General features: G+C 37.9%; 4 protein-coding genes across 5 annotated transcripts; 1 reads left to right on the plus strand and 3 right to left on the minus strand.

Moving 5' to 3' along the window:
• Window positions 1-12815: 12815 nt before the first annotated feature.
• LOC122139938 (forkhead box protein O6-like) lies at window positions 12816-37361 on the minus strand. The gene is made up of 2 exons (XM_042740339.1): window positions 36492-37361; window positions 12816-15240 (listed from the first exon to the last, which is right to left on the minus strand). The coding sequence occupies exons 1-2, from the start codon at window positions 36918-36920 to the stop codon at window positions 13813-13815; spliced, it is 1857 nt and encodes a 618-aa protein (XP_042596273.1). The 5' UTR covers window positions 36921-37361; the 3' UTR covers window positions 12816-13812.
• A 13998-nt stretch (window positions 37362-51359) lies between these two features.
• On the minus strand, window positions 51360-53151 carry med18 (mediator of RNA polymerase II transcription, subunit 18 homolog (yeast)). The gene is made up of 2 exons (XM_042740340.1): window positions 53075-53151; window positions 51360-52064 (listed from the first exon to the last, which is right to left on the minus strand). The coding sequence occupies exons 1-2, from the start codon at window positions 53121-53123 to the stop codon at window positions 51511-51513; spliced, it is 603 nt and encodes a 200-aa protein (XP_042596274.1). The 5' UTR covers window positions 53124-53151; the 3' UTR covers window positions 51360-51510.
• Window positions 53152-54520: 1369 nt separating this feature from the next.
• LOC109065425 (autophagy protein 5) lies at window positions 54521-84834 on the plus strand. 2 transcript variants are annotated; one of them, XM_042740342.1, is made up of 8 exons: window positions 54521-54637; window positions 55762-55910; window positions 56009-56136; window positions 57691-57769; window positions 57843-58005; window positions 62965-63059; window positions 67462-67579; window positions 83367-84834. In XM_042740342.1, exons 2-8 carry the CDS (start codon window positions 55803-55805, stop codon window positions 83501-83503), a joined length of 828 nt encoding a protein of 275 aa, XP_042596276.1. In that variant the 5' UTR covers window positions 54521-54637; window positions 55762-55802; the 3' UTR covers window positions 83504-84834. The 2 variants fall into 2 exon arrangements, with proteins under 2 accessions (XP_042596276.1, XP_042596275.1); XM_042740341.1 differs by having other exon boundaries at window positions 54548-54637; window positions 55797-55910.
• A 5269-nt stretch (window positions 84835-90103) lies between these two features.
• LOC109065422 (PR domain zinc finger protein 1-like) lies at window positions 90104-100065 on the minus strand. The gene is given in 8 exon segments (XM_019082400.2): window positions 90104-91981; window positions 91983-92017; window positions 92131-92259; window positions 92350-93314; window positions 95196-95448; window positions 96564-96683; window positions 98126-98377; window positions 99887-100065. Coding segments are annotated over 8 exon segments (2328 nt in total). The 5' UTR covers window positions 99914-100065; the 3' UTR covers window positions 90104-91434.
• Between the last annotated feature and the right edge of the window lie 9490 nt (window positions 100066-109555).

The following is a 109555-nucleotide window of genomic DNA, read 5'->3' on the forward strand; positions in this document are numbered from 1 at the left end:
GGTGGGGACACTTAATTTACAGCGATATCGTTGACTTGATTGCAAATGATTGCACAGATACTATTTAAACTGAAGTGAGCTGCATGATGACATCACTGAATTCAGTGATGAACTGCCTTTAACTGTCATTTTGGATTATTGACACACTGTTTTACTAATTAATGTTGTTCAGTTGCTTTGACACAATATGTTTTGTTTAAAGCGCTATATAAATAAAGGTGACTTGACTTGATTTTGTTTAGTTTATTTGACACTGAAAGTTTTGTTTAAAGCGGTTTTTCAATGTATAGCAGAATCCTTACACAAATATGCAATAGCATATTTTAGACCCATGTTCTGCATGCCAGTTGTAATTACAATACAATTAATTGAACAAATGGAAGACAGACATATCATATAACCAGCAATGAATAGTACGATGTTTTCAGAAAATATGCATAATATTTTTGATATAGCAGAATAGTGCTAATCATTGGGCACAGTCCTGATGTCTGCAGGTTTAATATGCATCTGGGTAATGGATTAAACTTTCAATTTGATGCCAGTCAATTATTTACACTCCACACTGACTAACACACTCAGCCATGCCCACTTCCCACCTCTGCTATGTCTGCCCCCACCTATGAACCACCTTAATAATGAAGAGCTTGATACCAATGCGTGATTTGCTAACATCATCAATCCTTTTATTGCACAGATTGTACAGTGGTAACATGACTTCTAGGTGGGACTGTGGTTTTGAAGAAGTAATCCCTATGTTATCAATTCTTCAAAAGACATTTAATAAATATTAAATGCACCTGATTGGCATGGAAGGCAAAACTTCTGTGCCACCAGCAAAAATTCATCCTCCCACAAAACATTTCATCTTCCTTTCTTTTTTAGGCTTTTATGACTATATCAAATTTACATTCTGTAGCTGCTAACAAATACTCCACAATCTTCAGACTGATGTTCCTCAAAAAAATAGAACTAATTAGAATCAGATTAAAAAAGATTTGTTACATCTCTGTTGTGTTAATGTTAAGCATAATATTATCTTTTAGATTTTTGATATTGGGCAGAACATTTTGTTTTCTTTTTTAGCACTTTTTCATGTCATTAATTACACGTGAGATTTCTCTAATCATGTTTTTCAGCATATATGATTTGATAATTATCAGCTGTGAAAGCTCTAAGATCTGAGAAAGGATAATGCCAGACTGAGTACTCTCGACTTTTAGTTTTCTGTCACCCAGATACCAGGATTTCAAGGGCAACCTTAAAAAAACACCTTTATTTACAACACCATTTTGGCCATCCTCTCACTTTCTGTCTAAGTAGTGTGGGGTATCAGAGCGAATCAAACGATTTAAGATTCGATCAGATTGGTGTTAAAACAACCCAAAGAGCCAAATTCCACAAAGAGGCCCAGGACAACAAGACGTCATAAATCTGTTCATGATACCCTGGCACCATGAGTCTGAAGCAAGTCCACCATCTAAACGGCTTTGAGCATTCTCACAGCATTAAAACAAAAGAACATTTATTGATAATCCCAACTCAGGGAAGGAAATTGTCAATTTTAGGTTAAGTGATCAAGATTAATGTCAAAGAGATGCACAGCATGACCATCACATGTAAATCCATGATAGAAATCATGAGCCAAAGATTTCCTCGGATTGACTTCCCCCACCTAGAAGACAAGAACCAGACTGAGATTCCTTCTAAACCCTTTTGACCTTTGTTCTTCACAGAACATTTCCTGGACTTATGAGCAACTAATAATTTCTATGCATAACTCCATATTATGTATGTAACCTACACATTTGACTATCGTGTCCTAATCACTCATTGTGTATGTCTTTTGAATAACTATTGAATAGTTTATAGGTTTATTTTCATGTTGGGTATGTATGAGTTTGAAAATTCATGCTTTAAATGTTTCTATCAATCAAAACTTAAATTCTATCAATTAAACTTAAAACTTATTATATTCTTGTTATAGAAATCATGTCCAAATTATACTCTGCAACAGCGGGAAAATTTGGACCATGTGACTGATAAGATCATATGTTGATTTATGTATTGGGAGGAGAAACATAGCAACACACCGAGCTAAGGCAATGTCTAATTGGTCAAGACACCATTTCGGTGTCCAACAGCCCAGTTTATAAACTTAGGACACCATCAAATTATGCTTTTAGCCCCCGCTTTTTGCCACCATTGCTCTAGCCATGCTTTTTGCCATCACTTTTTGTGTTCTTCGAGCACTGTTCCAGCGTGCTTTGGCCTACACAACGCCCAATCATTGGCATCCCAAGACGTCACTTCGAGTGCTTCCCTTTCTGCAAGGACAACAACAAAGGGAATCCCTTAACACAACGGTCATGCAAGTACAACCTCCAGATTCTAGCTGAACTGTTGAATTTAATATAAAATTTAATAGCCTCATTAAGGAACTCAGTGCGAGGGTTAATTAGATGATTTATGGTTGTTCAGGTCTAAGCAAGTGCACATATTGCTATAAACTTGAGATTTCACATTTTCACCCTCTTAAACTCATTCTTTCCTTACTTTCTATGTTTCTGCAGCCTGTGTGAATGTGTGTGTTTATGTGTTAGATTAGTTTATATGTCTTAGTCCAATATCCAATAAAGTCTTATGTTGAAAAGAGAAGTATCTTGTGTTTTGTGCTTGCAAGTTAATGTATTTTAAACTGCCGATCTTGTTGCCGTGCTTATTAATAGTGTTTTCACTATATTTTGGATTTTAATATCCATTGCAGAGTTTATGTTATACAGCTCGTTCAGTGAATCGCTGGCCGACTCAGTGATCAGCAAAACAGTGCTTCTGTCCAAATTCCCTATAGAATAAAAAATTATTCCCTTTGAGCTAAATGGACCTGTTTCCCTTACAGTAGGTAGTTCTTGGCCAGAATAAGCTGAAATAGAAGATACTTTGTGGGTGGTTAGGATTATGACTTTAGGTTACTGTTCTATGTCTAGGATTTCATAATGTTGGTGTGACACCAAAAATAAATACTAAAAAAAGTCTGACTCTAATAATAAGATTTAAAACAGTGTTTGACTCTCCCAGGTCCAAGTCTACTGTAACAATTGTCTCAACTATCATCATCTGACTCTACTCAGCCCCCAACTATCACTTCCTAGAATTTCCTCTGTCTCCTCTAGCTGTGGGAACAAACACTGGCAGCTGTGTGGTGAAGAAGTCTAATGAGACGTCTATCGCCTCAGTCTAGACTGAAGCTTTCAATTCAGTCCACTTACTGCAGGGGAGCATAATCACATCTTGGGAATTTTTGAGAGCCTTAGCAATTGAAATGACAGTTGGCCTGGTATGTGTGTGGCTGAAGATGGTGAGAGTGCTCTGTATGTACTGTATGTGTGTTCTCTAGGGTAGGGAGATATGAATAGAGTGTGTTAACATTGCTTAAGGACTCTGTCATAAATGCTTTCACACCACAGCTGGATCCTTACAGACTAATGGGCTCTGTTCCAAATCTTAGAAAACAGTCTTGTTGCTTACGGCCTGCATAGCTAGATGTCTTCTAAAGCAGCATCATGAAATCTTATAAGTGACTGATTTTGAACACTCTTCAGGAACTCACAAAATGGCTCTACTTTATTTGTACATTGAGCTTGTCACAATGCATTCTGTCTTCTTCTTTAAAAGAGACGTGATGCTTCCTTAAAGTTGGCCAACATAATCATGCTGCACTATGACATTATAGCAGGCTTCATGTCACTGGACAGCAACTAAAGGAGATAGTGTGTTACTGTATATTTAACATATCTAGAGTATGGAGTACCCAGAACTGCTAGTATTTGCAAGAGACATATTTACTGCTTATTTTCTTCTTTTAATCAGAATCAGTCATTGAAAGGCTTCTCTTCTAATCTACCAAAAGTGATTGTAAACACTCAAAGGTGATTAAGGAGTCTGGAGGAATAAAGAATGAACCATGAACCATGGCAGAATAAACAATGAGGGGCTGATAAAAAGAAGACAAACCAAAAAGTACCAAAAGGACTGATTTGTATATATAATTTTATGTTTTTAAGTATGTTTAAGTATAGCCTACCATAAATACCATTGTATATAATTACTGTACTCATATACCGTTACATAAGTCAGTACCATGATATGAACACAGTAGGTTTTGTAAATAGAGCTAAAGGAAAGAAAAAAGTAAGGGAAAAGAAGAGCGGCATACCGCTCTGATCCAAGTGGGATGCCTACTGTACACACATAAGGTGCACTTCTTAAAATGCAGTGATTTACTTTACAAGCCCTGTCAGTTCACTAGCCAATCTGATAGTAAAGTAAACAGTACTACATGTACTACTGTATCTTACATCACCTCCAACCTCAAAGACTAACTACACTGGGGAGTACTTATTTATTATATATGGACATCTAGGAAATTAGTTTTCTTAACAGTTAGATAAGCATCCATATATAGGAATTTTTTGATGAACATCTTAATGTCAACCACTTCGGTGACTGACGAATTGGGATATCACTTCGATAGACCAATCTGCTTAGAGTGTAAACTAAACAAGCCAATGCACATTGGCATGCAATTATTGCATCCAACTGCCGCTGATCACAGCGTGAGTATAATAAGGCAGCAGGTGCAATGCATACCTGCTTTTCGCTTTAGAGCCGAGCATTAGTACTGTTCTGCTCAAACTGTGTCTAGCTGTGTCGACCCATGTTACGCACTTGGCCCTCTTCAAAGTGCGTAAAAGCGGTATCCTGTGGACCTCCCCCCTACCAGATGTCGATCTCAGCATCGGATGGAGAGCTGTCTGATGAAGATTCGGCCGCACTGCCACCCTTCGGGAAGGTGGCAAAGCCTGAATCGGATCCGGAGATGACAGCTATGCTTTCCTGGGCCGCTGAGCGGGTAGGGCTTGAGTGGAAACCTGCATTGCATCCCGAGCCTTCGAGGCTGGATGATTGGTTTCTAGGGGTAGCTCGCACGTGTTCTCAGCACCCCCTCCCCGGGCTTTCTTCCCCGGAAGTGCATGACGAGCTCACCAGGTCGTGGACGCCACCTTCTACTGCCAGAAACCAGCTGGTGGGCTCCTTTTCCCTCACCACCCTCGATGGCAGTGCAGCGAAGGGGTATTCGGAGATCCCCCTGGTGGAGTGGGCGGTAGCAATGCAATTGTGTCGTAAGTCCACCTCCTCCTGGCGGGGAGACCCAGTGCTTCCTTCCCGGGCCTGTAGGCATTCGTCTGGTCTAACCGGCAGTGCCTATATGGCTATATGCCTCTATGACGTTACATGACACAAGGGTGGTCATGATCTGGAAGTTCTAAAAGAACTCCGAACCGCCACTGACCTAATGCTCTGAGTGACGAAGGTCACCGCAAGTTCTCTTGGTCGTGCGATGTCCACGCTCGTGGTCCAGGAGCGCCATCTTTGGCTGTGTCTGGCAGACATGAGGGACGCTGACAAAGTTCCGTTCCTCAATGCCCCTGTGTCCCAGACCGGCCTCTTCGATGACGCAGTCGAGAGCTTTGCCCAGCAGTTCTCGGCTGCCTAGAAGCAGACTGAGTGGGCAGCTGCTGCCTCCACCCGTCCGCCGGCTGCAGCACCCCAGCCTGCTCGTCACCGAGGGTGGCCCACCGCGTCCGCCTCCGCTCCCATGCTGCATCCGCAGCAGCCTCCATGCAAAGCAGCGTCGCCCCATGTTCAGCGGTATCCGCTTCACTACAGTGTTCTGCGGGCAGAGATCATAGTCCTACTGGCAAAGGATGCGATAGAACTGGTCCCTCCAGCCGATATGAGGTCGGAGTTTTACAGCCCTTACTTCATTGTACCCAAGATAGGCGGTGGGTTATGGCAAATCTTGGATCTATGAATTTTTAACCGGGCCCTTCATCGGCTACATTTCTAGATGTTGACGCAGAAACGCATCTTCGGGTGCGTCCATCCCCAAGATTGGTTTGCAGTGATCGACCTGAAGGATGCGTACTTTCATGTGTCGATCCTTCCGTGCCACAGACCATTTCTGCGGTTTGCGTTCAAAGGACGGGCATAGCAGTAAAAAAATCCTGCCCTTCGGCCTGTCCCTGTCTCCCCATGTCTTTACGAAAGTCACGGAGGCAGCTCTTGTTTGCCTCAGAGAGCAAGGTGTTCGCATCCTCAACTATCTAGATTATTGGCTTATACTAGCATAGTCACTGGATCAGTTGTGCGAGCACAGGGACCTGGTGCTTCGGCATCTCAGCCTGATGGGCCTTCGGGTCAACTGGGAAAAGAGCAAACTCTCCCTGACGCAGACGATCTCTTTTCTCGGTATGGAGTTGGATTCGGTCGAACATACAGTGCGCCTCACAGAGGAATATGCGCGGTCGGTGCTAGCCTGCTTGAATACTTTCAAGGGCAGGACAGCGGTCCCACTGAAACTTTTTCAGAGGCTCCTGGGGCATATGGCGGCCACAGAGGCACTTACACTGCTTGGCCTGTTACATATGAGACCGCTCTAGCACTGACTTCATGGCCGAGTCCCAAGGTGGGCGTAGAAGCACAGCACTCACCGGGTCCAAGTTACACCAGCCTGTCCCCAAACCTTCACCCCGTGGTCAGATCTTGCATTCCTTCTGCCCCTAGAACAGATCTCCAGGGATGCTGTGGTTTACATGGATGCCTCCATCACCGGCTCGGGGGCCACGTACGTCGGGAATGCAGTCTCAGGGGTTTGGACGGGCCCGCAGCTGCATTGGCACATCAATTGCCTAGAGTTGTTAGCAGTGCACCTTGCTTTGAACCCGGCTACGTGCCCAAGGTTCCCACTACACTTTTCAAAGACCAAGTGGTGAACCTTTAAAGCGCTGCCCCTGGAGGAGGCAGACCCAGCCCTGGCTTTGCTCTGTCCCGTCTGAGCATTAAGATGCTACGTTGACCGGACACAAAGCTTCAGGACCTCAGACCAGCTCTTTTGTCTGTTACAGAGGCCAATAACTCACGATGAATACGTGAGAACCGTGGAAGGCTGGGTTCCATATTAAGACCTAAGCGGTATTCATACTGTATGTGTATAGTCCATGGTATAGCCTTAGAGCCCGTTTTTCCCCGGCAGACTTCTTCCTTCCCAAGAGGGTTGCAATCACCTCCGGTTTCTCCATATACACCTAAACGGATACTATATGTGTATTTGCTTCCAAAAACTCCTTCGGGAAGGAAGGAGCTTCCGCAGCGTCCCTGTTCCAAGTGGAACAGGTATGTTTTCCCAGTGTTGAAAGTGTTTGGGGTTCAGACACACTTTCTCTGTTTAAATCTAGATTAAAAACACACCTCTTCATTCAAGCATTCAAATAATGCATCTCATAATTTTGGACTGCAGTTATATCTGAGCAAATGCGCATTATTTTTCTTTAGCTTGGGTTAAACTAATTAATTTTACTTGGCTGGAACAGCAGCTATGCTAATTATGTCTCTATTTGTTTCTCTGTTTTGATTTTGAATTGATTTTTCCGAACATTTCTGCCGTATGCACATAAACTGACAGTCATCACTGATAAGCTACTAATAAATATTGTAGAAACTTAATTTTCTGTAAAGTTGCTTTGCAATGATTTGTATAATGAAAAGCTCTATACAAATAAACTTGAACTGAATTGAATTGAAATATCCAGTCTCACCCAGTGAGGTAGTGCTTTGTCAATGGTGAGTGGAAATACTTGTGGCGAGCCCCGGCCTACACCAAATAGGGGAGCAGGTGGCTCGCACAGGGCACTGGAAGGGGCAGCTCCCATGGCGCTTTGGTAGGGATCCGAATTCGTTGGTCACCGATGTGACATCGAGAGTGACCGACTGAAAGGGAACATCTTGGTTACATATGGTAACCCTCGTGATGTCATGTCCCGTCGCCACGGTTGCAGTACCACCGCTTAGCAGCCGGGTCACCAGGGAATGAGGGTTATCATACGTAACCAAGACATTAGTTATTAACAAGCTTATATGAAAGGAAATACACACTTGAGTAAGTGACAACCAGAAACAAATTATTCTACAAACATCATTAGAAAATTCCAATGGGACTCCATGAGGTCTAAGATACTGTATTTCCCACTTTCAAGAGACTTTGTCTTTGCCTCAGGTTCGGAAATTTGACATTGAGAAGAAAGTAACACACACACACACACACTAAGATACTGTATTTCACTGTTTTCCATGTTTTATAATGACATTCAACAGGCATAATGGTTCAGGTTGAGCTTTATTGTCATTCTGCTACATGTGTGGACATACAGTGGAACGAAATGTCGTGCCTCACAGGACCACGGTGCTACATAAATACAGACATTCAACAAGTAAAACAGTAAAACCTATACACAACTAACCTACTCTCAGATTTTGACTATAAATATACTATATATAAATGTTTACCTACACATAGACCGAAATGGAAAAAAAAGTATATATATAGACTATACGAATGCTTCACATAATAATGTACATGTGCAAAGAGAAACATTGTAAGTCAAGCAGCTGGCTGGGGAACAGTGCAAGATGATTAGTAGTGCACGAGCATGTAAACATATTTGAGTCTTTGTGTGATTACTGTATGTACACACAGCAGTGTGTGTGAAAAGTGTCTAGTGCGCATAGAGGAGAATTTCACCACACAAAAAAGAAAAGATGTTTCAGACAGTTTTTCTGTGATGTGGTATGGTTTGGGGGGTGGAGGAGGTGAGATAGACCATGTTTCAGGAATTTAGTGCTGCTGACTCTCTCCACAGTCGAGCTGTTGATGGTCATTGGGGGGTGATGGAGTTTCTCCTGAAGTCCATCACAACCTCCTTTGTCTTACATTGAGGGACAGGTTGTTAGTGTCACACCATTCCGCCAGTTGTGCCACTTCCTCTCTGTAGTGTGTTTCATCGCTGTTGCTGATGAGACCTACCACAGTTGTGTCATCCACAAACTTGATGATGTGGTTGGAGCTGAAACTGGCAGTGCAGTCGTGGGTCAGCAGCATGAAGAGCAGCGGGCTGAGCACAAAGCCTTGTGGGGCACCTGTGCTCAATGTGGTAGTGCTCGAGGTGTTGTGGTCGACACGGACTGACTGAGGTCTTCCAGTTAGAAAGTCCAGGATCCAATTACATAGGGAATTGTTAAGGCCCAGCAGGTTTAGTTTGTTTATGAGCTGTTGTGATATTATTGTGTTGAATGCTGAGCTGAAGTCGATGAACAGCATTCTGACATACGAGTCTTTATTTTCTAGGTGGGTAAGAGCCAGGTGGAGGGTGGAGGAGATTGCATCATCTGTAGAGTGGTTTGGACGGTATGCAAACTGGAGCGGATCAAGTGTGTTGGGGAGGCTTGTTTCGATGTTTTGCATGACTAACCTCTCAAAGCACTTCATCATGATTGGAGTCAGCGCTATGGGACGGTAGTCGTTTAGACAGGACACAGGTGATTTTTTTTGGTACCGGTATGATGGTTGTGGATTTGAGACATGTGGGGACGACTGCCTGGCTCAGTGAGGTGTTGAAGATATCTGTTAGGACATCTGTCATGTGCAGCACAGTCTTTCAGTACACGGCCAGGTATGTCATCAGGTCCCGCAGCCTTGCGTGGGTTAATCCTAGATAGGGTCTTCCTTACGTCAGCTGGAGACAGACAGAGCACCTGGTCGTTGGGAGGTATGGGCAGTTTTTGTGCAGGTATGTCATTCTGCATTTCAAACCGTGAATAAAAGTGGTTGAGTGCATCCGGGAGGGATGTGTCGTCATCACAGACCTGTGGCGGGGGCTTGTAGTCTGTGATGTTCTGAATGGCTTTCCACAGGCTCCGTGTGTCTCTGCTGTCTGTGAAGTGATTGTTGATGTTTTAAGCATTTGACTGTTTTGCATTTTTGATGCCACAGGACAGATTGCTGTTTTGCGGGCTGCTTAATCTCCTTATTTGAATGGTTCATCTCTAGTCTTTAGCAGCCCACAAACCTCTGCTGTCATCCACTGCTGTTTTGAGGGCTGCTTTTTCTCCTGATCTGAATGCTTCATCTCTGGTCTTTTGCAGCCCACAAACCTCTGCTGTCATCCACGACTTTTGGTTTGCACGTGTGGTGCTGGTCTTGGTGACTGTAACATCATCAATGCACTTTTTGATATAAGCACTCACAGTTTCAGTGTACTCCTGCAGGTCTGTGAGGTTGTTGTAGGTGGCTTTAAACATGTTCCAGTCTGTGCACTGAAAGCAGTCCTGCAGTTTTGAGGTAGCATCATCTGGCCAAACTGTGATGAGTTTTTGAATCGGTTTGGCTTGTTTCAGAAGTGGTCTATATGCTGGAATTAGCATAACAGAGATGTGATCTGAATACCCTAGGTGGGGGCAGGGTACAGCCTTGTACGCGTTCTTTTCTGTTGTGTAAACAAAGTCCAGTGTGCTATTTCCTCTTGTTGCAAAGTTCACATGTTGGTAGAACTTTGGCAAAACTGTCTTAGTTTGCATGGTTGAAGTCACCGGCTATTATGAAAAAGCCATCGGGATTATTTGTTTGTTGTTCGCTGATGGCGCTGTACAGCTCACAAAGGATGTCCTTCGCGTAAGCACACGGGGGGATGTTAACTGCGACAATAACAATGGCCGTGAACTCCCGCGGCAGATAGAATGGTCCACACTTCACAAACATAAACTCCACTAGCGATGAACACTACACAGTACGATGTTTTGTCACTACACAGCATTATTACACCACTCTTTGTTGACGTACACACATAAACCTCCTCCGCAAGCTTTACCAGACAGTTCTTTGTCTCTGTCCGCTCGATAGCAGGCAAGTCCATATAGCTGAATAGCGACTTTTTGGTAAGGGTCGTTTAGCCATGTTTCGGTGAAAACAAACACACAACAATCCCTTGTCTCATGCTGTGTAGACCGACTGAGTTGAATTAAGTCCAATTTATTTTCCAGAGAGCGAACGCTTGAGAGCATGAGTGATGGAATCGCTGGTCTAGTGGGGTTAGCCCTTAGCCTAGCTCGTTTGCCTCCATGCCTGCCGCACTTCTGTCCCTTCTGACACCACCAGCGTCAGTGTTTTGTGCTGGTAGCGTCAGTAGGCGAGGCAGCAGTCTCGGGGTTCTACTTCAGCAGCAGACAGAGGCCTCTTAGTTTCTCAGTAGTCTCTGACTAGGTGTAAGCTGTTGTTTGTACATACTGCCGATTTCCAAAAGGCTCTGTCGATCATAGATGTGTTTCCGAGTGTTTATCTACTGGTTTTGCGATAAGGTGAGACTGTTTGACGACGAGGAAACGAGACTAACAGACATAAAAACACAGTTTTTGGGCCCAGAGTAGCCGCTGCATCGCATCGCCATCTTGGCTCTACATCCAAGATGTTACTGTAAACAGGTTATTGAAATGGTTAATGGTTTTTAAACTGTACAAAGTGTATTTTCTATCATCTTACTCTAACCCTACCCCTCACACAAAACTTTCTGCATTAAAAAAATACTTAATTCTGTATGATCTATAAGCTGTTTTTCTCATGGGGACCAAAATATGTCCCCACAAGGTCACAAAATATTTGATAAAAATTTTGTTTTTTTCATGTATTGGGAAGTCAGACAGCAGTCCACTTCACTAAATTTAGCTTGTTACTTGTACTTGTCAGCAGGAACCATAAAGTGATGTATAGTAGTTTCTTCACTGAATCAGAGGAACTGCCCTCACTTTTTCTATAGGGGGCTTTTGATTCTGGATAATAACAGAGTAGGATTAGACTGGTGTCTGGATAAAAGGACATGATTCCTCACTAACACACACACTAAAAACACACGTTCTTTGTTCCTTTTCTCCTTAACATACGTAGCTTGTTTAATTCTCTTGTGATTTAAAAACATTTCATTTACAAAGACTGTGAAACAATGCTGCCTAGCTAAATCATCAAAAAAACACCCTAAATTATCATAGGCATTGTCCATATGACTTGTACACTATAATGTTTGACTCAATAAGTAAGCTAATAGGATAAATAAGCAGCTTCTTTTATATCTGTCTCTCAGCATGTCCCATTTTCCTACAAATCTGAGTCTTCCTCTCCTTTATAGTAAAGGACTGAGAACATTGAGTCAGTTAAAAAAGCACAAGTCTCTTGCAAAAAAAAGGAGGGACTGAAGTTCCCTAGTGAGAAAACAATATGGCTGTACTGAGAGACACACTCCCTCTGTGACTTCCTCAGACGGGAGTATGACAGCTGTGACCAAACTCCAGCTTCAGAGGAGATAACAAGCCTTATTAGATGCTCACCACCCCACCCCCATCAACAGCATCTCTTTCTCTCTCTCACACACACAAATACACAAACTGCCTAATCTTCCCCCTTTCACATTACATTCTATTTTATCTATTATATATTGATCATATACATTTAAATGTGTAAAAATAACCTGTTTACAGTAACACTACATAACTTCCTAATCATGTCTACAATCCTCTAGACATGCAGCCAAGAATAAAATTATATTTTATTCTTTCTATCATATTCTGTGGTACATGTCAGTTTCACACACTCTACTGTATGATCATGCATACTGACATACACATAAACATTAACATACCTGAGCATCTCAAAGGCCTGATGTTTTATTGCAAGGTGAAGAAAAGAACAAACCAATTCAGCCAGATGACAGCATTATATTCTCATTTATTTAACAAATGAACAAATTTAACGAATGATGAAAACATTGTCTTAAAAAAAGAAACTGGAATCAATAAACACCTTGTAATTTCTTATGAGATGTTGTAGGTTGCTGTTTTTATACTATTTGTACAAAATAAGAGTCAAAACACAGTGACAAAACAATGATTCTATTTCAAACACAGAAAGCAACATGAAGTATCAGGACAAAGACACAAAGAACCAGAAAGAGTCACTCTGACGCATCAGTTTCTTAGACTACTGTCATTTATTTATCATATGTCTGTATCAGCATACCAGTAGATTTGGAACCTCATAGTAGAGTTTCCTTTTATAATTTTGTAATGCAATGAGCTATTTAGAGCTGCACTACAGTCACAAAGCATCAACAGGAAATGGTCTATGATTGGGGGTGTAAAATCACAAGGACGTAAACTGGTCAACGGATCACAACTAAATAAATAAGTATATAAAATAATAATAATGTCCTGCTGCCACAACACATGAATGAAGAATTGTGTTTAGACATAGGGAGATGGAGTTAGATACAAATTTAGATGAATAAAATGGACTTTTTGACACAATGGCAGACCCCACTGAATGTCCACCTGCTTTATTCAAGAGGACAAGAGACACGTTTGTGGGACAAGTTTCACTGAAACTACACATACACATGTCAGTATGTAGCACCTATGATAAATTGTTTACTAAAATTGGTAAGGGTTTTTGCTACACTTGAGTCCCAAGCATTCCTCCTTTCTGAGGGAAAAATTATAAAGATGGATTTGTTCAATGTAGTTAAAGTGCACAAGATAACTTTGACTGAAGAACAAAACAATGTTGGAAAACATAGCTTAGATTGTCATCATGGTTCAGTCAGCAAAACTTGAGGAGCTTCACTCACAGTAATGGAACAAAAGGGAACAGAGCAGTTTTCAATACATGGACACACAACATAGAACATGGACATACAAGCAGTAAGAAACAGACAACATAAAGTCGGTTTTCAAAAGAGAGATTTCTATATTCATTTGATTTCAGTGTCAGCACAGTGTATTAGCCCTGAATTATGGTGGAGTGTTGGGACCCCACTGCTGGCTGGCATGTAGGTAGTTGTCTTGATAAAAAATTCTTTGATGATTCTGTAGCATCTATCCAGGCACCCAACTCTGTTTGCTGTGGCTCTGCTGTGTGTTCGTAAACCCAAAACCCATGCCCATTCCTTGTGTCAGCGAGGAATCAAAATTGAAGTCGATCTCTTCTCCCGAGTCCATAATGTCATGTAAGAGTATAGACTCCATGTCACAGTCCAGGCTGCTGTAGAATACATCCATATCCAGGTCTGCTGGCAAACGCTCATGTGGGTAGAGCTGGTGAGGGTGGTGGAAGTTGTGGTGGTAACCTGTCCCCGTCCCCTGAGGTTGGCGGTACAGTCCATATGCGATACTGTGCTGATGTGGATCTGTGTAAATGTAAGGATGGTGTTGTGGGTATGGAGCTGTAGCAAGGTGGCAGGTGTCCTGTGAGATTTCCTGCATACCTGCAGGGATTGGGGGAAGCATGGTGGATGCTGGAAGATGTGCATTGACTGGGGGACTATATAGATAAGGGGCTTTATGTATGTACGGCTGCATGTGTCCATCACTGGGCTGAGAGTGGACCAATGCAGGCTGATGGTCTTGGCTCAAATTCCGAATAATGTTGATGCCGTGAATTGGTTTGGAGGAAGGGTTAGTGGTAGGGTTATTATTCTCACTCTGATGCAGATCTCTGGATCCTTGAGCAACCATCATTGAGTGGACCACATTTTCTTTTCCAAGTATCATATCCTTGACACAGAACTGGGGTACTCCTATGGTCAGCAAACTCTGGAGAGTGCTCGTGCCTTTGTAAGCCTGCATACTACTGGAGTTATCCTCTATAGTCTGCATGGAGGATTGGTGCTGAAGCAGGCCAACATCTGGCTGGCCATAAACTGTTTCACAGGTAGAGTCCTGCCCTTTCATGTCACTGGTGTATTGGTAAGAAGGCTGTTTATGACATGGGGATTGGTGCTGCTGGTAGCTAATTGTTGCTCTAGGATCTGCAAGACAGTGGGAAGCAGGTGAGTTGGTACTGGAGGGACTGGGGTACAGGTGTGGAGATGCCGAACAGGAAATTCTCTCCACTTCAGGTTCCCCCAATTCCGCCTCGGCTAGTATAGGTGATAGATGATCACTAAGAGTTGAAGCTAAAGAGCTGCCAAATGAATGGAGATCCGTCCAGGTCTCAAACTCCTCCTTAACCACCACATCACCTGTTCCAGACTTCTTAGAGGAACTACAATGCTCGGGAGAGCTACAGAACCCCAACATTGTCTCTGTACCCTGCTCTGCTTTCATAGCCATTTTCTTACGGTTCACTCGCCCTTTGCTCTTCAAGTGCTTGGTGCCATTGTCCATTGATACAGCTCTACGGCGAGGAGCTTTTCCTGGCTTCACTCCATCAGGATTCAGCATCCACCACGAACTCTTTCCAGTTCCCTCGTTCTGCACACGGATGAAACGTGTGTGCAGGGACAAATTGTGGCGGATGGAGTTCTAGAGAAAGAGAGAGAGAGAGAGAGAGTGGGGGGAATTTTTTTTTTTAAATACACTCATAAACTGTAATATAAAGTGCAGTACAATGTTAAAGTCTACTTTTTTATATATACTTGTGTATATAATGTAGTGTGTATCCAATGAACAAGACAATAATTTAAGCACATTAAAGTATATTCAATGTACTATTAGCAATTTCAGCTTTCATTAGCCTATTAACTTTAGAAATCCAGACACTTTTGGACCAGTTTTGGAAAGATTAATTGCCAGTGTAATCATAGTGTTGTTATTTTTTAACTCTTTGAACTCTTGTTACTTTTGAAGCTTTTCAGTAGCTGAACACTTGTAATCTTTAAGCAGTGGGATAGCATGTTACATTTTCCCTGACAATATTTTAGGAATCAAATTATGTTTAAGGTATTCTTAGATGTTTAAGAACTAAATTTATTCTTATTCTTATATCTTGGTATTCATTCTTTTATACATGGAATTAACAGGTTCAGTTTCACTCATGTACTGTTAATTCAAAGCTATTCTAAAACTGATTTCTTACAATAAATTTTAATATGTAAGTTTATAAGATAGTATGTATAATATATGCTTGAGTACTTCCTCATAGAAGTGAATATATATACAGTACAGGTCAAAAGTTTGGAAACATTACTATTTTTAATGTTTTTGAAATAAGTCTCTTCTGCTCATCAAGTCTGCATTTATTTGATCAAAAATACAGAAAAAACAGTAATATTGTGAAATATTATTACAGCTTAAAATAATAGTTTTCTATTTGAATATACTTTAAAAAAAATATTTATTCCTGTGATGCAAAGCTGAATTTCAGCATCATTACTCCAGACTTCAGTGTCACATGTGACATCCAGTCTATCACATGATCATTTAGAAACCATTCTAATATTCTGATTTATTATGAGTGTTGGAAACAGTTCTGCTGTCTAATATATTTGATGAATAAAAGGTTAAAAAGAACTGCATTTATTCAAAATAAAAAAAAATTGTAATAATATATATTCTAATAATATATTTTCTTTACTATCACTTTTTATCAATTTAACACATCCTTGCTGAATAAAAGTATTGATTTTATTTAAAAAAAGAGAGAAAAAAAATTACTGACCCCAAATTACTGACCAGTAGTGTATATTGTTATTACAAAATATTTATATTTTAAAAACATAGCTTCTTTTTTTTTTACTTTTTATTCATCAAAGTATCCTAAAAAAGTATCACATGTTCTGAAAAAATATTAAGCAGCAGAACTGTTTCCAACTTTGATAATGAATCATCATATTAGAATGATTTCTAAAGGATCATGTGATAATGATCCTAAAAATTCAGCTTTGCATCACAGAAATAAATTATAATTTAAAGTATAATACATTTAAAAACAATTTATTTTAAATTGTAATAATATATCACAATATTACATTTTTTTCTGTATTTTTGATCAAATAAATGCAGGCTTGATGAGCAGAAGAAACTTCTTTCAAAAACATTAAAAATAGTAATGTTTCCAAACTTTTGACCTGTACTGTATATAAATAATATAATAATATAATATTAATATTAATAAGCCACTCTGTCAAAGGAGTAAACATAATTACAGACCAAGTATACGTTTTGAATATCTTAAACACAATATCAATTACCAGTATAGGCCAAATATATAATTAAGTCTGATAAATACATAAAAAATATACAAAAATGACAAGTTGGACATAAAAATGTGCAGTGTGCGCTGTCATAGGGAGGATGTTGATTGATCGCTGGCTCAAAGCTTCTGACTTTGGGCTCTTTCCATTCATTCAAATTTTCATTCATTGCCTTCTTTTTACCCCAGGATCAAATCACATAGATAAGGCCTAATACTCTTCTCAGACTCACCATCAGTCCAGCATTAGGAATGTTTAGTGTAAAGCTTTTAATCTTACATATTCTTAATAAGTCACACTGAATATACTGACACATTTTAAGGTAAAGTGTGTAATTTTGGGGCACTGGCAGCACCAAGCCAACTGAGAGAGAGCCAATATTATCTGATGAGTCACTCAAACACAGAAGGCAATGTTTTCAAAGTGCCACCGTGTTTACACTATTTAGGTTAATTAATCTACTAATCTAATAGCATAAAAATCAACATTGTTTAAAGCAAAGCTTGTCTAAGACAGTAGGAACAAACTGTGACATTTGCCAACACTGGAAAGGCCATCGGAAAGTCATTAAGTCTGAGATTCCCAGGGGTTTCTGAACTTTTCATGATCTGCAGGTGGTTTGTTAAATTGTGATAGAAATCCCAAATTAATAAATATATATGATTTAATAATTTTAAGTGAAAGGTGAAAAACTAAAATGTTTCATTCTTTACATTTAGAGCATAACCTTCTGGTTATTTCAAGTAAAGAATTAGGTCTCACAGAGGTGCATCTCATACAAAAGGTCTCCTAAGGTAACAATACAAAGAGAGTAGCCATGGAAACATAAAGAAAAAGAAAAAATCATCTTTAGTGGTTTTGGACAGACAAACAGGGATCCTTATTATTGAGCTGCAGTAAAACAGGGCAATTTTCAGATGTTCATGAGCATAACACCTCTAGAAACTGGAAATAACTGCCATTAATATCTCTGAATGATACCCTAAATAATTCTTCTGGGTATTACACATAATTCAAGGCAAATCCTTATTTACCAAATTGGGTGAATAACTCAATGCCAAGGCAAAAATTGCACTTATTAGAGGTGTACTGCTCTGACAATGACAATGACTTTGATTATGTGTTGGATAATTAATGGTGGTTAACAGATCGTTCAATAAGGGGATATACTGAATGTTCATTTAGACGACATAGGTGCAGCCCAGAGGTAAGATATCATGCAGTGTCTCTCTCTAAGGCATTTTATGTCTTGTATACTTTCTCCTGCTCCTCCATTTTCCTGTGCAGTAGAGAAGAACTACTGGGAAAGCTAACTGGCATTGACACTGTGTCTGCTCCTGTAAAACAAGAGGAGAGAGGCTGTGTCAAAGGCTATAAAGTCAACATTTCCACCTTCTGCAGCTCAACTAGAACACTTCCAGGGACTTTTTTAATTAACCACAGACTCCAGTCAGCTCATGGAATGCCCTGACAGCACAAATGAACAAAATACTTCCTCTTTTGCAAATGAACTTGTTACAATTCAGAACTCATAATTTATTTATGACTGAAATGTACAATGATGCAGCTTCTCAGAAGAGTATTTTCTGATTAAGAGTTTAAAATCCTCAGAAATGGTTACACAACTTAGAGTTTTTGGTAACACTTTTTATTGATAGTCCACTGTAAACATTCTACTAACAGTAAGTAACTTTGCAACCACATGTAAACTAGCAGTCATTAGAGTATTAGTAGACTGTCTGCTTGATATCCTCTAACACTTTGTTTTGATGGGTCCACAACACACTGACTGTGAGAAACTTTGCAAGTATATGTCAACTTATTCTACAAATCCTAAACCTAACCTAACAGTCTACTCTGAGAATTAGTAGACATGTAGTTGCAAATCAATGAGAATTAGCTGACATGTTGCAATGTAGTTAGTAGAATGTTTAAAGTATATATATTTGAAAATGTGTTAAAAGAAAATGTGTTTGGCATGCATACAGTATAATACGCTGTTATGATACAAAATTTGTTGTTATACATATAATACGTAGTTTTCATATACATATGATACCCCACAACCCTAATCCAACCCATTGCGTAGCATATACATGCCAAAGCCAATTTTTGCGTATCAGTACCACAAGTTTTTGTTTTTATTTGCCGTACTATTTATACATACTTTCATGTGATCGGTTATATGTTCTGGGAATATGTAGGTTTGGTAAACAGGTACATAATTCTACAAAAAGCTTCAAAGCAACAACAAAAGCATGTGTACAGCTACACACTTTAAAATATCTTCATGACAGTGAATTCCACTCACGTAACTGCAGGGGGCAGTTTCTTTGGATTTCCCCCCTTTCTCGCTGCGTTAAGTAGATTGCTTTAGGACAGCTGGAGATCTTTTCCCCAGTCTTGTTTGTGCATAATTGCTGATGAATCTCTCTGCACCTCCTCTGTTTGCTCAAGGGAATGTGTCCCAGAGGTGAGGTCCAGATACTTACGAGCACCACCATGAGACTCTACCATCCTGACACCATTTGCCACCCATCTGTCTGCTCCAGCCACACCCAGCCTGCATGTTCATTATGCTGATCCCTTGATGCTAGCAATCTTCTTTGACCTGCTCACTAGCCCTCTAAGCCATAGAGAGCTACGGTTATGTAAAGTATTTTTGTAGGCCACCTGGTTGGTATTAAGAATCAACTTAAATAAATAAATGAATTAATTGAAATAAAATAAAATAACAAAATATGGAATGAAGAATATTGAAGCCTAATTACAGTTCTGTCATGACAACCTCTCAGAGGGATTGGCATGGTAATATACATGACAATGTTTATGTATTTGGTTTTGGTGGAATAAATCTGCTACACTGCTGCTGCGGCAGAGCAAGACTTGCTACTGCCAATACATCCACAACATGCTGCTGTGAGCATGTAAGAAATACTGTTGCTGCAAATATAACATACAGGAAATAACCCCCATATAGCATACATGAATCACCTTGTAGCAGATCTATACAGGTGGAGCTGGGGAAGGTGGAGAGTTTCTGAAGCAAGCTGCAACTGCCACGGCGAGCACTAGTCATAATTTGAATGTTAAGCAGCGAGCTCATTGGCTACCGATACAGGAGAGAACCAATCAGCTGTGCCATGTAATAATGTTGTCATTAGGTCAGACTGAGTAAGACCTATCGGACTGTGCCATCTAGAATTTCATGCCAGAACTCTGTATTTGCCAGAAGTACAAACTTTTTCAGTTTTTATTAAAGAAAAAAAAAGATAAAAAAAAAGGTTTAAAACATATTAAAAAACAGTTTTTACAATAGTTTATGTTTGGGGAAAATTTATGCAAAATGATTTGTCCAAAAAAAAAGTTTTGTCAGCTAAAAACTATTTCTAGACTTTTAATGGAAATGTTTTGTGTGTGTTATATAAGCTTGTGCTTTTAAAAGGAAATAAAGAGTTCTGAGGTCCATGAAGAAATTTGGGTTTGGAGGGTTCAAGGCAAATTAGAAAGGTAAACACATTTGGGAATTAACACTTGTTTACTCGTCCATTCGCAGCACAATATTTATTTGCCATTCCTAAATGTGCAAATATTAGTCTCAGCCTCAGATGTCATGCCCCCGGACCGCTGGATGAATGTGTGATGCATACGGCACACAAAAGTGGAAACACTTCAGGAGTTTTGAAGTCATCATCGGATTGGTTAAACTATACAGGATTTCTGGGAGACGTGTGTGTGGCGTTCTTTAATGTTCTGCCTGGAAACAAAGATGCCATTCCCTCACGAAAGAAGAAAGACATAGTGATTACGACTGTGATGACCAGCGCTTATCAGGAACAACTAAACGCTGGATTTTCAAAAGTATGTGAAATACTCAAAGTTAGCGGCATATAATCTTTAAAATACTTCTGAGAGTTTTTCACACCGGTCTGTTATTGTGGCAACATTTCCACGCCTCGAAAGGTGACGCTGAACAAAATTGAACTTTGATTGGTTGTTTGACATGTCCTTCAAACGGCCTCATGGGCGAGCCTTGGCCAATGAAAGCTGCCATGGATTCCAGACCTTCAGCCATCGGTCTGAAGGTCTGGCTACACGAAACAATGCAAATATTAGCTGCTTCTAATTCACTAGAGAAATATGTCTGATAGATAGTAAATCTTCTAAAAACACATCTAGGCCCAAATTCTAAGAAAAAAAATTAATTATTAAACAAATAATAATTTTTCCAATTTACTATTAAAGGGTTTTAAGTAAATCTCTGACCACAGAAAATTAATAATGAGATACTTTATGTATTATAATAGGGCTATAAAAAAAATATAGTGTCCTTTTTCCACTAAAGACACTAATAAAAACATGTGGTTAAGATTTAGAACTGATTGCACACCAAACAACCACATAATAGAAACCTTTTAAAATCTATTTTTTTATTTTTCCTGAATTGCATGGAACCATAATAACATTAACAGCCCTAGAAGAGCCCTAGAAATGTGCTCACTCCATTGTCTGCTTGAGGGTAATGGAAATGGTGGGTGATTCTTGGCTTGCTGTGTGTTAATTGCCATGAGCAGGCTGTGTTTCCCGCAGGATCTGTGGGTGTGGGTGCTAGTCAGCGTGGGTTAGGTAGTTATAAATAGTGCCACCATATTAGCTGAGCATCTGAGAAGCAGACAGGAGATCGGAAAATCCAGAATCCTGTGCCAGTATTGCTCAGCTTTATGGGTGCGACCTGGGATCCCCCTGTCCACAGTCCACAAAAATCACCTCAAAATACAATACGTCACAGTCATGTTACCAGGATATCTCATCTACTTTACTGGAGGACATAAGCAACTGTACACTTTCAGAAAAAAAGGAACAAAAGATGTCAATGGGATACCCTTTCAAAAGGTATTAATATGAATCATTTAGATACTAATACAGACACTTTAGGTAAAAGTATGTACTTTTAAGTTACCAATATGCATCCTTTAGGGGTAAATAAGGTGCAAATGTATACTAGCTTTTGTACCTTTATTTCTGACTGTATAAGACAAATGCAGGCAGCAGTTTTCATCTTTGCATAATCTCATCACAGCAATAATAATCTGATTTCCTTTATTGCAAAGGTCAGTGCACCTCTAATCACAATTGAATACACATAATTCACTATTTAATTCTATAAAAGCAAATATGTGAGGTGTGTGTTTAGCATGGAAAATGGAGAATTATCAAAGTGATGTGCACTCTTTTTCTATGGCAATGCAAAAACCTTTAGATATTGTACACTTGTACATTTTTATATGTTTAGATAGACACTGAAATGCACAGTATCAAAACACACACACACACACACACACACACACACACATACATACATAAAATAATAATAATCATAATAATAAATGGTCCCACTATATATTAAGTGGCCTAAACTACTTATATCAAAAACTAAAAAAAATTACTTATTGTGTCCATATTTTATTGCGAAACACTTCTGCTGCTGTTGAGGTGGGATATGGGTAAGGTTATTGGGACAGGTTTGGTGGTAGGTTTAAGGGTTTTAGGGGTTGTGTGGGTTAAGGTGAAAGGGATGGGTCAACAGTGTAACTATAAATGTAATTACAGAAATTATTAATTACAGATGCAGGTACTTTAAAAACATGTACATTATGTACACAATAAGTGCATTGTATCAAATGATTAATTTAAGGCCACTTAATCTAAAGTGGGACCAAATAATCTTTAATGTAAAAATTACCTTTATGAATACCGGAAGCTTTAAAGAATAAGAAATTGAGCTTACTGAATTAATGAAATTGAACAAAGTTAACACATACCTACTTTGACATTATAAATGGTTTCATTCTGTTCTTTAATTCTTTGATTTTATTCAGACATACAAAACTGCATGTGTACATTTTACATTTGAACACCGACTAATATAAACGAGGTCCCCCTGTCCATGTAGACATTGTCAGCTCTCATTTTAAAGTCAGCCATCCCATAAATAAATTAAGCTCAGACACTTTAAAGGCCACATTCAGGCTGTATGCCATGCCCCAGTCACGCTATGCAGAGTAATAACCCACACACATATGCACGCTTGGCACAATGGGCACGCTTGGAGCAATACTACTAAGCGACCAGTTGCTAAGGAGACCCATGAGAAAGGCAGGGTTCTTGTTGCCATAGCAGCCTTTTTTCCTCCTAACCAGTTTCCTTTCCCTGTGGAAGTGACATGGGTGAGTTTAGGGGGGAGGGGCTGGGATTCACTCACGCATGATCGGAGAAAGCAAAAGATGCAGGTTGCTTGACTTGACTAATAGCTGAGAAAGGAATGATTTTAAGATTCATTTCAACTGGGTTAATTAGCATGTTAGGGATTGCAACAGGCTAAAACACAGGATAGACGAAATGTGTTTAGGACTTTCAGTAAAACAATCAATGATTCATTTATAAACTAATGATAATAACGTATTTTAAAGCATGGTTCTGATTGTAGACAGCAATATTATTTGCATTTACCTCTGCGTTAGATTAGCAAACACCAAAACATGAACATTTAAACAGTAATGCTTTTTTGTTTGCCATGTGGAGCTGCTGCCTATGTAGTGCATTCCAAATCAGTCACTCCATTTCAGTTAGGATGCTGCCTTAAATAAACACTGAAATAACAATGGTGTCTGTTGGCGTTTTGAAATGAGGAGGCAAAGATCCCTTTCTGCTTATAGATGATCTCAACTCTGGCCCTCAAGGTCCATTTTCCTGCAGTGTTTAGTTCCAACCTTGATCAAACTCTAGTATTCTAGTAATCCTGAAGATGCTGGTTTAGCTTGTTCAGTTGACATAGCTGTTAAAGTCTTTGTAAGTTAGACTCAGATAAGGAGTGGCAAAAACAAAAAACAATAGCTACCATGATTTCAACTTAAATTTCAGATATCTGTTGCTTTGCAAGTGTAGACAAAAAAGTATCAAGAGAATATATATGATAAATGAGGATAAGAAACAACATGCCGCTTTCCTGATGTTAGTGGTAGGAAAGCTGGGTAATTACATATGTTCATCTCCTTGATGAACTGCCAGCTATTTCCCGAAACAAAAAAACCCAATTAAGTCACTCTGAGTTAGAGTCTGATAGTAAATGTGCAGCAGAGAGAGAGATAGAGTGAAGAAGGCAGAGTCGAAAGTAAGGGCAGAAGCTTTCAGAGATGGAGAAGAGAAACAAAAGAGATGCATCATCTCTGAGATCCTGGACACGAGATGCTGAAATATTAATGTGCATTTCGGCTCCGACTGCTGAGTCCAGTGTCTGCGGTAATAAGATGGAGCATGAATGGCTGATACATGTCTGGAGGAGATTTTGGTAGTGTGTGTTTAAAAGAATATTGGGGTAGGTTGTGACCTTCTACGGATTCTCTTGAAAAGTAAAGTGAGATTAAGTGTTACGGCATGAACCTTGCAAAATTAGGTGAATCCATTGATTATTTTCATTTAAAAAAGTTATATTTGCTAATCTGCTAATTTTGCTTCCCAAAAGATTGATATATACTGTGAATCCTGACTCCCTGGAATTTGCCAGCTAGTGTAACTGGAACTAGTAAATTTCGGTTGTCACTGAATTAATCAAACACAATTGCATTTCCTGAACGATGATGTAATTTGTGATTAAGCATTATAGTACAATGCATCATTGAAGAAATGAACCAAAGTGTACAGTTCGAGAAGCATCTAGTGGTTTTCCTAGATTTCCTTTGTTCCTTTCCAACTTTTTTTTTCTCTCTCTCTCTCTTTATTTCTGTCGATCGAGAGAGAGAGAGAGAGAGAGAGAGAGAGAGAGAGAATAAAAAGGGTAAGGTCCCATGGCCACAAACTCTGACCTTTAATACAAGTTGACTCTCATGGTAAAGCAGCAACTATCATATTGTCAACCAAGCCAACAATGTACACACAGGCACCACACAGATGCTTACTCAAGACATGAAGCCTAGACAGACTCAATGGTGGAGAGAAAGAGAGTAAATCACTAAAGAGTACCAAGTTGAATGACTTGGGTAAATGCCAGTGAATATCTCTCGGAAGAAAGGCAATAATCTGATTAGGTTTAGGATACATGACTCATAAGCAAGTATGAGAATTATATTTAAAAAAAAAATAGTTCATTCAAAAATGAAAACACTTTTAAAGGGGTCATATGATGCTTTTTTTTTAGATCATTATTTTGTGTATTTGGTGTAACAGAATATGTTGACATGCATTAATGTTAAAAAAACACATTTTTTTAAATACTGTACATTATTGTAGGTCCTCTATGCCGCGCCTCTCTCAAACGCGTCTCTCAAAAGTCCCTCCTTCTGACAAGCGCAGTCTGCTCTGATTGGCCAACTGACTGAATGCATTGTGATTGGCCGAACACCGCAAGCACTCGTCGGAAATGTAACACCCCTTTTCATAATCGCGAACTTCATCTTTCAAAATAAATGAAAAGACAGTTAATAATGTCCTTAGATTTACCATCAGTTCAAGCCCGAAAGGGGAACAGAGTCACATGACAGACACAGTGATGAAGCTCCTATGTGTTTGCAGTACACAAGCCACGGTTAAAACAGCTGACTCCACTGTGTGACCCTGCCTCTCTCTTTCTCTCTCTCTCTCTCTCACACACACACATGACGCACAAAACTCTGCATTTGAACAGTCAACAACTTAAACTAATAACAAAACATACTTACAGTAGCTGATTCAGAAGCACACGATTGTCGTAGCAAAGTTTGAATTACCTCCTCTCCTAGGTTCACGAAACATCCATAAAATGTGTTGCTGTTCTGCTGTAAGAATCTTAAAGATTCCTAAATGCATCTACTTTTGGAAGACCAAATAAAGTGCTTTGGCCTAAATACACACAGCACCTCCCTGAAATAGCTGCTTCAACACTAACTGCGGTTACTGAAACCATGCCTTCTTTCTTTGCGTGAACATTTGGGCGGCATTATGCAAATATTTCCACATAGATAGATATGTGGGAGCATGTTTGAATGAGCCGTTTTGGTTGGGGGGGGGGGGGGCGGGTTCGGGGTGGCAGAGTCTTAACTTTGATAAAGAATATCTCTTTGGATTTGAGAATTTAGTCTTTGCAACTTTCAGATCCTCTTCATGCACCAAGAGCTTGTAACACTTCAAAGAGAAATGAAAAACTGAAATCGCATCATATGACCCCTTTAATCAATTATTTATTCACCCTGATGTCATTCCAAACTGGCAAGACTTTGTTTCTTTGTACATATGAAATTTGTACATATGAAAGCTGTATGTATGTATGCTTGTTTGAGATATTCAAGCCACACATAGTGGTGAAATAGAAACAATATTGAGCAATGACTCAGGAAAAAAGTTTTTTGGAAAAGTTGAAATAAAAAAAAAAATCTTGAATGTGCTGATAAAGAAGAACTGCAGAGAAGTTTGGGAAAAAGAGATGAAGAGAACAAATGAAAGATGGAGCATAAAAGAGTTGCATAATGGAAGAGATAAAGAGCATGGGTTCATGCAGGGCTATCTGCTGGCTCCGAGCTCAGAGTTTACATGGATGGAATAGCAAACATCCAGCCTTCAGACTGACCTACTTTTATCAAACAGCACATGGCCACATCTCAACCGTGTGTACCTCCCTCAGCACCTCAATTACCCCTGCTGAGTACACTGTGCACATCCAGTTCTTACTGCTGCTATTTTGAACAAATCATTTCTAGTTCCGTGGTGTAATTCCTGTGGTTTTGGATTAGTTTTGACTTCATATTGAGTACTTGGTTATTAAATAATTTCCTGATTGACTTTAGATGTTGCCTTTTGAATTCACAAGGGCTCCTGAAAACCACATTGCCTGTCTGTCTGTTTGTTGTACTTCTCTACTCTACTGCTCAGCTCCTGAACACATTTACATCTGCACTCATCTGGACAGCTCCGAGTCAGTGCACATTAAAGAAGCAGCACACACATGCTGCGTCAAAGTGAGTTTTACTCTTTCCTTCTCTCAAACGTACTGATGCCCTCAGCCCTTGCTGTCCTCACTGTCAGGTAGTCACTTGCTATAAAGACCACCAGTGCAGGCTTTACAGGGGGCACTCGTAAGCTCACTTTTGTGTCATTAAATAACAAATAGGACACTCTGCATTCACATGAACAGAAACACACAATACTAGATCAAGTGTACCACTGGCACTTTTCTTCCATATTTGTGACAGAGCCTATATCAGCGCTGCTTCCCAGGAATCATAATGAGCCAGGACCTAGGATAACCCAACCAGTTTGAACAGTGTGATAGCCTGTCAGCGGTAACTGTGAATGGTGTGAGATATAGCCTCTACCAGACATCAATCACCACAGACGGCTCATTACCCAGCAACACACTAACATGTCATAGACTCTAAATCTGTCTGTGGGCAGTTCAGTACAGTCTCCAAACAGAACCACAACTCTCACTTTTATATACTCTGGACACTGCAAATATTAACACACCAGTAACTGCAGTAGCCAAAGCAACTCTACCATGTGTTGTTGGTGTAATGGAGACAATGGAACATTTGCAGCATGCTGAAATTATGAAACTGTTTGGGTTTGGTTACATAATTAGATGGAGATATTTGCTCCCTCAATGTCTGTTGTAGAAAAATACTACACTGTATAAAAGTAATTTTTACAGAAAAAATAAAAAATCTTTGAAAAATTCTACATTAAAAACCTGTTAATTAGTTAAATGTAAGTTACCTTTTTAACCATATCACCTTCTATAAATAAATAATGGCATATTTTAAAGACTGGCCACTTCTGATTCATAAAGTGGCATGCATATTATGGTGGATATCAGTACTTTTAAGGTAAGGTAAAAATCAGATTTTGGTAGTTCAAGTTGACTGTTTTATTAACAATATGAGCCAGATTTACTAATAGCTTGCGTCCTCACAAACTCTCTTTTGGTGTGAAAAAAGAGAAAAAACTCCTGTCAATATTTACTAAAAACACAGTTTCAATTTCAGACACATTTTTATGGCGAGAACAATATTTATATAAATCATGCAATGTGATTGACTAAGGTTTGTGACAGTAAATTTACTGGTATTTGCGCGATTATTTAACAAAAAATAACTGCATGTCTTAACACTTGGTAGACAGTGTTGGTCTTTATGGAAATGATCCAGCTGTGTCTGTGTTCTTTTTGTTTTTTCATTATCAGTAGATGAACTTTATACTACCTTCAATGCTTTTGTGGGATTGCGGTGGCTTGACACTAATTTGCCATTTCATAAATCTGGCCCAATATCATGAAATATATGGTTATATAGGCCTGTTCACTTCAAGAACAGTAACTGTAAAGATAGCTATAATACTGCATTAGAGTCCACACAATGCAGTATAACTTTATTTTTATAAGCATGTGCTGCAGTTGTGTCATTTGCCTCGAGCTCTTTAAAGCAGGATGGATTCTGATTGGCTGATTTCAACAATATCATAACTCTGTGCCATTGTTATAGCTGTGGCGTTGACTCTGCTGTTCTTAGAAATTTAGAATGATTTTAAAACTATATCGATATCAATATTATACACGTTCCTAAAACATCATCACCATATTTTTACAGTATTTTTATTTTTCATGTAATTCTATCCAAACAGGTTTCTCAAACACTCCTACCTCCTCATCGTCTAACTCTCAAGTCATGGCATGAATGAACTGGCACAATAAACTGGGAAAGGAGGAAGTATTTTAACATGCAGAAAATGTTATACATGATCTTTAAAAAGTGTGAAAATTACACTTCACCAAATTTCACAATGGCTTGTGACTTGATAGACGTTTTTAACAATTGACATGCATTTGTCTCTGCGAGGGAGTTATTTTATACTGCCACTGAAAGCTACTCGAAGATTAGGAGGCCGTTTCATGTGTGTGCAGAGCTGAACATTTAGGCATCTATGTTTTCATGAGATACTGAGCAGAACAGACTGCCTGCAATTAAGATGAAATCTGCATTTCCTTGATAATAAGCCACGTCTGAATTATTAACAAGAGCTGTTCCCTAAAGGACTCAGTCTCTGAATGAGTTCATCAGCACACAAACACCCAACACACACTGTGCGTACATTCATTTGAGATGAGACACACAGCATAAAAAACACTAAAAGCACAAACATCAGACACGAAGACAAGCATATATGTATGCATTAAACACATCCATGGATATGTGTAATGGATTAACTTGCAAATAAGATAACCACCAATTAACAGGTTGTGAGATGATGGGAACTGAGGCCTGCCCCCCAGACCATGATAAATCCAATAAAATTGTATTTAGTTAGTTAACTTAATGTTTAAGTGCAAGTAACATGTTTATATACAAAATATTCACCCAAATAAATGACACCTGTCAGCGCAAGGCTGTTTAATATAAAAATCTTAACATTAAACATATTCTGTTGTTCATATTCATATTCTAGTATCAGATTTGTATGTTTGTTTCATGGGTTTTTATTAACGTCTTACACATGCATACAAGCTTCTGATAAACTCTTCTGATAAACTCAGATAAACTACAGTTTGAATGTGCCTTCCTACAAGCAGTAGAAAGTTTTCAGTGCTATGATATGATTAAATCATATGATAAGAAACTAACCTGATTTTAGCAAAGAAATCCTAATTTCTGTTTTTTTAGTAGAGCGAAAGCCTTCTCTGACAAAGAAATCTCAGATTAGCAGCCCATATAAACGGTACAAGAATAATTTAATCTGTTATTGGGCGAAGAAAACTCCACTTTCAGTTTTAAACGCATAAAGTCTTAAAGGCACAATATGTAAGATTTTTTTTTTTGCATCATCAAGCTACGCCTTTGTTTCTTTGTTTGTTTTGAATACGCCCCCTCTAGTGGCGAAAACTTGCATATTGTGCCTTTAAGTCTGGTGAAGAAATCTCAAATTAGCAACACAAATTAATCTGCGTGCCGAAGAAATCCCACTGTCAGTGATATTAAAACTGGGCAACGAAGAAATCGCTGCAGTATATTTACATTTAATAGTGATTTGAGTGATGTTCCTCATCTCCCTAAATTAAAGCCTTCTTGTATCTATTGCGTATCATTGTAGTCTTTAAGGTGATGCAACTGAATAACAAATTAATGGTGTAATTCTAGCCTAGCTAACTAGTAATTTGCCATAGTCTGTGAAGTCAATGTGCTGTTTTGATTTGTAAATTAAGTTGTATGCGACACGTCATAACTGACTGGACTTAGTTGGGGAAGTTGTGGCCTAGTGGTTAGACTGTTCGACCCCTAACCCTAAGGTTGTGGGTTCGAGTCTCGGGCTGGCAATACCACTACTGAGGTGCCCTTGAGCAAGGCACTGAACCCCCAACTGCTCCCCGGGCGCCGCAGCATAAATGGGTGGCGAATGTTTGGGGTGTGTGTTCACAGTGTGTGTGTGTGATCACTGCTGTGTGTGTGCACTTTGGATGGGTTAAATGCAGAGCACGAATTCTGAGTATGGGTCACCATACTTGGCTGTATGTCACGTCACTCTTAAGGTTCCTATGCATATTTACAGCAGCGCAAGTTCTGCTCCACTTGCACATGTTGTAAGCTTGCATCGGTCCCTTAGCAACGTCTGACCTCGGCTCAATGTGATAACAGCACACAAGACCTCTGTGTAAAAAAAGAAATGCATGTAGCCAACATTAACTCTTTAGCAGCCATACAGGCTAAGCTAAGCCCTTTACCTCAACTGCTAGCTGTTAGCATCTGACTTACACTTAAATATTGAATGTAAAGTGTAACTTTCATACCACTTCTCTTTCTCTCTCCCCCTCACTCCTGGTTTCACTTCCTTTTTGTGCTATCTAAGAAAGAGGCTTCAAATAAATATTTTAAAGTGCGTGAATAAATCCAACCCCCTCTATAGATTTAAGTTTCAATTTCCATAATCGGTGACTGACAGAGGAGAATCTTGGCGGCAGGGATTTAATACTTTAACAAGACTCAAACTGACACAGGCAGAGTGAAAGACTGGATTTTTTTCGATCAGGTAGGGTACAAGTCATTTCTCCAACTCTTAAGTCTGCGCCAGGCTTCGGCTTTGTCTTTACATTCACCAACGATCCTTGGATCTCAGCTGACATCTTAGTTAGTTGATGGCAATTTAATCTTGATGGTTACTACTGGCAGCTGATATAAATAATTGCAATTAATCATAATTAATTTGTAATTATTTATATACGTTTCCTTTTAGAGCTAATTTGTTACATTTTTGAAGTGACATTTACCTTGCCAGTCTTTGTCTTCATACATCACATTTCTCAAGTTTTTTCACAGTTTAAGAAGGTTTAAGACAAGGATTAAGCCATAAAATCTACATATAAAATGTATTTAAATTAGTTAAAATATTTATTTATTTATTTTGTGACATTTATATAACATATAAAATGCATTTAAATTAGTAAAAATATGTATTTATTTATTTTGTGACATTCATATAACATTGAGTAAGAAAACTGTTGAAATCTGTTCATTTTATAAATGAATGAATGAATGAATTATAGCAACTTGTCATATACTAGTCGTAAGGACTACAAATCCTGTCCATTATATTTGTCATTCTTTACTATTGGGAAAATAACTAGAAATGTCTATCAGACTGTGCTTTTTAAGAAATAAAAAGCCCAAACATATTTGTGTGTGGTTTATTGCAACTAAAACATAATAACAGCTCAAATTTGATGCTGACAAATATATCTAAGGACAATACACTATACTTGAAAAGGCTGAAGTGCAACGTTCTGCTGTATTTCTGTGGAAGTAATTTTTGATAATTACATACCTTACATTTTGCATTTGGCAATGTTTCACACAATGTTTTTTATCAAAATATACACAGGTGAAATGAAGCCATAACCTTGTCTTGGCTCCTGCAGACAAGCAACCAGCCACCAGTTCTTCTTCACCATATAAGTAAGATTTTCCACATGATTTGTTTCCTGTATTCTTTTGCACTATTGCAAAGAAGCCATTTTTGTTCACGCTTAAAGAAGCAAACTGATCAGTAAATCAGAATTTCTCAGCAGAAATCTTTAGTGTCATGATATTAATCATATACTTTGTGTCAGTATTTTACGGTCTTTTACACAAATGCTGGAAGGAGCACTTCACTTACTGGTCTCCCATGATGCATTTTAAAAACTATCTTAAATAAATATTAGACAACAGACGTTATAATTGTTTTTGTATTTATATATACAAAATGTGAACCTGCTTGCTCTCTCTTTATTTGTCTGTCATCTATCTTTCTCTCTCATTGGCTCCTGACTCTTTGCCCTGCTGCCTTGCACCATTAAAGACCTTAAAGACATGTTATAAATAACACTCTAGTCACTTCACATTACAGTCTGACTGACTGCCTGGCACCGGTACTGACCCGCCTCACAATACCCTGGCAGCACATTACCAGCCATCACACTGACACACACACACACACACACACACACACACACACACACACACACACACACACACACACACACACACACACAGAATATCATCATGACATTCTTTCAAATGGTGTCTTAAAAATGTGCACACCCACAAGGGCACTGAAAACATAAAAAAAGAAAAGAAAGAAAGAAAGAAAAGACAATAATGAGGAGAGAGTAATTTTCTGTTGTGACAAGCAATCACTTTTATGCATCCATCAACAGGCTAACATTTTGCCAAAGACTAGTCTAGATCATAAAGCTTATTAGTATTTTTTACTTGTTTTTGTCATCATTCAGAGACTGCTTTCAGAGAGCATTTCCCTAGTAAAAAAGTAATATATTTCAAATACATTTATTTCATACTAAGTAAGCTATAGTTCAAATCTATTAACATATTTACTGACATATCACTCAAGACTTACTGATATAAAAAAATTATAATGAAACTTTATTTGGTGTAAAACTTTCTTAATATTAAACCTAAAATATATTTTAATGTCACTATTGATAAGGATTGTATGATCTTTGAATAATATTGGTCTTTAAATGCAAGAAAGCACTACTTTTGCACAAGTAAAGTGCATTATGTACAAAATTTAGCAGACTTTAATTATATACGTTTAGTACACCAAAAGTACGATTGCAGGGAATTTATATTAAGTACATAAAGTTGTAATTGTATTTGTAGTATACTTAGCATGAAATAAATGTATTTCAGATTACATTTTTTGAGGAAACTGTGATATATCCGTATTTTGTAAATTGAAAGTAAAAAATAAATAAATAATACAAACACAAATCTTTTGTAACATCATGAATGTCATTTTTGATCAGCTTAATGCATCTTTGCTCAATAAAAGTATTAATTTCTCAAAAAATAAATAAAATGAATGAATTAATTAAATGGTAAAATTAAATGGTTTCCACAAAAATATTAAGGAGAAAATGTTGTGTGTTTTTGACACACCAAAAAGAACCGGCTCATAGTTGAGTCATTTGAGAGAGTAAAGCTGACTACACTGGACAAACAGCACATGATTTTTTTGCCATTATTTTGTGGTACACTCTTTTTTTATGTCATCAACACTGAAGCTATCTGTTCCTCACACAAAGCTATTGAAAAGAGTTCCAAAAAAATCAGTTTTCTGGTTCTTTTTACTGTTTCAGCAACAGCGAAATGATACCTAATGAGGCAAGACAGACTAAAAGAATGTACAGACTCCATCTCTGTCATGTGGGGTTTGTTTAGTGCAACAGAGGGCGCTGCTTGCTATAGCAGCCTCAAGTCATGTTATCACATCTCTTCATCTACTAATTTCAACTAGACCACAGACAACCAGACCACAGACAGAGTGAAAGCACATCATTTACGTGCACTTGTCTTGGAAGTTACACTAAGCAGTTTTTACAGTTCACAACTGTGCTAATTATGTAGAAAATATGAATGTATGACTGAGTGTTCATCACAATACTAAAAACTATTTTGAGAAATCTGGGTTGGGTAACAATCTAATTTCTGTTTTATAAATGGATGTTGTCACTAAAATGATTGTCATTTTGATTCATACTCATTCTGTCAGGAGAACTATTCAATTTATGATAAAAAAAAAAGTTATTTAAATATTTTCAGTTTTTTTTTTTCATCTTAAATCAATAGGACTGTGTCAACAATTCCTACATGGTTGGCATAATATAATAAACATTTATTATTATTATTATTATTATTATTATTATTATTATTATTATTATTATTATTATTAGTAATAAATAACAACAACTGTAAAACGTTCAATGATATACTGACCGCTAAACAAGAATTGTCCATGGATTTCATTTCAGATATATTGTCACCATATGGTCATAGTATGATTAAAAAACTGATTTGATGAATATTGAAGAAATAAACTATTGGAACACAATCAAATGTCTGCCCTTGATGCTTGTCTGTCCTCTTTTAACTTTCCAGTTGTTTTTCCATTGTTTCAGACAGTAGGATATGCATTTTTCAACGTCAGGTTAAAGCTAAGAAAGTCATAAAGATAGCCTTCATCATGTGGGTCAGGGCGCGTCTCAACAGTTTTTTGCGGCAGTGGCTGATACTAATGCAGCTAATTCCCTTTCAACACACCTCTGAAGAGCTCATTTTAATGACACAGGCTTACATTTGTCCTGAAATTTGAGGGCTAAGCAGACTGTGGGTCCATTGTGAGGCTGCTAACTCATTCTATCTTTTTCTAGCACAGTCCAAGTGGCAAACTATAGTATCGATGTTATCATAGTATCCCCAATGTGTCTTTGTTGACACAGTTCAGCACAGGTAATCTAAGACATGCTTATGACAAAAGTATTGTTTGTCAGAAACACATGTAATATTTGTGGTTGATGTCGACTTTTCTGTTTCATGTGTAACAACATCAAGGTGAAAATTGTTCCACCTCACAATTAAATTAAAACAAATAGGTGGAAGGTAAGTAAATATCTTATTATTTACTATGATTTTCAATAGGATTCAGTAGGATCAGCAATCCATCCGGGGTGTTTGCCTGACTATTGCCCAAGATTGTTGGGTGGGCTCCAGGATACTTGCAATCCTACATAGAACAAGTAGTTTGAAAACTGGATGGATGGATGTTTAAACTTACCTCCACAAAGGTTATATTCCAATTATTTTATTTTATTTATTTTTTTTTTACCAAAAACTCATGAGTCGTATTTCTCTGAGAAGGTAATCACAGCAACAGTATGCCGCTCAAGTATTTTGTCTGTTAAGATCATTATTGCATAAAACATTGACAAAATACAACAAATACTATTCAGAACTAGACTTTAGTACCATAGCTGACCATTTGGATTTAGTTGGATAACACAACAAACTACACCTTGAAAAATTTTAGCTTCTATTTGAAGTAGTGCCAAAAGACAATTTGAGATGCACAAAATGTAACCCAACAAATACTTTCTCATTGAAAATCCCAACTAAAAGGCACTTAACGTATAATTTGAATGCTAAATAACCTGTATTTGTCTGATTAGTCCACAAGTGACAATTTTATTCAAAGGGATATTAACACTGAACAAGACAACATAATTAAGACAAATACATTTCATATATATATTACGTACTTGTCCTATCTTGTGAATAATGTGTATAGAACAAATAAGAGCTAAAATTATAGAGAGAGTTCAGAACTTTGAGACACCACTGAACAAAGACTACAGCTCTCTCCAAATAGAAAATAAAGGACAATTTAAAGGTGAGTTGTGCAGGAACTCTGATGAAGTAAATAATACTGGTGCTTGTAACTGTAAATTAATAAAGTGTGAAGTTCAAATCTGAAATAAAAGAAAATTACAAAGGTGTCATAATGAATCAAGTGTTTGGAATGAATCAGTCTGATTGCAGAGTATTGGAGCGGTGGGAAACTGATAAGGCATGATTACATTATGCAGAGGTTTCCCTCCTAAAATGCTTTGTGCTCCATCATCATCCACTTAGAAATGCTCTAGCAATTTTATGTGTATTATGAAATACACATTGTATTTTACTTACACATTTTGCACATCCTTTCTTTCCCACACCCATATTTTTCCTCTCTTTGCCTTTTTTTTTCTCTCTGTATGAAATAACCAGAGATTAAGAACGAGGCTCAGTCTTTCCTAAATGAATCTGTCTCAAATTAATAAAAGGTTCAGGAATAGGGTTCTAAATAGATGAGTGAACAATAATATTTTAAGAACGCTTTCATTTGCTCTCTTTACCCATTATGCACCCTTCATACATATTTTTTATTATGTACTGTATTATTATATAGTATTATGTATGTCTATACAGTACATATTAAATACTGAATATATATATACATATATATATATATATATATATATATATATATATATATATATATATATATATATATATATATATATATATATATATATATATATATATGCATTTCATGTAATACTATGACAAATTGCTGTGGAGTGTTAACTATTTTTAGCGCAAATCACCAAGTCAAGCACCTTGTAGCCTAAGTGTAACTTGACCAACAAACGTGAATTGTCATTGTGTGCACGCATGTATCATGTGTTACCTTCCATCCGGCAGAGCTGTTGCTGTCTCCCTTATCTTTAAAATAGGGCACATATCGGACCATCCAGTCGTAGATCTGAGACAGGGTGAGTCTTTTCTCGGGTGTGCTCTCGATGGCTCGGGTGATGAGCTCCGCGTAGGACTGGTTTCCCCACGCGTTCCGCCGGGAGGATGCCTTGGTTTTGCGCAGCGCAGCTCCCGTTAAGTCGTGAAATCCTCCGGCATCCAGCATCATCATCCTCCTCCTGCACGCTGGTGATGGAACATGATCCGAATCTACTTTAAATATGGACAGATTAAGCGACAGATCCGAGTTCACCTCACATGAGAAGTCGTTCGTCCAGCCGCATGAGCGAGGTCTGCTGACCAAATCCGTCTCCATATCCACCTGATGAGCCTCCGCTTCATCCTTCTCTATCATCATCATCATCTGTTCTTAATAAGCCGATGCCAGGTAGATAGTCAGGTGATACTGTATTCTCAGAAACGCCTCAATAAGCCCACCTCACAGAGGAGGAGTGAGAAGGGTGCTGTGGACGAGAGAGCATCACGTTGAAGTGAGTCTGGCTTGCAGAAATAATGGATGCATGTGTTCAGACAGCGGCTCATATTCAATTTCCATCCCGGTTTTAACTCACTCTGACCGCAGCAGCAGCAGCAGTATCCTCCTCCTCCTCGATACCGGTTATTACAAGCAAGACTGGAGCAGCAACAGATGACAGATCTTCGCATTGCACTGAGAACTAAAACTTCTCAATGCATTATGGATGTCGTAACACTGATACATATTTGGTAAAGTCCCAAACATATTCTGATTTACTCAGTTATACTGTAGGCTATTATTATAGTGTTTAAAAAAAAAAAAAAAAAAAAAAAAAAAAAAAAAGGCAGAAATACTGGGAAGACTCTACCCTGTTTTTTCACTCTATACCGAGTGACCACAGAGGCATTCATCTGATTCTGTTTCTTTTCAGTAACCGAATCTTTTATAATCTGTTCTATATATTCAGTTTTTCTATTAATTTTCTGTGGAGTTTGTAATTCTCTTCCAAATTTGGAATGTCTGAATGCAAATTAAACTGCATAAATCCAGATTTGTGTCATTCCTATTAATAAACATAACACATTTTTAGTTTGTGTAAGTCTACTTCAGGTTCTGAGGATTTTTCCACATAATTTCACGTCTATGTGATCTCATTTCACTAAAACAGTGTATACATTTATCTTTATTTACTCTGAATTAAAGTGAAATGTGACAACATGCCCCATTAATAGCTTAAAATGTTGATTTAATAAAAAAATAAATATGCAAGACAAATTAAAATATTTTATCATTAAAATAGTTTTCAAATTTGTCATAAAAAATAACGTCTTTTTTTAAATTAATAAAATGTAACTAATTTTCGATAGTTAAAATCAATGAGGACAAATAGATGAAGAACACATTCACACATTCAGAAAACATACACAGCTCTCTGGAAACAAAAATAAGAGTGCTTCAAATTTCCACCTCACCCTAATTCTTATTTCTATATGCTCTATTCTATCTTTTGTTAGTAGGCCACAGACACATATTTTCAATTCTTAGTCAATCATTTTCCAGTCATTCTCTCATGCACTCGGATCTTTATTTGTGTAAAGGGTGAATAAGATCAGGGTTGCATAGACTGATATTCAGACACCCAAATCCACTCGTGACTAATTACAATGCAAGGCCAAATGACAGACTAATATTTCCACAGCCATTTCACAACAGTCTAATTTGTTATATTGGTTACTATAATTTGGTATTAGAGGGCTTTAATTTGTTATAGTGGTTATTACCATGGCACTACAGTGTCCCATATCAAGTCATTATATTTCAGGCGAAAGTCACTAAATAAATAAATTAGACTTGAGTCATTTTTTAAAGTTGTTCCATTTCACTTTACACTCTTTTATAACATTCATTTTAAAGTTGTTACTAGGTATCATTTATAGGTACTGATGTGTACACTTTAGGTACTAATATGCACTTTCAAAGTACTAATATACATCCTTTAGGGGTAAAAAGGTACAAAGATGTACCTTATGAAAGGGTACCACCCCATGACAGGTTTTATAACTTTTTTTTTATTTTCTTTTTTTCTGAGAGTGTTGGTGTTTGAGGTAGTTGGGATTTTTCAACTATAGGATAAAATAATGATGTTCAAATGATTCATTGAGGAGAAACCGATGAAATGTGAACCAATTTTCTTCTTTGCTTTGGCATGAGAGTTGTGTTTATTCCAAATACAGTGTTTGCTAAAGAACAGAGGACAGACTTGTTCAACTTTACAGATCAGCCATGCAAAAAGGATATAGTTAAAGGATTGAAGGCTAGAATCACAATTAGACATTCCAAGAGTGACATAATCCACCGCAATCCAAATCCTTAAAACCTCTACATACAAGTATTTTATTGTCTCCACCCTACACAGCTACATACACATTACACAATACACCCACAGAAACCAAGAAATGTGCACAAATAACTGTGATCTCACACTTTTGATATTGTCATGCCCAACACAGAGCTTGTTAATGGATTTACTAGGGCATTGCACTGATTGGTACTCACGTGAGTGATGGATGATGTTCTGATTTTTGGCTTACACTTCACTTAAAGTGCAATATCATTAACTTGTAGAGCCTCTTACTGTATTATCAACACAAGGAGGACACAAGTGTAGTAAAATAAAGGTTATTAACAAAATATTAGCAAGATTAATCAATACAACTATTAAAAGAATACTATGAAATATAAATAAATAAAGTGCATAATGATAAACTGTTGCTTCTCTGAAAATAAGGTGAAGAACCTTAGTTATTATTCGTCAAACAAATAAAAGAAAGATTATTTGTTAATAACTGACATCGGCTATCTGATGTAAATTAGAAAATTATATACTGATAATATACAACAATGCCAAGGTCTCTGGAAAGAGGTTTGGTTAAGTTGCTGTTTATGTTCCGAGTAGCCAAGTGAGAAGTCTGCAGTGGCTTTTTCCACTGGTTGTGTGTGGGTAAAAATGTAGTGAAGAAAGAAGCAGGCATCTGTTTCAACAACCTTGAACTCGTGGTGCTGTGGAATGCTGATCTCCTGGGGCACTAAAATGGTCCTTAAGCCTTCTACACACTGCATGATTTTAGAAATCCTAAGATCATTACAGATCACACTGTGCGGCATGTATCTACTTGGGTATGACATGTATGTAGACTGTACAATTATGACATCTATTGACTCGTAGGGTATGATGCACATTTCTATAGAAGAATAAAACATCAGCATGCGCTAGTGGTAAACAAAAATAGCATGAGGAATCACATTTTAGCAGTTGTAGTTTTTTTGTATGTTGATAAAAGGTGGAAGCGGCGAAAGAGGAAGGCATAAGCATTTGAGGTAGGCAGTTTTATGTTTTAGCAACATGCCGCGTTGGTATCATGTTGCATTTTTATTGGTTGGTCAGTAAATCTGGATCATAGCAGCAAACACACTGTGCGATGATCATGCTGAATTTCTGACACTGCCAGAAAATAATCGCAGGCTATCTTTGGTTGCAAGACCATGACAACGGCTGTCTTTGAACCTTTCTCACTGTATGACACAGGACCACCGATTAGGAGCCACGATCACAGAAATCAGCACGGTTGTTTCATGATGTCATTCGTTCATCTGGGACAGCTAAAAATCGTGCAGTGTGTTTCAGGCTTTAATCTGGAACACACAGATGAAAGTTCTTTAACCCTCTGGGGTCTGAGGTGATTTTGGGGCCCTTGAGATGTTTTGACATTTGTGCTTATTTCAGCTACTTATAATATTGACTATTGGTTAGAAAGTTAAAAAAAAAAAAAAAAAAAAAAAGCTGAAATAAGGCCATAAAACCCATACTGATTAATTCTGAATTAAACTTAAGTCTTGTAGGCTAGAATATTTACCTCAAAATGGCGTGAAAATGATCCTGCTTAATCACAGAAAACAATAGATTGATTTAAATTTTGTAAAAACATGTTTTGTGATAGAAAAGCTGTATGCGAAAGAGTGACAATGGCCATGAATGCTTAATAATTCACACCTGAGAGACAAAGGGCCGCCCCCTAATTGCCCATCAGTGTGACCGTTACTTTGATGCAGGTTAGAATGTGTGTGAGGGGATTGAAAAAAAATGCTTTTTTATTTTTTATTATTATTTGTATTTTATTTACAATACAGTATAATCAAAACATAAATTATGAAGGTCAAAGACACATTATTGAGCACACTGATCTAACCACAGAGAAGTGAACAGACTTGTAACGTAGACAGAGGCAGGATGCAAAAGCAAAGCGGTTTATTGACAAAGTCATAAATTGTGGTCAGACTGAACAAACAACACAGGGAGTCCAGAACACAGATGGAGAGTCGAGGCAATCACAAGCTCTGATGGTGGGTGACGCAGGGACTTCGGTGGACAACCAGTGATGATCCTCGGTGATCCGGTGCTGTTTCCCCAAGTGACGGTGCTCGTAATCCCAGTGCAGAGTGCAAGAAGACACGACGAAGAACAGAGAGGGAATCCACGATCCAAACACGGCACAGGGAACAGAGGGGAACACATCGGAGAACCACAACGATCTGACAACATGAGACACCAGTTACTGAACTTAAATAGACACACACAATAGGTAACAGGTGGTGCTGCTGATCAGCCGTGATCACAGACCACGCCCACAGACACGCACCCACACACTAAACAAGACGAAAGAGAGACAGTGAATTCATGAACTGTGACAGTACCCCCTCCCCTAGGAACGCCGGACTTACCTGTCGATTGTAATCATCGATCAGGGAGTGGTCCAGAATGTCCCTAGCAGGAACCCAACTTCTCTCCTCCGGACCATAACCCTCCCAGTCCACCAAGTATTGGAATCCGCGTCCCCTCCTTCTCGAATCCAGAATACGGTTAACCGAATAATTTGGTTCCCCATCTACGAGACGCGGCGGGGGAGGAACCGGGACCGGCGGGTTAATGCGTGAATGAAACACAGGTTTTATCTTTGACACATGAAAGGCGGGATGAATTCTCCTGTACGCAGGAGGAAGTTTGAGGCGGACTGCTAATGATTTTAGGTGACAGTGAATGGGCCAATAAATTTAGGAGTCAATTTGTTAGATACGGATCAGAGAGGAATGTTCTTAGTAGAAAGCCACCCTTTTTTGACCAACGACGTATACGGGAGGCTTCGACCGGTGGCGATTGGCCTTGGCTTGGTGCGCGCCCCCACCCGGAGCAGAGTCTCACGGGGTCTGCTCCAGGTGTGACGGCACCTCTGGATGAAGGCGTGAGCGGAGGGGACCGTGACTTCGGATTCCTTACTGGAAAAAATTGGTGGCTGGTAACCTAAACAACAATCGAAAGAAGATAGGCCCGTGGATGACACTGGTAACGAACTGTGGGTGTGCTCCACCATCAAGAGTTGTTGACTCCAAGACGAAGGATTCTTGGAAACCAAACATCGCAACACTCTCTCCAAATCTTGGTTGGCTCTTTCGCTTTGTCCATTGTTTGGGGATGAAACCCTGAAGATAAACTGACACTCGCCCCCAGTGACTTACAAAATTCTTGCCAAAATTTGGACACAAATTGGGGACCTCTGTCAGAAACCACGTCCATCGGGAGGCCATGTAGACAAAAGACGTGATCTACAACAGTTACCGCTGTCTCCTTGGTGGAGGGTAATTTAGGCAAGGGAATAAAATGAGCCGCCTTCGAGAACCGGTCCATGACGGTCAAAACGACCAGAGGGCGGTAATAAAATCTAGAGCGATGTGGGACCAGGGTCTCGAAGGGACTGACAGCGGTTGAAGTAACCCATCTGAAGGTTGATTGAAAGCTTTACCAGTCGCAAAAACTGAGCAAGCCAAGACAAATCTGCGGATGTCGCGAGTCATTAATGGCCACCAGAATCGTTGCTTTACCAAAAAACTGGTGCGGTTGACCCCTGGATGACATGCTATACTGGAGCAATGGCCCCACTGAATGACGTCGGACCGATACCCCTCTGGCACAAACAACCGATTCGGTGGGCAATTGTCAAACCTGAGAGTGGAGACAATTAGGGTCTCGGGTAAAATACTCGAGCGGTACGAAAGAGAAAAATCAAAATGACAGAAAAAAGTGCCCACCGAGCCTGCCTAGAGTTGAGTCTTTTGGCGGTTCTGATATATTCTAGGTTCTTGTGATCGGTCCATACTATAAAAGGTACCCCTGACCCTTCTAACCAGTGTCGCCATTCCTCCAGCGCTAACTTGACTGCCAACAACTCTCTGTTACCAATGTCATAGTTACGTTCGGCAGGTGATAAATGATGGGAAAAAACACGCAAGGATGCATCTTGTCATCTGCGGAAGAGCGTTGGGAAAGTACTGCTCCTACTCCCACCTCTGATGCATCGACCTCCACCACGAACGAGGATGGGAGCCAAAATCAAGCGACTCTTGAGTTTGGCAAATACAGCCTCGGCTGTATCGGACCACCTGAACGGCATTCTGGGGGAGGTCAAGGCGGTCAGAGGTGCGGCTAGTTGGCTGAAGTTGCGAATAAAACGCAGATAGAAATTAGCAAACCCCAGAAACCTCTGTAGGGCCTTACGGGAATCTGGACTTGGCCAATCTATCACGGCCCTAACCTTGTCAGGATCCATACGCACTCCCTCAGACAAGATAATGTACCCTAGGAAAGGAACAGACTGTGCATGAAAAACGCATTTCTCCGCCTTGACAAAAAGCCCATTCTCTAGCAACCTCTGAAGGACTCATCTGACATGCTGAACGTGATCCTGGAGAGAAGATTAAAAAATCATATGTCATCCAGGTAAACATATATGAACTGGTCAACCATATTTCTCAGCACGTCATTGACGAGTGCTTGGAAGACCTCTGGGGAGTTGGACAGCCCAAAGGGCATGACCAAGTATTCAAAGTGCCCCCTAGGGGTATTAAACGCGGTCTTCCATTCATCACCCTCCCTTATGCGGACCAAATGATAAGCATTACGTAAATCCAATTTTGTGAAAATGGATGCTCCCTGTAACCACTTGAAGGCTGAAGACATCAACGGCAAAGGATAACTATTCTTTACCGTGATGTTGTTCAACCCTTGGTAATCAATACACGGTCGCAGAGATCCATCCTTCTTCCCCACTAAAAAGAACCCCGCCCCCACTGGAGATGAGGAAGGACGGATGAACTTGGATGCTAGAGAATCAGAAATATATTTCTCCATAGCCTCCCTTTCTGGAACAGAAAGTGAATATAACTTGCCTTGAGGGGGAGACTTACCTGGAACTAAGTCTATAGCACAGTCGTAAGGACAATGCGGAGGAAGAGAAGCAGCTCGGGACTTACTGAACACTTCCCTCAGGTCCTGGTATTCCTCGGGCACGTTAGACAAATTCACTGCCTTCTCCTGGAACAAAGAAACAGGCACAGAAGACATGACTTATGACACAGGTTACTCCAAGCAGACACAGAATTGTGGCCCCAATCGATTCTGGGATTGTGCAGAGATTTAGCCAGGGGTGACCAAGTACTATGGGTGCCAGTGGTGAGTCCATGAGGAGGAATGTTATGCTCTCGGAGTGGTTGTCAGAAGTAATGAGGGTAATGGATCCGGTAACGTGAGAAATGTAAGTGAGTTGCTGTCCATTAAGAGCATTCACAGATATCTTGTGTGTGAGGGGGAAGATGGGGATATGGAGTTGTTGAGCCAGTCTAAAATCCAAAAAGTTACCTTCTGCCCCAGAGTCCAGTAAAGCCTTGGTGTCGTGCATGTGGGTTGCCCACCTTAGTCTTACTGGAAGGAGTTTAGATGAGGTCTTCTCGGCGGAGATCCCACCCGATAGTAGCCTCATAGTTACTACCGGGCCTGATCTTTTACGGGGCAGGAGCGGATGAAGTGGCCTGCCTTGCCGCAGTATAGGCAAAGTCCTTGGGATCTCTGCCTCTCCCTCTCCTCCCGGGAAAGCCGAGCTCTACCCACCTGCATGGGCTCGAGATCAAAGACGGGGCTGACCATGTCCCCTCTGCCGGTGCACGGGTCCTCCGCGCCGTGAAACTGATGACTCTGCTGAAACCAGCCCATTCTATTTAGGTGCACATCAACTCTTAGTGCCAGTTCGATGAGTCCATTTAGCTTGGGAGGAAGGTCCAGCATGTAAATCTCCTTCTGGACACGGTCAGCCAACCCATGCAGGAACCGGTCCCACTGCGCCTCCTCGTTCCAATGGCACTCTGCGGCCAGGGTGCGGAACTGGATGGAATATTCCGACACCGAGCGCTCCCCCGGTGGAGATCGCCGAGTAGTCTGGCCACCTCCCTACCCACCACGGCATGATCGAATACCCTCTTCATCTCCTCGGAGAGTGCCTGGAACGAGGCGCAGCATGGATCTTGATTGCCCCACACCGCCGTTCCCCAAAGAGCCGCCTTGCCCGACAGAAGAGTGAGAACAAAAGCCGCCTTGGAATGTTCCTGACGAAATGTCTGCGGCTGCAATGAGAAGTACATCGAGCAACGGGTAAGGAATCCGCTGCAATACTCTGGCTCACCTGAGTACCCCTCCGGTGTGGGTAAGCGGGGCTCATGCTGATGAGGCGCCTCGGGTGGAATTGGCAGAACTGGCGGTGGGGGTGGCGCAGCAGGGTTTCTCAGGTGTTGGAGTTGTTGGGTGAGCTCAGACACCTGCGCCACAAGAGCTTAGATCGCCCGACCTGTGTTAGCGATACTCTCTCTGTTGATCCATCCTCGCTATACTGCAAGAGGCAAAATCGTCCCAGCTGGTTGCGCCTGCTGCATCCATGATGTGTTCAGATCGTTCTGTAATGTAGACAGAGTCAGGATGCAAAAGCAAAACGGTTTATTGACAAAGTCATAAATTGTGGTCAGACTGAACAAACAACACAGGGAGTCCAGAACACAGATGGAGAGTCGAGGCGATCACAAGCTCTGATGGTGGGTGACGCAGGGACTTCGGTGGACAACCAGTGATGATCCTCGGTGATCCGGTGCTGTTTTCCCAAGTGACGGTGCTCGTAATCCCGGTGCAGAGTGCAGGAAGACACGACGAAGAACAGAGAGGGAATCCACGATCCAAACATGGCACAGGGAACAGAGGGGAACACATCGGAGAACCACAACGATCTGACAACATGAGACACCAGTTACTGAACTTAAATAGACACACACTAGGTAACAGGTGGTGCTGCTGATCAGCCGTGATCACAGACCACGCACACAGACACGCATCCACACACTAAACAAGATGAGAGAGAGACAGTGAATTCATGAACCGTGACAAGACTTTGAGTCATTCCTGAAAACAGATTCTGTCCAACAAGTGAAACAAGTAAACTATACCTAATATTAAAGTGTTTGCTGCTCCTTTCCATGTATTCAAGAAAAAAACAAAAAACAAAAAAACAACTTCATCAGTAGTCAAAGAGCTTGTTTTATCATAGAATATCAGTGTACTTGAACATATGATGTTTGTACAGCACTCTCAGAAGAAAACCGTTTGAAGAGACTCAAGTGAAAGTCAGGATTCATCTCGTCACGACACAAAGATAGGATTCAATTGTGGTACAATCAATGCTTTATTAAGAGTCTTGGCAACAGACAAATGGTAGGGCTAGGAAGATTGTGTCCGGCTCGGTGGCAAGTTAGCGCAGGGACGCAATGGGCAACCTCACTGAAGACGGCGGAGCAGGAATTCAAACCCGGAGACGAGAGATAAGGAACCATGAGAAGCATCGGCCAGACAGGACAACTGTCACTAGGAACTGACAAACAAGACAGGGTTAGCTCTCCTTAAATAGAGCCTGATAACGAGCTGCAGCTGAAAACTGATCAGCTCACAGCAGCCACACAGAGACACACACTAACACACACATAACACGCACGGATGAGTAAGTGAACCCAACAACTGTGACACATCTGTGGTGGAGGTATCTGATCACAAAAAAAAGTAAAAAAAAAAGTGGGGACTTTGCAGTGAGCAGGGCATGTGCGTGCCATTATGTAGTCATTTGGAATGCACTTGTCAAAGGGAGCAACGTAATTTCCTGGTCGCCGTGATTTTGCCAAGTGAGACATGTTCCTGGATCAACATCTTTTGATGATCCTGGATCAACATTAATGTCCAAAAATATAGAATTAACCTAATTCCTTCCCCTAAACCTAACCCTACCAATAATTTATTCCTAAAATCAGTGGGAAATGATAGCTGATTAACAAGAGTGTAGGAGCACCTAACCCTGATTGTAAACCTAAAACAGAAAAGTTATATCTCTGTACTGACTGGCTGATTGGAATGTTGTTCCAGGATCAACAAGGATGTTGATACAGGAACATGTTGTACTTGGTGAAATAAATAAACAAATTGCAAATAAACATACATTTTATGTTTTAAATTTTTTTAAAAAATATGCTATATAATAGGGCTGCACAATTAATTGTATTTTTAATCACGATTACAGTTATGAATGCCCCAATTATGTTATCGTTCAAAGCGGCAATTAATCATTCAAAGTCCACTTATGTTCTTCTGCGATCTTAAGATGCGTTTTCCCCATTATTTTAATTTTAGTTTTAGTATGACATTATAATACCATTCATATTTGTACTTTTTTATAATTTAAAGAAGAAACCAATCAGATGTATAGTTGACATTTGAGGCTTAATACTATAGAAAAGCACTACAGGTTCTTAAGTTAGTGTTTTCAGCTTGATAACAATTTCAATTACAATTTCAAGGGAATAATCAACAATTATGAATTTCTGTCATAATCGTGCAGCCCTACTATATAATATATGAAAACTAATATATATAAAACTAAATTAACTATAAAACTATATTATATTAAAATATAAAACATATGTTTATTTGGAACTTTAAGCAACTGCCACTGATGGAACGGCAATGTCATTCAGACGTTATATTGCGTGTGTGCGACTTTAACTACTATTTTATGACGTTCTACTGTAACCGTCTACTACGGGAACACATCTCCGGTTACTCATGTAACCTTAGTTCCCAGAGAGAAGGGAATGAGACATTACGTATGGGGAAACCCTTTTCCTAGAAATGCTGAAGCCTGATTGAATCACTCTATTGCTTTAAAAATAGCCAATGTCATCTGAGTATTTGCCTGATTGGCTGGCTCAGCCACTATATAAGCGATGTCGGGCACCAGAATACCTAAAAATCTATCAGCTGAGCGAGAGCTATTGAAGCTGTAAGAGTTTTTTTTTCTTCACACAGCCATCTACGTAATGTCTCGTTCCCTCCTCCCAAGGAACTAAGGTTACATAAGAAACTGGAGACGTTCCCTTATCGAGACGGTTTCTCGACAGTATGTATGGGGAACGTATAAAACTCCGCTGTGTGAAAAATTGTGCAGCCAAACTCGCACATATCTGATGCAGAGGGCTAGGTGCTGAGGAAGCAGCAAGACAATTCAGCGAGCTCACCCTCCCCCTCTAGGTCGGGTATCGGACCTAGTTGAACACTCAGATGCAGTACCTCTCTGCACACAGTCAAGCAGCATTATGGACACAAGAGAATAAACATTCTTACAAACACTGAAAAAAAGTAATAGACTTACAGGAAACTTCTTGGACAACTGCATGGAGAAAATCTGGAACACTGCGGTTATTTCCTGGTTAACATCTAACCCAAGAGTCACATGTTCTAAATCAACCACTAAGAAAATAGCTTACAATTATCTGCATTCTCTGTCGCTACACCAAACTGCCACAAGATGGTGCCAAAAAATAACAAATGAATGCATGACATGACACGGACCGCGCCCTTTTCCTCCTGGCATGAACATCAGGAACGCTGCTCTTTTTTCTTTACAGGCCGCACCTGCTGACGAGGGGCTGGCTTCGCATCAAAGCGGGATTTCTTGAACTGCCTCTGACGAAGTGGCGGCTCAGGTTTGTGTTGTGTGCTCATACTCGCTGGTTGAGCGTGACCAGCCTCTTCTCTGCATCTCGCATCTCTGTAAGCATCCGCCACAGGTGACGTTGCAGAACCACAAGGCTGCCCATATTGCGGCCGATTCCCTGGGCGACAATTTTAGATGCGGCCAGGGCTAGATCAGCTGCAGTCCGCAATTTGCAATGTGCGTCTGCTTGGCGGCTTGCGCCGAAGAAAGACCCGTCCATCCAACGTTTAGACGGCTGTTCAGGGGCTGCCCAATCCAACTCCAAATCTGCTACAGTCTGCGTGAGGATACTTATCAGCTCCAGGTCCATTGAATTCAGGATTCAGCTAGCCTCTGAAGGGACCTCCGACCAGGCACACAGGTCAGAGGCACTCGTGGACATGGTGTCGTCCTCTCCACTGCCAAATGAGACCATTTCGCGTGCTTTTGCCGGAGAGCGGGAGCTCTCATTAACATAGATGAGCGAGGGCTCCGGCGTGCAAGGGCGATGTGGGCATGGGCCTCCTGAAGGAGTAATCTGCAGTCTGCCGGCCTGCGGCTCTAAGGCGGCGGACAGAGGAAATGCAGCCAGTGGGCAACCATTGCGAAGAACGGCCAGCCTCGGACAAAAGATCTTGATTGCCAATACCTCGCAGGCTCAGCAATCCAATCCTTCTATTGCCGCTTCAGCATGGGCACAGCCCAGACACAGCAGACAATCCTTGTGTGCGTCAGGAAAGTCGACGGGACCGCAACATGCGGCAAAGAGACATCTTCGAAGTAATACTTGTACTCTGCTGGAACGCAAGAGGGGATTGCTATCCGCGTCGTCCACTCTAGTCCATAGGTCAACGGCAAAATCAGGCTCCAGGTGAAGCAGAAAGAATCTGAGGTATTCTGGTGCCTGACATTGCTTATATAGTGGCTGAGCCAGCCAATCAGGTGAATTCTCAGACGCCATTGGCTATTGCAAAGCAATAGAGTGATTCAATCAGGCTTCAGCATTTCGAGGAAAAGGGTGTCCCCATACGTAATGTTGAGTAACTGACTTGATAAGGGAACAACTGTTTGCTGTAGGGCTGTGCGATTAATCGAAATCATAATAAAATCACGATTTGAGCGTGCACGATTTCTAAATCGATTTAGCACGATTTTCCGTGGTCCCGACCTCGCGCAGTATGCTATCCGATCCAATCAGAATGCAGCGCACCTAAGTGGAGCTCGAGAACAGAACAGACTGGGCATATGCCTAACGTCAGGTTCACACACTCTGTCTGTGATGCGTATTTTTTCTGAGCCCATGCCATAGCAACATAATACTTAAAAGAATGAAAAGGACTCTTTAGCCTAAATAAAACTCAAGTTTTAACAAAGTTAAACAGTGCTGTTATACTACTGTTATTATCCTAAAATGCTTAAAATGCCCCTATGATGGCTAATGAAAGGTTAATATATTGGTTTTAGGAGTCCACCACAGGTTGACATGCACACAAGGTCAAAAAACACTTTCATTATCTTATAATATACATTTAGTTTTACCTTACTTGCTCAACGACTCCAAAATGATTTGCTCAATGATTAATTTTTCCAAACCCCTCATTTGTGTGATGCTAATCTGCGGTGATTGGTCCGATTGGTCTCATTTTCATTTAATCATGCCTGTAATGCCTGATAAAGCAGCATTTGTGAGCACATTGCTGCCCTGTTTTTATACAGGCTATGGTGCTGCCCAGCGTTACCAGGGAAACAGATATTATTACCGCTCCAAATGCGGCACATAGTGGCAAAGAATAATTTTGCATTTTCATTCAGACCAACGCGAAAAGACCAGACCAACAAGTAGGCGGGCAATATGCTAATGTTTCATCAACATGACATCAACATGAAACGGCTTGGGATTCGTTTTAAAAACGAGTCGTTTCAATGATTCAGATTCGACTCTTAATTTTGAGGGACAATAACTCTATACACGGTGCACTTTCAGATTTAAAACTTTGCAGGATTTTTTTTATTCACTTAGAGCTGTGTTACTTACACACTGCAGGAAAGGTAATTTAAAAAAATCCATAATAGGGGCACTTTAGAAACAAAATACTTTCTCAAAGACTGTGCGGATGGATGAATGAGAAAATTATTAAGAGCACAGCCTTTATCATTTGTTATGACAGCCATTGCATTCTCTGTAAGAATACTTAAGGAACTCGACTGACAACCTTGCTCCTAAATAAATATTTGGTGCTTGTTTCTTGAGCACCAAATCAGCATATCAGAAGAGTTTCTGAAGGATCATGTGACACTGAATGTTGTAAAGGACTGTGATAACTAACAATGGACAGTGAAGGCTATTGGTGGGTTTTTAATTGACAACTGGAACTACAAATCAGTACAGCTTTAGCATCATCTGAAAGTAGTTCCACTACAAGGAAAAAGAAGGGTGCTGCATCAGAAAGTTTAGTGCGGAGCTAATGAGTGTTCTCCACAAGTTTATTTCCTGTTTGTGCATGCAGCTAGAAAACCACACCTATACTTGTATCTATAGTGGAGGATAAATGTTTAAGAAGAATAATCAGAGTCCTTGCAATCTAACCGGATGTGCCATAGTGATTGCAAAACTTAACTAAACAGCCCCAAAGTCCTTCAGAACACTAAAGACTGGAGTAGGCTAATAATGCTGAAAATGAAATCATTAGGAAAATTGCAGGCTTGGATGGGTGCTGTTTAAACACAGACCATTTGTCACACTAACTGTTTGAAGTCAAAAGCAACAATTCATGCAAGAATGTATTTACACAGATTAACTCTCTGTCTAAGTCTCATGAAGCATTGTTTTTTTTAATTAAGAACTGAAATCATCAAGTGGTAAAAAGGGAGGAAATTACTCAAATTAAAGTTTTATTTGCCACAATTTTTTTTCATCATTCAGTTATTTTAGACTTATTTAGTTACTAAAAATACATGTTTTGGATGTTTATCAATCGATAAGCATAAAATACCCATCATCATTATCACAAGCAAAAGTCTCAAATGAAGTCACACTACATAAGTCTTTTAGGGTCAATTTTCTCCAGGTGCACCAGAGGTTTCAGCTGTTCTGCAAAGCTTCTCATATCCTCAGAAACATTGTCCTGTCCTGCAGGAGCCAGAACGCTCAGCTCAACAAGATACGACAGAGACAGCGGCTCTGTGTTCTCCGTGTTTCCTGTCGCCAGGACACGTAACAGTTTGCTCACTACCACCTTCATCGCACCCTTCCGGAACACTTGACCCTTGGCCACAAACTCATGGTCCATGCGGAAACCCATCTCGTTGAGAAACTCCGGTAAGCTGTGTGAGGCAGCCACATCCACACAGTTGCGCACCAAGGCATGACGGCTTTTGTCGCCCACCTCCGGCTGACCAAGATAGCGCAGATGCCAAGGGGCAGTGGGGTGAAGAAGCGAGCGGCGCGCACGCAGCATGAAGGGGTTGCCCTGTTGACCCTTCAGGAGATACACCAGCTCATGATCAGCAAAGCTTTTAGGCTCCATGTTATCACACAGACCTCTGAGTCGATGCAGGAGACTCTCCATAGACTGATCCAGTACGCTGCCTGTGTCGAAAAAAATCAACAAAACAGGAACGTTAGAAGATATAACTTTATAAATCTTACTTAAATTTAAAAACCAGTGACACATTTATGAGAGCTTTTTTACTGTCAAGGAATTAAGAAATATAAAGTTAACTGCAGTTTATAACTGTTACAATTCTGACTGTGTTTCTTGGAATTCTGAGAAAAAATTAACTGAGATATATAAACACACACACTTTCTTTCCTCATAATTCCAAGTTTACATTTCACAGTTCTGAGTTTATAGCTCTCAATTTGTTTTCAGCCACGGAATAAAAATTAAAAAAAGGTAATTGTGACTGTATTTTATGTGCAATTGCAAGTTTATATCAAACAATTCAGACTTTTCTTGTCTTGTGAGACTTTTTTGAAGGAAAAGAAAAAAAATGAAAATGAGAAAAGAATTGTGAGATGAAAAGCCGCAATAGCCTTTTATTTATTTATTTTCTTTTTTTTGGTCTCCATGGTGGAAACAGGCTTCCATACATGTTTATGTTCAAATCAATTCAAAGTTTCTTTATCAAATTCAAATCAATAAAATGATAACCAGTAATCCCTGAAATATGTGCATGAGTTAAAGCAAAAAATAACCTCACAAAATGGTTTTGTGTTAATACAATGGAACAGTTTTGGTGTCGCTTAGAAAAAGAATAGTGCAAGGATCCTACTCTTCTGACCAATACATTTCCATGACTTCTCCAGTTTTTAACAATTATTAGATAAGGATTTAAAAAAAAAAAAAAAAGTAATTTCTGTTTATTGCATATAATTATTGTAATGAATTACATTTACACTTATTTATTTAGCAGACGCTTTTAACCAAAAGATTTACAAATGAGAAATGCAATACAATGAAAGATTTATCTTCAGGAAGCAATTACACGAGACATGCTAATATAACAAAGTTTCAAATATTGCCCAGATTAGTATAAACTAGATGACTGAGGGATATAAGAACAGTAATGAGGTTATATTTATGAACTGGTGTTTACCTTGCAGAAGATACTCCATCATGTTTATGGTTCCACCCGTTACGGGCATCACGGTGACCGGCGGAGCCTCTTTTTCTTTCTGAACCTCCTCTTCAGGTTTTTTTGTTTTTTTTGTGACATTAAACTGTAAACTACCCGTGAAAATGACGTTAAACCCGAACTTTAAACGAACCGTAGATGAACACACACAACAAAAGACCTGCAAAGACAGTAAGATATTAACAACAAAACACCGCCAGCCAGTACAATACTCTGAATAATAAACGCAAGATAACATATATTTTACTTGTTATATGAAAGCAAAATCCAAACGGCTTGTGCGTTTGTCTTCTTCTTCTTCTTCTCCTCGGTGTTTAATGGCGGATGGTACACAACTTTCAGGTGCATTACCGCCACCTACTGATTAGGAGTGTGGCTCAGGACCGTAATCTTCACTAAATTCTACCATATAATCCCGTGTCCTTTAGATAACGCTTTAAAAATGGAAAGTTTTTATCCCCTGATTTATTCCCCAAAATGTTCATCAAATTAAGTTTGTCTTTATTTTCCTTGAGGACATCAATCAGTATCTTTCTTTCTTTTCCTTTTTTTTTATAACATGCTCTACATCTTCCTCCATATTACAATAAAACAAAAATATGGATAGGCTATTACAATAAAACTGGGGCAGCTATGGCCTAATGGTTAGAGATTTGGACTTGTAACCAGAAGGTCGCAGGTTCGAGTCTCGGTGCTGGCAGGAGTTGTAGGTGGGAGGGAGTGAATGAACAGCGCTCTCTTCCACCCTCAATACCCATGGCTGAAGTGCCCTTGAGCAAGGCACTGAACCCCCAGTTGCTCCCCCGGGCGCTGGATCTATAGCTGCCCACTGCTCCGGCTGTCGGTGTGTTCACGGTGTGTTCACTTCTCACTGCTGTGTGTGTGCACTTGGATGGGTTAAATGCAGAGCACCAATTTCGAGTATGGGTCACCATACTTGACAAATGTCACGACTTTCACTTTCACTTTCAAAACAACTCACTCGACTGCCTCCAGGTGCAAACCGCGCACGCGCAGTGTCGATAGAAAGTACAACGCATGCTCAGCGGTTTTTTCCCCATTCGTTTAGCGCCATCTATCGGACTGAAGGGATCTCTTTTCATACTAGTAACGTTTATAACATGAATAATTCCTCCAATATTCCCTCAACTTATAAATTGAATGAAACTGTAATTCTATCAAATTTTGTAAATGTGTTTTGTAAAAATGAGGTTATGCAATAATAATGTGTGACATCCCTATTTTATAACTTTAAAAGTTTAAAAGATTGACGCAATCAAAAGCACATGACCTTCTGTAAGATGGTAGTCCCGTCCAAAAGGTGAATCAATCATTAAACAGCGCTATAGAAATATATAACTGTGGAGTGAACGCGTAGACTAACTGTGACTTTTATTGTGAAAAACAATGAGCGCGTTTAACATGTAGAGACTTTTAATTTGAAGGTACGCTCCATCTTAGGGATGCATGACATCGCTTGTTGTTAAAAATGAGCTCAACGCTTCCTGTAGACATCTAATGAATGTAATCTATTATTCTGTTTTGTGTTATTGATGTGTGGATACAGTAGTTTTTGAGTTCGAGGCATTTTGGTATCGTTAATAGCTCCAAAAGCGTCTCCCCGTGTGTAATGTTGTTCTGTCAGTGCTAGCTGTATTTTCAAACATGATCACAGTTACAGCCTCAGAAACGCGACTAAATATCACTAATACCTGATTTTAGTAGGTGGTTTTACAGTGTGTCCATTTAAAGATTGTCATGGTTCTTGTGTATGCCATAAACAATGTTAAATGCTAATACTAGCCCCAGTGTTAGCAGATATAATGTTTTACTTCGGATAACATTTAATTTCTTGTATTAATTATTATTTCTGGAGTCATTTAGACTAGAAGGCGTTTTCTGTATTCTTTAGAGCACTTGATGAGATACAAAAAGAGGTTTTTAATACGTATTTGTGTTTATTGCTCGTCCCAGATCATTTTCTGTCTCAGAAAAGTGTTAATTTGTTGCCCTCATTCTGAGACAGATGTTTAGCGTGTTTAAAAACTTGGGTTGTCAGTATAATAAAACAATTGATTATGTCATGATTTTTAATCAGTGTTTACAAACAGAACAAAACAGAAGAAAATATAATATATATATATATATATATATATATATATATATATATTATAACGAATATCTCAAATGAACAATTATGACAACTCTAAAATTTCGTTTTATAAAATCATTTTCTTATATCAAATGTTCTATCAGTAGTACAAAAAAAAAAAAAATACAAGTAGTAAAGTGGTTAACTATGGCAATATGAATATCCATTTTCAGATGCTGATCGGGTTTCTTCGGTTACTTCTTGATATTGTCTATGTTCATTTGAAAAGTGAATTGTTTACTTTCTGAATTGCAAAAATAATCACAGTTCCACTATCTGCTATTAATCAGACAAACAAACAGTCCCAGACCAAATGCAGGTCACTAGTTGAGCCAATGTTGCTGTGTCAGGGTGTTTAGGATTCTTACTTACATGAGTATTGTAAATGTATTTTATCAAATTCAAACACCTACTTAAAATCACTAAAGTTACTGTCAGAGCTGCTTGATATCTTGGTGTTATGAAATACTGAAGCTCTGTGTTCTAAACCGCTCAGTAACTGAAGACATTATATGTGTCACCTGGAGAAAGGTGATAATGGCAGATGACAAGGATGTGCTCCGAGATGTTTGGTTCGGACGGATCCCGGCCTGTTTCACACTGTCTCCAGAGGAAACCACAGAGAGAGAGGCAGAACCCTACTATGTAAGTTAAGATCACAGACTTTCTTTCTTTCGTTCTGCTGTAGAACGGTTAGTTTCGTGTTAACTGACCTGTGCTGTTTTTCTCTGTTAATGTGTCAGCTGCTCCTCCCACGGGTCAGTTACCTGACACTAGTCACTGATAAAGTCAAGAAACATTTTCTCAGAGTCATGAAGGCAGAAGACTCCACGGAGATGTGGTTTGAATATGAGGGAACACCTCTCAAATGGTATGTCGAGTTGACAATGTGTTGTTAAACCTCTTGTTTAATCTAAACTAACTTTTGCACATGACTTTCCTTTTTACATTCATGAATTTTGCAGATGATTTTATCCAAAGTCTACTCAACTAATTGAGGTACAGAAGCACTTAAGGCTGAATGCAGGCCACTAATACAAAATGCATATGAATATCAGTTGTCACTCTTATTTCTCCCAATAATACGTCTTAGGAAGAAGACATTTAAATGCTTTGTTTGATGATCAGAAGTCTGTAGTTTCAAAACAAATAATGCAATGCAATATATTGCTCCGACCATTATCAGACTAATAGATACAAAGCTGCCTGGATTTGAAAGTATTAAAATCTATAAAATTGAATAAATCAGATCTAAGTACAAGTGCTGGACGTGAATAACCACATAAGTGACCCTGGCCCACAGAACCAGTCTTAAGTCGCTGGGGTATATTTTTAGCAATATCCAGAAAAAAACATTGTATGGGTCAAAATTATCGGTTTTTGTTTTATGCCAAAAATCATTAGCATATTAAGTAAAGATCATGTTCCATGAAGATATTTTGTAAATTTCCTACCGTAAATATACCAAAACTTAATTTTTGTTTAGTAATATGCATTGTTAAGAATTCATTTGGACAACTTTAAAGGCAATTTTCTCAAAAATGTTTTATTTTTATTTATTTTTTTTGCACCCTCAGATTCCAGATTTTCAAATAGTTGTATATCGGCCAAATATTGTCTGATCCTAATAAACCATACATCAATGGAAAGCTCATTTATTCAGTTATTTAATTTGACACTTAAGACTGTTTTTTTTGTCCAGGGTCACATATATGCATCAGCTAAGAACCTATCATAGTACAAAAAAAATTGTATGGATAAGTTAACCTGCTAAAATGATGTATGGATAATCAAGTAAATATACAAAAACCTGATGAAAATCATGAATGGATAATTAAGTAAACATAAGTTGTTCAAGTTCAGTAAGAGTTCATCTTGAGATATTACATTTATTCTTATGTCTACTTTATAAAGATCAGTAAAGATGTCACATCACAAAGACACTTGTACTTCAACCTGTATGTGGTACTAAAATGACTTTTACTTGCTAAAGACAAACTGTCAATCAAATGACAGAAGGCATGTAGTGCATTGTGTACAAGAAGTTTTTCAGGAAGTGTTCATCATATTGATAATTTAGAAGCTGTTTACATTTCTTTCTTGATGGCATTTTCTTGGCTGATGCATATATGTGGTTACTCACGTCCACACTTGTACGCAGATCTGATTTATTCAATTTTATAGAATTTTATACTCTCAAATCCAGGTAGCTTTAAGTCCGTTGATGGTGTGAGTTATAGGTGTAGTTTTGTCTTGTACCACTAGGTGGCAGGACAAAACAAGGCTTATGGATGAGATCTCCGCTTGATTTGAGGAATGAGAGCTGTTAGATTTTTGCCATATTTTGAGTAACTCAGTGATTGATTTTGCTAATGCCTTGTGTTTACTTGATGGACTATAAACGTGTTATTTTCATCGTTTTAAGGCACTATCCCATTGGCGTTTTGTTTGATCTTCACGCTTCAAACACAGCTCTGCCCTGGAATGTCACAGTGCACTTTAAGGTGTGTAGACTCAATCATTTATTTTTCATAAAGTTATTAATATTCCACAGTTGTAATTTTCTTTATTTTGTAGAACTTCCCAGAACATGACTTGCTTCACTGCACATCAAATTCTGTGATAGAAGCACATTTCATGTCATGCATTAAAGAGGCGGATGCACTCAAACACAAAGGCCAAGTCATCAACGACATGCAGAAAAAAGATCATAAACAACTGTGGATGGGTCTACAGAATGGTAAGAACTGCTGACATATTTGATACTCACATTTGTTTCTGAAATATATATATATATATATATATATATATATATATATATATATATTTATATATATATATAAATGATGCATAGATGTAAGTTAACCTTCTAAAGCCTACTAAAATGATGCATGGATAATAAAGTAAATATACAAAAGACTGCTAAAAACCAGTGGATACTTAAGTAAACAAGTTGTTCAGGTTCAGTAATCTTGAAATATTACTAACAATATTAAATTTATTGTTATGTTTACTTTATAAAGATCAGTATAGATTTTACAGCAAAAAGACAATTGTAGTACAATCTGTAGGTGGTACTAAAAGGCTTTTTATTTGCTAAAGACATAAACAGTCAATCAAAGGACAGAAGGCATGTAGGAGGTTCATATATCCTGTTTTGCTTGCACTCTTCATATGCATACTCTGTAAGGCAAGACAATACAGGTGGGAATAGTAAAAAAAAAAAAAAAACATAAAAAAATGGACATTGTTTAATTTAATATTAGATTTTGGATATCTCTTTTTATTGCTTCATAATTCAGGAAGTACTGTCAACAGCTAGGAAATAAAATACCTTTTTACTTTTACCTTGTTAGGAATGGAAATCTTTGGAAACTAGGGATGCACGATCTTGGATTTTTGCCGATAATTTTCTACTTATTTTGGCCAATAGCTGATGCCGATACCGATATATAATTATTTTTAATTTTGGTTAGTTTTTAACAAGAACTTATTTGTTAGAATTAAATAAACAATAATGAAGTTATTTTATAATGACAGTACATTGAAGATTTTAAAATAACTATAAATAAATATATTAATCACTGCAGTGGTAACCTTAACATTTTATTTAATGATTTTACATTTGTAAATGGTATAAAGCAAAAGAGTTGTCAAAATTCAGAAAATCTTTTAGAGCTCATATTTTGTTTAAAAAAATAACATATTACACATTAATGAACATATATACAAAATTATTTAATGTAAGTGTCATGTTTGTGATTGTTGTTGTTCATGTAAGCTTCTGACCTTTAAAGCAAAACATACTCATGATTTTATGGTATCAATTACTGCTTTATTTAATCAGAAACACAGTCTAAATATTATTTGCATATTTTTTTGATGATGCCGATATTTACATTTTAAGCCATTATCGGCCGATTCCGATATTGGTCCAATAATATCGTGCATCCCTATTAGAAACCTTTATAATATAGAGACAGCTATAAAGTTTGGTGTATGTTATTGGTAATGAAGCAGAGATTTCTGGCTTGGTGCAGGAGAAAATGCTAATTTTGAGGAAACTGCCTTTAAAAATATGTATTGTAATAGAAATCTACAGATCCAAATCCATAAAGTGTAATAAAAGAAACACCAGTCTTAAAGTAGACAAGTTAAGGAAGAAAAATAGCCCAAAATTGCACTGTGGCTGAAAAAACAAAACAATTGTTTTACTTGTTGTGTCTTGCCTTAAAGGGATAAGCTACCCAAAAATGAAAATTATGTCATCCTTTACTTGCCCTCAAGTTCTTTCAAACCTTTATGAATTTGTTTATTCTGTTGAACACAAAAAATAGGCCTGTTTTGAAGAAAGTGGGTAACAACAGTTTTTGCTCCCCATATTTTTTCTTCCATACTGTGGAAGTCAGTGAAGACCAGCAACTGTTTGGTAATCCACTTCCTTAAAATATTTTCTTGTATGTTCAACAGAAGGAAGAAACTTTTAGAGCAACTTAAGTGTGAGTAAATGATGACAGGATTTTCATTTTTGGGTGATCAATGCCTTTAAAGCTGGGATAAACTACTCAACTTTTGCCCATATTTTTGCCCCAGTTTGCAGTCTGAATGAGTTGATGGTAGTTGCAGAAAGTTATAGCCAGTTTGGAGATTTTTAGCTGTCATAGTTGACAGATTTCATAGAAAATTACATACTCAGATTAGCTGTCATAGTTGACAGATTTCATAGAAAATTAACTTTTCTCTATGCGGACATTTCGGCCCACCTGTGCAAAAACATTCTTTTACCAGACAGTACAGCCTAGAAAAAAAAAAGTGTGTAACTTTTAACTTTAATTGCTATTTGTATTTAATTTGACCCGTGACTAAATTATGTAATTTTAGATGTACCTGAGAAAACTTTATACATACATTATATATATATATATATATCTATATATATATATATATACTATACACTGGCCATTCAAAAGTTTGGGATCAATAATGTTTATTAAATATAAGTTTCTTATGCTCATCAAGGCTGTATCTATTTGATTATTCATTATTTTAATATTGAGAAAATATTATTGCAAATTTAAATAAAAGTTTTCTATTTTAATATACTTTAAAATATAATTTATTCCTATGAAGCAAAGCAATTTTCAGCATCATTTCTCCAGTCTTCGGTGTCACATGATCCTTCACAAATCATTCTAATATGATGATTTATAATCAATGTTGGAAACAGTTGTGCTGCATAATATTTTTTGGGACTTGTGTATTTTTTCGGGATTCTTTGATAAAAAAAATTAAAAAGGACAGTGTTTATTCAAAATAGAAATTTTGTGTTACAATATACACTACTAAAATGTTTGTGGCCAATTTTTGTTTTTTTCTTTTTTTAAAAAAATTAATACTTTTATTCAGCAAGAATGTGTTAAATTAAAAAGTTTCATATTTTTAGAAAAGATTTCTATTTTGAATAAATGCTGTTCTTTTTAACTTTTTTTTATTAATCTAAGAATCAAAGAAAAAAGTAAAACGTTCAAAAAAAACAAAAGAGTAAAAATATTAAGCAGCACAACAGATTCATTACTGATAATAAATCAGCATATCAGAATGATTTCTGAAGGATAATATGACACTGAAGGCTGGAGTAATGATGCTGAAAATTCAGGCTTTGCTCCACGGGAAATAAATGATATTTTTAAAGTACATTAAAACAGGAAACCAATATTAGAAATTGCAATAATTTGTATTTTCGTAAAATAAATACACCTTGATGAGCAGAGATCCATTAAAAAACAAGGTCAAATTATTAATTAGGTTAATAATATAGGCCTAACATAATATAATATCAACTGAAAAGCATTTAAACTGATAGAATAGAATAGAATAGAATAGAAACTGAAGCATTTAAACTGATATCTGTAAGTTAAATATAAAAAAACAAAAAACGTGAACGTCAGTTCTTCTATAGCTATCTAAACATCCCTATGATGTACAGATTGCACACTACCTGTGTGTCTGTAAATGTCTCTGAGTTTGTTACCGTTCTGTGCCCATCATCCGCTGTTTGCACTTAATCAAGCCACTCTTCTTTAATACATGATGACGTTTTATTTCACATGCATTGCGTTTGCGTCGGCTCTCGAGTTGAGCTATTTCGTAGGCTACGCAACCATTTTAAAATATTCGGTTTCAACAGCGAATCATTTGGCGCACTTCATCTATGAAAACTGTAAACCGCATTCACCGGTTCTAATAACGTTGATATCAACTCATAGCGGTTTACCCGAGCATTGCAATTCATTCGCTTTCGCAAATAGCTTTCCGCAACTCATTTATGCGTGTGCGCGGCACATTATTTCTTCTGCGCGGCAGCGGTGGAAGAAGTGCGCGGCCGCGCGCGCGCGCAGCTTAGAGGGAACATTGTGTCATATTTTTAGGATTTGATTGAGTATAGTTGGAGTATATAAAATATTTGATATTTTGAGATGATTTTAGAACAAATATTGTTTTCATTTTTCATGTGTCTCCTAGCAATGAGGCGCATGCTTCTGCTTGAGTTTGTTGTGTTTGTGTGATCTTTAGTTGTTTAGTGTATGAAGTCCACTTTTTTCCTCTGTAACCATTTACACAGTTGGATCGTGTTCGTGTATGAATATTTTGAATAGTGAATAGTTTACCCAAAAGTCAAAAAAATAAAAAACACCCTGAAAATCTACTCACCCTCAGGCCATCCAAGATGTAGATGAGTTTGTTACTTCATACAAACAGATTTGTATAAATTTAGCATTATATCACATGCTCAACAGTGGATCCTCTGAAGTGAGCACATGATGTAATGCTAATTTTCTATAAATCTGCCCAAAAAATGGAGGAACAAATTAATTTACATCATGAATGTCCTGAGTAAAAGTTTCAGCAAATTTTCATTTTTGGGTTAAATAGTTTAAATAGTTTAAAAGTTGTGTGGTGCATTCTAGCTTTGAGCTTTACACTTAATGTCCTCGGTAACTTCAAACCCATACTTTCATCTGAGAATAAGTGTGTGCGATGCAGGCAGTGCTTAGGCAGTGGTTTCAGTAGTTAATTTAAAGGTGAAAATGTGAAGCTCTGCAGATAAACTGAGAGAGGTGTAAGTTTCAGAAGCATAGATGTTTTGATAACACACTGTCACAGCTGTCTTGTTCTCTGATGAGAGTGTGTGAGCAGAGAAAGTAATAATTTCTAAGCGGATGTTGATTTTCACCTGCACATGTGAGAAAGCAGCCGGCGTGACGGAACACACACAGCTTAGCTCAGAACTCATGCCTGTTTATTCCAGAGTTATCAACTGTAACCATAACATTTTAATAATCATTATAATTCTATTAGAACAGGGAAATCCACAACTATAATTCACAGCTGTAATGATAATGGCACAGAGGAAAGGTATCATTGGAATGACTTTCAGAATGATTTTTTCCAGCTGAATAGCAGTAAATACATTTGCTGTATAAATGGCAGCCAGGCAGAATCTGTCTGACTTTAGCCACTGTTCACTTTTACTGAATTTTTGTTCCATACAGTGAAATTAAATGGTGACTGAGGGTGACCCACGGAAGAAAGAAATTCAAATTATTGGTACAATACTGTGCTGCATAATTTCAGAGAGAGAATCAAAATGAAACATGAGTTATTGTCATTGATTAAAACAATTTCTTTCTTTTATCAGATAAATTCGACCAGTTCTGGGCCATGAATCGTAAGCTTATGGAGTATCCTACCGATGAGGGAGGCTTCCGCTATATCCCCTTTAGAATGTATCAGGTATTTTCTCATTTATTTACTTTCTACAGTCATGTACAGTACGGTAAATGATTTGACTGATTTGACTTAGAGAATAGCAGAAGTATGTTTGTTTATGACTTAATATGACTGTTATGACCGTTTTTTTTTTTTAATAAAAAATTCAAAAACATTTAGGAGAGTGATACAATTTTTAGTTTTGCTGATTACTTATATAAATGAATATTATATTTAGGTTCTAAAAGGCTTAATTTTTTTTTATAATCTGAATCTTGGCTGCAACAAACCAGGAAATTACAATGAGCTCCCCAAAACCAAAAAACATGGTTCTATAATGCATCAGCAAATTTGCTGAATAAAAAGTGAGGATCTGTCTTCATAACACTTTGGCCTGTTGAAATGAAACTCACTGTGACTATTCCTTGATGGTACCTGAGCAGATTACTGGCAAATCATCACCTACTGATCAAGAAATATGACAGATAGTTTAAAACGTCTGAATAGTTTGGCTTAAAATCATGATATTGAAACTTGTTAGGTGTCATCATGCTTTGAAAGTACCTGAAAAATTTTGGGCAGAACCACCTAATGATCAAAATGTTTTCAGATGCTTTTGATTATTGCTTTTGATCATCTAGTGTAATGCATCGATAAATATAATGGCATGATGTTAAAAAAAAAATAATGACTGATATCCATAATGCTATATACATTTATACATTTACATTTAGCAGATGCTTTTATCCAAAGCGACTTACAGTGCATTCAGGTTAACAAAATTTTTCACATATCTATTCTGTGACATTACCACCTGTTGGTCAAATGTTAAAAGCAATTTGTTTTAAATAATTTTTTAAAGGGGTGGTTTATCAGCTTTTTTCAAAAGCTTGATTGTGTTTATGGTGTGCAGTGTAATGTGTTCATGCTTCGTTTAAAAAAAAAAAAACGCATTATTTTCACATATTTTATCTTTATTCTACACCACTGTTTCCATTCTCGTCAAAATGGTCTGTTGAGTTCCTGGTTCTCAAAGCCCCTCCCTCAGAATTAAGCAGTGGGCTCTTATTGGTTAGCAGGCTCAGTGTGTTTGTGATTCGCTTACTGTCTAGTGCACGTTGTCTGGAAACATCATGCCCCCTTATCATTACGTGTAGTTGCGTATATGTAAACATCGAGGTTAGTGATGTCACAAGCCCAGGAAGAAGCTGGTTTTTGTAGTCCTTAAACAGCAATTTCTTTAAAAGAAAATATCTCCCTTTGGATTGAACTCTGAGTGACGTAACTTTGCAGACATTGTTTATGCTCTAACAACAACATTACACACTAACTAAAGTTCAAAAAGTGAAATCATAATCAACCACCCCTTTAAACTGTAGTTAAATTAAGTGGCCCAGAATGCTATATTCAGCAAATTCCTTGTTTTAATTCTGCAGTCAGCTGTTTGAATGCTGGATTTGACAGTTTGAATGTCCAGTAGGCAATTTCAGTATTCAAATATTTGAATTGACAGTTTGAATGTTTTAAATTCACATTGCAAATGTTTGTAATTTGAATGCTTATTTGATTATTTGAATTCAACATTTGAATATTTGAAAGACAGATTGAATATTTTGGTTGACATTTTCATGTTTATTTATTTATTTTTAATTCAGCACCTTGGATTTTTATTTGAATTAATATTTTTCATTCATTCATTCATTCATTGAATTGACAGTTTGAATATTTAAGTTTAAGTAAAATTTTCATGTTTGGAGATATATATATATATATATATATATATATATATATATATATATGTATATATATTTAATATTCAAATGTTTCAGTGGTTTGATATTTTTTGACTATACTAATATTGTTTGGACTTTGAATTGACAGTTTGAATATTCAAATGACATGGTTGTTTTAATTTACTATTACCACTCATCTCATTAAGGCAAGGCTCAGGGGTACCTGAGTGTTTTACACTCCGATTATTGCTTAAAGTACCTATAATTATCTGCATACTCTAAAGAAAAGCCTAGCCTCTGATCATGAGCTCTGAGACCTGAGCGCATCTCTTTTCTTTGGCCTCTTGCTTTTGGAGAAAGGCTAATGATGTCTGTTGTGCGGTTCATGTGCTGGTTTGCCAGCTAGGGTGTCAGGGGAGTTGAAAAGAAAGTGTCGGCACCCAGAGTATCACACTTCTCATCAGTATCAGGAGCCTTTTGGATAATGCTGGGGTCAATAATTAATGCTACCGTTTAAAAATGCAACGAAGTAGCTGTCGCTTCTCACACTCTCTCTTCTCTGACTCTGGAGATGATCTTGGTGCAAGTGAGCAGTGAGTCAGTTTTTCTGGTAACCTGATCAGAGTCGTAGCATCCTGAGACACCTTCTCTTCCTGAGACCTGAGGGTGTCGGTGTCAGCTGGACTACCTGAGCCGTTGTGTCACCAGTTTCCTTTTCACAGCACCAAGATTGACTCCTATTGTTTGTCAGGCCGCTGTTTGTCACCATAGGTCCAGATCTTACAGAATGATACCCTCTATCACTGACCACATGCAAGTTGTGTGTGAAAACTGGATCCTGTCCAGCATTCGACACCTCGCTCGCTCGCTCAAGGCTAAAGGAAAGACTAAGCCGTGACTGCCGGCTGTTAATCCACTCAGTATCTTATTCAGCAATTCACAATATTATACCCAGTGTGGGTTAAAACAGCTGCTAGCTGACAAGATATTAACAAATTAATTATTTGTTGTTAGCGCACCATAATGGGTGTGAAAAGTGGGTACCCTGAAATGAAATAGATGCTATTTCTCTCAACTGTAGTCATGTATGCTGACTGGCTAAAGATGACATAGAAAAGGAAATTGAGAAACTCAAAGGAAAAGTGTACTCACATGAGTGTAGGTGGTCAGTGTGTAGTCATTGTGTCAGGGTGTGCTATATCTGCGTCACAAACATTGTTGTTTGGTGATTCTTAGCTTTCCAGTATTCCATACTGTAAATCTACCACACATGCCTATATTTCATCATCTGAAACAACTCTTCATGAATTTAAACAACATTTTTATTTTAATAAAATGTATAAGTTTTTTTTTTTTCAGGGTGAATGAAGCTTGTCCTATTCTTAAAAGAAATCTCACGCTCACTTTCAATTGTACTAACAAAAAACAAACAAAAAATAAAACAGTTTTAGTTAAAATAATTGTATTTTTAATTTTACCATTATGGGCTTGTGTTAGTGTAGATAATACAATTTAGCAAAATCAAATTAAAACATGCTGAATATAAGTAGCAATCTTTTCTTGCATATTGCAATGTATATCCGAGTGAAACACATTTTTGAAGAAGAAAACAAAAAAATGTAGATTGAAGATCTAATATTTTTTTATTCGAATGTTAGTTTGCAGTTGATTGTAAGAAAGTGGTGGATTTAGAAAATTAAAAAATGCATGGATGGGATCAGTGCATTTAGACAACAGAATTTTCACTTCATGCTGACAAGGAACTTTCTGAACTTTTCACTTTCTATTGATAAGGTTGTTATTTGGAACTGCCAGAAACACAAATTTTGTAAAGTGACCTATCAAGCACAATTATTCAAAATCTTTTTTTTTTTTTTATTAGTTTTTTGATGTTATCAACATTTCTAGTATTTCATAATTTTAGCTTACGGAGCAAATCAAATAGACTATATGCGAACAAGAGATAGCATATCAGCTGTAAGCTCAATCTGCTGTTAAAAATAAATCATCCACCCTCCAATTATAATTAATATGACAGTGTGTACAAAACAGTAACAAATAGCTCAAAAGTCTGAAAAACAATGTGAAGTAGAGTGTTAATTTCCCAGTCTTGTTCATAAATTGGTTGAAAACTATGTAGACACTGTCTGTGTTTTTTTTTTTTTTTTTTTTTTTTATAAACTAAAAGTGCTAAAATAGTAGTACATTAATTGAAAGTAGTGTTTAATTTACTGCCAAGGCCAAGTGCAACCTACATGCCCTGTTTTGTGAAGAGTGGCCTGTTAGGTCAAAAACAAGTGAAATGGTGATGTGAAATTTCTTTATCACATTATCATTTTTGATAATTATGCAGCAATAGTTAATAATTAGGTTTTAAATAAGTTCACATTTTAGAGGATGTAGTTAATATTTCCTTTATTAACAATTTGTCTCATCCACCCCCATGACCCACCATCAGTTAATCAGAATGTTGTTTTTTTTAATGCTTTTATTACTATAACGCCCACCTGTGGATTATCCACAATGTCCGTAGATATAACCCCAATCCACGCATTACTAATACAAACAGTTACCGTGAAAACTGTCCACAAAATAAAAGTGAATAGGCATTCTTCAACATTCTTCAGTGACACAATTCAGATTCTGCATTTTTTGAGAACTTTACAATGTGTTTCATATTTGTCTCATTTTAGACGATGGGTGAGAGACCGTTCATTCAAAAGCTCTTCCGACCAGTGTCTCCTGAAGGCCACACGCTTACGTTGGGAGACCTGCTGAAGGAGCTGTTTCCTGCTGCCATATGTGCGGAAGGTGAGCTGAAAATAATTCACCCACACATTATTTGATAAAAACGTGTTTGCAGTTTAGACTTATCTCTCAAAGGAGGCTGGAATCAAAGATGAGGGGCCAAGACATTAGAGGAAAACAAATCTTTAACATCTCGAGATTTACAGAGGAGATGAGAAATAGGGAAAGAAAGAAAAGGACAAATCAGGGTTGCATGAATAAAATCCACAGCCAAAACAGGGGCGGTCTTGGTCTTTCCTGAGAGGAAGTAGATATGCAGACAATAGCAGTGACAAACGGAGCACCTGCAGGCGGAGATGCCTGCATGACGGAGCACATCTGTGCTGCTTCCAGCCCAATTCAAGACCTGCTTGCTTTGTCTGAAAGGCCTGGTGGTTTGGTTGAAGAGAAAGTGGCATTTTGTGCTTCTCTTTTTGTTATCGTTCTGTCTCTTCCAGATATGTGGGGTTTGCTCTGATAACAGCGCAGAGCAAAGTGTTGAAATTACAGGGAAATATGTGTCTACTTACTCAACCTGGGAAAGACCTTTTCTGTCTCAGGATGGTCTCAAATCATTTTTGTTTATCACCGTGTTGGCTTGATTCATATCAATTGCTGGTTTTTTTTATTCAAGTTTTGGATTGATTTTTATGTATTGGGATTGTGTGAAATTATTTTTTTTGTGACTTTTAATGTGTTCTTTTTTCAGAAGATGTTGTATATTTTACATGTTAAAACGGCTTTTTATATTATGATATTTTTTTTATATGTTAAAGATTTTATGTTTTTATTAGGAATTGGTATTGTTCTGCTTAAGAAGTTGGTCAGAACCCCTGCTCTTCTCGCTTACCCAACGACTGCACCTCAAAAATAAAACGCAGGACGGTGACGAGTATGAGCAGCTGGCTGTTTGCCAACCTGGACTGACATGTAATGCACTCCCCCCACTCACCATCATGAACAGCACTGTGGCCAGTGGAGTCATTCAGATTCCTGGGAACCACCATCTCTCAGGACCTGAAGTCTCACATTGACTCCTCGAACAAAGGCTGTACTTCCTTCGCCAGCGGTTTAACTGCCACAGGAGCTGGACAGTTCTACTCATCCGTCATTGAGTCTGTTGTGCACTTCACAACTGTGTGGGGGTACAAAATGGATCAGAAGACTGCGGTTTCGGACTGCTGAACGGTGTGGTCTGCCCTCCTACGCTGTTTCAAGGGCTCAGAAAATCATGGATCCCTCATACCCAAGATCTGTTTTCTTATATCAGAGCCGCAAATAAAGGCACAAGGCAATGGTACTCTTAAAATGTTCCCCATGTTGGTGCAATATCTTAAGAAGTTGGTTACCCCTTCAGTAATCCCTGCATCTTACTCAATCCAATTCCATTAGAGGTTTTTTATACAACTTATTTATCTGCAAATATTTTTTTATTTTTTGACTGTGTGTTGTCTGTCTTTGTGTGGTATGCGGTAGCTCTTTCTATTCTGATTCTGATTCTGATTCTAAATGAATTGCACAGAAAACCCCCGCCCAGCAGCCCTTCATGTCAACCCACGCTGCGAGTGGGGAAACCTTCAGCTGGCCCTCCCACCTCCATCACCACCAGCATGTCTCACGACTCAACCTGTGACAGGCACTGAAATATCACTTTCAGTGCCTGTCTTACCGTGGTAATGTGGTGAATGAAAAAGGGTCCGTGACTCAGAAATGATTAACTCTGTAGACTGATTAATTTTGAAGTTAGAAATCAGAGGGCTTTTAAAAGACTAACATAGTTTAGACAGATTATGTTAACTGTGTTTCATATGTTAGATATACAGGGTTATGTGTTTCTGGGTAGTTTAAACAATGTGTTCAAGGAATTTTTTTTTTTTTTTTTTTAAATAAACTATATGTGAATGTAAAAGGAAATGCATATACATAGGTCAGGTTTTGCAATATTTTGAAACTTTACTCTTACCTTAAAGAAACACTCCACTATTTTTGAAAACAGGCTAATTTTCCAACTCCCCTAGAGTTAAACAGTTGAGTTTTACAGTTTTCGAATCCATTCAGCCGATCTCCGGGTTTGGCTGTAACACTTTTAGCTTAGCTTAGCAAAGATCATTGAATCTGATTAGACCATTAGCATCTCACTCAAAAATGAACAAAGAGTTTCGATATTTTTCCTATTTAAAACTTGACTCTTCTGTAGTTACATCATGTACTAAGACTGACGGAAAATGAAAAGTTGCGATTTTCTATGGTTAGGTACTATACAGCAGGTGCAATGATATAACGCAACTACACAAACTAGCTGGGGACTATTTTCAGGTGCTGCGTAATATCATTGCGCCTGCTGCACCCATGTATGGCAGCAAAGTTCCTTTATTATTACGCCGGAATGAGAGTATAGTTCCTGCCATATGGGAATAGAAAACTTTTTTATTTTCCGTCGGTTATAGTACACAATGTAACTACAGAAGAGTCAAGTTTTAAATAGGGAAAATATCGAAATTCTTTGGTCATTTTTGAGTGAGATGCTAACGGTCTAATCTGATTCAGTGATCTATGCTAAGCTAAGTTAAAAGTGCTACCGCCAGACCCGGAGATCGGCTGAATGGATTGAAAAATGATAAAATTACTGTTTAACTCTAGGGGAGTTGGAAAATTAGCTTGTTTTCTAAAATAGTGGAGTGTTCCTTGTAGGGCTGCACGATATATCGGAATTATCGAAATATCACAAAAGTAAATATCGCAATATGCATATCGCAAGAGCTTGCGATATCTGAATCATTTTAATAATAGGCTACTTAAATCAAAACGTTGCAAAAGGTCAAAGTTTAAGTTCGACGCATATAGCAGAGAATTGCTTGACATTAAAAAGAGTTAAGTGCAATAAGTTGGAGAAAACAACTCTTTGCCGTCTCTTGCTGTCTGACTCGCACCTGAAGCGCGTGCACCAGCCGCATCTCGCACAACGTCTCTTCAGTTCTGCCGCACACATGCAAAGCACGCACACACACACAGAGACAGCTCACGAACACCGAGTTGATCCGTCTTTCGCATCTCCTCATATTTAAACAGACATACACACAGAATTATGTCAATAGTACCCGTCTCGACGATCATTTTCGTAAACGTAGTCAGTTATGTTTTAAATGAATGTAAACAGCTGAGAAAGAAATCGGATGTGTATCATTATACTGGATCCGTGCAGTCTTTAAAAGGGTTTTTTAAAGGGACAGCAGCCTATAAATACGTGCTGCTGAATATGTCACTAATGTTAATCAAACACCAAAACAGCTATAACAAAGATTAATCCAAATTTAATTCATACAGTGAACACAATGCAGTGTTATTTTACACTTAATTATTAAATTTCTGTACATGAATACTACTGTTTATTTTATCTACACTTGTAAATTGTGTACTTTTTCTGCTATTGTGTACTATTGTAACTTTTTCTTTTTCTTTTTTTTTTTTACTGACTGTTCACTTTCCTTTAATCATGTTTGAACTTTCTTAGACTATAGTTACAATGACATAAAATTAGTGTAATTTTTTTGTTTTTTTACTTGCGTGTTCACACTGTTGTTAAAATGACATTTTCCGATTTGTGACATTACTTTTTATGTAATGCTAAAACACTGCTGGTCACTTTCAGAAGTTATAGTGATTCTTTCTTTTCTAAGAAACAATGTGAAAAAAATTGGTTATAAAATCTTCATTTTTAAATATTTTTAAATATAATTGAAATTGATTTTACACACTTTAATCAGTATCGTATCTCATATCGAATATCACATTTTTTAACAAGGTATCGCATATTTCATTTTTTTTCAATATCACACAGCCCTAGTGTTCCTTTAAAGGGATAGTTCACCCATAAATGAAAATTTACATAATCTATTTACTCGTGTCATTCCAAGCCAATAAAACATTTGTTCATCATTGAAACACAAATTGAAATATTTTAATCAAACCTGAGAGATTTCTGTTTTGCCATCGAAAGTCCATTCATCCAAAACTTTGCGTTCATAAAGACATTGTAAAAGTAATCCATATAAAATGAGACGTTTAATCCAAGTCTTCTGAGTAGGCATGATTGATTTATATTCTGAACAGACTCCCGACTGTTATCTGTAGCCCAGTTGGGCTGTGCATAATAAAAAGTGTGTGAGTGTGACGTGACATACAGCCATGTATGGTGACCCATACTCAGAATTCGTGCTCTGCATTTAACCCATCTAAAGTGAACACACACACACCATTAACACACACCCGTGGGCAGTGGGCAGCCATTTATGCTGCTGCACCCGGGGAGCAGTTGGGGGTTCAGTGCCTTGCTCAAGGGCACCTCAGTCGTGGTATTGCTGACCAGAGACTCGAACCCACAACCATAGGGTTAGGAGTCAAACTCTCTAACCACTAGGCCACGACTTCCCCTAATCTTGCATAGGCACCAAGTGCAACCCTCTAGCTCAGGAATCTCCAACCATTTTTACACCACAGACGGGTTACGTATTAAAAATATTCTTGTGGAACAGTTGGAGGGTCCACGAGATATATATTAGTGTTTCAAAGGAAGATGTTGTAGTTTTTGAGACTTCAAGGTTCAGATTTTTCAGAAAAAAAGGATTTAAAGCGCAGAGAATGAGAATGCCGAGAAGGGTTTTTTTGACAATTTTATGTGCATGTATCTCAGATGCAGGGAGACATAAAATAGAAATCAACTCTTTATTCTCGCGCTGTCTGAAACACGTCTCTGAGAGTCAGAACAATCATTCATTTACTAATTAATCATTTCCTTTACATGAAAATGCATACAACAAATGAGAATACAGAATAATTAGAATAATCTTTAGCATGCAATAAATAACATATACACATTATATCTATACACATTTTCCCCAGAACATTCTTGCGACCTGGTAGCAACCCTTCCACGGCCTGGTACTGGGTCGCAGACCGCGGGGAGGAACTCTGATCAAGCACAAAGAGTAGAGTATGGCGCTAGCATTGGTAAGGTCACAACAACGGATATGAATAGTTTGAGCAAGTGACTTTGGTTGTTGCAAATGTTTAGCTATTTGATTTGAATAGTTTATTAACAATCGTGTAGCACATAAGATAGAAGCTGATAATGAAAACCCCAACATTTATTTTTTCAAAAGTTGGTCTTGGTTGAATGAAACACTCCAAGGTGGCAGAGGTCCAGAGCCGACCCATGCTAGGGTTTTCTGTGGGCGTTTGTCATAACTGCCGGAAGAATTCAATTACTATATGAGTTTGTGTTGTTTGAATTCCCCTCGCATCATTCTGAGAGTTAAACTGGGGACGCACCCACCTTACACCCTTACAAACTCCACGGGGGCAGACACACACACAGGACTTCAAGGAATGAGTTACTTCTTCTGCTCATCACACTATTACTGTGTGACTTCAAAATCAGGGTCAGTTGATTGTTTAGTCCTCTCTTTGAGTTGGTTTTTGTCCAGGTTGACCGTTAACAATTAAAAAAATCAAGGTCAGAGGTGTTCAGGGTTTTAGACATCATCAAACTCTATTATGCAAAGGATTATACATACATATATATAATTCCAATAGCCCAGTTCCGTTATTACGTGGATGTTTAGTTCATGGAAGTGTGTGTGCTTTTGTTTGAAATGGTCATCATGTTTAGTCATATTAGCTTACCGAAGCTTCGCCCCGGTGTGCTTGTTGCTTCCATGTTCTTGGTATTTGTGGGAGGTACGGGTTTCAACTTTTTCCTTTAGAGCAAAAGACCATGTTGACTTACCCAAAAAACTAATTAACATCTACAACTGTCGCTAGTTATGAAAAACACGTACAATGAACACCTGCCAAATGCTCATTTGTTTCTCATTTTGATGATTTTTTTTTTTAAATGGGCTATTATTCACTAACATGGTTCATGAAATCTTTGTGTCTTATAACAGTAACATTAATAATAAGAAGAAGAAGAACAAAATGGCAACAATAAATTATATTATTATTATTATTATTATTATTATTATTAATGACCACTAATTATATTAACAGACAATGGCAACATATGTATACAAATACCAAAAATACATACAAAATGCAAAAAATCTATAGGTAATGTCGGAACAAAAAATATGAAGCTGCATAAAAAAACCAAAACAAAAAATCACTAATAACAAAGTACGGGAAACATAAATGGTCCTATAGTGGTATATGCGTTTTGCTAGTATAAATATAATGTGTTGACTTATTTAGTGATTTTTTTTATATATGTGTCAAAGATGAAAAGGGGTTTTCAATCATAATACAGCTTAATCTTAATACAGCTTTTTTTTCTCCATACATGAATTACTGTCATACATTTTTCCCATGTTTTACAGAAGACATCCATTAAAATTTTATTCAGTGTAACAGTAGTTTATATACCAAAAAGTCTGGTCAGACACATTTAGAACAAGAATCATTATATTACATCACAACATTAAAAGACTATTTAAGGATCACAGTGTAATCCCAAAAAGTATTTTTTTTTTGTAAATGAATATTTATCAATCTTTACCACTATCTTTTAATCCTTTTACAATGTTCTATATTTCTGCATAAACTGAAAAAAATTATAAACGCAACACTCTTGTTTTTGCCCCCATTTTTCATGAGCTGAACTCAAAGATCTAAGACTTTCTATGAACACAAAAGGCCTATTTATCTCAAATACTGTTCACAATCTGTCTAAATCTGTGTTAGTGAGCACTTTTCCTTTGCCGAGATAATCCATCCACCTCACAGGTGTGGCATATCAAGATGCTGATTAGACAGCATGATTAAAGTGACGTGACATACAGCCAAGTATGGTGACCCATACTCAGAATTTATGCTCTGCATTTAACCCATCCAAAGTGTAAGTGAAAGTGAAGTGACATACAGCCAAGTATGGTGACCCATACTCAGATTCGTGCTCTGTTTTTAACCCATCCAAAGTGCACACACACAGCAGTGAACACACACGCAGTGAACACACACACAGAGCAGTGGGCAGCCATTTATGCTGCGGCGCCCGGGGAGCAGTTGGGGGTTCGGTGCCTTGCTCAAAGGCACCTCAGTCGTAACCATTAGGCCACGACTTCCCCGACTTATTGCACAGGTGTGCCTTAGGCTGGCCACAATAAAATGCCACTCTAAAATGTGCAGTTTTATCACACAGCACAATGCCACAGATGTCGCAAGTTTTGAGGGAGCGTGCAATTGGCATACTGACTGCAAGAATGTCCACTCTAGTGGATCTACTGCTTCCCTGCAATCTCTCGAAAAATGTACATAAGGGCATAGGAGAAAGACCATTTAAACATTTAAACACAAACTTTACATAGTGAAAAAAGACAAAGTGAGCAAAGCTCAGAATCTTGTATTTACTTAGGATCTGACAATAATGGTATCTTATTTGCTATCTATCTAAAAATTTCCAAGCTTTATTGTAAAGACATTTAACCTGATTAATTATGGATTGATTAGTCTGAGACAAAATAGCTAATCCATATACCATATGTGATAATATCATTGAATTTAAAAACAAAAAAGCATGATCATATGTTAAACAATTTCTTTTTACGCAACTTTTTAACATGACTTTAAAAATTAAACTGAGAATCTAAAATCATACCAAGATATTTTTCTTCTGATACTTGTTCTATAATCTCATCTTTAATTATAATGTTTAATGATTCTGTTTAATGATTCTCAATTTATTTATTGAGAAAAATTATCCAGTGTTACATATCTGTTGCAAAAGTATGTGAATCTCTAGGATCAGCAGTTAATTTAAAGGTGAAATTAAGAGTCTGTTCAGAGGTGTTTTCATTCAGTGAAATGACTATCAAGTGTCATTGCCTGCCCTGTTTTATTTAAAGAAAAGGTATCTATCAAAGTCTGATCATGTTTGTGGAAGTGAATCATGGCACGAACAAAGGAGATCTCTGAGGACCTCAGAAAAATAGTTGTTGCTCATCAGGTTGGAAAAGGTTACAAAACCATCTCTAAAGAGTTTGGACTCCACAAATCCACAGTCAGACAGATGTACGAATGGAGGAATTTCAAGACCATTGTTACCCTCCCCAGAAGTGGTCCATCAACAAAGCTCAGCTCCTAAACAAGAACTCCTAAAACAAGACATGTAATAGTCCACAAGGTCGCAAAGGAACTCATGGTAACTTCTAAGCAACTAAAGGCCTTTCTCACATTGGCTAATGTTCATGAGTACACCATCAGGAGAACAATAAACACAAATGGTGTGCATGGTAGAGTTGCAAGGAGAAAGTCACTGCTGTCCAAAAAGAACATTGCTGCCCATTTGCAGGTTGTTTTTGTTCTTGTGGTTGTTATATAGTGTTATTTTTGATTTTTTTTTTTGATGGATAAGACCAAAATATAACTTTTTGGTTTAAATGAGAAGCATTATGTTTGGAGAAAAGAACATACTGCATTCAAGCATAACAACCTTATCCTATCTGTGAAACATGGTGGTGGTAGTATCATGGTTTGGGCCTGTTTTGCTGAATCTGGGCCAAGACAGCTTGCCATCATTGATAGAACAATGAATTCTGAATTATACCAGTATATTCTAAAGGAAAATTCCAGGGCATCTGTACATGAACTGAATCTCAAGAAAAAGTGGGCCATGCAGCAAGACAACAACCCCAAGAACACAAGTGGTTTACCAAAGAATGGTCAAAGAAGAACAATGTTAATGATTTGGAATGACAGAATCAAAGTCTGGACCTTAATCCAATTGAAATTTTGTGGAAGGAGCTGAAGCAAGCAGTTCATAGGAGGAAACCCACCAACATCACAGAGTTGAAGTGGTTCTGTACAGAGGAAGAGGCTAGAATTCCTACAAGCCATTATAAGAAACATTTACCTGCAATTATTGCTGCAAAAGTGGGTCAGACCAGATACTGAAAGCTAAGATTCACATGCTTTTGCATCGCACAGATATGTAACACTGAATAATGTTTCTCAATAAATTAATGAAAAAGAAAATATTTTTGTTTCATATGTTTGATTGGGTTCTCTTTGTCTACTTTCAAGACTTGTGCAAATATCTGATGATGTTTTGGGTCATATTTATGCAGAAATATAGAAAATTCTAAAGGGTTCATAAACTTTCAAGGAGAGAGTTAGATTGAAGGTTGCAGGTTCGAGGCTCAGGTTCGGCCGGAATTGTCGGTGGGGGGAGAGAATAACCAGCACTCTCTCCAACTTCTCCTTGGGTGCCGCATCATTGGCTGCCCACTGCTCTGGGTGTGTTTACTACTGTGTGTGTGCACTTGGATGGGTTACACGTCACTTCACTTTAACTTCACACAAATTCTGACAACACACACACACACACACACACACTTGGACACACACACACTTCATATATATATATATATATTTATATATATATATCACACATATACATATATGTACATGTATATATATATATATATATATATATATATATATACACACATATATATATATATGGTGGCCCTTATTGGGGGGTGAATATTCAGAGAGTCAGACTTGTAACCTGAAGGTCACAGGTTCGAGTCTCAGTACCATCAGGAATTGTAGGAGTGAATGACCAGCGCTGTCTTTCACCTTCAATAACACAACTGAGGTGCCCTTGAGTAAGGCACTGAACCCCCAACTGCTCCAGTTGGTGCTGGAGCAAATGGCTGTCCACTGCTCTCGATGTGTGTTCACGGTTTGTGTGTGAGTTGTGTTAACTACTCACTGCTGTATGTGTACACTTGGATGGGTTAAATGCAGCACACAAATTCTGAGTATGGGTTACTATACTTGGCAACATGTCACGACAATGGCAGAACACTCTTAACTTCTTCATTACGAGTATTCATTCCTAGGTACACGAGCTGGGACTCGAACTCGGGACATGTCAGCGCACTGTCTAGAAGGTTATCGGCACCAATGTAATTTACATTTTAAGACTAACAACACTGTTCTGTGTTCTTGTTTTTAACATAATCCACGGTTTACTAATGGTTTTGTATAATTATTAATTACGTGCTGTTATTATCATTAAGACTATATTAACAGTTCCAACTTTGTTGAGCACACCCTAAACGTAGTCCAGTCTCAGCGAAATTTGGTTTGTTTCCATTTCTCATTAAGGAGAGTTGACTGGGAGGATGAGAGCAGAAGATTTAAAAAGTCCAAAATTAGTGCTGGGCAATGATTCAATTTTTTAAGCAGGATTAATCGCATGATCTTTCTGCGATTAATTGCATTGTTATTCACAAAATTCAGTAATGAATTCAAAAGTAGTGTATTGCGCACTTTTTTCCATTTAAAAGTACTGCTATGTGAGCAAAAGTGAAATAACAAACAAATGAGGTGCTTTTTTACAGCAGTATTCCTTTTACATAGTAGCAGTTAAAAATATTACTTGTAAATGTCAACTTAAACATTAATGTGATCAAATTAAATATAAAACCAAAGCTATTTGCCACTGCCAGGGCTTTAAAGTTTTTATAGAAAATATTTTATAGTTTGTTATAGAAAAGCAAGTTATGCTCAGGGTCAAGAGCCTCGATAATAACATTATAACAGGCATTTTCCGAGTAGAGACCTGCACTATTGTGGGACAACACTTGTTTGGCGAGTGTGGGTGCGGGTGGGTAGGGACTCAAGGGTGTACTCACACTAGGCAGTCTTAACAGTGCCCGAGCAAGTTTGACTACTGTGATCGCACCGATTTGTGCTTTAACCTAAACATTTTCATCGAGAACGTTCATGTGCTGCAGTCTTTAGGCCCATCCCAAATGCTCTCATTGGTTGAGACGCGTGATGACACCCATCCCAAGCAAGTACTGATCAACATCCCACCCCTCCTGTGACCCATGGTTTGTCTGTATGTGTATTCAGAGCAAGTGGTGTAACGGTTCACAAATTTCATGGTTCGGTTTGATAGGACATAGTGGTGTCACAGTTCGTTTCGGTATGTTCGGAACGGGGCTAATTGGTGATGTCATAATGTTTGGAAATATTTCTGTTTTAAGAAGGCGAGCCAATGGATATCACACAGGCAACTTGCAAACTTTGCGCAAGAGTTAAAACTTCTTAATCTCAGCCAATTCACTTCATGCAGAAAGTGAAAGTAAAAATGGACTGACAGAGTAATGATGAAGCATTCTCTCTCAGAGACATATCTACTTCAACATATGCTGATAACAGTATATAGCGAACTGTTTTAATTTATTCACTTAAATATTTCTCTTGTGGTCTGTACATAGTGAAAAATTTTTTTTAAGAAACATATTTTGTGTTAAACAGGTTGTTTTTATTAAAGTCGGTGCTTGGAATAAAAGCTTTTTATTTCATTGATTTGATCAGTGATTTCACTGATTGATGACTGCAATGTTAATATTTTAATTATAGGCATATAATTCATTTTAGACATTAAAAGATGTTTTTAAAAACATTTTAATTGAAGAGTAGGCTAAATATCTTTTGTTATCCTCGCAGCGTGTCAGTTATGCAGTAATTATTGCTGGGCAAATTAATTGTAATTTTAATTTAATAATAAAAGTAACTTCATAATAATAATAATACGCCTAATAAAAATAAGAATGTTATGTAATTGGAAATGCCAAATCCTCTTAATATTTCCAATAATTGATTGTGATGAAAGGGGCGGGGCCGAGAGCCATGGGATCAGAGCGAGGCCGGTGGAGTAAATGCTAATGCGCGACACCTGCGCAACTCACCAGTCTCGAGTCCCACAGAGGAGCTCCGGAAGGATAAAAGGAGGAGTGACAACAGTGCAAGACGAGAAAGGACCAGGCATGGACTTAATTTAGTCCGCAAGGGGCTGCCGCTTTACTTTCATTTTGTGTTTGTTTATTTTATTAAAGTGTTTAAATGTTTGCGGGTTCCTGTCTCCTTCTTCCCGACCTACAAACTTTGTTACATTGATGTTTTTGACAAGATCTCTGTTTATCATTGACAAGATCATCATCTTTCGACACACCCCAGCAAATGGAGGTTATCATGGGGCTGTCCGCTACTGCGCTGTGGTACTGAGAATATTATATTTCACACTTTAATCTCTTTTTTTTCAAATGTAATAGGATCGATTAGTCCAACGAATCGTTCGGTTTCTATTGCATACCGAACCTAAAAATTCATACTGAACGGTTCAAAACGAAGACGTTTAGTTTTATATTTTAGTCCAACGAATCGTTCGGTTTCTATTGCATACCGAACCTAAAAATTCATACTGAACGGTTCAAAACGAAGACGTGTATCGTTACACCCCTTATATATAACATAAAAGCTGTGTGTGTGTTTATAAGAAAGAAATCAGTCATTAAAACATTTTAACATTGAACCTTCTCTTTTGGCCAAAATAATTCATAATAACTTTTTCTCCATTAAAAAGTGTGAACAAGATATTTTATATAAAATAAATTACATACAAAATACAAAATGTCAGTAGATAAGGAAGACAAATGTACAGTACAGTAATGCAATATATAAATAAGTGCATAGAGAGAGATATCCAATAGTGGCCAGATTGGATTTGCTATTAGAAATATATAATATTATGATGAATATTGTGGGCTTATATATATAATTCACCAAAAAATAGTGAATCTATCCAGTTAGGTTTAAGTGTTTTCATTTAAGTGAAGGTGGAGAGATTTACTCGTTTCAGGCAGAAATAGAAAAATACTTGTATTTTTGACCTTATTGACAGCTATGCCTAATGAAAGCGCAAATGATGCATGGATCTAGTTAAAGATAATTGAGCTGACAGCAGTCAGAGGGAAAGCTGAGGCCATGCCTTTTTGACCACTCATTTAAGAAACACAAGAATGCATTATTATAAGAAGTTCCTTCCTGCGCCCACGTTATCCGTGTCCCCAACCTCTTCAGCCCTGAGCTACAGCTTATCAGACTCATGATAAATGGAGTATGTTGAGTAGTCATGATGAATTGCTTTTGTGTGAGTTTGAGAGAGAGTGTTTACTTGTGCTTTTTTTGTCCTACAGTGAAATTTTAGGCTTCTTAATGGGGAGATTCATTCAGTGAGATTCTGTGTTGTTTATCTGAAAAATTTTAAAGGCCAAAGAGCAACTGCTTTTTGTATGTGCTTTTATGCAAATGATCTGGTAGGTCATGATGCAGTTCAGTAGTGTGAGAAGGTCATCCAGCGCACATGCTGATGCCTGAACCATCATTTGCTGTCAAACTGAAACTCCTTCCCTCCAACTGCATTAGCCATTTAACCTCCTTGGGTCAACAGGGTAATGTTACTGCCTCTAGCGTTTCCTTCAATTTTCCAGTCGTATGTAACTAGCTACGCAGTGTGAACTTGGTCAATTTGTTCTGTGCAGGAGATGATAAATTAGTGGAGAATCAAAATAATTATCATGCTGTGTTTCCTCTAACAATAGAACCTCTGACAAGATCTGGCCATGTATTTTCCACATTTCATGGAATAACAATTAAAAAAATGTCAAGAAAGAAAGAAAGAAAGAAAGAAAGAAAGAAAGAAAAAATTAATAAACAAATAAATACTTGGCTATATTTATGAATGTGAAGTTTTTCTTAAAATTACATTACCAGTCGAAAGTTTTGTTCTTGTGGTCTTAAAGTTCACCCAAAAAATTAAAATTTGCTTAAACTTGGATCACTCCCAGGCCATCCAAGATGTAGATGAGTTTGTTTCTTCATCTTAACAGTTTTGTAGAAGTTCAGCATTACATCACTTGCTCACCATTAAATCCTTTGTAGTGAATAGGTGCCGTCAAAAAATAGAGTTCAGCTAATAGCTAATAAAACAGCACAATAATCCACAAATAACCCTGACCATATTCCATAATAATGCTTCCTCTATTGAAGATGCCAATTCCCATTTTTCCTCTCATAAATCCACCCACATATTTGTTCAATTGTAAAGTGTTTATCTTTGCATATTTCTCTCCTGATTCAGACGAGACAACTTTCTCACTGGAGAAAACAGTATTATGGATAGAGGACTTGTATATTAGTCAGAAGCAACAGTTTGAAGTTAAAAACATCTTGCTGTATTTGTTTCTTACACACATACACACAGCTTTTAGCTTTACAAACACATTAATTGATGGACTGGAGTTGTGAGGACTATTGTGTTTTTATCAGCTGATTAGACATTCTGACGGCACGCATTCACTGTTCCGATGTAGAAACGAACTCATCTACATCTTAGATGGCCTGAGGTTGAGTACATTTTCCGCTATTTTTATTTTTTATTTTTGGCTGAATTATTACTTTAAAAACATTCTGACTTAAAATTCTGCTTAAATTAGTATGGTCCATTTATGTGTGTGTGTGTGTGTGTGTGTGTGTGTGTTTGTGTGTGTGTGTGTGTGTTTGTTTTTTTTTTTTTTTTTTTTTTAATTTCTTGTGATTCAGAACTGATTAAAAAAATAAGGGTTGGAGTGGATTGTGAAAAAAAGCAGACAAGTGTTCATAATACAACTGTTTGACTGATAAAATGGCCAGAGTGTGAAGAGCTGCAGTCTATGTAAAGGGTGGCTACTTTAAAGAAAGATTTCTTTTAATATCAAAAATTGCCATATTTCATGACTATCAAAAAAAAAAAAAAAAAAAGTTTCACTAGGTGTACTTTTGACTGGTAATGAATAACTTTCGAATACTAGTAACATCTTAGGAACTAGGAATTCCTAACACACCAGTTCAAAAACCAAGATCATCTTTAATTCTTGACATATATTTATATACATATATTATGCTTGCATGGCTTTGTAATGTTCCTGGAGTATCCAATCATGTAATTAGTGCCAACAGCTATTATATGTTACACATGCCAGGGGTGTTTCGTGCCTTTGACCACTTCTTGGGCACAAGTCTCCCATAAACATGTTTTATGTTCATTTTTCTAGGGGTTCTTGCAAATTATGGTGACTGGGTTTAATTTTAAAGGGATAATTCACCTAAAAATGAAAATCATTACTCACTCTCATGTCGTTCTAAACCCATAAGACCTTGTTCATCTCCAGAATACAAATCAAGATGTTTTTGATTAAATCAGAGAGCTTTCTGACCCTGCATAGACAGCAACACAACTACCACGTTCTATGTCCCAGAAAGCTAGGGGAAAAAAGACTGACATGGAAGAGAAGAAATTGTTCAATAAAGTCAATATTTTTGTTTTATTTGAACCACTGATGTCACATGGACTGTTTTAACGATGTCCTTGCTACCTTTCTGAGTCTTGAACGTGGTAGTTGCTTTGCTGTCTATGGAGGGTCAGAAAGCTCATGGATTTCATCAAAATAGCTTAATTTTTGTTCTGAAGATGAACGAAGGTCTTACGGGTTTAGAACGTCACAAGGGTGAGTAATTAATGCAGAATTTTAATTTTGGATGAACTATCCCTTTAACATTTTCTTGAATACCCTTGATCAGTATAAATGTTAACAAAGATGTATCCCCCCCTCAAAAAAATACAAAAATAAAAATTACATTTTGCAGTTATGTAAATAAGGCTCATATGTGGCCTTATTTAAACCTTCTCATAATCAGGGTGCATTTCTAAAAACATTGTAAAGCAATATGGTTAGAACGACAAAGTTTCTGCACTTTTGGAAAACGGTTGAGTGTTAGACTGTTTACAAGAAAGCACCACTGTGTGACAAGCTTTAATATACCATAATACATAACATTTTTATTTATTTTTTTGACGACTTGAATAGTACTTCCCTTAATGCTCAGTTTTGACCTTTTCTCTCTTTCATGCTCATTCCAGACGAGCCAAAGAGATTCCAGGTTATGATTCACGGCATTGAACCACTGCTGGAAACACCCATCCAGTGGTTGAGCGAACACTTGAGCCACCCAGACAACTTTCTCCATATCAGCATCATCCCAGCACCAAGTGACTGATTCCAGAGGATCCAGTCGTCCGTTGATGGACAATTAAGGATAAAAGATCTGCAGAGATGTTCTGATGGCATACCATTTCTTCCTGTTTTCTCATTCTCATCCTTGCAGTGGCCTTATCGAGCGATGGTCATCAAACAACAGAATCCTGTGCACTTCACATGAAGAAGACGCTCTTGGTTTATTAAGAGGTTTATCAGATGGGTCCCATGTTCTTGCTGCCTTGAAAATTCTTACATTTGCACAAGCTTGATGTGATTGCACTCCCACATTAACTCTTTGACACTCCAGTTCCCACTCTCTAATTTGTGAGTAATGTATACTTAGACTCTCAGATCTGGTAATTATTAGGAGGAATCCTGTTGGTGTTTAATGAGGCCACTAAAGTGCTGTACGTACTAATCGACCGCCATGGGGCTTGATTATCAACATGTTTTATGGATGCATACAGGTCAGATGAGGTGTAAAATAAAGATGGAATTCTTGCATAAAAACTCAAGCAGAAAAAATGATGACTTTGGGATTTGAGGGAAAAATATCGGTGACTTCATTCACTGGATTAAATGTGTCAGTGTCTGGTTTTGGCAGCTGTGTAGGGGGTCACACAGCTCAGTGGAGGTGATGATGCCGCAAGCTGATTAGTCACAGTCCCAGACAAATGTTAGTGGGATATAGCACAAATGAAGCTCTCTTTCCCGGACGCTGTTAAATATATGGTTTGCTTTCTTCTAATTTTTGGGGTTTTTTTCCATCTGCTTGGAAAAAAGGTTTTTTATTCATTTAAAGCAAATATTTGATCTTTGAAATGGGTATGTATCGTATAAAACATAAGTTAGAGGCCATACAAATACATTGTCATATAGCACTGTTTCCAACAAATTAACCTTGCAGTATTTTTTCCCCTCCTTTATTTACAACCTGTAGGCAGACTGGCTGTCTGTGTTTAGGGGGTTGTGGGGACTGTAGATCAGTGCTGCAGACGACACACAGCTGAGAGTGATTATTCGTTTAGAGGAATCGGTGAGTGTTTTACCCCAGACTGAGACAGAGAGACAGCGGGCAAAACCGCAGAGCTTACGCCACCACCAGGCGACTTCTCGGCAGACTGTTCTTGAGACAATGCTGTTTGTGTACAAACTTTCAGATGTTTATATCATTTCTTGTATGACTTGTATAAAGATGCTGCAACTCCTCACTACTAATAACACGGTTAAAATGATAATAACATGGTTCAAACGTGCATTTTCTTGCGTTATTTTAATTGCGATGATTGCTTTTCTGTCTTTGCTAGATTCATTCAAAATGCATTTAATTAAAACAATATTTTATAGCTATGCAGTGTTTGGTTGTCCATTCATTTTTCTATATGAAATTAATTCACCCTATATATTTAGTAAAATTCATATTATTGATCTTATTGTAAACAATTTAGCTGTTCTTTTTTTTTTTATCAAAATGTGATAATCATCCAGTGACAATCATTTAGTCTTTAGATTTAAAAAAATTCAGAGGTCTGTAGTAGCTAAAAAGCATTAACTCTCAGCATTTTCATTTCATTTTTTTATTCAGAGGTCTGTAGTAGCTAAAAAGCATTAACTCTCAATAATATATATATATATATATATATATATATATATATATGTGACCACAAATTATGAATTTGTTCAAACGATTTATTAACTTGTTTCACTTATTTGTTCCATTGTTTTATAAATTTTGGCCATGTTTTATGTTTTTTCCATCGTTTTCATTTAGTTATGTCCACAATCTAACTAAAATGAGTGAGGGAACTGGTACACTGTGGCCATGATTGAACTAAAACTAGCAATTAAGTCAATAATATGGCAAAAATATCTTGTTTCCACATACATCCGGTTCATTAGTCAGTGAAAATGGACAGTTTGGCAGAGTGCCTTGTATCGTGGGATGCTTGTATACTGTTGTATACTTCACATTTTGGCAAATGTTGTAGGTATTCTTTGCATTTAGAAAATCTACATGCTGTTATAAATAGGTTTGATTCTTTTCATTCCAGATTGTTTTTGATACTTATGCTGAAATTTGACAGTCTGTAGATGACCAATATGTCTGATAATAATATTCAAGGTCTAAAGGGTTACAAAACAATAGCTCTGAATTTATAATTTTTTGTATTGTTCATAACTCCAAAATAATCTCCTGTGTATCTAGTTTCTCCCATGTGTATTGTCAGTTGTTGTTTGTTTTTTTGTCTCATTCAGTGTCATGGTCTTCAGCTGCAGGGCTGAGTGCCATTAGTTTTCTCAGGCACAGGAAGAAGGCTGGGGAGGCGGTCTCTCCTGTGTGGCGGCGGAGTGGACATCAAAGTGAAGCCGAGCACTCTTCATGTGTTCATTAAATAAAGAGCTATCCTAGACCCACTCGCTGATTCCAGTAAACCCGTCACTTAAAAGATCAGAGGAGCCACTCTCCTCCTCTGCGTCTTCCTCTGTCATCTCTCCTTCAGACATTTGTTCTGATGCATGTCGTAAGAGCAGTAAAAAAGGTACTGCTTTTTTTTTTTTTACTAATTTCTTCATTTCTTGGTTTCCCCCAATGGGAAGACTTGACCGTTTTAGGCAGTGAACCCTCTTTGAAGTTAATTTAATGAGGAAGTGGACAGGGTTCATGTCTCCTTCAGCTCTCTCATATGTGTTTTTCACCCAGTTTTACAGACTTTATCCACATTACTCTTGTGTCGTCCACTCCCTTACGCTTGCTGATTGGGATATAAAAGTAAAACTCGAAGACCATAACTCAGCCAGGCCCTGTTAAGTTATATGAGGTGTCAGAAGACAACTTTCCCCTCTGTCCGATCAGAACGGCCTTCTCGTACTCAGAATACACCTGGAACTGAGCTGCTGAGTGGAGGGAGGGGGTGATCACCGAGGAACAAACAACAAAACTCTCTCTTCTCTAACATGAGCTGCCCTCTAATTTGCTTCAGACCCCCTTCACCCTCTCGCTCACCTAGAGCCAACCTGTCATTAACCTCGGCTCCTAATGGACAGGTGCTGAGGGACCCCAAGGTGTCTGCTGTCCGGAAGACGAGGGTAAGATGATGCCCCCCCCCCCCCACACACACACACACCACCACAATTTTCTTTCTTTTGTTCTCTATACCTTAGTTTTGTTTTCATTTACCATTTTTTGGTACATGTATTATGTTTTCTTCCTTAGATTTTGTTTTTCTGTTTTTTTTCCCCTTTGTTTTTTATTTTATTGATTTTTTCTCAGCAGTGACTTGCTGTAGGCCCTGTTTACAGCTGGCCTGATGTGTGGTTTTGTTCACACTGGTTATTTAAAGACAAAGACGGTAATTTGTTTTACAAAAGACTTTTCTTAACATTTAGCGGACATGTTTTTATCCATTTATTAATAATGTTTTTATATTGCAATTGTCACTGAAACAACATTGACAAAAGCAAAATCCATTTGAAAACATCATAAAACTTCTTAGAATATTGTTTTTTTTTTTTTTGTTTTTTTTTTTAAATGGCTTATTGGGAAAATTATCTACAAAATGATGTTACTTTGCTTCTTGCAGGTTTTGCGACACTTTCAAAGTGAACTGTCCAGTGAGTGGCGCTAAAAACTTGTTCAGGTCAACATTTTACGATAGTTGTATGTTCTGAGGCAGTTTGGAAATGAAATTATATCTGGTTAACGACGCTAAAGGGCTAATATTCAATCGTGTTTGAAAATAAGGAATCATTTTGTTAGTAAATACAAATATGAGATAAAACAATTACTGAATAAGTCTTTGAGCTTTTCTAATGTGACTCGTATTTCATGGGATTCGCACCAGGGCGCTACACATCGCACTGCTTTACAAGGTGAGCTATATAGCATGTTTACTACATTAGAAAAGCTGCATATGCTGCTGGATACGTGATGCAGACATCAAAATGTATTAGTTTACAAATCGTGCATGATGAAAGTGTTTTGAGGTCATATTGTAAAGGTTAGCAGGTTAAAGTCTTTATTAATCGATATGTTCAGCCCCCTGCCATAGGGATGTAATGATTCACTCAACTCACGATTCGATTTGCAATTTTGATTTCACAGTTCAATTTGATTCACAATTTTTTAACAAAATTAGATTTAAGACAAATTATAAATTAAATGTGTCATTTTATTATTGCTTTGACAAAATGCTGCACGTTTCTTTGTGAAATTGAAATATAACACTATAATAATATACTAATGTAGCACTTGCATATTATTTCTCTTTTGTTGGTTTTGATTGCTTCTGTTGTCCTCATTTGTAAGTCGCTTTGGATAAAACTGTCTGCTAAATAACAAAATTTAAATATAATGTAACTGTAAATAACAAAATTTAATTGAAATTTTAAAACAAGCCCCAAATCACACAGATAAAATAAAAATCTCTTCATATTAACAAAATAAGGCTTTGTCTGTGCTCTTTCCATTTAAAATTAGAGGCAACCACTGCATTTTAATCATGATCCAAACAAAGATGCTGCATACATGCAACATTAGCAGTTTTTAATCTAAATTACATTGTATAATTTCAAAATCTGAAGCAAAAACAGAATGGGTTGACTTCAGTTTTGTGAAACTATACATACAAATTGTCTGCATGAAACAGAAACAGCAGACGAGCTGAACGAGACGCAGATTCACTCTCTTCTAGCAGGCGGCACTTAAAGCGTTTCCTTGGTTTCTGCTGTAAACAAAGCAGCACTGCACTTATGAACTTTAATATGCATTATACAGAGCCGGATGAAAATAAAAAATACCACCCAAACTTTTCTAAAGACAGTAATTTCCCCTCAAAAATATATTCATATAAACTCCTACCCCTAACTGAATCACGATTTGTTTAGCATCTCAACAGATTTAAATCATCACATATTTGAATCGATTTTCAACCAGCTCGCAGTTAATCGTTACATCCCTACCCTGCCATAGTGTTCATTTCAGCTGGAATCCGCAGTTATTTTTATGTATAGATATGTTTTTGGATTTTTTCCCAAAATATTTAGGTAGAGGCTTATTTTTTGTACGTAAGCCTATTTACTTTTTTTTTTTTAATTTTTATACTCTTATAGCCAGGTTTAAACAGTACGACCACGTCATTAGATTCTGACTTGCCATTCTGTCCATTCACTTTTGTTGATGTTCTGAAAACAAGCTTGTTTCTGTAACTGTGTGTTTTCCCTTTTAGTTTCAGTGATTCAGACATCATCGTACAGTGGGAAATGAAGAAAGCCAATTATCGTATAATCCACATGCTCACATGGGGCCTATAAAAGTACAATTTGGGAAGAGCTAAAAGGGATTCCATTTGATATAGTCAGCGTTCTCAGAACTGTATTAGGAAGAGGACACGCATGAGCCAGAACTGCATAAGCAATGCATTACCACACTTCTGCTTAACAAAGAAAACACATTGTAAACATCAAATTCTGATAGTCAGGTTTCACAGCCAAGATTCAGTTACATTTGTATTACTCTCTGGATTTCTTTTGAAGTGATCATTTAAAGCAAAATTTACGTTAGTAGGCTAAATGTGGCTCTGACAGAATTTCATTAAATAGAAAACATTTTGAAAAGGACTATTTGTTTCAACTTGCATGGTCATGCAGCTAGACACACGATCATTTACACAAATCATAGATTTTGATCTCTTTTGAGAAAAGTACACTGCTGTACAGTACTTGCTTATATAATCATAAACAAACATCTAAGACATGACACATTAACAGCCAATCAGAATCATTTTAATTGGCTGATATTCATATGCATTTCATTAGTGATATAGCGTGTATGTGTGTAGTGTGATATATTTATAGGCCTGTTGTGGCTGGTATTACTAACAGTGTCATGATTTGTGTGGTGTGCAACTTTACACTTTGGATTTGGTGACTGCTTCTTTTTTCTGCCTAGTCATGGATCTATTCATCGGAAGTGCAAATGAAGCAACTTGTAATTGCTGGGTTGCTGTGTTACTAACTTTTACCCCGGAGCTACCCGCAAACCCAGAGTTCTAATGCACCGTAAAGGATAGCTTGTTGTATTTTGAAGTACCTAAGAATCAGAACCATTCTGTATTTTCTAAATTAAATTTATTTAAATTTTCTAATTAAATTTATTTGTGGCTGTTTTCACATTTTATTTTTGCTAATTATTATATAAATGAATGTTTAATGGAAAGAAAATTGTCAAAATTAAGTCATAATTAAAAAAAAAAAACTATTTGAAGGTTGATACATTGGCAAATATCCTTTTTATACTTATACTTTTTATACTTTATACTTTTTATACAAAACTGAAAATAATTAACAAGACCTTTACTGCAAAATATATTCTGTAATTGCATCAATTCATCGATTTGCTATAAATCTATAACATTTAAATTAGGTCAAACTAGCACAGAATCATTTCTGTGCTGCTTCCTGCAATCACATCAACAATCCACCAAATTTTCACTTGAATTATGAATCTTAGATGTTTTAGAAAGTGCTGCGGTGAGTTTTTGTGCCATATAGTGGTTAGAGAAGAATGAGCCGTTTTATATACATGATAAAAAATACAAAAAAACAACACACACGACAAAAATTATTTAGATCAGTGAAGATTTATATTATAATTTACATTTTGTCAAAGCTGTACTTAAATAGCTACGTAAACCAGTATGTAAACAAAGACAGTCTTTTTTTCTTTAATTTAAAGCTGAAGGTGAGGTGTAGACTTTGATCATACTTTAGGACAAAAAGTGTATGAGATAGAGTACTACTACCTAACAGCACGTTGCTGATAAACTGTCCTACTAATATTGCTGCACAAAATCATATTAAAAACAAAGAAAAAAGTACAAACATAAGACAAAAGAACCAGTGCATACAAAGGCCAAAGTGATGTGGAGTGTCCATAAACATCATCACAGACCTGCAGAGCAGACAGTTGCAGCAGCTCACGCTGCACTTGCACACATCTCTGAAAATAAATGAAAGAGTTCACTTTGGTTATCATTTCCACATTCTCATTTCTTTATCGTTTTGGTTTCAGTAATGTGCCACGTATAAGTAAGAAAATGCAGAGTCAGTGTCAGTCTCAAAGCCTGTGCTAGACAGACTGCTATTCTTTGGACCACATGTAGACCTGCACATTGGGACATTTGATTTCCTCTTCAAGTTGCAAAACTAACATCACATATGCCTCTGACATCTCTCAGTTCAAGCACACACCATACACACAAACACACACACATACTCTGACATTTGAGGTAACAGTTGTTGGTAATATATAATATGCCCTTTTTGTATTCATTATGTTGTGTAGAGCTCAACATTAAGAGAATAAATGTTATGTAAAACACATACACATAGATATGTAACCTCTGACCTTTCCTATAGTTAAAAAATGCCTTCAACAAAAAGGTCTACCTCTGACTTCAAAGCCCACATTAAAAATAAACCTGAATGTGGTGAGCTCTTTGCAGTCACACATGAAATCACAGTCAACTGGGACACTATTTACAGTTGCTATCCACAAAAGAATAAAGCAAAAGAAAATATATAAAACAGTAAATTACAATGATTAAACCAGTCATTGTAAACATTATTTCCACGTATTGGTTGTAAAGGATAACGCGTTGAACAATAAATTAAATAGATTACGTAACAAACTAAAATAAACACCAAGAAGAGCAAATAATATTAATAATAGCAATAATAATATTAATAAAAGAATATGATTGTCTTTTTAATTTGTGTAGGACATACTGGACCACTGATGGACTGGAACGATGTCTGCTAGCCCTGAGTACTCAAGTCCCTGAACGTAAAGGCCACAGCTTGATTCTTTGAGAAGAATTATTCATACTTCTGGCTGTCCATAACCTGGCCTAGAGAGCTAGTCAGGCAAATGGTCAGCAAGCCTCTAGTTGGCTAGGTTTCCATGGCCTCCTCTGTCTCTTTTTTTACCTTGATAGGTAGGAGCTGGATAGGGCTGCTGCAATGAACCTTGATGACAGAGGCCTCACTGCCATGCTCGTTCAGACGATATGTAGATAATGCAGGTGGTGGGGGGTGCAGGTCTCCAGTGCTACCTTTGTGATAAGACGCCTTAAAATCCATCTCCTGCCAGAGCAGGCCAAAGATCTGTTTCTCTACCATGCTCTCCACGTCAAACCCTTCCATTTCTTCCAGTCTGTCTGCATTATCACTGATGTCAAAGCGTTCAATTTCCTCGTTCACACGGTTGAGTTCATCCAGGCTGCAGCTGGGAGAAGGAGAGATGGCTAAGCAGTAGCCTTTGAGGTGGAGCCGCAGGCTGCTAAGGTGAATGTAGTTGTGGTGGCAATGCGGGCATTGGTGTGGACGTTCTCGTGTGTGCAGCCGTTTGTGCAGCTTAAGGTGGACAAACTGTGTAAACTTGGCTGGGCAGATCTTGCACTGGTAAGGCTTTTCACCAGAGTGCAGTCGCAAATGGGTCCAAGTTGCTAGTGCTGCTAAAACGCTTGTGACACACCTGTAAGGTGAAAGCATAGTTTTAGGATCTCATTCTTATTGGAGCAGAGACCTTACAAATGTACTCAGAAAAGCAAATGACTGGTAACAACTGAAATTGTTGGTATTATTTACCTGGCACTCATGGGGCTTCTCTCCTGTGTGGACCAAATAGTGTTTCTGCAGGTGGGCCAGCTGAGTGAAACCTTTATTGCAGGTCTGACACTTAAAGGGTCGTTCACCGCTATGGACTCGCAGGTGCACCTGAAAATAAAGACAGGTAAGCTAGGTACTAACAGATGTGTAGCACACAAATCCTTTTCATCAAAAAGGAGGCACAATTTTCTCGCTTACCTTGAGATTGGAAAGTTGACCAAAAGTCTTGGTGCAGACATTGCACTCATACTTGATCTTCCCGTTCTGCTTCTTAAGTGGGTAATCTAGACTTTTGTAGCCTGTGGAACCTTGTTTCATCTTGCTGAGATTGATCGCCTTATCCTCCGAGCGGCTGGTATTCAGGATTGCTGAGGTAGGCTTGGTAGGTACACGTCCGGTAGGGGCTGCAGAGCCTGCTGTTGGAGACCCACCAGCGGGAGCGTAGGGGTGCCCATGCCCATGGACTGGTTTGTCTTTCAGAGAGGTGGCTGCAGAAAAGGCACTGGTGGCCGCTGGGAGCAGGATGTCCCTGGGAGCCGGAGAGTCAGGTTGAAGCAGAAATTGTCGACTACCCTCGGACGGAAGCATGCCAGGTGGGAAGGGTACATGAGGGGGTACCAAGCTGCTATAAAAGGGGTACATGTGTGGAAATATACCGCCCAAAGTAGGTGGCCCACTCAGACTACTAAGAGGGTAGTGGGGCATGAGGTAGCGTGAGTATTGTGGGTTAGGGTAGAAAGGCATGGAGCCTGCTGGTGAGTAGCCTGGGTAGTGGTTCAGGCCACGACTGTAGAGTGCTGGAGAGAAGGAGAGAAGGGTGTCTCTTGGCTCAAAGGATGCTGGTGTGGGACTGCTTTCTGGACTGCTCTCTGGACTGCTGTGTGCTGAAGGGCTGGGTGTCACTGAACACTGTCTCTGGGAGCGGTTTGGGAGGCCAAATACTGTGGTAGTCTTTAAAAAGTCTTCACTTAGGGGAGGGCGGAGCGGATAGACAGCACTGGGGTAAAGAGGTCGGTTTGGGCTGTTGGGGCAGCGGGGACGGGTGGGAAGTGGTCTGCTGGGTTCTTGCAGTACGTCTTTCAAAATCTCTGAAACGCTGTGCTCTCTTTTCACTGGGTGCTTGACTTCAGTCACTTGCTGTGTGGCTTCAATCAGGCTCTGCTCTGTTAACACACAAAAAAACAATATGTTAATAATTTTCTCATTCATTTACATTCACTGATAAAGGTTTGTTTGCGATATGATTTACATCGTTACAATCCCAATTCCAGTTACTGCTATTTTAAGGGGCACAGCAGTTCCATTGTCCCAGAGGATACAGCTCTTCTTAAAGCAAATTTCAACAAAGCACCCCAGTGGTACACTTAGTGTGACAGTTTGACAAATTATCCCGTGTTAGGGTCTACAGACAGGATGTGAGGCCTGACAGCCGCCCCGGTCAGGGTGGGATGGATGCACTGATACTATCTAATGGGGTTCACTGAGTGGGTGTGGGGGGACTGATGGCGTCCTGCTAATAGGGCTCTATATGCCTAGATCTCTCCCTTTTAGAGTCCACAGAGACCATGGATTGATTTTATTTAGTGACTGATCTTAAAAGAGTTCCCAAATTTCTGCACAGCGCCAAACTTATTCTTTTGCAGAATTGACAATAATTAAAATATGAAAAAAAAACATACATAGAGTTATATAATTCTCAAATTTAAGGCTAAATAGACCCATTATAAACCACCCTGACCCTTCCACCCACTCACATGAAAGGTGGAAAGCTAATTAGAAAATTACTTTCCCATATATCTTAAATAGTTCACTGTTAATCTCCTTCAAAAGGATGTAAACAATTAAATAACTTCCTGCTTCCTGTTCACTGAACTTTCACGGGGTTAATTGTGTAGAATTCAAGTGTGAATATGAGTGTGTGCATGAAAAGTATCCCTTAAAAGATGAACAAGACTCTCTACTCCCCATCCTTCTGTCCCGGCAGCTACGTGTAAACAAACCGAGAGGTTATCAGTTCTCCCCTCCCACCTCTCTTCCACAGATAGTACCAATTCTGTTCCTCCCTAGAGAGCTTGCCAAAAACAAACAGCAGGCGATCACAGAGATATCAATCTGTCAGCACAGCCCTGCCGCCAGGAAGTTCAACTAGTCAATGGAAGGTTTTTCATCCCTCTCGTGCGCACTCTTACTAGGCTCTACTTACTCTTAAAGTGGCAAACAAATGAAGAAGTTCCTCCCACACCTCCTGAGGCAGGATGACAAAGGAATGAAGGGACTCAAGATACATGTTGGCTGAATGTGCTGACATCTTACACCAGACAGGACTAGTGAAATAGAAAGTTTCAGGTGGGAGGCTGTGTCAGTCAGATCAGCCCATTCTATTAGATTGAGTCATACACCAGGTTTCTTTGGGGTTGCTACTGTTCCGCTTTGAGACGCAGTGGCTATTATTCCTTCTTAAGGCTGCAGGTAGAGAGGCAGCAGACATGAGTGAGTAGGTGTAATTACAGACTTGTCTATGTGTGTGTGTTGAGCCCAAGGGGTCGGCTACATCCAGTGCCCCCAGGGTATGCGCATGACTCTGGGGAGAGGAGTCACACTGACTGGCCTGTTCACCTACCTATAATCTCCCCCTCTACTCCATATCAATCTTTCCCTCTGTCTCGTATTTTTTTTTTTTTTTTTTTATCTTAGAGACTTTTATGGCTGGTTTAGTATGTTGGGCAAAACAAACCTTAGTCTGCACTTTCATGTTTAAAGAACGTCCTCAAACACCAATGGCTGCAACATTACACTCCTATTCTTTGTAATTAGTCGGAACAAAAACATTGTAGAGGAAGAAAGGAGAGAAATAGAGTAGTTCAAAGAATTCCGATCTTAACAGAGATGAAAGGGAAGAAGCTGGTGTGTTTGAACAATGCTTACGGGGTCTATCTCTATAGTGGGAAAGACATGTTTTTCTTGACTTAAACTGACATAACAAGGAACAAAGGTATGTCCAGGTCTATGGCAAGTAGAGAGATGTCACATATATGTGAACTTACTGAGTTTTTGCATCATAATCTCTCCAGAGGCAGGGTAGTTGAGACGGCGGGCAAACTCAGGGCAGTACCACACCAGTAGTTCCTGATCTGCAGGAATGGCCTTCACAGTGTAGAAATAGATGTTCATGCCGTTTTGGCAGGCAGCAAGGTTCTGTTCCTGCTGGGAATGTGCTGGATTCACATAACGCATCCAGTTACTCTTCTCCTCATCCAGTCCGTCCACAAAATGATGGAACTCTTTATTTGAGTATATCTAGAAAATACAATGAAGAAAATTAAGACTAGATCTTTTTTATTAGAAAAACTTTGTCTTTATTACAGTGTTATATTCTCTAGTCCTTCAGTGTAGTTCTCATGTCTTTGAGACAGACGAGTGGGGTTTGCTCTTATAAAGTCTCACAGTGAGTCAGCAAACACCCCCACACTAATAATCACAGTCTCAGAGTATCACCATCCAGTTCTCTGATGCATTCTTTGGTCTCGTCTGAAGTATGGTAGGGGGACGCTGTCTCAGTATGTTGTTTATACTAAGCTTGCAAGTTCCAGGAACACTTTCAAGACGTCACAAACAAGGTTTCCCTCAGAAACGTCAACACTACACTTCCTCTAGCACTTTTTCTCTATGCTTGAAAAGCTAACCGATGACTCTGTAATCACCTGCTCAGCACCATATGGTAAAGGACTGACAGTAACACAGGAAACAATGATATCAGTGCTATGTCTAGTAGGTAAAGACCAGAGTTGTTCCACTTGGGGATCTTCGATTTGGCAACAATATGGAAGTGACAGAAAATAAGTCAACACAAAACCAGAGCGGGTTGACTTTGCACTTTCTCCGTGACGACAGCTGTAGACGACAGCTGCAAGCCACAGAGGAGTGAGAGAAGTGTTTCGTTTGAATTGTTGGTGGCATTTAATGGTAATGGCAATTGTAATGTTGCTATGGGTTTTCTTTTTTCACTGGTAAAACACTTTGAATAACTGCAATGACACAGATGATCTGTAAAGCTGAAATATTCTTAAGAAAGATATATTCACAGCAGCAGAACTGCAGAGTCATTCAGCACTTCCTGTCCCACACGCTCAGAGCGCTGCACAGTCAAATAAAGATTACACTACATGGAACGTATCAGTGCTCTCTCAGTCATTCAGCACCAGTGCAGCAATGCAGTTCCCAAAACAGCAGATCTTTACTCAGCAGTTTCTGATCGCTCTGAGAATATAACAGCACTTCTTCTACATAACCATCTAGCCCATGATGTCACATAGGAAGTCAGTCAGTGGAACAGGAAGTGACCCGGTATTTTTTTTATTTATTTTTTTTTTCTTTCCTACTTTTTTTTTTTTTTATGATTCTGAAAAAATTACCCGCCAGAAGTACTTCCTGTTGGCATCTTTGGGGACATTTTCTGCAGTGTAACTTTCTCCCACAAGAGGGCCAAACCGTGTTCCTTTGGGGATGAATTCTCTGCTTACTACACCAATAACCTGGTTAAAAAAAGTAGGAAAATAGGTGGTTAAGAAAGAGGTAGATGAAGTTTAAAGGACAGTATCTTAGGTTCACAATTCAATCATTTTCTGAAAAATAATTCATGAAATTAGCTTGACAGTATTAGCAAGCCAGAGTGTGTGTGAAAGAGGGGTAATTAACTGACAGTCAGCCAGATGTGTGCACTTGAAAGACATGGAGCCATGCCTCTCTTCACCCGTCACCTTTCCTGAAAGTCACAGGAGGCTAAAGGTCATCAAGGTTTTGTCCCAAGGCTGAGAGAGACTATTTGTTTGTCCCATTTCACCCCTTATTATCCGCACAGACACTTCTGAGGAGGTGATCACCAAAGCTTAACCTCTCTTCACAATACTGAATCATACAGGTGCTTTATTTGATAGAATTATTAATATATTTAGGGCCACACAGAATTTATAGGTCAGATTGATTCTGCAAAATGGATTTACATAAGTAAATGTACTAAACAGAGATGGGAATTTATTTTAAATGCCTATGTTTGCATCTAAAGACTACTACAACTCGACCCTTCTCCTACCTAAAGATCTCCTGACTCCTGAACTCCTACTTTTCAACATATTAAACGCTCTCCCCATCAATACTCTCTCCTCATTATAATCTTCCTCTGTGAAACACATGACTTCACTCACTCTCTTTCTGTTTGAACCTCAGGTGTTTCTTGAAGGAAAAGGGTTAACTCTTTATCACCTCATAAGTACATGCTCATAAAAGAAGCTCGCTCTTTTCCTCACAGGAAGAGATAAGACAGACAGAGTGACTGATGAAAAAATCTATAACCCTGTTCCTACTGATCTATAAACACTTTCAAAATAAGAGAGCCTTAATCCTATTCAAAGCTTCTGCCGTCATTAGCGCTAGAAAGGTGGAAAGTAGTGTGTTTGTGGATTGTCATGGACACAGACATGGCAGTCTGCTGCAGATAAAACAGGTTTGATAGATGGCACTCTGGAACTTTTGCACTCGGGTGCTTGAGGAGCTTGTCATGTGGTGCTCTGATGTATGGATGTTTGTGTTAGCTGAGTAACAATGTGATCTAGAAATTATTAAGCACACAGACATAGACAGGGACTTTTTTTGTTCAACAAAACAAGTTTAAAAACTGGCCTGACGGTGCTGATAAAGAAGATTAATGCCAGTTTTGTGATCAGTAGGTGCGGCTTTATGGAGATGCTGTTAAACCCACTTCTTGCAGTTTGATAATGTGACACTCTGAGGCGGGTTTGCAGATTTACTGTCAGTACACGCATACAAGCAGACAACAATTATTAGCAGATGGCACGCAGGACTGCAGTTGTAACCTGATGAATCTCGTGGCACATTTCAAAAAGGAAGCCTCGAGGCCATGAGTACATCATGCGTAATGCCGTTGCATGTGTGATGGTGTGTGAGCGTCGTGTCATACCTCTTTAGAGTCTGCTGGGTGTTTGAAGGCCAGGTTTCTGGGTAAGGACGCCTCGGCCCGGGTGAGTTCTGGGTTTTCCAGAGGACCCTCCGAGGTGTGGTCTTTTACGATGTACGTGCATTTCTCCTCAAACTCTTCCTCCGTCCATTTTGTCATGTCAACATCCTCTACATCCATCTTGAGCTCCTCATTGTCTACGGCGTAGGGTGCTCCCTCAGTAGTCAACATGGCCGAGCTGTGATGAGAAGCAGCCTGAAAAAGAAAAAGCATTAAAATTAAATGACTTATCAGATCAGAGAACTAGAGAACTACACATCATCTTAGGAAAGATTAAAATTTGAACTACGTAATTATTCTAGTTGCCTATTTTTTTTTTTCGTGCTGCACCAATATTCTTTTTTTACTTAAAAATTGTGATTAATTGCAATTTTAATATTTTTGCCTAAATTAGAGCTTAATTGTTTACACATCATTAAAAACTAAGATGTTTCTTTCTACACATAGAAGCTGAAGTACTCTTAAAGTAAATAAAAGACAACAGCCGTGCCGACCCGCTCCGTAAGGTCAGAACTGATCACAGTCCTGCTCTTCATTTCTGTCTATCAACATGCGTCTTACCCTCTCCCTGTTTTCTTCCCTGAGTGAAAAAATAGTCACAAATGGAGGAAAACAGAGGAAGGAAGTCCCGTCTACATCTGAATGTAGCTAAAATTGGAATCAGAGTGGCAGAGCAACGGAACCATCAATCCATCCCAGAGAATGTGTGTGTGAGAAATAGAAACAAAAGAGGAAAAACTTTGACGCAAATTGATACAACCAATCTTCAACCAAAATTCAAAAGGCAAAATATGTAGTTACCTGTTCAGGGCTAAAACTAAACATCTCTGAGAATGTTTTATTAAATTTCTTAAAATGATTAAAAGTACTTTTTAAAGAACATTTAAATTAAACTAAAAACTTTCTTTAAAACTATTTGTTCTTATAATTACAAATGTTTGTAGTTCATTTTTATTTAAAGTTTACATAATAACATTTATGTCTCAAAACAGACAGTAATGTGAAATTTACAAAGCTGATTTGTGAAAAAGTTGATTTGTGATGAATATAAACTAGTTAGTTGAGCATTGTCTATTATACTAACATTTTATATATATATATATATATATATATATATATATTAAAGATCAGAAAATTGTTATTTTTTTGTTAGAAAAAATTGTGTGCGTAGGACAGCTGTAGAACCAAAACTCATAATGAAACTGAAAAACTCCACATTAACAAACATGGAAATCAGATGTATGCATACTAAATATGCACGCGCAATATAAAACTATGTATTATGTTTGATAAGCAAAAAAAATTACTACTTTTAAATGAAACCTTAAAAAAATATATATTTGGTTTAAATTTAATAAAACGAAACTATTATTAAATACAGAATTACTTTCTAAGAATTAAATACAGAAATTATTTTCTAAGAATTGTTTTAAATACTAAAATAAATTAAAAATGGCTAAATTACCACAGTCAAGAATTTTAACTTAAAAAAAAAAATTATGAACTAGAAAGCCCCAATAAAACTGTTTTTCCATACGGCCAAACAATCACACCATATAGAATTAACAACGACCAAATAACTGAATAATCACTAAATATTTCATTTATGAAATATGAGAAACAATCAGTTCCATTGTAAAACGCATTCCCTGCTTTACACAGAAATAAATGCAGAACACACAAATTTAGAGAAATGTCACTTACCAGGACACTCTGGTCCCAGCCACACATAGAGGCTGTGTGTGATCTCTCCCCTGAGTGTGTGTGTGTATGGGACAGGTGCAGCTCACAGTTCTCCTAACTTGTCCCACTGCTAATCCAGATGGTAAGTGACTTCTCCTGCAAGTGCCTGAGATTGACTGACTGCCTGAGCATGTTTGTCTGACTTGTTGAAGGCACTTTGGCCCTGCCCACTATCTCCTCCCACCTTAGTGTCACTGACTCCGCCTCCAGAGTACATGATCAAACAATTACTCCACTGCTACACACACACATTACTGAAGAGAAAATAATTAAGAAGTAATAAAAAAAAACGTGTGCACCAACTACCCGAAATTTCCTTTCTTTTGACCTTTTTGCCCTTTTTTGTCTTAGAATATTCTTCTATTAAAAAGTTTATACTGTATTTAAATGTACTTTCTAAATAATCCTTTCATAAATATTAAGTTTAATCAGTGTGCATTTTATTTTTTCATTATATTATATAATTACATTTTTGTAATGATCAAAACCAAAAATCCAAAAATGATAATACTATTTTAATTTCATTTCGATTTATACTGTTTATATACTGTTTAACAGACTCTCACAAAAGAAATAAGTGATCAAAATAGTCTTTGAATTATTGAGACGCACAACACAAGACTGTTTTGACTCAAACTCCCAGAGATATGGTCTTGTTTGAAGAGGAAAGTGAACATGTTGATGCGTCTTCCCCTCGCTCTCATCCTGTGAAGGAAGGACGTCCTGTGACGGTGACTCGATGACTAATGCCGTTTACTGGGAGCTGACTGACATCCCTGTTCCTCTTTTATCCCCCATTTCACACTCTTTCCCACAGAACTTACCTTCTCCGGTGCATTATTCATTCTTAAGACCATTCCTACAAACTCACATTCTGGGTTCTTACATGTTGATCATTCTTAAAATCAGAGAAACTTCTCTTGTAAACATTTCACTTTCAATAGGAGAATATGAAGTAGTAATGAAGGATTCTTGCCTGCCCCTCAGCAGACATACTCAAAAACACTCATTACACACAAAAACACTCTCACCCACCCGAAATTCAGCTGGTGACAAAGAGCTGACCACATCAGTCGCAGCCTACTATTTCCTGGCAGCAGACTACCCAGACGATTGTTGCAGCCCCAAGGGCTACCCAGAACCCGCTCAGCCCACAACCCGCCCCAATCTGGTCCACAGCTGTTTACACTGAAACCCACTCAATAAGAAGTCCAGGAAGGACCAGCACCAAAACACTGAAATTCACCTTCAAACGAAAAAGCTGAAACTGGGGACCTGCCAGCAAGCTGGATCTGAGAGAATCCACTTTTTAGAGACTTCAAACCCCTCCAAGGCTTGATCAGACACCTTCTCTTTCTCTGGACAAGCTGAAGCCAGGGGGCAGGGAGGACTCTCTCACCTCTAAAGTCAAATTCAAATAGACTTTTTTTACTGTCTTTATAAAGGGTTTAATGTGCCCTGAAAGAAAACCAGCTAAACAATAGCAGGCAGAGGAACATCAACAGCGCTGTTAGTTTTACAGACAGCTCATAACATCCCCACACCGCAGAGGAAGATACGAAGTGCAAAAACTTCTTGTACCATAAATAGTAATGTTCCGATTTGAAATAAGGAATGACAAATTTGTGCAGCGTAATTGCTTACATCCTTAAAGCGGCAAACATAGAAGTCGCTGACGACCACATCCAATCTGCCACTAGTCCTCAGCAGCCAGAGACAATGTGTTTTTTTAAATCTAATTTCCTTCTCTCAACCAACAACACATCCCTTCTAAAACAGTGTAAACAGTGTTATCTTCTTTAAAATCGTTTAATCAGGGCTCTCTCTCTAAACAGAATGATTAGTTAGTTAAAAAAGAAAGCGTATGTGCATTTCCTTTGCTTGTGTGTGTGGCTGTTATTCTAAGCACATCCCACCACAACTGAAATATTAAGCAAAGCATATTGAGCCATGGCACCTGGATTGAACCGAATCTGAAGGTTCGAGTATGTGTGTGTGTGTGTGTGTGTGTGTACACACATGTGCTAGAGAAGCTGATCTGCACGTGTGCCGCACGTTCTGCAGATGACACCCCTCCCAGCCCTTTTCATGTGGGGTAACGGGGCAACAGAGCTCTAATCCCTCCGCTTCAACTCCACTTCCTCAAACCAGCCATCTGGAGATATGTCTGTCTCCTTACAACATTTACCACAGAGGGGGCGGCGTGGTGATTAATACTATGACCAAGCAGAGACTATCTATACTAAAAGAGGACCATGCTAAATTTGGTGCATGTGTTATTAAACTATTTATATTAATGATTAAATTCTCAGGATTCATCTATATTACATAAACCCTTTACAGTGACAGTGGCTTGAGGGTTTGCTTACATGACACGCCATTTGTGTAGAAAAGAGTTCTGACCTAAAAATGAAAATTCAGGGAAATAAAAAATCAGCTCCACAATAACTGACAATGACTAAATTTATAAAGATAAGACTGTTCATTCCATAAGGATCATTACACTTAATACAATTGCAATATATACATGGAAATTGTAATATTTTATATCATTGCAGTTAATTCATTTATTTGACAGAATACAACAAATTTAAAGTATTTCTTCTTCTTTTGTTTATTTTTTCTCTTTTTACTGAAAAAAATTTAAACTGAACTGAAAATTGAAAGAAATTGCTAAAGAGAAACCAGGGAGAGAAACACTACATTTTTAAGAATTTATTCTGTTATTTTAGATATCTTTATAAAGTAAAAGGAGGATTTAACAGTCAGGAATATATGTAACACATGAATCATTATAAAATTAAGACTGCACTTCCACTTATTTAGTGACATTTATATCTAAATATTTCCAGCAAGAAATATAATAATGTATTAAATAATAATAATAATAATAATGTATTAGAATTTTGTCTACACTTGTGAGAAACTTGTTATAGACCATATTTAGACACATCTTAAGTGATTCAAATATGAATTAACAAATCAAGAAAATAAAATCTGTCCATATCATAACTAACTGAAGATCAAATTGAATATGATTAGTTTGTTGACTAGACACAATAATACAATGAATTATAGATATATACATTTTAAGTACATTTATAATAAATGAAAATCTGTTTGTTTTACCTGCTGGCTTCCATAAATGTCTGTGAATGATGCCGATGGTTTAATCCTACAGATATACACAGAGTTCAGAGATCTCTGTTCACACACACACACACAAACCTCCACCCAAATCAGCCTCATTAGGATTAACTGAAGACTTTACCAAAGCAAACAGTTCAGCAGGAGAACAAAAGTTTTAGCTATTTAACTTCCCATTCAGCTCCAGATAAAACAATGAACCAAATCTCATCAATACCTGGTATAATGTATTAAACATTATATGTAATGTTACATTTTTGCCTCAACTTTTGCATTCATTTTCAGTTTTATCGTTGTTATGATGATGGCCTATTTAAATCCGGCCAGACATTTGGGTTTGACTGTAGTTTACTGAAATTTGTTTGTTGTAGACACAAACATTCGCACAGGCATTAACTGCACCGTTATGTTGAGCTGATAATAGTGTCCATGTTGAATGAGTTTGCCCCACCGGCACACTTCCCCTCCTTTCTGCGTCTCAGATCTTTACACGAAACAGACATAGTGTTCCTGACCACCCCCTTACACACACACATACACACACACTCAAAAACTCAAACATCTTACCATCAAAGCAGCAGAGAAAAGTGTGTAGGATGAACAAAGTCAGACACACTGTAAGAACACATGCTCTTCTCTTTACTCTCCAGTGACTTCATCAGCATTCAGGGGAAAATGCTTTAAGAGAAACATTTAACCCTTTAATAAGATCTGATTAGCAAAAGATGATCAGAAAAAGAACTGCCGTTATCTCCTATCATTTATCTGGACACACACATACAGTGAGTAGGGAAGCCCTTTGGCCCGTCATCACGCTGTGAAGTGCTGTGAATGTGTGTGTGAATGTTAGGAAATATTTAGTTTGGATCTCTGCCACAAATGTCCCGCAAAAAGCTGCCAGAAGTCTGTGCACCTCCACCTGCGACATGCAGTCAGAGAGAGAGTGTGTGTGTGTGTGTTTTACAGTGTGCACATATGAAATCGCAAAAAAAACATGTTTTTGCACCCTCAGATTCCAGATATTCAAATAGTTGTATATCGGCCAAAAAATGTCCAATCCTAATAAACCATACATCAATGGAAAGCTTATTTATTCATCTTTCAGATGTTGTATAAATCTTGAAAAATTGAAAAATTTGAAAAATTTACACTTAAGACTGGTTTTGTGGTCCTGGGTCACAAATATGATGGCTTATATGGTTACATATGAATAAAGGATTTAAAGCGCTGCAGTTTTCATATGTATGATTATTTGAATATTCCAGACAGTAGAAACTGTCACAAATATGTTGGCTAGTGCAAAATATCTCTACATGTTCTGAATGAAACTCCTTGCAGCGTGTTGTGTTCAGCATCCTGACTGTTTAATGATACATGTCACAGGTTTGGTATAACTGTTACTCCCCTGGTGCAGATAGTAGTGTAGATAGCATTAATCACCTTAAAATGCCATATGATGAATTTTTGAGATCAGACTTGTGTGTAAGATGGAACAAGTGATGGATATGACAGGTGTGTGTGTGTGTGTGTGTGTGTGTGTGTGTGTGTGTGTGTGTGTGTGTGTGTGTGTGTGTGACTGTGACCAGCAGCCATGCTTAATCAGCATGCTCAGAACAATGAGTCTATTTAGGCCACTGCTGGCCCCTAATGAGAGATCACTCACACACATATGCACACACTGACAGTCACACACACTCATCTACTGCATGTCAAATCACCAACTCACTGATTAAGGATTTATTCAATAACATAAAACAACTTAATTGGCCAATATAACTGAATTTGTTCAAATATGCTCATGATATAATCATAAAATTAATGTGAAAATGTTTAATGTAGAAAAAGTTATATATAATATTTTAATAAAAACAATAACTAACACATAATAAATCATAATAAAATACAATAAAAAATGGTTTTGTTATTATATTATTATACATTACAATACAAATTATAATACAAATGACCATTTATAGTGAAACCTTTTTTCACTATAAATGTTTTTTTTTTTCTTTCTTTTTTTTATCAAATGGTTCTTCATTGGACCAGTGATCCTGCAGTATTTCAATACCTTTGAATGAATGTCTAAAACCTGCCAAAGGTGTCATTGTACAGTACTATGCAGAATAAAGTTTAAGGAAAGAAAGTTTATAGGGACTATATATAATTCTGGTTATTTTTTAAGCTTAATTTGTTTAAATTTAAATTTAGCAAAAATTACAGGCAGAGTTTGAATAAATATAATTGCTCTTTACGTGAAAGAGTTTTATAACTATACCAAGCATTGAACTTGTTCCCACATATATGTGTAAAGTTTGCCAACATCATTAAGAAGGGTTTTAGGGGTTGTAAAAGAGAATCAGGAGAAACCAAATGTCATGATGGCAATTAATATGATATCACTGACCTGGTTCCTTGAACAGACTCCATATCCTCTCTCTCTCTCTTTATGGGTACAATGGAGCTCTTGTGACATTGTCCTTTGATTGGAGCTGATGTAGTAAATATTTAGAGGGCATGCAAAGGAACTCTCATGTCACCATAGAGACAAATAGCTGCTATCCATCAGCTGCTGATGCTGTCTGGTGTGGGTGGTCAGTGAGGGTCTCTCTAAGTGCTGCACGGAGCAGTGGGGTGTTGATTTACCTCTTCATCCACCTCTGGATGCCCTCTTTATGACCCGACAGGTCACCCACAATCACGAGCATCTAGCGGGCAATGGCAGGAAAAGAGTTAATTGATACACACACACACACACACACACGATGCAATGGCGACAACCGTTTGTTGCCCACTTCTTTCTTTGTCCTTGATCTGAACCCATGTTTTGCAGAAATATATTTCCTTCTCACGGCCACAATAAAATGGGATTTTGTGAAAGACTGCAGTGAAGCATCCCTCATTCAGAGGTACAAGCAGAACCACTGAAATATCCTCAGTGTCTCTTGAACACTCTTTTGTGTGAAATCAAAGGACAGATTACTCTCCTCATAAAAAGGGGTGGTGAACACTGTCACAAATGTGCCACAAATTAAATGTCGATAAATAATTTTTGCAAGTCTGTCCAGTGACAGGAGAAAAGAAAAAAGTAAAATAACTTGAATTATTAGTGTAAAATTGGAAGACACCCTAGAAATAGGATGTGGAAATAGTAAAATTATAATACTAGAGAAAATAAAGTTTCAAAGGGGAATAATGGCTGGAGAAATGCTTTTTTGTGGAAACATTATTCAGTCTTGTCATAAAACACATGTATATGGACGTGAAACATGAAAGTCTTCCATCCCACTCTTGAAGAACTGCCATTCATAAAACAAACTTGACAGCATGACTTCCTTGGGTTGACTGGTAACTTAAAAAAAAAAAAAAAAAAAAAAAAAAACGTATTTCACTTTTTAGAATCAGTAAGAATGATCAGCCCAGGGACATTTGATTGACACTCTCATACATTTTCCCTTGTAAAAAAAAAAAAAAAAAAGAAAAAAAAAAGAAAAGTGTGCCTAATTATATTGAATGTGCACTTGTAGTGAATTTTCAAATCTTAAAAGTATATTTTCAAAAACTGTATTTACGGATAATATAATAGTATTGAAATAAAACCCAAAGAAAGTGTACTTAAAAAGAGTATACTTTCATGACTATGTTTTTAACACACTGCACTTTGTAGAAAGTTTCAAATGAACATTTTAAATCATTGCTTTATAAATAAATAAATAAACCTATAACAAACTGTTTGATGTGTTGACTAACATGCTGTTCGTAAACATTACATGATAATAATGGTAACTTTTATGCGTTATTACATACAGTTCATAGATTTTAAATGTAGTAAATTGCAACTATATATGCAAAAAAATATATTTAAATGACTTAACATACACATTTCTACGGAAGAGGATTAGGGCCAAGCAATAATAAAAAAATAAAACCATCTCGAGATTAAAGTCATTATATTGCGAGATTAAACTCATTAAATTTCAAGAAAAAAAGTTGAAATACAATCTTGAGAATAAACTCATTAAATATCGAGAATAAAGTCGTTGTGTTTCGAGATTAAACTCGTTAAATTTCGAGAAAAAAAGTCGAAAATACAATCTTGAGAATAAACTCATTAAATATCGAGAATAAACTCGTTGTGTTTCGAGAAAAAAAACTCGTTAAATTTCGAGAAAAAAAAGTCTAAATACAATCTTGAGAATAAACTCATTACATTACACGCCATTAATGGCAATGCCGTATGGTTTTAATTTATCATAGCTGTCCAAGTGCCAGAGTGCATTTGGGTGAAGCCAGCGATAACCTTGCATGTTGGACGAAAGCGAGTAGCCTACATCGCGTAAATTGGACTGATTTTTTTTTCTTCTGAAAAGACCTAGCCGCTTGCAAATTCTCTTTAAATTTCGTGTGCTAATTATTATTGTGTCATAATTAGCTAAAGGTGATAGTATTTCTTTGTTACTGAAAGAAAGTCTAAAATATAGCTTGACTATGTGATCCAACTCTGCCATGTCCTCTATAGGCTATGCAATGAACACTGATCGAATGCGTTATTCTCTACATCTCATTTCGACTTTTTTTTCTCGAAACACAACGACTTTATTCTCGAAATTTAATGAGTTTATTCTCAAGATTGTCTTTCAACTTTTTTTCTCGAAATTTAACGAGTTTTTTTTCTTGAAACACAACGACTTTATTCTCGATATTTAATGAGTTTATTCTCAAGATTGTATTTCGACATAATGACTTTAATCTCGATATTTAATGAGTTTATTCTCAAGATTGTATTTCGACTTTTTTTCTCGAAATTTAATGAGTTTAATCTCGCAATATAATGACTTTAATCTCGAGATGGTTTTATTTTTTTATTATTGCTTGGCCCTAATCCTCTTCTGTACATTTCAATAGAAATTACACTATATTTAAGTTTACCATAAATGCTTGTCAGTACATTAACCACTCTCCTCCACACTTTTTTGAAATTGAGATTTATACAACATCTGAAAGCTGAATAAATAAGCTTTTCACTGATGTATGGTTTGTTAGGATCGGACAATATTTGGCCAAGATACAACTATTTGAAAATATGAGGGAGCAAAAAACATTGATTGAATATAAAAATATTGAGAAAATCATGCTAAGTGAAGTTCTTAGCAATGCATATTACTAATCAGAAATTAAGTTTCAATATATTTACGGTAGGAAATGTACAAAATATCTTCATGGAACATGATCTTTACTTAATATCCTAATGATTTTTGGCATAAAAGAAAAATCAATAATTTTGACCCATACAATGTATTTTTGGCTATTGCTACTAATATACCCCATTGACTTAAGACTGGTTTTGTGGTCCAGGGTCACATACTGTATATCAAACACAACAGAAGTAATTCTCAAAGTGTCAAAGTCACTTTAAAGTCCAACTAATTGCATTTGATATAAATGTAAATTTTAAACATAACATTTGGTTCGCAATATTTCTATATTTCAATATTTTGCAATAATAACTACTCTTTTTAAAAATTTTCTAAACTATATCTCTCCTTCAAGGGTTACTTTTAAAGGAAATTTCCTATTATGAACACCTCAATTCCCAAAGCCATCAAGAGTCTAGTAAGAGTCTACATATTCAAGCTAAAAATATCTGTTTGTGTGTGTGCATAAGCCTGTGCTGTAATGCATGCGTGACTATATGTGTGTATGTGTCAGAAAGAGCAACTACGATCCCCATAATTTGTTGACAATTGACATCAGAGCTGTAATTACAGTGGCACTCCAGATCACAGTATAAGACCTGCAGGACACGCGGATGTTTCTGTCACTGTCCCTTTAAAACTCAATTAACCTGACAATCTCAATAACAGTACAAGAGGAAAATGTCAAGCACACAGCAAACACACACACACCCAAAACTCTAAAACCTGAGGACAACAGTGCATGAACTCACAATCACAGCTAGAGGCCTGTAGTTAAAGAGGAAAATGAGTGTAAGTGTGTTTGAGTGTTGATTGCATTGTTGGAGGACAGCCTTTGACAAACACATGGAGACTGGTTGACTGGTTGCTGCAGCTCCCCTGTGTTTAACACCCTTCTACCTGACTCTGAATGAGTCACACCTCACCTGAACAGCTCAGTGACGCCACTCATCTGAGACAAAATGACGACTTACACACACACACACACACACACACACACACACACACACACACACACACACAGAAACACGTTGATGGTTGGTGGCGATTTAGCCGCAACCTAATAACACAGGAAGTCAAAGGAGCAAAACCTGTAATCATTAATGCAACTCCTTACAACAAAGAACAGAGGGAAGTCTGACCTCTGAGACAATAACACACACACAGATTCTGAATTTGCGACCAGTCGAAAACAAAAACACATGCACACCCATTTTATCTCCTGTGAGTCAGTGGCTCAGACCTAAATCCACATGACTCATGAAAGCCTGATAAAATGAGCAAAGAA

Source organism: Cyprinus carpio, chromosome B16 (genome assembly GCF_018340385.1).
Source record: "Cyprinus carpio isolate SPL01 chromosome B16, ASM1834038v1, whole genome shotgun sequence".
In the NCBI taxonomy this organism is placed as follows: domain Eukaryota; kingdom Metazoa; phylum Chordata; class Actinopteri; order Cypriniformes; family Cyprinidae; genus Cyprinus; species Cyprinus carpio.

Excerpts from the sequence above, each read along its gene's own strand:
- LOC109065425 (XM_042740341.1), top strand. The coding sequence starts at position 54,581 with ATGACATCGCTTGTTGTTAAAAATGAGCTCAACGCTTCCTGTAGACAT. Across the intron at positions 55,911-56,008 it reads GAGAGGCAGAACCCTACTAT|CTGCTCCTCCCACGGGTCAG; the intron begins GTAAGTTAAGAT and ends TTAATGTGTCAG. Across the intron at positions 63,060-67,461 it reads TCCCCTTTAGAATGTATCAG|ACGATGGGTGAGAGACCGTT; the intron begins GTATTTTCTCAT and ends GTCTCATTTTAG.
- LOC122139938 (XM_042740339.1), bottom strand. The coding sequence starts at position 36,920 with ATGATGATGATGATAGAGAAGGATGAAGCGGAGGCTCATCAGGTGGAT. Across the intron at positions 15,241-36,491 it reads ACAGCTCTGCCGGATGGAAG|AACTCCATCCGCCACAATTT; the intron begins GTAACACATGAT and ends CTCTTTCTCTAG.
- med18 (XM_042740340.1), bottom strand. The coding sequence starts at position 53,123 with ATGCCCGTAACGGGTGGAACCATAAACATGATGGAGTATCTTCTGCAA. Across the intron at positions 52,065-53,074 it reads GATGGAGTATCTTCTGCAAG|GCAGCGTACTGGATCAGTCT; the intron begins GTAAACACCAGT and ends TTTTCGACACAG.